Genomic DNA, 143,600 nt, shown 5'->3' with positions numbered 1-143,600 from the left:
CACCTCTGTTCTTTTGTTGGAATTAGTGCCAGAACAGATAAAGCCCAGTGTAAGCCAGCCTCAGCCTGCCAACTCTGATAACGGCACTTCCACAGCAACCAGCACTAATAATAATGCCAAGCGAGCTACAGCCAGCAATCAGCAGCCGCCGCCGCAGCAGCAACAGCAGCAGCAGCAAGAGCAGCAACAGCAGCCACAGGCCTTGCCTCGGTATCCTCGTGAAGTACCTCCACGATTTCGCCACCAGGAACACAAACAGCTTCTAAAGAGGGGTCAGCATTTTCCTGTCATAGCAGCAAACCTGGGATCTGCTGTTAAGGTGTTAAACAACCAATCAGAAAGCAGTGCTGTAACAAATCAACAGCCACCAAATAACGGAGAGTTGCAGAACAGCAAAACCCAGTCAGGTGAGAAAGACCTTTCCTATAGGACTCATTTTTGGTAGTGTAGTAACGTTTATAATCTCTGATTTTTTGGTGAGATGTTTTGTATGGCAAGAACTCAAGAGCTGGGCTTTAAGAATCCTGAATAGGCCACTTGAGTGGAGAATTCTTTACTGCCAGTTACATACTTACCTTACTTAGAAGGTGAATATTGTGATTGTTTTCATCTTCTCTCAGGTCCCATATTTATTAAGTTTGTAGTTAAAAGTGAGCCCTCCCCACTCCTTGTGTTATGCGGTTATGTACATTTCCTCTTCTGCAGCCCTCCACAGGGTAGCTCTCATCATTATCACTGACCATCCCTGGTGACTATCACTTGCTGCCTGGATGTTCTTTTATGTATGCCAAGCACTGCTCTGTGTTAAAATATATTGCCCTACTTCACAGCTAGTAAGTAGTACATTTTGAACTCAAAGTTCTGTCTGATTCCAGAGCTATACTCATAACCACCATGGTGCTCTTTGGCAATACATTACTTGTGATAGGAAAGGAAAAGGAAGACGTTTCTAATCCATGTCTCTAGAGCTGCACATTATGAGAAGGACACATATTGTTATCATGATTAAAACTACTTCCTGTTCCCCAAAACCACTTACTACTTATATCAGATGGATCAAAAAGCTAATTCATGGGATCTTATGGAAGCATTTTCTCCATTGAGGTTCCTTCATTTCAAATAACTCCAAAACAAGATTAGTTAGCATACTCTTACATTTATAGAAAGACCTTCACTTTCCAAAACAGTTTAACATTGTATATAATCCAGGTTGTAGATAATTAAGAAGTTGAGGGAGCTGGAGAGATAGCTTAGATGTTAACAGCACTGACTTATCTTCCAGAGGTCCTGAGTTCAATTCCCAGAAACCACATGGTGTCTCACAATCATCTGCAATGAAATCTCATGCCCTTTTCTGGCATGGAGGTGTATAGGCAAGAGGAATATTGTAGACATAATAAATAAACCTTTATAAAAAGAAGTTGAATTTTATTTGGGAAGCCAGGTTAAAAGAAAATGTATTCTTCATTGGCGTAAGCAATCTGTTACTAAAATCTTAGGAGAGTGTTCCTTATCTATCAAATGCCTGAGTTCCTGCTGTGAGCCAGGTAGGGTGGTATATGATAAACAGGCAGTGAAGGGACGTATATTTAGAAAAGTTTAGGTATGCCTCTTCCTTTTGAGACAGGGAAGAATAAAGCTATTTTAAAAATGGAAACAACGGTAGTATAAGAGTTGTGTATCTCAATAAGTGTGGGGCTGGAAGGATGTTCATTCAGTAAAGTGCTTATTGTGCAAGCATAAGGACCAAGTTCAGATTTTTCAGCATCCCTATTTTAAAAAAGCCAAATAGAGTGATGCACATTTGTAATCCCAGCACAGGGAAGACATGGTAAGGGAGGATCCTTGGGACTTGCTGGCAAGCTAATCTAGCCAAATTGGCCATGTCCAGGTTCTGTGACAAACCTTGTGTGGAAAAATAAGATTGGAGACACCTAGCATTGGGTTCTGTGCTCCACATGCACACATGCCTACATATGGCCAACATGTACACATACACAAAATGAGTATGGGTCAAAAGAGTCAAGTTTTGTAGATGCTCATTCTGATGAGAAGTTACCATGTGTGAGCATAGGAAGAAAAAGCCTTCAAAGAAATCAATGAAGAAGTCCGTGCTGCCTCCCCAACCCTACCTGTTTTTAGGAGGTACAGGCAGGGCTGGAGAGATGGTTCAGTAGGTCTGAGTTCAGTTCCCAGAACCCACATGGCATCTCATAGTTGCCTTATGCCCTCTTCTGGTATGCATATGTACATGCAGACAAAGTACCATATACATAAAATGTATAAATAAATAAATTCTTTTAATAAAGAGCTTGGCAAGCAGCTATACATTTATTTGGAGGCATTAAATCCTGAAGCCATTAGGTAAGGAAGACTGAAACTGAAACACTCCAGAGAATAAAATTGGCACATTTGTCTTTAAAGGTTTATTTAAATTTTTTTAAATATATCTGTACATGTGCTCCTGCATGAGTACATATGTACTATGTGTGCAGGAGCCCACAGAGGCCAGAAGAGGGTATCATATCTCCTGAAACTTGAGATCAAGGCAGCTGTAAACCCCTTGTAGGTGCTAGGAACTGAGCCTGGATCCCCTGCAAGAGCATTAAGTGCTCTTAACCACTGAGCCAGCTTTCTAGCCCTGGTACTTTTTGTCTTTAAAAGATATTTCTGACTCCTCTTGCAAGTGTATTTCATGTACTTACATTAATGTATCACTGTGTATTCTGTTTGTAGTGGTAGCTGAAACTTTAGCTATAAAACAGAGAAGTCAGTGAGCCAGAAAAGGTTCCTTGTAAGAATCAGATCTTACAGAGCTAATGGCAATGAGTGTGACGATTGCAGGACTGCTCTTCACAGGGTGTGTGTCATGACTGTACAAGTGAGGTGCATATATTCTTTTTTCACACATCAGATAGTACCATATTTGTTCTACACATTAGGAAGCAGCCAACTAGTGATAACAGTGTAAGTTGCATGCTCAGACACTTAGAGACACTTTAATTGTGTAGATGATACAGAATTCAGAATTGCTTGTATTTGGCCTTTTTAGATTAGGAGTAGATTTGGCATGATGCAATACATAGAAATCAAATTCAGATTTTCATGGTCAAGAGGAAAAAGATGCCTCTCTTGTCCTAGTATATTCTGTGCAAAGAGTAAAATGAATACTTAGATGAGATGCAAAACCACCCTCCTGCTAGCAGGTAAGGGATATAAATAGTGGGTTCTCTTCTCAAGCAGCTCTGTACTTCATTTTTGTTAGGACCTTGTGCAATGCTAAGCCCTGACCTGTCATATAGTCTCCAACAGTGTGATTGATGGGGGATATCAAGATGGTTCATTAGGTAAAAACACTGGCTCTGCAAAGCCTAATGACCCGAGTTCAATCTCGAGAACCCTGTGAAGTTAATAGGAGAGAACTGACACCACAGAGTTGTCTTCTGACCTATAGCACACAGGTACTCACACTTACATAATGCACACAGTAGGAACAGTAAACACGGTCTCAGATTACCTCTTTGCACTTGACTCATAGCCTGCTCTTGCTCAATTAGCCTGAGTTAGAAGACTCTAGTGGTGGTAATATCACTCAGCAGCCCGGACAGAATAGTGTTCTTATGGCCAGAATGCTATAATCTCTCCTTCTCTTCTATATGGCATAATCCATGTGGTACAGTTAGAAAGACTAGAACAGTTTATGTCCATCCTCTCTAGCCCAAGGGGTGGCACCACTCTTAGTTGACTCACTGTGTTTTGTTTTTTTTCTGTCACACACAGCACACATTCATTATGGTTAAACCTTTTGAAGGTGAAGTGGTGAACCTCATGGCACTTCCTCTTTAGTGCCCTGACCCTAGGGGTAGTCTCTTCTCCAGCTTTGACACTGTTGTTTATCTTCCCTGTCCACAGGACTAACAATTCGTCAGTGTCTTCTAATAGTTCACATTTCTACTCGGCATTTCAAGGTAGCTTTGTTTGTTCATGGTATGAAATATAAAAATGTATGTAAGATAGTACCATATTGTTATGGATAAATTCAAATATAAAATGTAAAGGTTTTATTTGTCTATTGGCAAAATAGACATGTAGAGAAGAATGTAAGGAGTCTTCCCCTAGCACTCTGTACTTATTAAAGTGGTGTTACAGAAATTATTTTTTATCAATTTTCTGTATTTGAAATATTCCCTCCCTCCATTTTTTTTTTATTTTTCTTTTTTAAAGGAAGCTCAAAGACATTTAAGCTATAATGTGAAATGAGTAAAAATTTGGAGGGCATTAAGATTTCTGAAAGTGTTTGAAGATTGAAATGGTCTTGCCCCTCCCGTTGGTCTCTTCTAAGGTAGCCTGTATAACTTGCACTTCTAGTACCCACTGTCCTTCCTTTCACCTGGGAACACTGTAATGTCTGCTTGCTTTGAGTTTCTCTAAGTCACTATATCCTTGAGACTCTTAGAGAACTTTTGTCCTCCTATTTTTAGAAGTCTTACAGTAATGGCATACACTGCTATAGTTCTCTGCGATCTTCCTCTTGCTCACTAAACAGAGAGCTGTTGATACCAGAATGTCAGATGCAGACTGTTGAAAGTATTGAAATGTGAATTCTGTTTTGTTTTCAAAAGTCTCTTGTAAGTAGATGTTGTTGGTCTTTGGTTTTGATTTTTTTTCTTTCTAATCACTTCTTTCTTAAAAGCTTCTTCCATTTTTAAGAAAGTGATTTCATTAAAATCAGGAGGAACAAGACAAAGCTGTCCACTCTCTGCATGTCTCTTCAACATAGTTCTTGAAGTTCTGGCTATAACAATAAGACAACAAAAGGAGATCAAGGGGATACAAATTTAAAACAAAGAAAGTCAAACTTTTGTTATTTGTAGATGATATGATAGTATATAAGTGACCCACAAACTCTACCAGGGAACTCCTACAGATGATAAATACCTTCAATTATGTGGTAGAATACAAGATCAACTCAAAAAAATCAGTAGCCCTCCTACATACAAATGATAAGCTGAGAAAGAAATCAGAGAAACATCACCTTTCACAATAGCCACAAACAACATAAAATATCTCGGGGTAACATTAACCAAAGAAGTGAAAGAACTGTACAAGAACTTTAAGTCTTTGGAAAAAGAAATTGAAGAAGATACCAGAAAATGGAAAGATCTTCCATGCATTTGGATAGGTAGGTTCAACATAATAAAAATGGCAATCCTACCAAAAGCAATCTATAGATTCAATGCAATCCCCATCAAAAATCCCAACACAGTTCTTCACAGACTTTGAAAGAACAATAATCAACTTCATATGGAAAAACCAAAAAACCCAGGATAGCCAAAACAATCCCGTACAATAAAGGAGCTTACGGAGTCATCACCATCCCTGACACCTATGAACACCTGATTTTTGTCAGAGAAGCTAAAATTATACAATGGAAAAAAAGCATCTTCAACAAATGGTGCTGGCATAACTGGCAACATGTAGAAAAATGCAAATAGACCCATATCTATCCCCATGCGTAAAACTCAAATCGAAATGGATTAAAGACCTCAATATATAAATCTGACCACACTGAACCTCACAGAAGAAAAAGTGGGAAGTAGACTTGAATGCTTGGGCACAGGAGACACTGAGAGTAACAATAAATAATAAACAATAAATAAATAAATAAATAAATGAGACCTCCTGAAACTGAGAAACTGAGAAGCTTCTGTAAAGCAAAGGACACAGTAACACAAAAAGACAGCCTACTGAATGGGAAAAGATTTTCACCACATCAGACAAAGGACTGATCTACAAAATATATAAAGAAATCAGGAAATTAGACATCAAAATTCTAAATAATCCAATAAAAAATGGGGTGCAGAACTAAACAGAATTCTCAACAGAAAAATCTCAAATGACCGAAAGACACTTAAGGAAATGTTAGACATCCTTAGCCGTCAGGGAAATGCAAATCAAAATAATTCTGAGATACCATCTTATACCTGTCAGAATGGCTAAGATCAAAAACATCAACGATAGCTTATACTGGACAGGATGTGGAGTAAGGGAAACACTCATCCATTGCTGTAGGAATGCATACTTGTACAATCATTTTGGAAATCAGTATGGCGGTTTCTCAGAAAATTGGGAATCAACCTACATCAGGATCTAGCATTGCCACTCTTGGGCATATACCCAAAAGATGCTCAATCATACTATAAAGGCATTTGTTCAGCTATGTTCATAGCAGCATTATTTGTAATAGCCAGAACCTGGAAACAACCTAGATGCCCCTCAAACTGAAGAATGGATAAAGAAAATAAAGCACATTTACACATTAGAGTACTACTTGGGGGGAAAAAAAACAATGACATCTTGAATTTTGCATGCAAATGAATACTATCTTGAGTGAAGTAACCCAGACCCAAAAAGATAAATATAGTATGTACTCACTTGTAAGTGGATACTAGTTATAAACAAAGGATATTGAGTCTATAGTAATAAGGTAAACTCTTAAGGAAAACATATATAGATCTACCTGGAAAGTCCAAATAGACAAGATTGCCTGACAAAATTGTGAGCATGGGGGTAGGGAGGGAAAGGAAGGTGGAAGGGAAAGAAAAGGGGAGAGGTGAGGAGAACTTGAGGGAACGGGATAGTCGAGATGGAGGAAGGACAGAGATGAGAACAAGGAAAGAAATATCTTGATTGAGGGAGCTGTTGGGGGCTAGCAAGAAACCTGGCTCTAGAGAAATTCCCAAGAATCCACAAGGATGACCCCAGCTAAGACTATAAGCAATAGAGGAGAGGGTGCCTGACTGGCCTTGCCCTGTAGTCAGAATGACACATATCTTAAATATCACTGTAGAACTTTCATCCAGCCACAGATGGAAACAGAGGCAGAGACCTGTACTGAGCTTCCAAAGTCCAGTTGAAGAGTGGGAGAAATGAGAATATAAGCAAAGAGGTCAAGCAAGGCCTTGATGGGTTCACCCACTGAAACAGTTTACCTAAGCTAATGGGATCTCCAACTCCAGCTGGATTGGGAGGGAAGCATAGGACCAAAGTAGTCCCTCTGAATGTGGTTGACAGCTGCATAGCTGGGGCAGACTGAGGGCCACTGGCAGTTGCACCGGGATTTATCTCTACTGCTTGTACTGGCTTTTTGAGGTCCTATTCTCTTTGGATGGATACCTTGCTCAGCCTAGATATAGTAACGAGGGCCTTGGACTTTCCCCAAAGTAATGTGCCTGAGGAATAGATGGGGGCTGGAGGAGTTGTGGAGGGGAGGGAGTGGGAACTTGGATTGGTATGTATAATGATAAAAGATAGTTTGTGTTCTTTTTTAAAAAAAAATATTAAAAATCTCTGCATAATGTCTATCTCTTCTCTTCTTGTACCCTCTGCTCCTCTTGTGTATTTAGCAGTTTCCTTGACCAGCTCTCAAGTTTTATTCCTTTCCATGTCTTTGTTTCATGTTTCTCCATGTTTCAGGGCCATGTCATCTGGAATCTTCAGCTAATATTAGGTTCCTTTAAACTCAGTATGTCCAAACTTGAACTCATACTTCTTCCTTCTTGATGCCTCTGTCCTCCACAGATTGGCACACCATTCATTCACAAACCCATCTATAGTCGTCAAAATCATTCTTGAATCTTACCTTTGTTAGTCATGACTCACGGTTTATCATGCTCTGCTCATTTTGAACTCCAGATTTCTGTTTCTTTTCTCCCCTTTTTACTGTCAGTTGCCTGCTTAGTGGAAGGACATAGTCAACATCTGGTCAAAAGCAGCATGCTTTTCCTGACTAATGTGTTCAGCAGCTTTCTTGTGCCTTCTCATTGACATGTTGTCTCATTGACTGATTCCAAGACACAGCAGCAGAATTCAGTAGTTATCATAGACCATCTTGCCCATGAAAATATTTGTTAATTGGAGCAAAAGTTTGCTTCTCCTAGACCAACAGCTCAGAAATAGGTACTCTGAACGTTATTTACTGAATCATCATCAGCCCTGAGTATTATTTACTTTTGAAGCTTTCTTCTGGTGAGACTTAAAGTGTTTAAGTTAAAAAGGAACATTTAAGTATTTGAAAGGGAAAAAAAACTATTGAATTTCCTTCAGCTTCAATTCTTGTTGAGAGTGTTGTTTCTTCCATCAGTCATTTAGCTGACATCAGCTGTTTTGGCTCTGCTCTCTAGACCCTGTTTGCACAGGTATCCCCAGTACACTGTTTCATCCTTCTAGGTCTGGGTCAGCTAGCGCCTCTCCTAGAATTGTTCTGAATGGGATGCTGATGGCATTTTTTGTTTGTTTGTTTTGTGTTTTCAAGACAAGGTTTCTCTGTGTGGCCTTGGCTGTCTTAGAACTCACTCTGTAAAACCAGGCTGGCCTCTTAAGTCAGAGATCCCTCTGCCTCCCCAGTACTAGTTTTAAAGGTGTACACCACCATGCTCAGCACTGATGGTAATATGGATTTCACTTAGTAATGTGTAGCACCACACTGTATGAAAACTTTGATTTTACATTTACTCAGTAATGCTCCCTTCCTTCCTATAATACAGGGGTTTACGATCGCAGTGTTCCTCACTTTTCTTGGGGCAAAGTCATGGTCATATTGTACTTACTAGCCTGAATGTTTTATTCCTCATTGCTTAGAGTAATGAGCATTGGTTTCCTTCTTCTACTGGACTTTTGTGTCTGATCAGCTTCTGACTGATTCCTGAGTTGCCATTTCCTTTTCCCATCATTTCCCTCTATACAGTAGCATTTTCAAAATCAAAAATGTCTTGAGAAGTCATCTGTAATAATTTGCTTTAGAAATAATTTATCAATTAGGATTTATTGAAAAATATCAAGTATGCTACAGTTTCAAAATGGAATTTTAAGTCATAATTACTGAACATAATATCTCCATATTTTCCTAAAGTAATTAAGAATAACAGCAATATTAATTTTATTCCTAAAATAATTAAAATAGCAACAATAGCAAACCATTAGATCACCACAAACATATCCAGGCAAGGTCAATGTCAGAATCAGAGAACACTTGTAGTAGCATTAGAGGTGATGGAACCCCTTTGCAGGGTCAGCAGCTGCTGCTGTTTTTCATTCTCTGTAAGAAAAAATTGGTTATGGTTTCTTTTTTTGGTGTGGGCTGGAGGTAGATGGTTTAGACAAAGACTCACTTTGACCCAGACTTGCTGGAAACTCCTCATGCCCTTGCACCAGCCTCCTTAGTACTGGGCTGACAGCTGTAGCAGGACTCCTGCTGTTAGCCCCAAACTCACAGAGGCTTGCATGGCCTGCCTGGTTTCTTTTCTTTGAAGAATAAAACATTCTCTTTACCAGTAACTTGTTTTCCTCCCTTTTTAAAAAACTTTAATTATTTGTTGGCTTTGATTTATTGTCTCATTTTAAAAAAAACATTTTCCTTTTTTCCTACAAATTTAAAATGTTGACCTTTGCTCTAACTTTGGCATCTACTTGGTTCTGTTAGTAAGTTGGCTTCAGGTTTAGTAGTGCTTATACAGTCTCTTGGTGCACTGTGTTGTCTGTTATGTGATCCTGCAGGCTCCCACTGTTTGAGACTGGGGGCAGTTCTTGTACTTGTTAAACACACATGTCTAAGTCACTTTTAAGTCTCTTATACATCTCTGGTTGAGCACAGAGTCTTGCTACTTCATTCCTTCCAGGATTGAGTTTCTGTAGCAAGCTTATTTCTATGGGCTGCAATGAAGCCTAATTATATAGGACTTTCAAGTATTTTTGTTACTTATTTTCTAAGTGATTTTATGACTTTTGAAAATCGAGATCTCTCTCTCTCTCACACACACACAGTATATAGTAAAGTCACTTTTTCTTGGTAATTTTTATTTTTTGACAGAATCTGTTGTGTAGCTCAGGTTGACCTCTATCTAGCTCATTATGCAGCTGATGATGACTTTGAACTTACGATATTCCTCTTTCCACTACCACATCCCTCCACTGCTGGGATCATAGACTTGTATTACCATGCCCAGTTTCTGCAGTGTTGGGAACTGAACATGAAATACTATGACCAAAAAGCAAGTTGGGGAGGAAAAGGTTTATTTGACTTACATTTCCATATCACTGTTCATCATCAAAGGAAGTCAGGACAGGAACTCAGACAAGGCAGGGGCTGATGCCGAGTCCATGGAGGTGTGCTGCTTATTGACTTTGTCTCCATGGCTTGCTCAGCCTGCTTTCTTCTAGAACCCAAGACCACCAGCCCAGGGATGACACCACCCACAGTGAGCTAGACCCTCCTGCATCAATCACTAATTAAGAAAATGCCATACAGGCTTGCCTACAGCCTGATTTTATGGAGGCATTTTTTTGTTGTCATTCGTTTTTGTTTCTTAAGAGTTTTTATGTAGACCAGGCTAGCCTGAGTGCTGGGATTAAAGACCTGCACAACCAGACTTGACTTGGAGGTATTTTCTTAATTGAGGATGTCTTCCTCTCATGACTTAGTTTATGTCAAGTTGACGTGAAACTATCCAGCACATCTCTTGCCTCTGTCATTCAGTTTCTATAAGTATTTTAACTTTTGCCCCTTGGTTTCTCTCCTGCAAAGTAAGGACAATACTTGTGCTCTAGAATTGTGCCAAGGACTTGGTGCAGATGTTTGCAGAGCTGCTGCTGTGTAGCAATGAATGCTAGCCATGGGTTGGTATTGCTGTTGCTGTATGTTGCAGGATAGAATTATTTCTTCTCAGGGAGACTAGAAGACAAATGAAATTGACTGCTTTTGGCGGTGGGAGGAGGACAAGGGTCTGCATAGTCTAGATTTATTCTGAGTCACAGAGCTCTGCCTCCTGAGGGTTTGGACTAAAGATGTGACAACACCCAACTTCTGATCGCTTTTTTGATAAAGTATTTCTAAAAGGGAGCAGTAGTCTGTGCTCTTTGCAGTACTTACTTGAATTATGCTCACTGGTTACTTTACAGGTTGATCTCTAGTTGCTTTTCTTGCCATTCTTAACCGCTCTTATTATCTACTTAGCATTTGTGCTTTGAGAGAAAGTAGTAGAAGCAGAATAATTTTTCCATGGTAGCAAATCATACTATTAATGTGACTCCTTACTGCCTAGTCCATTTTCTCCCAACTCAAGTCTCTGTGAGCGTGGACTGCCTCAATTCATCACTGCCACCTAGTCTTCCTTACTCCAAAATTCTTGGTTTATTGGGATTTTGCCCATTATACATTTAGTGGGTATTCCTGTGGGGCTCTCTGTTCCACACAATACTATAGGGTGTCGAATAAAGCAACACACTTCTGCCAGTGCAATTACTGAACATGGAGAATTGGTGGCTGGAAGATGACTAGTACCTCAGCTGTACTGCGGAGCATCTTGCTAATGTTGAGGAGCTACATGTATTTGTAATGGATCATCATTTTTCTCAGCCTACTTAATATCATTTTGGAAATGGTTTCCACTTTATAAATAGTTGTACTTCTCCTTTATTCTAGATATAAATCATAATACTTCAGGATCCCATTATGAAAATTGCCAGCGGGGACCTGTGTCTTCTACAAGTGACTGTAGCACAAGCTGTAAGAATGCTGTAAAGGACTTGTTGGAAAAAGAAGCATGGCCCTCAGCCCCTGGCAGTGATCCTGAGTTGGCCTCAGAATGTATGGATGCTGATTCTGCCTCCAGTTCTGAGTCAGAGAGAAACATCACTGTCATGGCTTCAGGGAATACAGGAGGTGAAAAAGATGGCCTTCGGAACAGCACTGGACTCGGTTCTCAAAGCAAGTTTGTGGTTGGTAGCAGCAGCAATAATGTGGGCCATGGAAGTAGTTCTGGGCCATGGGGCTTCCCCCATGGAGCCATAATAAGCACATGTCAGGTCTCTGTGGATGCTCCTGAAAGCAAATCAGAAAGTAGTAACAATAGAATGAATGCTTGGGGCACTGTAAGTTCTTCATCAAATGGAGGGTTAAATCCAAGCACTTTGAATTCAGCTAGCAACCATGGTGCCTGGCCAGTATTAGAAAACAATGGACTTGCCCTAAAAGGGCCTGTCGGGAGTGGGAGTTCTGGCATCAATATTCAGTGTAGTACCATAGGCCAGATGCCTAACAATCAGAGTATCAACTCTAAAGTCAGTGGCTCTTCTACCCATGGTACCTGGGGCAACCTTCAGGAAACTTGTGAGCCTGAAGTAAGTGGTACACAGAAGGTTTCATTCAGTGGTCAACCTCAGAATATCACCACTGAAACAACTGGACCAAATAACACTACTAACTTTATGACCTCTAGTTTACCAAACTCCGGTTCAGTACAGAATAATGAACTGCCTACCAGTAATCCAGGGGCCTGGCGTGTGAGCACAATGAATCATCCTCAGATACAGGCTCCGTCAGTTATGAATGGCACTTCCCTTTCTCACCTTAGCAATGGAGAGTCAAAAACTGGAGGCTCCTACGGTACTACATGGGGTGCCTATGGTTCTAATTACTCTGGTGACAAATGTGCAGGCCCTAACGGCCAAGCCAATGGTGACACTGTGAATGCAACTCTAATGCAGCCTGGCGTAAATGGGCCTATGGGCACTAACTTTCAAGTTACCACAAATAAAGGGGGAGGTGTGTGGGAGCCTGGGACAACAAATTCCCAGAGTTCACCATGGGGAAGTGGAAATGGTGCGAATTCTGGAGGAAGTCGAAGAGGATGGGGAAGTCCTGCACAGAACACTGGCACTAGTCTACCCAGTGTTGAGTGGAACAAACTGCCTAGCAATCAGCATTCCAATGACAGTGCAAATGGCAATGGTAAGAAGTTTACAAATGGATGGAAATCTACTGAGGAAGAGGATCAGGGTTCTGCCACATCTCAGACAAATGAGCAAAACAGTGTGTGGGCCAAAACAGGAGGCACAGTGGAGAGCGATGGTAGTACAGAGAGCACTGGACGCCTTGAAGAAAAAGTAACGGGGGAAAGTCAGAGTAGAGATAGAAGAAAAATTGATCAGCACACATTACTCCAAAGCATTGTAAACAGAACTGACTTAGATCCACGTGTCCTATCCAACTCTGGTTGGGGACAGACTCCTATTAAGCAGAATACTGCCTGGGATACAGAGACATCACCAAGAGGGGAAAGAAAAACTGACAATGGGACAGAGGCCTGGGGAAGCTCTGCAACACAGACTTTTAACTCAGGGGCATGTATAGATAAGACTAGCCCTAATAGTAATGATACCTCATCTGTATCAGGGTGGGGCGATCCCAAACCTACTCTGAGGTGGGGAGATTCCAAAGGCTCAAACTGCCAGGGGGGGTGGGAAGATGATTCTGCTGCTACAGGAATGGTTAAGAGCAATCAGTGGGGGAATTGCAAAGAAGAGAAGTCTGCATGGAATGATTCGCAAAAGAACAAACAGGGGTGGGGTGATGGACAAAAGTCAAACCAAGGTTGGTCCATTTCTGCCAGTGATAACTGGGGAGAAACTTCCAGGAGTAACCATTGGGGTGAGGCTAATAAGAAATCCAGCTCAGGAGGTAGTGACAGTGACAGGTCCATTTCTGGTTGGAACGAACTTGGTAAAACTAGTTCTTTTACATGGGGAAATAATATAAATCCAAATAATTCATCAGGATGGGATGAATCTTCTAAACCTAATTCTTCCCAGGGATGGGGAGACCCTCCAAAGTGTAATCAGTCTCTAGGTTGGGGAGATTCATCAAAACCAGTTAGTTCTCCAGATTGGAACAAGCAACAAGACATTGTTGGATCATGGGGAATTCCACCAGCCACCGGCAAGCCTCCTGGTACAGGCTGGCTGGGAGGACCTATTCCAGCTCCAACAAAGGAGGAAGAACCCACAGGCTGGGAGGAGCCATCCCCAGAATCTATACGACGTAAAATGGAGATTGACGATGGAACTTCAGCTTGGGGAGATCCGAGCAAATACAACTACAAAAATGTGAACATGTGGAATAAAAACATCCCAGACGGCAACAGCCGCTCAGACCAGCAAGCACAGATGCATCGTTTGCTGCCATCTGCAAGTGCTGTCTCAAGCAAGGAGGCAAGCAGTGGCTCTGGTAAGCGTTCCTCTTTGGAATACAGTGGTATTTTGGAAGCAAACTTTGTGTTGACATACCGTCTTAAGATTTGTTTAACAGAGCACTTGGATATGCACATCGAGGCCTTTCAGCTGTACTCTAGGAGTAATGTTCACCAGGCAACAACTTGGGCAATGTTGCTGTGAACCTTACATGTTCTGTTCTCTGTTAGGAATGTAGAAGGGGTTGAGTGGCAATGTTATATACTTCTCTCAGTCTGAGTTAAGGCTTAACCAAGTGACTGAGTACAGTACTATAGGTATTTGGTATTAGACTTTAGAGGAATTTTCTAAACTAGGCATCTAAATTTTAAATTAAAAAGTCCACATCTACTCTGATAACAGTGGATATAGTGTTTGCATCTAAAACATTGCACTGTATCTTTCTAGATATTCCCACTTTTCCTCTCCTATACTGAGCAAATTCTTTTTTGTATAAATTGATATAGCAACATTTTCTTTAAATGTGACAGGGCCTGTATTTCCTTTTTTAATGGGGATTTTGTTGCGTAATGTTTCGTTGGATAGAGAGATGGCAATATTTTCATGAATTCTTTTGATACTTAATTGTGGTTTGTTTGCTTGTTTTTAAATATGAGTCTAGTCTGATAATTTATGTTTAACTCTTAGGGTAGGCATCTTTGTTTTCATTCTTTAAACGAAAATTTTGTGGCCTTTTTTTTTTTTTTTTGGTCTTAGACAACTTCCAACGTGATAGTGTAAACTTTTTTTTCCTGTGTACTTTTAAATCAACGTTAACCAGTATGTATAAAGTGCATTGCTCACCTAGTGTAGTTGTGTGGTCAGTTGTTGTCTATTGCAGTGTTGGGGGAAGGGCATCCCTCCCATAGGTGTGACTGGTATAGCCCTTCCCACCACACCTGCCGCCTCAGATCACAAGCTTCTGTTCAGTTAGGAACTAACTTCATCCTCAAAGGAACAGGATTTCCTATAATTATTCAAAAGAATCTGCCCTAGCACCAGAAGGCAGTTTTGAAAGAAAAGGTTAAAACATTATACAGTTAAATTATATTAGTGCAGAATAATTTATGTTCTTTATATAAAGTGTGCCTCATCTTGTCGCAGTGTCATTGTTTGGTGTGTGACTGTGAAGTTCTTCGTCGTGTTTTCCGAGTATTTCCTTGTCCTTTATTTGTTATGCTTCCTTATATGCATGTTGATGGCTTCTTTTCCCATACTTTCTAAAGGCTGGGGTGAGCCCTGGGGGGAGCCTTCTACTCCAGCCACGACTGTGGATAATGGAACTTCAGCCTGGGGTAAGCCCATAGACAGTGGTCCCAGCTGGGGAGAACCCATTACTGCGGCATCCAGCACATCCACGTGGGGCTCCACCTCTGTTGGTCCACAATCATTAAGCAAATCTGGTAAGTTATTTTTGATCTTTAGTAGCCATTTTGTAGTGGTATTGATGAACTCATTAACTATATTTAAATAATAGGCTAGTGCTTCTAAATTGTCACTGATGTAGCTTTATGATGTGGTGTATTCTATATGATGTTCAATACATTTTTCTCAAAACTGTAACTACTAATGACTTATATATCCTCCACCTAATCTAATTTCTTTCTTATCTCATTCAATTATTTAAAACTGACTTAGCTTTCATGCCATTCAACCTGAAAGACTAAATATATATATATTTATAATACATAGTTATTTATATATTATAAATAGATTATAAAATATATTTTATAATTTGTATAAATATTGATAGTTTATTTATATAGTATAACAAATGTCCAAGCCATTAAATCTTAACTGAGAGGACCCTGAGATACAGCTGAGTGAATGTTGTTTTTTACCATGTTAGGGTTAGGATACCTTGTAGGAACCTCAAGGGCTGTGTGTGTGGAGATTAAGTGCTTACTACCTGCGACTTCAATACTCTTTGACCAGTCCTGTAGAAACATATAAAACTAATTCTTTTGAGCCTCATTCATCCTGTGTCCTTTGTGTCATTTTAAAGATCAAGAAGCAGCCATTGCCTGTGTCTAGTTACTCTCTGATTTGCCAGGTGGTGATGGTAACACACCTTTAGGCCTAGCACTCAGGAGGCAGAGGCAGGAGGATGTCTGTGAGTTTGAGGCCAGCCTGGTCTACAGAGCAAGTTCCAGGACAGGTTCCAAAGCTACACAGAGAACCCTGTCTCAAAAACCGAAAAGGGGGAAAAAAAGAAAGAAAGAAAGAAAGAAAGAAAGAAAGAAAGAAAGAAAGAAAGAAAGAAACCCTCTGATTTATGAAAACATGGGAAATTTCATTTGATGTTTTTTTCTAGTGAACTTTCAATGCAAAATAAACATATGTTTTCTATTGCATATATTTGAGAAGGTGTGTTGTGTTTAGCTTCAATGTCTCTGCACTGTGATATATGTTTGCCCTCTTGGAAGAATTGTTTCATTAAAGTCTGTCTTTGTACCACAATAAATCTACAATTCAGGGCCCAAATCTATGCAAGATGGCTGGTGTGGTGATGATATGCCATTACCTGGAAGTCGCCCCACTGGCTGGGAAGAGGAGGAAGATGTAGAGATTGGGATGTGGAACAGTAACTCATCTCAAGAGCTTAACTCATCTTTAAATTGGCCACCATATACCAAGAAAATGTCATCAAAGGTAAACATTTCAAGACCTTTGCTCTTGAAACTTTAAATCTGAAAGGTAGTTTACTCACAGAAAATTAATCTATTCTGCCCATTTATGGCAGTCAGTACAGTCCAGGCAACCCCCAACTTAGGTATAGCCTCTTGAATGGGCAGCTACCTAGAAAAACATAAGACCACAGGAACTTCCTTTCTCCCCACTGCTACAGCTTGGGATTTCTCTCCTCCTCAACTCCACCAGTACTGCTTGGGGCAACCCCAGCCCCAGCCCCAGCCCCAGGTGGTCCAGCAGTGGTGAGGATGAAGAGAAGGGCAAATCTCCATGTTGACTCTCCATCTCACTGCCAGTTCATCTCCATCTTCATTTTACCTCCTCACTCAGAGTCCCAATTTTCCCGTTACCCAAAATCACCATTCTCTTTATTCACTGATCATCATTGTCCCTTCCTCATCCCTAAGGTCCTGTGATGAAAATCCCTAGGAAGAGCCCCTGTTCCAGATTGTGTTCCCATACCTGACTTTACATGAGAAATGGATTGTATTTGTTCAACACATAGTCTTCTATATTCCAAGGTCTTCTGAAGTTTTGGAAATTGCACCAGTTTGCCAAATATGTCTAATGTAGAACCAGGTTTAGGAACTATTGTGTCCTGGGGAGTAGTATTGGGGGTTGGGGGCTGGAGGCAGAGTCTCCTGGGACATCTTTCAAAATAGGTACCCAGTCTCACAAGTGACTCTGAAATGTCCTCATCACCCTTTTTGAGAATGATTGTCTTTGAGGACCTTGATAAGTCATATATTTAGTGTATACCTGGCCTAGCTCAAGGCCAAGGTTATTCCCTTTTAATCCTGGGATTCAAAGTCTAGGACCTGCCATTTTCATTTTATAATTTTTTTCATTTGGCTGGATTTGCCTATTGATGCCTGGCCATGTAGCTTATGATGTGCTTTTACATGTTTTACATAAATCATTGATTCTCATAACCTTCTGAGATAGGACACTGAGGAGGAAGTTGAGACTGGAAAAGGTGGTGACTTGCCCAAAGTTGCATAACTAGTAAGTGACAAAGCAAGGACTTAAGTTTAGGTCTTGAGATTCAAAACCTTGTTCTTCCCACTGGACCATGCTGTTTTGTGACTTTGTCTTTCCTTACAGGGTCTGAGTGGCAAAAAAAGGAGAAGGGAAAGGGTGTGTAGCCTTTTTACTCTTTCTCCTTTGTCTCTACTAGTAAAATCTTTAGACAGCAACTGCAAACTCTTATTTAGCTTCTGCTGTGTGCCAGGTACTGTGCTTGGTGCTGGGGTTCCCATACACTGAAGAGCGGCCCCTTCAGGGGATCCTAGTCTCTGGCGGGGCATCAGGCGAGCTTCATGGGCTATCGAGCTCCACACAAATGTGTGCTGGGATGTGAAAGGTGCCTGGGGGGGCCTGATAGAACTGAAAAGTCAGTGTCTAAAAAGAAGTGACAAAGCTGGCTCTGTAGTTAGATGAAGGAAAGAGAAAGTGTTATCATTCCAAATACTTGAGCTTCATTATTTACTAAGAATGGAGCCAGTGAAATTTAGTAGAAAGCAACTTCTGTGGCTTTTTAAAAACTTAGAGAGAGCTGTCTAACATTAGTGTGTAAGACCAGCTGGAGTAGAGGAAGGACCATAGGTAGGGATCTCAGGAGGCTACTACAGCATCCCAGGTGGCAAGGAGAAACAGGTAGAAATGCATTTAATAATGGAAGGGGCAGAGATTGACAATTGTTCAGACCATGGGAGGCAGTGGAAGGGGGAACAGGAACCAGAGATACCTTCAGAATCTTTGGAGAGGGTTAGGTGCTTGCTTTAGAGCTCTGCCTTTGTGGGGAGTTAAGAAGCTGTGCTCTGTTTCACAGTCAGAAGGAACAGGTAGTAGCATTGGGAAAGAGACATTCATACCCAGAAGGTCCTTTGGTCATCACATCAATGTGAGGCCTAGGTCTCTGGCTTCCTGACTGCTGCCATAATATGGCCCTTTGGTTCTCTATGTAATTATCTATACTGTGTAGCCCACCAAAGCAGCTCAGATGCTGCTCAGGATATTGTGTTCTTAGCAACACAAATTGAAAATTTTAAAGACATTATGATATATAAATACTTAGCAAGTACTTGGCGGGGGTCTTTGGTTTTTCAGCAGAGTGCTCATATTATGATTAAGTTGCGGATTAAATTGTTAGGACTAATTTGAGAATTCTAAAAGTCCAAATAATGATATATGTCAGAGAGCACGGTCCATTTTAAAGTCTTCCATTACACAGAGGCCCGTTTTTCTCTTCACGGGTCAGTAAGGCCCTTTGCTTTTGTCTTTTCCTTCTGACTGCTGCCTTTAGAGATTTCTCTATACATTACAGCTATACCAGAGGACTGGAGCAAAGGAAGTTGAAAATCAAATGAGTTTATTTATTTAATTGCTAACAACTCTGGTAAGAGTTGATTGAAGGAGAAAATATTGGCTAAAAATGAGAGTTGGGAATTGTCTTGAAGTTTGATTAGTCCATCAGTATGTCCAGATAATTAGAGATGGCCATGGCATCTTCTCTACTCTTTTATTTTACAAAGGGAATGATGAAAGGTGGAAACAAACAAGAAGACGCATGGATAAATCCATTTGTTAAACAGTTTTCAAATATCAGTTTTTCGGTAAGTATGTTTTCTTAGCCTCAACCTCTTTAGTGGTGGTTCATAATTTATCCCAGTTTTTTTTTTATTTTATTCACAATTATTCCTCATTGTTAAGTCTTTAAAATATGAGCAGAGTTAAGAGTAAAATTAGCCAGTCCTTAATTCTTAAATTTTATAATTTTCTGCACATTAAAAATACACTAAACCATAATAAGTAAATAAAAACATAGGACTGGAGGGGCAGTTCCACGTTGAAGAGCGCTTGCTGCTCTCCAGAGGACCAGAGGTCTGTTCCTACCTTTTACTTGGGGGCGGTTAACAGCTACTTCCACTCTAGCTCCAGGGCATCTGAAACTATTTTGGCTTCTGCAGGCGATTCCAGACGTGTGCCAAGCATACATAGATGCAGACAAATTTAAAAAGAAAAAAAATATATGATCTGCTTGTAGTTCAGATGATGAAACACAGGGAAGTTCTTCACTCCTTGTTTTCTTTGGTAAAGTCTGCTAACACATTGCTTTTTCCAACTTCAGAGAGACTCACCAGAAGAAAATGTACAGAGCAATAAGATGGATCTTTCTGGAGGTGAGAGAAAATTAAATTATTCTGAGTTGGTGTTTATCACTGACAAGCCTAGCTGAGTTATGATCTTGCAGAAAGTACCCTCACCCAGTGCAGGAGAGTAGCCCTGGCTGCTCACCACAGACTTGTTGTTGCTGTACTGTGTGAGCACCCGTGAGTAAAGTAGGTTTCGCTGTTCCTTTAAGGGACACATCACTGCACTCAGGTAGTGCTAGTGTCTGTCAGGCTCTGCTGTCCCAGAGTCCCATCAAGAGTAGGGTTATTTAGGTGAAAGGTTTAGTCATCTGGATCAGAGGACGGTGCATAAAAAGACTTAGATAAATGACAGATACATCCTAAACCATAGTCAGAAATGCCAGCCAGGCCATGACTGAGACAATCAATCTAAACGTGGTGGTTTTAGGAAGGGAGGGTGGGTAGTTGGTGCAACCTGACTGGGGGAAGGTACTACATAACTAGATCAGGCTAAATCAAGAGTTAGGGTGTTTTTACTTCATTCTGAAAGTAGGGGGTTAAAAAGGTTTGTTGTTGGGCTGGAGAGATGGCTCAGTGGTTAAGAGCATTGCCTGCTTTTCCAAAGGTCCTGAGTTCAATTCCCGGCAACCACATGGTGGCTCACAACCACCTGTAATGAGATCTGGTGCCCTCTTCTGGTGTGCCGGCATACACACAGACAGAATATTGTATACATAATAAATATTTATAAAAAAAAGTTAAGATTAAAAAAGATGTTTGTTGTTGTTTTGGGGTTTTTTTTTTGCAAATGTGTATTATTATAGTATTTTCATAAATATCTATGATGTCCTGTTGCTTCTGCTCCCCCCCCCACTGGTCCTTTCCCCAAAAAGTCCCTCTCTGCTTCCCCCCCACACACACACACACTAAGAAAGACAATGGAATGCCTAGATTAATTCAGTGGAGACTAGGATTAGGCTTAAGAGAAGTTGATAATTATTATAAACAGTTGGCTCTGGGAGGCGTAGGAGCTTTTGTGATTTCCACTTTGCCCTTACAGCTTACTAAATGGTAGTATAATCAGAGTGGAAGAAAGACAGGGGCGTGGGGGGTGGCAATAAATGGAGAAGGAAAGATGAGCATAAATTACAAATTATCAACTGACAAGGAGTTAGAGTAGCAATGGATTTGCCTGTTAAAAAAAAAAAAAAAGGCAAAGAGACTGAGATGGTGCCCAGAAGAGCACCCATACCTTATATAGAGCTCTTGGCTTTGTGCTAGCCAGTTGTGTTGTTGTGGTTACCACCCCAGTGTGATTTCATGACCCTCCCTCAAAGGAAGGGAAGGACCACTCTCAAGAAAATGTTAAGCTAGAAGCACTGCACTGCACTGCTGTGCAGAGCCAAGTGGCAGCTGGCAGCTTCTGCTGAGGTGAGCCCTGGGGGCCTGGGCTGCAGAAAGTGAAAGCATACTAGAACTGGGGGCCAGCCCTTTCTTGTAGTGTCTTTCCTGCACTCTTCACTTGCTTTGCTGCCAGCCAGCAAAGAGAATAATCATATAAAGGGCATAGTACATTTCCCCCTTGCAGTGAGAACGAACCCAAAATACTGATTATAGGAGGTGGGTACTGAGAGGACACCTCCCCTTCCATAGACATTCTGCTGTGCGTGCTTGAACTTGAGCACAGTGGTGAGACGACTCCATTGTCATCCCATACTCATCGTCCAACAGCTTGCTTTCTTGTGAGAAAGGCAGGCTGCGCAATCCCCCAGAGCCATGTGCCACTGAGGAAATGACCCTCAAACCAGTTTCTTCCTAAATACTACATTAGAGTTAACTTTCAGTAACTTTTGAATAAAGCATAATGGGAAAGAGAAAGGAAATGATTAGCCCATACAAATGTTCACACATTTCACAACTAATTGAAAACATGAGACACACTGCAGGTGGTTTCAAGTGGGACGAGAAGCATTTCAAATGTTGAGATTTTGGACTTGAGAATATTTCTACAGCTGAACATCTGTAATCCAAAACCTATACTTTGGGCAACATTCAAGGTGGGGCTGCTAAGCCTGTGCCTCATTTTTATGTGGTTGCTCATAGCTCATCCTTTACTTTGGTGGTTCCTTCTTACATTTCTTACCCCTTCCTTACCCGTTCTTAGCTGGGTTAACTAGTGGGCTCATTCAAACCTATCTCCCAGTGGTTTCCATCCTCAAAAGTGCTGCCTGCTTTTACTGTTGTAAGTATTCATGACCCTTTAGTAAGCAGAGCAATTCTTAGTAAGTAAGAAGCAATTCATAGACTCCCTTGGTTCCAGAATATCTCGACTGCCTTCACTCAGTGTCAGAACACTGTTGTCCACTCCATAATTCAAAGCTGTTTGCTCCAGCCCATAGACTGTTATACCTGCCTGCTTGCTTATATCATTTGGGGGACAGACTCTCCAGGTGCCTGGCTTTCTTGTACATTTCATTGGAACCAGATTTGTCTTGTTGGAAGCTTTGTCCAGGACCAAGATCTAAAGAGCAGAAGCAGGAGTTCTGGAAGTGGCGTGGGTATCACTGAAAGACCCACTACCTCAGACCTGTGGTTTCTGGCATATTGAGGCCCACTGACCATGTCCTGGGGAACAGAATTTATACTCAGAGGATGTTGCCTCCCAACTGGCATTATCACTGAAATCTTCAATAAGCTTTTCTACCCAGTTGGCTAACAACTTTCAGGTGATGCCCTGTGTGGTAATAACAGGTAACTCCACATCCTGAGCCTGCACCACACTTCTTTTGCTGTGAAGGAACTGATGGCCTGACACAGTACTGTGAGGTTCCAAGACAGTGAAGAAGGCATTCTCTGAGACTGGATAGCAGAAGCTTTGAAGACAAGAACAGCTCATATGCAGAAACTGTGTCTATCCCCATGAAGGCAAATCTGCCACCACCATGGCTTGCCGAAAGGCAGAAAAATGATGATGTAGTTGTGGAACTTGCTGAGTAATACTACAGATAACATAGGTAGCACACCAAATACTGTTTCAGTGCTGTTTAGAGGTATGTGAAGAGCTGACCACAGTGTTTGTCAACCAATGAGGCATGAAGAAGCTAGCAGTGCTCTGGACCCCTGGGTCATGCTTTTCTCTCCTCACTGACCTAGAAGCATCGTCTGGCAAAGCCCCAGTGCTGACTGGCAAAGAAACGGATAAATAGAACTAGATGTGTTTTTATAGAGTAGTCAAACAAAGTGAATTTGGAATGAAAGGACATATCAGCAGCTGGCCATTACTAACAGTTCTCTAACAAACAGGTTTGATAGGTGTCTTCCTTGAGTGAGAGTAGGTACTGGTGTCTCTCGTTTGCGGGGGAGAATTGAAGAGAGGGGTATTACTTGGGATTATTGATGATCGGGATGGTTTTTCAGGTACCAAAAGGTAGACTATTAAGATACTTGGTGTATCTTAAGAAATTAATGGGGCTGGAGAGATGGCTCAGAGGTTAAGAACACTGACTGCTTTTCCAGAAGTCCTGAGTCCAATTCCCAGCAACCACATGGTGGCTCACAGCCATCTATAATGAGATCTGGTGCCCTCTTCTGGCATGCAAGCATACATGAAAGGAATGTTGTATACATAATAAATAAATCGTTAAAAAAAAAAGAAAGAAATTAATGGCATTTTAAAAGGTGTTCTGTTTAAAGAAATTATTCCTTTTAAAGACTTTTTTACTTGCTTGGAATAAGGGTGTTTTGATGCTGATAGACATCTCAACATTTGCAAAGAATCACTGGGTGAGATTCTAGGTTTGAGGAACCTGTGTAGAACTAAGAGATGAAATCTTTGTGAAGAGATGAGGTAGATCTGCTAAGTTAGCATTCAGAATACAGGCTTTTGTATTTGGAGGGTCACTTGAATGGGGACAGTGACATTGAAACCCCAGTAGTGAGTGAATGTTAGAGACACGTTCAAGTGCTCTCCACAGTGAGTACTGAGTAAACCCAGGTGTATATCCAAGGAAAAAGGTGATGCGTACTTGTGGAGAGGAAAAGAAAAGCCAGCCTTGCAAGTGGAATGATTAGAATAAACCACTGTTGAGTTCTCTGGGGTTTGTTGACTTAGGTAGGTAAATTAGAGGTTGGCAGTGTCCAGCAAAGATAAGGTCAGTCGGTCTTATGGCAGAGCAATCAGAACAAGGGTAATAGGCAGAGAATATCTTGGGTTTCTTTTTTGTTTTGAAAGAGTCTTAACTATTATAGCTCTGGCTGTACTGGAACTCACTCTGTAGGCCAGACTGGCCTTGAACTCAGAGATCCGTCCACCTGCCTCTGTCTCCAGAATGCTGGAATTAAAGGTGTGCACCACCATGCCTAATCAGACAATATCTGATATCTTATAGAAGTGAAGACATTGCCCTTTCTGGTCTCTCGCTTCCCCGGCTGCTTACTAGGGGCAATATATCAAGTTACAAACATATAATTAGTAAGACTGAAACATTTAAGTCCCATTTGACACATAATAAGTATTCACTAGATGGTGGTTTATCAAAGTGGGAGGGATATTTGTTATTGTTATCTTGTTACTTGCTAATGGAAATTATTTTTTTTTATAAAAGCAAGCAGATTCAGGGTGGGAAAATGCTCAGTTGGTTAAGTTTTTGCTTCACAAACATGAGGACTTGTTGTTCGTTCCTCAGAACCCACAAAAGATACCAGGCATGCTGGCATGCACTTGTATTCCCACAACTGGAGAGGCAGGCACAGGAGGATTCCTGGAGCTGCCTAGCTAGCCACTTTATCCTAACTGGTGAGGCCAAAGAAAGACCACATACTTATACATAAAATACTAAATGGATAAGAGATGATGTAAGATTTCTTAGGTTGCTTAAGAAGTCTGTAAAATGAGATTGTTAACTGCTTTCTGCTTACCAGTCCCTTGTCAAGTTAGTTGGTTCATAAGATAGTACTCTGTGTTTGAAATAAGTTATGTGTAACATACAGAATTTATGCAATAGAAATGTAGTTTGTTTTGTTTTTTGAGACAGGGTTTCGCTGTAGTTCTAGAGCCTGTCCTGGAACTAGCTCTTGTAGACCAGGCTGGCCTCGAACTCACAGAGATCCGCCTACTACCTCTGCCTCCCGAGTGCTGGGATTAAAGGCGTGTGCCACCACCACCTGGCCTAGAAATGTAGTTTTTAACGTGTTTATTGAAGCAGAAATTGTTTCATTTTGGAAATTGAGCATTTTGCTTTCTACGTAAATTTTTGTAAATGAAACAAATTGATTCTCTTCCTGCTGATAATAGTTTATTGCATTTGTTAGGAATGTTACAAGACAAGCGAATGGAGATAGATAAACATAGCCTAAATATTGGTGATTACAATCGAACGGTCGGGAAAGGTCCTGGCTCTCGGCCTCAGATTTCCAAAGAGTCTTCCATGGAGCGCAATCCTTATTTTGATAAGGTACAATTTTTCTTCCTTCCTTCCTTCCTCCCTTCCTTTCTTCCTTTTTCTTTATTTCTTTCCTTCTTTCCCTCTTTCCTTTTTAAAATTTCCGAGACTAATCAGCCATACCTTTAATAGCATAATATTTTAGGAAAAAAATGTATGTAATATAAAATAAATATAAGCAAGTGCCTTTCCTATTAATGGGTTTTTGGTTTGTTGTTTCATTTATATATATCGGTTTAGCATAGAGGTTATGTGTATATTTTCTTCTTAATCCCATGAAATATGTGTTTGGCTCTTTTTATGTGCTCTAGAATTAACACTAATTTGATCTCTTCTGTTTTCTGCCTGTTTCCTGTTGGTGCTGGAATGTCATGTGACTTCTCCTCTGTTCCTGCAATGATTTCTCCCTTCTACTTGTTTGCTTGGCTGGTGTTACACATCTTTCTGTCTGTCCAATCAGGATGGCATTGTAGCAGATGAATCCCAAAACATGCAGTTTATGTCCAGTCAAAGCATGAAGCTTCCCCCTTCAAATAGTGCACTACCTAACCAGGCCCTTGGCTCCATAGCAGGGCTGGGTACGCAAAACTTGAATTCTGTTAGACAGGTAAGTCCAGATGTGCATTGTAGGCTTTCTCTTGAATGATCTGTCTTAGTAGTAATGTCTCTCTTGTATATGTAGTTGCTGTGTTTAAACAGTAGTATCATATAGTAATGAGTGTCTTTCCCTGAAGAATCACTTTGCTATTCTGTTGGTTGTTTTCTAGAATGGCAATCCCAGTATGTTTGGTGTTGGAAACACAGCAGCACAACCCCGGGGCATGCAGCAGCCTCCAGCACAACCTCTCAGTTCATCTCAGCCTAATCTCCGTGCTCAAGTGCCTCCTCCATTACTCTCCCCTCAGGTAAACAAGCTCCTGTTCTCTTCTCCTCTTTTCTGGGGAAGAACCTTGAATAAGTTTGTGTTTGGAGGCTGAAGTGATGGCTGCTCTTCTAGAGGACCCATTTTGATTCCTACCCACATGGCAGCTCCCAGCTGTCTGTAACACTATTCCTGGGGAGTCTGATGTCGTCTTATGGCCTCTTTGAGCATCATGCATGCATATGATTCACTGAATACATGCACGCAAAACATTTATACAAATGAATTAAAATTTATGTTTGAGATGACCAGTGGACATCATAATAATTGCTGACATCTTGGGATACTGCAAGAAACAACATTTGGCTGTTGTTACAAAAGTGTGAGAAAAGGATTAAAGAATGGTTATTTAAATCTAAAATGTACCCTATTTTCTTTTTCTCTTTTTTTTTCCTGTAAAACCTCTTTAGGAGGGCAACAGCAAAGTCAAATAGGATGGTTAGGATTTATCTTCGTCATTTTGACCTACTCTAAAAGAGTGCGTGTGGAATTGTTTCTTAGCTAAGAAAAATACACTGAGTGACTGTCACATCTCATAAAGGAGCTCACTACTTTTAACTGCCTAATTGATAATTAAATTGCACAGAATGCTTAGCTAGTCTGAGATATTGCAGCCACATTACTAACTTAACCATTGTGATCTCAAGGTTCCAGTTTCATTGCTGAAGTATGCACCAAACAACGGTGGCCTGAACCCGCTCTTTGGCCCTCAACAGGTAGCCATGCTGAACCAGCTATCCCAACTAAACCAGCTTTCTCAGATCTCCCAGTTACAGGTAAGTATTTATTATCTGCTTGGTATGCAGCGGGGGTTCTGCAGCAGGCAGTGCATTAAACAGAGGCGTTGCGTCCATAGCCTGCATAGAGCTGACAGCCTGTCAGAAAAGATGAAGAGTGAGCCTGCGTGGAAGGAAGTTCAAGATGTTATTCAGGGGAGATCCAGCAAGGGAATATAGAAAGGGAAGCATGATTAGGAAAAAAAAAAAAAAAAGCCTGTTAAAGTAAAGCTGGGGGGTGTTTCATTGGTCGAGGTTAACATGCAAAGCCCTTGGTTCTATCCATAGCATTGCAAAAGATAGATTGAACCAAAGACAGGGTTTTTGCAGAATTTCTGGAAACTAGATTGATATTCCAAGGAAGAGGTTTTTACTATGTGAGGCAGGACTTAGGTATGTAGTATAGTCCTATAGGTTCACTGACCATAGTCATCCTTAAACATTCTAATCTGCAACAGCTCAACAGTGAGAACCCTTTTCCATCTTCTTTCAGCGATTGTTAGCGCAGCAGCAGAGGGTGCAGAATCAGAGAAGCGTGCCTTCTGCTAACCGACAGCAGCAAGACCAGCAGGTAGAAAAGCCCTCTCCACTGGTTAATGAAAGAATTTTATTAAAATTTAATGAAGTGTGCATTTTTAGTCTGCGGTTTGTCCAGAAGTTATAGTAACTATCGAACTTTGATTGGTGTCCTTCCTCCTGGAAGGAGGTGAGTTCAGAAATAAAGAGTGTGTACTTGTGAAGATTCACGCTCACAATTTTCCTGCCTATTTTGCTGTTTGAAGGGTCGACCTCTTAGTGTACAGCAGCAGATGATGCAACAGTCTCGTCAACTTGATCCAAGCCTGCTGGTGAAGCAGCAGACTCCGCCTTCTCAGCAGCCGCTCCATCAGCCAGCCATGAAGTCCTTCCTTGACAATGTCATGCCCCACACTACACCCGAGCTGCAGAAAGGGCCATCGCCAGTAAATGCTTTCAGCAACTTTCCTATAGGTGAGCTCCTGTTTGGCCACTACCCAGGTTACCTCCACTGCCTTTGCAGCGCTATTCTTCAGCACAGCGCTGGCCTTAGAGATGCTACTTATTGGGGAGTAACTTATACGATCTCCTAGATTAAGCTCATCTTCATGCTTCGGGGATGGAGTCTATGTGTTCACAAAAACCACAGTATTTTAGAAAGTTGTTCTAATGAGAAAAGGATAGATTAGAGGACACATTTGTTTCAGATTCAGACTGGGATGTGCAGGGACAGAAAGTCTGACGACAGCGTTACTAGGAAGAGAAATGATAAGCAGGTGCTGCTTATGGGAGGTACTGGGAATAAGCCCATTAGGTTTGTACTGAATTAAGAAAATAGGTATGAGGAAGACTTGCCTCTTGTTTTCTCCTAGATCACCAGTCTTTTATTCACTGAGGAAATTCAAGGCTTGCATGTTTTCTCTTCCCCGGGTTCCTATGTTTGGATTCTTGGTTAAGCATAGCTCATTAATTTTTTTTTTCTAATCCCTCTCCTGCCTGAACAGTAGTTTCATGTAAATGAGCCATGTTGTTGTTACCCCAGCTCTTCTGAAGACCTTAATTCTCATCACATATTCTGGGCTGTACACAGCAGCTGGAGTCTGTGTTGTTCCTGCTGGTATTTCTCTCTGAATGGGAGGTTTCTAATTTGGTTCTTCTGATGTTACGTAATAGACTCTGTGCTAGGGCAAGAGTCCTTGGGATTGTTAGCAAAAACAGTCCCCATGTCAGTTACCACTGCTAAATACTTTAGAAGGTGCTGAAGGTGAAGGGAAGTGGTTCCACTTGACAGATACAGAACTGTGGAGAGCAAGTTGCAATGTTTCATCTCCAGGTGGCCTTTCCATTCTGCTTCACCTACATAGATACTACACTATAGCCTATGAGCAAAATTTGGCCACTGTCCAGTTTCACAAGGTTTTATTGGAATAGAACTATGTTACTTCTTTAACATAATGTCTGTGGCTGCTTTTGCATAGTAACATAGGGAAGGCTATGTAGCCCATATATTCTCCAAGGTACCTTTTGAAACTTTATGCAGAGTATTTGAAAATTCTTGGTCTAATTGATGAGTCTAAGAGCAAAAGTTTGTTTTCCACAAAAAATGGAATGTAGTGTTGAGCGGCGGGCTGCGTTCCCGCCCAGCTACTGCATGGCTAGCTTTATACCCGAAATAACAACACACAAATTGTATTATTTTAAACACTGCTTGGCCCATTATTTCTAACCTCTTACTGGCTAACTCTCATATCTTGATTAACCCATTTCTAATAATCTGTGTAGCACCACGAGGTGGTGGCTTACTGGGAGAGATTCAGCATGTCTGACCTGGCGGCTGGATCCATGGCATCTAACTTACTTCCCTTGTTCTCAGCATTCTGTTCTGTCTACTCCACCCACCTGTGTTCTGATTTATCAGGCCAAGCAGTTTCTTTATTAATTAACCAATGAAAGCAACAGATAGACAGATGACCCTCCTCCATCAGTGGAACTGGGAATAATTTAAAAGAATTTATACTACAGTCCTAATACCGTTTTTTAAAACCATTGAATTTCAAACTTGAAAATAAGAACTACTTGGGACAGTGTTTAGACTTTTGTTTCATGACAAACATTTGAAGTGATTCTAGTGCTTGTAGTACCTATATCACACTTTCAAAAATGCTGGCTTTCTATCAGTTTTCTGACTATAGTTTATAAAGCAGAATTATCTGTCCTTAGACCAAGAGATTATCTGAGGAGATCATGCTCTATCAGCAAAGACTCAAATAAATTGTGCCTAACAGATATGGGAGTCTTTCTCTCAGGTGCCATTGTTGGAGTTAGGATAAATAGCATCTTTTGGCTAGTCAGCCATCTGTAAAGTAATGAACTTGAAATCAAGAACTGACAGTTGAGAGTGATCATACATTATACATGACAGTCTGGGAAAATAGAGTACAATTACAAACTGTATATAGTCCTCTTAAAACTTTTTTCTCCTATTCTGTGAAGTTTTTAAATGATAAAGCTTGTATGGATGAATAGTTTTACACATGTACAGCCCTTGTGATTTGAAAGCACAGTACTATGTAATATTAGAGGACCTACTGAGCCACACGCCTGTAATTGGACTGCATATGTGTGTTTGCTGAAGGACATTAGGCAGCATTGAAAACAGTTCCTGTATATAATTTTTAGAAAGTAGAAATTTGTGGAAGTAAAATGTCCTGTTTTATAATTTTTAAATTTTATTTTAAAGGCTTGAACTCAAACTTGAATGTAAATATGGATATGAACAGTATTAAAGAACCACAGTCAAGACTAAGGAAGTGGACTACAGTGGACAGCATTTCTGTGAACACATCTTTGGATCAAAACTCCAGCAAACATGGTATCAATTATAGTCTTCGACTTCTCTTGGGGGAAAAAAAAATGTGGGGTGGGTATGGAGGTAAGATTGCTTAGTGGTTGAGTGTGTTTGTCACCAGGTCGTACAACCCGAGTTCAGATCTAGAACCACATGATAGGAAGAGAGCCAACTCTGACCCATTTGTCCTCTGAACTTCACATATACGCTATACACAGAAACACATACGTATAAAATAAACTAAATAAATAATAAACCCGGGTAATACAAAATTTTGACCTTTATCTCTTTTGTGTTTATGTATTCCAGCACAAAGTTAGTAGAGATAGAGACCTAGCACTTGGGAGAAAGATTTTGTCTTCATCAGTATGAAGTATAAGCAGAGAGACACAGAGAAAGGAAAGAACAGGAAATATCCTGGAGCCACTATGGTTTTCCACCCCCTCTTCATGTGGTGTGGTGTGCTGTCTGTCACGGAGCACTGAGTGCTTCTTTTTTCTTGCATCTTTATATAATAAACTGGGACGTTTGGTGCTTACATCCCTAATGAGAAGCTTTACTCCATTTGCAAAACTAAGAAGTGACTATGCCAGTGTAGCTTGCTTACATTTCATCATTATGATTTTCTTTGTAGGTGCTATTTCAAGTGGTTTTAGGCTGGAAGAATCTCCATTTGTTCCCTATGACTTTATGAATAGCAGTACTTCACCAGCCAGTCCTCCAGGTTCAATAGGAGATGGCTGGCCACGTGCCAAATCGCCTAATGGCTCTAGCAGTGTTAACTGGCCACCAGGTAAGATGCTCGTAGTGCCTCTGTGATGTCTGCTTTCACCAGTGGTTTGATCTGGTTTTATGATCAGAAGTGCAGCCCTGACACAGTGAAAGGACAAACATTGTCTGCATGCTCCGGTTCCTCTGCTTCAAGTAGTGATCATGGCATGGTTCACTGACCTGTGTGGAAGTCTCAGAGAGTCCCCTAGTCGGTGGTTGCTCTCTGGCTCTGTCAGAGGATTCACTTGACACTGAGGCTCACTGGAAGTGCATCTCTGGCCTGCCTGAGTTTCTGCAAAGCTATAAAGATAGAAATTTAGAGAAATTATTTCATTTGTATAAATAAGCAAGTTTATATAGGGGTATATATAATCCTGTTACCAGCCTGGCCTTTTAGGAGGCATTGTTACATAGGTTTTAGGAATGATTGGATATTTAGTTTGTATTTTAAAGCCATGCACTAAATTTGAATTTCCGTTTGCAGAATTTCGCCCTGGTGAACCATGGAAAGGTTATCCAAACATTGACCCTGAAACTGACCCTTACGTCACTCCTGGCAGTGTCATAAACAGTCTTTCGATTAATACTGTGCGGGAAGTTGATCACCTCAGGGACAGGAACAGTGGTACGTAGGGCCTGTGCAACAGCATGGGATAAGAACGTCTCGAGGTGGCTGGTGGGAGCAGGATTCCTCATTCCTCACATCCATGGGAACTGGGACATAGAAAAGCAATTAACTTCGGCCACTTTTAAGATGCTGAGGATTTGTGGCTTGAGTAAGTGAACACCAAGGACATGCAAACATTTACTTTCTGATAACGTTGTCAGCGACTCCCAGATGGACAGTTCACTTATAGTCAACAGTGTTGACATGCTTTCCTCGGGAGAAACAGCCTGGGCTCTCAAGGCTTCAAACACTGAAACTCATGTATTTTCTAAAGGGCTGTCAGGTGAAATTACCCTGTAACTATCGTGGGGCTGTTTTCTACCTTAGGCATATGTGAATATTTTGTCTGTTATTTTGCACTAGAAGAAAAATTAATGAAATGAGTTAGTGAAACACTAAAATAACTGAAAATTTATTATGTATAATTTACAAAGGAAATTCAAAAGTGTCAACTGTTTATACTAATATGAACTTATTAAAATAGCAAGTGTTTGTCACATCATAGTGCTAATTGAAGAGTCCTATCATCCTGAAATGGCAGAATCTACCCAATAGTTGTGTTAGAGTTAGTGAGAGCCAAGACAGCAGAAGATAGTGATGCACAAGGCCAGGCTAACGGGAGTTAGAAAAGAGTTGTTTGCTTATAGAAACTGCTTCTTTGAGGGTAGAATGTTCTGAAAGTTGAAAGGAAAGATGAAATTTGATATTAAAGGAAGAACCACCACTAAAAGTTTAGAGCTGAAGGGCCCATGTATCTAAATGATGTGTAGAATAGACTCTATGGGAGGCTAGTCGGGACTGTCTTAGTGACCAGGTGACAGTCAAATCTAGAGCTAAACTAGAGGAAAAGACTACAGAGCCCAGATATGGAGAAGGCAGAAGCCCTGATCTTGGGTAGTGTGTGACAGGGTACTTGGGTGGCCTGACTTGCCAGTAGAAAGTTGTCATTCAGAGTCTCAGTCTAGGAGCAGCAAGAACACCCTCTTCAGTGCCCAGTGCTTGAAGGAGAGCCTGCGTCTCCTAGTCGTTGCTCTATTCTTGGGGAGCAAGAAGGAAATGCCTATTTTGAGCCAGGGCAGAAACAATCAGCAGGAAGGAAGCTGCTGTCTTGGTTCCCATCTTTAATCTTTAGTCTTGTTGGCGTCTTGTCTTGAGGCATGCTGTGACCCTGCAACTTCTCAAACACTATGCCCTGCTCTGGGAGCTAATTGGACTCTCTTCTGCAGGGTCATCCTCATCCTTGAACACCACGCTGCCTTCAACTAGTGCCTGGTCATCCATTCGTGCCTCCAACTACAATGTTCCCCTCAGCAGTACAGCACAAAGCACTTCAGGTGGGCCCTCTCAGGAACAGCCTGGTGGTTACTTTTCCTCTTGTCTTCTTGGGTAGCTGGGGAATATTTGTGATCCTAGGGAAGTGTTGCAAGCATTGTTTCTCCCCTTTTAAACTTGAAGTTCAGCGGTCGTGTAAAACAGTTCACCTCTACCACACAGCTCTGTCATCTAAGCCTCCTCAGTACAGTTTAATCCCGAGCGTACTGAAAGCCATCTGCATTCGTTTATTTAATTCTCAATCCTTCGCAGACTAATGGTTGTACAAAATGCAGGAAACAGGAATTTGTAGGCACTGCCAGAATGAGTGTGCCCTGGAGAACTAGGCCCCTGCAGGGAGGTAGGTGGCTGTAGTCCTGGGTTTTCACTATGAATCTGCTGTTGCTCGGGTAAACTGTGATATGGCCAGACTTCCTTCAACCACACTTGGGGGAGCCATGACCTAATGGCCATGCACTTTGTAATAACTCAGGTCTGAATCTCAACAGCTGTTGAAGGGTTTCCCCTCCCTCCTCTCCCCAGCCTTTCAGTGTTGTTTATGGCACTGTTATCTCTCAGCTCCGTCACTGCGCACCCACAGCTCTAGCTCTGCTCTGAGCCAGCAAGAATAGGTCGCATCCTGGTTGTTTTTAAGCTAGAAAGGGCCTACATTTGCACCCTAGCTGGACAGATCATTTGCCTTTCTGAGGACACTGAGAAAGAGCCTTGCAGCCAGTGAGCATTTCCCACACCACTTTCCTGGATCGGGTGACTGCTGTAGCTCTTCTCCCAGGAGTAGATGATGAGCTAAAAATGTTATCTGCTGACCTTGCATCTCCTGAGTAGCCCGGTTGGCCTGGGAGGCTGCAGATGTGAACTCTCAGTCGTCTCTTGTGATCTCAGAGAGCAGCTCTATGCTTGCATAGTCTCTAGACAGTAGCAGATGAAGATCCTGAGGAAGGAATTGCTGTTTGGGGGCTGTTTTTCTCCTTTAGGCCTTTAGTTGCGTTTAGGATTTTTTGATAGTTTCCGTTTGTTTGACACACTTTCCTTGGGATAGTGGATATTATTGTATAAATTCTCTCTTTTTCTAACATTATCCCACCTTCTTCAGTTTTTTTTTTTTTTTTTTTAATTTTCTTTTTTCCTCCTTTCTCCTTTGAATAGCCAGAAATAGTGATTCCAAATTGACGTGGTCTCCTGGTTCAGTTACAAACACCTCTCTGGCTCATGAGCTGTGGAAAGTCCCTTTGCCACCTAAAAACATCACTGCTCCGTCCCGCCCACCTCCGGGGCTGACTGGTCAGAAGCCACCCTTGTCTACGTGGGATAATTCCCCCCTTCGTGTAGGTGGAGGATGGGGAAATTCTGATGCCAGATATACCCCAGGTAGGACATAGCTGCTATGGTGGTTGATGACGAGCTGATTGCCGACTGATGGCAGTGCCAACCCTGTCAGCTGGGAGGCCGCACCCTGGGAAAGTGGGATGAGCTTGAATAGGCTTTGTAGTTCATTGCCACGTTTTACAATTTTCTTGAGGAGTCTTGACTAGTTTCCTTCAGAATGTTTACCCAAACTTGTATGGTGATACATGCCTGCAATCTTAGCACAAGGGGAGTAAGGGCAGGAACATTAAGTATAAGGAAGTTGGTATCATTTGTTCATGAGACCCTGTCTAAATAAATAAGAACGCTTACCCGATGTCAGTGGTAATGTGATGGTCGGTGGTAATGAGGTGGGGAAGTGCCTTTTTTCAGCGTCTGTTGGTTTCCTGCTCATGGCAGGCTTGCAGAGGCTGTATGGAGGACAGCCCAACTGAGCCTTGGAGAGTGGGCTTGTTTGTGTAGTAGTTTGGCCTATCCCAAGAATGACCATGCAGTTTGCTGTTTAAGCAGATATTTGAGAGTGGAAGGGGGTGTTCTTGATCTTTAAACTCAAGCACACATAGGTCAGATTCTCCCAGGAGAACTACAGTGATGTGATTGTGAAATACCTGTAGGTAGTCACGGGTGGTTCTTGATTGTGTTGAAAAGTTCTTCTGCTAGAGTGAAGGTGATTGCCATGGGGCTACGTAGGAAGACTAGATGGGGTACCCACATGGTAACCCAGACAAAATCAAAGACCGAACAGTTCAGTCCCCCTAAAGCTTCCCATCTTAGGGTACATGCAGGGATACTTCCCTGAGGCCTGCCTCTAGGAGCAAATTTGGTAGAAACGATGCCAGAGAGGTAGAAAAGCATTGTGGCTTATCTGCCTCACAGAGAGAGCCACCTGCAGTAGTGATCAATGCCCGATCCAGACTAGAGTGAGCTGACATCCCACGCCTGTTTGTTACACTAAGGGGTAGGCAAAGGAGATGGGAGCCCTGATGACTGGAACTAACTGTCATTTGCTTGGGCTGTGTCTGTCCTAAATAGTCACAGTGGTAGAGTGCTGACTTCCTTTCTCTTTGTTAGGTTCCAGCTGGGGTGAGAGCAGCTCAGGGAGAATAACGAATTGGCTTGTTTTGAAAAACCTCACACCTCAGGTAAGGAGGCACCGATCTAATATATGCAGTGGACGCGGGAGCATGGGAACACTCTGCTGTTCCAGGACAGGGCCTGTCAGTGGTCATCAAGGCTGGGCCGAGCATGATACTCAGTTGCCTTGGGTCTGATCCACTGGTTTTCATGCTGTTATGTTTAGACGAGCCACAAAAATGCAGGTGCCTCCATCTCACCCAATGCTGACTGAGTAGTGCTGGCCTGGTGGCCTGGGCTTTGCAGGTGTGTTTGTGGGATTGTGCTGCACCTCCAAAAACCTTGGCTTGCCCTTCTGTATCTGAGTATTTTCTTAGCCCCTGGGCTACCCGCCCACCCACTCCCCTATAGGGCCTTCAGGTCCTGTTCTGGAGCAGGAGCATGGTGGCTTGTCACATAGCTCTAGGCCCAGTGGACATAAGAAAGGGTTGCTGAACCTGGCATTAGAAGGACTGGGGCACCTCCTGAAGGCTCTTTCAAAGAAGCTCCTAACCTCAGCCTGCTCTGTCTAGATTGATGGCTCAACTCTGCGCACCCTGTGCATGCAGCATGGTCCACTGATTACATTCCATCTGAACCTTCAACATGGAAATGCTCTGGTCCGTTACAGTTCAAAAGAAGAGGTAGTGAAGGCACAAAAGTCTCTGCACATGTAAGTTGCCCTAGTCTCCTATTAGGGAAGGTCTGGGGGAACTGTGAGTAGAAACCCAGCCCTGGATCCCTGTATAGACCTGGTCAGCATGAGCCTGGAGAGACTGAGGTGGAGGGATCACTTGAACCCAGGAGTTGGAGGCCAATGCAGGAAATACAACAAGACCCTAGATAAAAAATGGAAATAAAATCTCAAGGAAGTGGAGAACTGCTTGTGTTGCCTGCAGTAGACAAATCATGGGGTCTAGACACCCCATGATTCTTTCTGGGATACACACTGTGGGTGTGGGGCAGGCCAGGCTCCTTCTGCTCCTTCTTGATTTTTTCCCTCAGAGCAAGTCCCACTGCTAGTTAAGCTTGTGAAGCCATGCAGTCAGAAGGTCTTCTCATCTTGTGCCCTCTCCTCTAGGTGTGTGCTGGGGAACACTACTATTCTCGCTGAGTTTGCCAGTGAAGAGGAGATCAGTCGCTTCTTTGCACAAAGTCAGTCTCTGACCCCTTCTCCTGGCTGGCAGTCTCTCGGGTCCAGCCAGAGCCGGCTGGGCTCCCTCGACTGTTCCCACTCATTCTCCAGCCGGACCGATCTCAATCACTGGAATGGTGCTGGGCTGTCGGGAACTAACTGTGGAGACCTTCACGGCACTTCCCTCTGGGGGACCCCACATTATTCCACAAGCCTGTGGGGTCCCCCAAGCAGCAGCGACCCCCGGGGAATTAGCAGCCCATCCCCCATTAATGCTTTTCTTTCTGTTGACCACCTGGGTGGGGGTGGAGAGTCCATGTAACCGCATAGGTGTAGACGCAAACTGTGACCTCAAGAAGAGAAGGAGCACTAAGTTGGGCTCGCCGCCTGCAGCCAGGGCCACCTGTGGGAACAGCTATTTTCTGCACATTTTCCACTTTGTTTTCCCCAGAACATATCAGTTTGAATACTTGAATCATGCAGGCCAATATTATAATGTGAAAGGGTATCTATCTATTTACACTCCCAAATAGCGCCATACAGCTAACCGTGTGGAATTGAGCTCACTTGTGGATTCATCATGTTTAGCCTTCAGATTCCTTCTTTCATTTCCACCCCCACCCCCACCTTTTATTTTTATTTGTTTTGTTTTGGGGTTTGTTTTTTTTGTTTTGTTTTGTTTTTTTGTTTTTGGGTTTTTTTTGCAAACATTTTTGGGCTGATGTATGAGCTTTTACCTTTGCACTGAGTGATGTTCTCTCCGTCTAATCGGCAATGTGGGGGGGGCAGCTGTTCCAGTGTAAATGTTTACTCAAGGATGTTCTTAAAGGCGAGCGCTCTCTACTCTGCCTCATGTTGCCTACCTTATTGTGGTATCGTGGAGTTTAGAAGATCAAGTTAAGATACTGACGTAGGATTCTTAAAGTATTGCACCAGTTTTTTCATGTCGTAAAACTAAAGAATTTTCGCTCTACAGTTTGAGAAACTGTGGCCACCGCTGTGACCTGCAGCCCGCCTGCTGCCCAGGACGGGCCCTGCACTTTGAACAGGCTTTCCATGTTGTTTTGAAGGTTCCCACGGTGAACCTTCTTGTTTACAGATTTTTTGTTTGTTTTTTGAGAAAAAAAAATGTTTACTCTTCCATCATTTAAAAAAAATTTAAAAGACAAAAAAAAAAAGAGGAGGGTGGTTTAAAAGACGCTTTCTATCTCTGGGAAAAAGAGCAGCATTTGGCCATGTTCTTCTGTTTTCTATCCCTATCCTAAATCAAAGAGCATGGTTCTCAGGAAACCAGTTCCCCGTCAAAAAATCTTGTAGTTTCTTATAGGAAAAAAGAAAACCCTGACTTTTAGCACTGATATTACGTATTGCTCTGTTCAAGAATTTTCTCTGCCAAAAAAAAGAAAAAAAGAAAAAAAAAGAAAAAGAAAAAAAACCGCTTTGAGCTGGAGTTGCCGTCTGCTTTCAGATGCTGTCCTTTATTAGTGAGTGATGATGGTTTGCTGATAATCGCTAGGTGACTTTTTGTAACCCCATCAGTGGCTCTCCTGTCCCTGCTCTCTTGTGACCGTGTTCATGTTTAATTGTTGTACCTTAAAGCCGAGATCAGTAACTATGCATACTGTAACCAAGACATTGGGCTTACAGAGTTGTTTGTTGTATAAAAAAAAATTTTAAATGTTGTTGCAAACTAACGAGTTACAGACCATTTTAAAATTTCTTTCCTCCCCAGCTCCTGTTTTTTTGCCCACAAATGGTATTATAATGCTTGCTTAGTCAAAGAAGAGAGACTAAACAAGGGTAAACTTTTAACAGTACAGAATATGCCATCATTTCATTGCCTTGATTCTAACTGTTTGTGTCCTAAGATGCAAAAGAGGTCAGTGGCTTTTAACTGTTTACAAATAGGATGTGATTGTAGATGTACAGTTTGGTTGTGTTGAATTATGAGATCTTCAGATAATAAACCATGACTTTTTTGGCTGCTCAACATTAATTGTCTCTTTTTTGTGAATTTATTTGTAGGCTTTTTATAATGAAAGTTACAAAGTCGCTGCACATGAGGCTCTTCTCATAGAGCAGCAGATTAAAAATCTAAGCAAATATTTGAACATTTTACCTGAACTTCTCCACAATCACCCTGAGATAATGTGAGAACAGTGGAAGCTGTAGCTTGCTCCCTCCTCCCCCGAGCATCTTTGGGATCTTGTTGCTCTTCTGTGGCTTCACCTTCCCCACCATCTGTGCCCATCTCAAGCCTCAGCGGGACCATTCGGAACATGAAGCTTAGTGACTTGACAGCATCCTAGTGTTAACCTCTCATACCTCTCACACAGTGGGGATGCCTCTGCCGTGCCCCTTGCTCCCTGCTGCAGGAGCCCAGGGCAGAACTGTGTCTGTATTCCAGTGTATGACTTCAAATCCCGCTCCAGCTTGCCAGCTGTACGCTATTGTCGGACACCGTAGCCTAAGCAGATGTTCAGTGATTCATTCGGTGTGTATTGACTTCCATGCTGGTTTTTCCAAAACCAAAGGTAGCTTTGAAAAACCATGTGTGGAGATGTTCAGAACATTAAGCCGAGTGACCTTTTGGGGCTTTGAGTAGTATATAACTGACTTCATAACTTCGTTAATTGTATTGTTAAAAGTGTTTGGGAGTTTTTTGCGCTTGTTATGTGGAAATAAAGTGTTTGGTTTTAAAAAAAAATTCAGTGGTTTTGATATTTACCTCATTTTTTTTTTTTACATCATTCTTAATAACTTCTCTATTCTCTTGTCATTCTTGAGTCATTCTGAATCCCTCCCCGTTACCAGTACCTCATTCTTGGCCATCGCTTCCCACTGACCCGGCTGACAGACTTCAAGTTCCTTGTGGCCTTTGGGAGTCAGCTTGGTGGAATGTGCTCCCATCCATCCAGCTGTGCTCTTAGCTCTGCCTGCCCTGAGCCGCCCTGCAGGCTGTATCCCAACGTGGCAGCCCTTCCTAAGACAAGGCTGTTTTCCCTCTGATTGTTGGCCCCCAGCAAAGCAGTCCCCTTCCACCGCTGCTTGCTACAGAACCAAAATTCATTGCTGATCATTGTGCAGATACAAGATCAGACCCCCAAGCATTCACTGAGCTCGCCTGTAACCTTCCCTGTCATATGTCATAGTGCTTGTTGACATTGGGAGGCAGCAATCGGGATGAGACCTTGGCAGGTCAGAGCACCTGTAAGCCTGGGGTCTGAAGATGGGGCTGTGCCTCTGATGACCGAGCAAGACTGGTGGCATTCAGCTGCCCACCCTCTACAAAGTTCCCCTTTGTCCTTGCTGATTGCTAGGTTTGTGACGCTACAAGGGTGTTTCTTAGAGCTAGAATCCTCCAAACAAACCTGAGAAACCCTGACCCCAACATGACTAGGGTTTGGGCCCCAGTGGGACCCTGGGTAGCATTTAGAAGGTTCAGCGGGAGGGAGAGTCGCTGTGTGTGTAAGACACTGTATACACATGCTCTTCCTCAGCCTTGAAGCAGCTCTGGAGAGCCATGCTTCTCAGAATGTACCACTTGCCAGCTCCACCGACTTCTTAAGCTTTTATTTACTTACTGTGTGCGTGTGGCACACACACCCAGGTTTTCACACAGATGCCAGAGGAAGTCGTTGGATGTGTTCCTCCATCACTCTGCACCTCATCCTCTCAGGCACGTCTCTCCTTCATGGGCACTAGGCAGCCAGCCTCAAGTCCTTGTGGGAGCACAGCATGCACTTTCCCCACCCCAGCCTCAGTTAAGCTTTAATTTTAGGTCCAGCTGCATACAGATGTTGTATTCTGCTGCTGTTTTCATCTGAAAAATGCTACTGTAAGTAGGTACTTGCCTTGCTGTCTTTCAAAAAGCCCCCTAGGACACGGGACAAGGGTGCTGCCTCACTTTAAGAAGTTGACTGTTGGCTCACACCTTTAACCCCATTTGGGAGGCAGAGACGGGTAGATTTCTGTGAGTGAGAATAGCCAGGACTACACAGAGAAACCCTCTCAAAGGAAAAAAAAAAATGAAAAAAAAACCTGACAGGCAAGGTTGCTAAGTGACTGTTCAGGAGCTGACAGCCTTGAGCTTGCAGCCCTGCCCAAGCCGGAAGCATTGTTCTGGCTAGTGGAGCTGATCCGCGCACAGGAAAGCCGTGTGAAGGGGCACTGAAGGAGTACTTGACTTACAGCCCTACCCAGATGGCCCTGGATGGAGCAGTCTGTAGCCAGGCATGCAGTGTGGGGACCTCTGGGTTGTTTCCCCAAGTCATTCAGGTTTTTGATTTGCTTTGGATTTTTTTAAACATACTATATGTATGGGTGTTTTGCCTGTTTGTGTATTTTATTTGTGCACCATGTGCACACATGTCTGGTGCTTGTGGACGCTCCCTGGAACTGGAGTTAAACATGGTGTGAGATACTGTGTGGGTGCTGGGGATTGAACCCAAGTCCTCTGCAGGAACAGCCAGTGCTCTTAACTGTTGAGCCATGGCTCCAATCCCAGTTGCCTAGATTTTAATGAGTTTGATTGTAAAAAACGATGTCTTTGCAAAGGAAAGCTGGTGATACCTGACATAGAAGATCCAGAAAAAAAAAAAAAAAAAAAAAAAAAAAAAAAAAAAAAAAAAAAAAAAAAAAAAAAAAAANAAAAACAAAAAAAAAAAAAAAAAAAAAAAAAAAAAAAAAAAAAAAAAAAAAAAAAAAAAAAAAAAAAAAAAAAAAAAAAAACTACACTACCACCTTTTAAGGGTTGGCCTCCAAGTAGGTACCTAGATGGCATGCCACAGCACAGCAGCCACACCTGGCCAAAGAGCACCTGAGAGCAAGACCGGCCAGGAGGGCCACCAGGGAACAGTTAAAGGAAGCTGGCTGGGGAGGGACTGGGCCAGGACTCTTGGACAGGAGCCATGCTTCTCAGTCCTGCCTGCCTGTGAGGAGCGCCCGTGTGCTGGTCCCATGCCTCATTTCATAGGGCACAAGGTTTCAAAGCTTTCTTAGTTCTACAAGCCATCACGTAGGTTCTAGCGTTTTGTCTGCTGATTCCTGCAAGGTATATCCGCAGGCCCAGCCTTATTTCCCACATTACTGGCATGCCACCAGCAGCCCAGTTGTTGGTTCTGTGACAGATCCCGGAGGTAATAGAATGCTTGGTGTCCTGAGTTGATACTGCAGCGTAAACAACATAAACAACGTCACCTCAACCATGGGGACAACACACGTGCCTGTGAACATCTGGATGAGGTCAGCAGACCAGCTGGGTGGGTGGCAACGTCTAGTTGTGACGTTAGACAGTGACAGATGTAACCTAGAATCATTGAGATTCTTTATTCCAGTTGTATGTGGATCAACAAATATAAATAAAAATTTCAATTAAAAAATGTGAACTAGGGGCTAAGGAGATGGCTGAGTGGGTCAGCTGCTTGCTGTGTGAGTTCAGGTCCCAGTACACACCTAAAAGGTGGAGTGGGGCAGTGTGCTCCGATAATCCCAGCACTGAACGGCAGAGGCAGACAGTCCTAGGGACTTGCCCAGTAAGCCAGTCCAGCAGACTTAGTGAGATCAAGGCTTAGTGAGAGACTCCGTCTCAAGAAATAAAGAGAAGGAGGCTGACAAATGGCTCATTAGGTTTAAAAAGAAAAAAAAGTCCTTGATGCAAAAACTGATGACCTCATTGTTCATTGTTCAGTTTCTGGAGATCACATAAAGGTGGAAGGGGGCAACCGAGGCCAGAAAGTAGTCTTCTGACCTCCACACGAGTGCCACCACCTCATCTACACACACAATAATAGAGAAAAGAAAGAAGCTAGGGAGTGACAAAGGGAGACGCCAAAAATTGACCTCTGAACTTCACAGCCACATACACACCTATACACACATATTCATACACCACACACCCATACTCACTCCACAACATGCATACACCACCCACGCTCATACACCACACATGCATAATATGCCACACACTCATACGCCATACACTCATACGCCACACACTCATACACCACACACTCATAATATGCCACACACTCATAATATGCCACACACTCATACACCACACACTCATAATATGCCACACACTCATACACCACACACTCATAATATGCTACACACTCATAATACGCCACACACTCATAATATGCCACACACTCATACACCACACACTCATACGCCACACACTCATAATACGCCACACACTCATATGCCATACACTCATATACCACACACTCATACGCCACACACTCATAAGCCACACACTCATAATACACCACACATTCATACACCACACACTCATAAGCCACACACTCATGTAGAAGGAGCTGCGGGCTATGTTCCTGCCACCTGGCTCCCGGTTGCCTGGCTAGCTTATGCCCCGAAATAATTATACGGATACTGTATTCTTTTAAACACTGCCTGGCCCATTATATCTAGCCTCTTCTTGGCTAACTCTCATATCTTGACTAACCCATTTCTAATAATCTGTTTAGCACCACAAGGTGGTGTCTTACTGGGAAAGATTCTAGTGTATGTCCTTCTTGAGCTGAAGCTTCATCATGTCTGACCCAGAGAGGAGCGGCATGGCATCTCCTCCCTTCCACCCAGCATTCTGTTCTGTCTACTTCACCCACCTAAGGGCTGGCCTATCAAATGGGCCAAGGCAGTTTCTTTATTAACCAATGAAATCAACAGATTGACATATGACCTTCCCACATCACACTCATATGCCACACAGCCATAACCACCCACACTCAGACACCACACATACCCATACACCACACATTCACATACATCACACACTCAGATACCACACACCCATATGCACACACTCATACACCACACACACACACTCCAGCTGGGATGCAGTTGAGAAGCAGATTACTTGCCTAGCATATTCAAGGCACTGAGAAAAAATAAAAATAAATTTTTCTCTCTTAATTTTATAGGTATTGGGCTGGAGAAACGGCTCAGAGGTTAAGAGCATTGCCTGCTTTTCCAAAGGTCCTGAGTTCAATTCCCAACAACCACATGGTGGCTCACAACCATCTGTAATAGGGTCTGGTGCCCTCTTCTGGCCTGCAGGTATGCACACAGACAGAATATTATATACATAATAAATAAATAAATAAATAAATATTTTTAAAAAATTATAGGTATAGGTGTCTTGCCTGAATGTGTGTCTGTGCACTACATGCAAGCAGACCCAAGGAGGCCAGAAGAGAGAGTCAGGTCCCAGGGGACTAGAGTTACAGGTGGTTGTGAGCTGCCATGTGGGTGTTGGGAATTGAACCTGGGTCCTCTGGAAGAGCAGCCAGTGTTCTTAACCTCTGAGCCATCTCTCCAGGCCCCCAAATAAATATTGTTAAATTGAGTCTTGCTTTTGAAGTGAACCAAGCTTTAGAAACCGCTTAAGTGGGGCTGGAGCAGTTAAGAGAATTGGCTGCTCTTGCAGAGGACCCCAGGTTCAGTTCCCCACACCCCATGGCAGCTCACAACCGTCTGTAACTATGATCCCTGGGGAATGTACAAGGGATCCCTTTAAAGTCATCAGACAAGCACATGGTGCACATATACACAAGCAGGAACTCATGCACACCCATAAATAAGTGTAAATTTTTGAAAAAATAAATAAAAGCTCTCAGGTACAACCGTGAGTGTCCAGAGTAAGAGAGCAGACCAGGGAAGAGCTCTTGCCACATGCCAGGCCCTGGGAGCTGGTGCGGGACAATCGTCTATATTCTGTCAATTATATTTTAAATAAAGACTGATTGGCTGGTAACCAGGCAGGAAGTATAAACAGGAAAACCAGACAGGAAGTAGAGGCGGGGCAATGAGAACAGGAGTATTCTGGGAAGAAGGAAGCTCTTCCTGCAGTCCTGTCCAGACACCTAAGAAGCAGGATGTGAGCTACCCTGATGAAAAAGGTACTGAGCTCTTCACCTTTCCTTCGCCATCGTGTGCCACCTGCCCGCCCAGCCTTCTCGCCATGTCTTCTCACAAGACTTTCAGAATCAAGCGATTCCTGGCTAAGAAACAAAAGCAAAATCGTCCTATTCCTCAGTGGATTCGGATGAAAACTGGCAACAAAATCAGGTACAACTCCAAGAGAAGACACTGGAGGAGAACGAAGCTGGGTCTGTAAGGAGTCAACAATGAATGGCAAAACAATTAATGATGAATCGTGATCCTTGATGAGTGTTACAAGATGAAGTTCAACATTTTCAATCTGGAGACTTGATCATGTTTAAGTTGGGAGTGGTTTCTCCAGTAATAAAATGTAGAACCTTTTGGAAAAAAAAAAAAAAAGAAAAGAAAAAGGTACTGAGCTATGTGGCTAACACAGATAAGAATAATGGGTTAATGTAAGTTATAAGAGCTAATACAAAGCCTGAGCTGATGGGCCAATCAGTTTATAACTTATGTAGACCTCTGTGTGATTTTCTTTGGGACCTAATGATTGTGGGAACCTGGCAGGACAGAAACCCCAACAAAGCAGGCTCTCATGTTACAAGAGCTAAGAACACAGATTCAGACACAGAGGCTTGCTCACCTGCCCCCAGAGCCACCACCACAGTCAAGACGGCATCTGGCCTTCTTCCTTGAGCTTAGTCCTGTCCCTCCCATGATTACAGCCCTCCAATGGCTGTCTTCAGCAACTGGGGAGAACCAGTCCCTCAGCCCAGCTCAGAGGCCGGGACCCCCAAGCTTGTCTCCTGCTATCTGTGGCAACCTCTTCCCTCCTGCCTCAGAACATTTGCTCTACTGCCTGAACCACTCTAATCTCAAATGCACAGCCAGCTGCCTCCTGACTCCATCATAGGCTCTGGTACTAGCTGAGGGAACTCTTCCTGGGACTTCAGTGCAATGTTCCTCTCAACTAGAGGAATTTCGTCTCCATCCTTTCTGGGACGTTTGGCTTAAATGTAGTTTGTAGTCTGTAGACTGTTAATGGAGAAGAGTGAGCCGCCTTCCCCACCAACGATGAGAAGCTAAATGTTGCTAAACTTAGCACGCAACAGGCAGCCTCAGAGAAAGCCCACAGTGTTGAGGACAGCAGCAGCGGTTCATCACTCCCCGGCTGTCCACATCCTCAGTGCCATGCTGTTTCAGACAAAGCCAGTGCATCCCCACCACCCATGGGCTCCCAAGGCGATGAGAACGACTCACGGAGGAACTCCCAGCTGCCAAGTCTTTGATATGTGTCCCGATCTCACCATAGCATGGAGGTCCCTTGTGATCTGCTCCTATAGTGGACTCTTGCCGGCTTTGCCACTTGTTCGTGCCCTCAGGGCTTCCAGTCCTTTCTTCTCTATTTGGCTTCAGGTTTCCTGGCAACTTTCCTGGCCCCAACACAGCTCCCTGTTTAAGAGACTGGGGGAGCTACAGCCGGCAAGATCTAAGAGGCACCCACTTACTCACAAGGTAACCTGCACCTTCGGGAAAGGACCCCCCCACCCTGGAGACAGGAAATTAAAGGGATAAGGGCAGGGACTTGTGTTTGTTTTCCTTTTTGTCCTTTCAAGAGAGGCTCTTACTGTGCAGCCCCAGGCTAACCTCCTACACACCATCCTTGGCCACAGCTTCTAGAGTGCTGGGCGTACAGGGATGCACCCTGCTCTTGTTAGAGACCGCTCTTAACGCCCTGGGTAGAAAAGGTGGGCGGCCGCTGCCCTGGCCCTCTGTCCTCTGACCTCCCAGTCCTTGCAATTCACGTCGCATAATTTTCAAAGGCTGCGGATTGTGCTCAGCGGTGCTGGTTTCCAGGTTACATTGCGAGCACCGTACAAACAGTGTTAAATGTGCTCAGAATCCAGCTGGCATCACCGACGAGCTTACAGCCCGTTCAACACTGCGTTTACCAGGTCTCCCCCCACATCCTCCACAAACTGCCCCTCCCTGTCTAGGCATCCCAGTTGGATGGGTGGAGAGCGGGAGCAGAACCATGAGTCAGACCTGAGCTGCCCCAACACCCTGCCTCTGCATTGTGTCACTGTGTATGCTGGGCTGGTTTGTATTTCTTGAGTTCTATCAGGGGGTGGTCACTTTGCCTGCCTAGTCTGGATGTTTCTATAACTGGAATCTCCCAATACGTAGGCTGCTAGGTCTGGCTTCCTTCAAGCAGTTCATGCGAGTCGCAGCATTGGCACCCAGTTCTTCTTCATGCCCTGCTCACCGTCGTCAGCACACCGCTGCCACCTCTTCACCTGTGTGGGCTTTTCGGTTCCTTCCCCTCTGACTCTGTTAAGGACAGAGCTTCTGTAAATATTCCTGGGTAGTTTTGTGCAGAACATCAGCTTTCCAAGAGAAGGGTGGGGGACCTGTTCTCCCCACCCCTCAGTACCCGAGATTGCAAACAGAGGCACAGCACGTATGTGACATTGTGATGGGCGCCTCATGGTTCCAAGTCTCTGCTTCCTCTGCTGGAGACACGTGTTATGAAGCCACATGTGTGCCGTTCTAAAGCTCTGAACACCAAAAACCTCTCAGTAAATTTGTGTTAAACCCTTGTGGGACAAAACTGACTGCCTGAGTTTGTGTGAAGGATTTGTGGTTATTTTCTTAGATGCTAAAGACAGAGCTCAGGGCCTTACACACGCTGGGCTCTGTCACCAAACTACACCCCAACCTTATTCACAGGCTTTATTTTTCCTGTAAAAGGTTTGTCTGGGGAGGGGGAGATGGCACAGTGAGGACGGGAGCTTGCTGTGCAAGCATGAGGACCGGAGTTCAAATCCCCAGCAGCTGTGTCAATAAAGTCAGGATTTGCCGCATGCAGCTGTAACCCCAGTGGTACAGGGCATGGAGACTGGATTCAGTGGCCACCAGCTTGGCCGAAAAGATCAAACTCCAGCTTCAGTGAAAAACCCTGTGGAGGAGGACACTTACATGGGTGTAAGCATGCATACCTGCACATGGTAAACACACACACAAACATTCTTTAGTGGATAAATGAAATGGAAACAAGAAGTCCTGTTCTCAGGTGGAAACACGGCTGTGCTTGCTCCTGGAGGATTCCTGACGATGTCACCAGGGCTAGTTAAAAAGCAGAAAGAACAATGTGTGTCCCTCCTCCCCCAATAATGCCACTTGAGCCAGGCTAATTTTGCTTGCTATGCAGGATTCTAGGAACTGAAACAGATTTTGCAAGCGTTTGTTGGCCAGGTAGCCAAGCATGGAAGCAGAAACCCAGCTCTCCAATGCTTCTTCTCCCCCTTGTGTGAGCATAGAATAGAGAAGCTGGTAACTGGAGGTGTGGGCAAAGGTGACTGGAGATACCCTGGGTCTGCACATGCATCACCAACCACAGCTCTTCATGGGACCCCTGGTTAGGAAATACAGCATCAGCATATCCCACGGGTAGAGTTTGGGACCTGTGAAGTTAAAATGTCACCCACCAATCACCTGTGAAGGCCCAAGTCAAGGGTTAGTGAACTTGACAAGAGTGATCGTCAGGTCCCTGAGAAGTAATCTGGGTTAAGTGCTATCATCATAGCCCATATGGGAGATGCTGTCTATATCAGAGCTGGCAGAAGACTATGTCACACAGTGCACATAGGCACATGAACACATACACAAACATACACGTAGATGGGTTTTTATTTGGGCTGCCAGCTCACAAGAAAATGACACAGAGACTTATTAATTATGAAATCTCAGGGGGCTGGAGAGATGGCTCAGAGGTTAAGAGCATTGCCTGCTCTTCCAAAGGTCCTGAGTTCAATTCCCAGCAACCACATGGTGGCTCACAACCATCTGTAATGGGGTCTGGCGCCATCTTCTGGCCTGCAGGCATACGCACAGACAGAATATTGTATACATAATAAATAAATATTTGTTTTTAAAAAAAATATGAAATCTCAGCCTATAACTTAGGCTTGTCCCACCAGCTCTTATAACTTAAATTAACCCATTTATATTACTCTATGTTTTCCTCATGGCTTTTTACCTTTCTTCCATCTTGCACCTCATGTTTCTTTTGCCACAAAGAAAGCAAACTCTGTATAGAGGTACATTGATGCCCATCATCTCTTTTTGTAGTAAAGTGGTGCTGCCAGGAGCAAATGTGTCTCACTGTTATGAGAAGCTTTATGTTATTAAAACATTTTAGATGACATATTCTGTAGGTCTTCGAAGTGTTTGAAGATCACCTGTCTATCTAAAATATATCTTTGTATGACCTTGAAAACATACCTAATGTGACTATAAGTTTGATTGTTATAGAAATATAAAAATAGCCTATGTTTCTTTATTATCCTAAATAGCTTTCAAGTACTAAAACTTTACATTACATTTTTAAAAGAGATGCATAGGTACAATACCTTAAACAAGAATAGAATATATATATAACAAAAATAACCTTAAATTTGTTTCAATATTAAAATTGATGCCAATGTAAAATACTTGTGACTAATGGTTTTTCAAAAGTATAATCAACAATCCACCCTTTTATCCCATCATTTCTATACTATATCCCCCTTTTTTCCCCTTCAGAAAGAGATTTCCGAATCTAATCTCCTTTAGCTTTCTCCCTGATCATGACCAGTAACAATTTGTAACCAACCCCCACCAAATGATGACAAACATCCATAATCTACCAAATGACCAAAAACTACACAACCCACCTCTTGGGAATGTGGGCATCATGTTCTCTAGACTGCTTCCTGTTGTCTGGGGGGTGGGAATAGCATCTTTGGGGGACCCTGACAAAATTAGGATAATGGTCAAGTACTGGGAGAAGTAGCCATAACATCTGTTGTCCCGTCTCTGTGCAATGGGAAGGCACAGCAATGCAGTCCTGGGTAGAATAGTCTAAGGCTGGGCTATTTCAGCCAGCAGCCTTGAAACTGTTCTAGATGCAGAACTCTGAGGAAACTGCAACAACAGAGGTACTCTGCGAGGCTGGATCACCTGGGTCACCTGTTTCCATTGGTGTCTTGTCCCTTGCTCTGGAAACACGTAAACTTTCAAAGGTAACATGAATGTCTGCATTAATACAAGTAGAGAATGTGCAGTGTGCACAAATCAATTAAAGATGACTTTTTGTTCTGTGTTTGAACAGGTAAAAGGCATCTGTCAACTTTATAAGTTTGTTTGGACTGCATAACCACAGTGTAATATAAATCTCTACCCACACCGTATGAAAGGAAGTCATGAGGCCTCTGTAGCCAACAGGATTTATCATGTCTCGTCTCCTCCTCCTGCTTCCCATGCAGAGGGATCAGCTTACATGTCACCTGTCCTGTAGTCTTTCTCGGGTTCCTCTCATGTCTGTAGCCAAGATCCTCAGGAGGACTCCCCTGGTCAAATCTGATCTCTATTAATTTTGAAGGAATCCACAGCTTTTCACTTCCTGTGGGAACAAAAGCACAACCACTCCCCCCAACACTTCTTCCATTCTGAAGCTAAGACACCCATAAAGCATATAGGCTGGTTTAATTCAGCTGTCCCTTCCACAATCCAGTGTCTCTCAACAGCTGTCGTTTCCTGTTAATTAGCATTTAAAAAATTCAAAATTAACAAAGCTCCATATAAGGTCTAAACTCCCTGTGCTATAATTTATTTTTTCCATCCTTATGTGACTTTTTTATATGACTTCACTCTTTCTTTGAAGACTTTATTACTTTTAAACTATTTTTTTCTATGATTGTCTACAGTTTTTTCCTGTCTGGACCTGGTTTTACTGGGTCCTGCAGCATTCTCTGTGCACGAGTCAGACCTTAAGCCCACTGTGTAGCTCAGCTCATAGGGTTGCTGACTCAAGCCCACAGGCAGTGGCCAGCAAACCCATCTCTGCACAATGCAGCCTGTCTGAGAGACTGCAGAAAGAGAAAACCGCATCTGGCTCTGTGTTTGTGTTTTTGGAACTTTTGTTTTTAATCCCGTTCAGGTCCTATGTGGAAGTACATGCCCCCATGGGGGACACCACATGTAGATGGAATTTTACTTGGGCCTCAGCTCAGAAAACATGATAACAGAGACTTATTATTAATTATGAAAGCTCAGCCTATAACTTAGGCTTGTCTCACTAGCTCTTATAATTTAAATTAACCCATTCAAAGAATCTATGTTTTTGCCTAGTGGCTTTTTGCCTTTCCTTCATCTTGTACCTCACGTTTCCTCAACATGTCCTCTGATGACTTCAACTTTCTTCTTCCCAGAACTCTCTGTCCCCAGAAGTCCCACCTAACCTCTTCCTGCCCAGCTAATGGCCATTCAGCTCCTTATTAAACCAACCACAGTGACACATCTTCACACAGTGTAAAAGAATAATCCAGAACACATATACACATACACAAAAATACCCCCCCCACACACACACACTTTTCCCTCTTTTGATTTAGGGGCCTTAGGCTTACAAGGTAAACACTATAGACTGACTGTATCCCCAGCCCCAAATTAGTGATTTTTAATGTCAACCTAGAGCAATTGAAGCCAGGAAGTTTGTTCAAATTTCTCCTCTATTTATAGAGTAAGAAACACATGAAATCCTGAGTTTTCCACATCTGGTCAAAGATTTTGTGATCAAAGTCAAGACAAGATGGGATGTGAAGGCATGTTGGTGAGGAGCAGCCATTGCCTGAAGCCCACAGTTTGCAAGGTTTGAAGACGCATATGGTCCTGACAGAATTCATGGTAGGTATGGTGTGGTGGTCTGGATGAGAATGGCCCCACAGGCTCATGGGTTTGAATACTTGGTCCCCAGTTGGTGAAGCTGTTTGGAAGGATGAGGAGGTGTGGCCTAGTTGGAAGAAGTGTGTCACTGGGGCAGGCTTGGAAGTTTCCAAAACTCACACTATCTCCAGTTAGCTCTCCCTACTTCGTGCTTGTGGATCAGATGTGAGCTCTCAGCTACCATGGGCCCATTTCATACCCAAAGCCATGTCTTCCTGCCCGCTGTCATGATCCCCATCGTGATGGCCATAAACCATGTGATAGACAGAATGTAATTGGCCCCCATAAACTCAACGGCAGTGGCACTATTGGGAGGTGTGGCTTTGTTGAAGGAAGTGAGTCTTTTTCTATTCCTGACAACCAACTCTCAAATAATGACTCAGAGACTTATTAATTATGAGAGCTCGGCCTATAGCTTAGGCTTGTTCCAAACTCACTCTTATAACTTAATCCATTTATATTAAATATAATCTATATTATATTTACATTCTGTCTGCATTCTTTCATGTGGTATTCTCTCTCTTCCATCTTGCACCTCCTGTTTCCTCTCAGTGTCTCCTGGCTCCTCCTGTGCACCTAGATTCCTCTTCCTCTTTCTTTCTCTCTCCAGAAACCCCATCTATACCTCCTGCCTAGCTATTGGCCGTACAGCTTTTTATTATACCAGTCACAGAAATACACTTACAGTGTACAAATATCCCACAACAGAAGTGTGTCACTGTGGGGGCAGGCTTTGAGGTCTCTTTTGGTTAAGTTTTGCCCAGTGTCATTTCCTGTTGCCTTCTGATCAAAATGTAGCTGGCACCATTTCTGCCTGCATGCTGCCATGATGATAATGGACTTAACCTCTGAAACTGTAAACTTCCATCTCAATTAAATGTTTTCCTTTTTTTTATAAATGTCTGTGGTCACCGGGTGGTGTTGGCGCACGCCTTTAATCCCAGCACTCGGGAGGCAGAGGCAGGCAGAGCTCTGTGAGTTCGAGGCCAGCCTGGTCTACAAGAGCTAGTGCCAGGACAGGCTCCAAAGCCACAGAGAAACTCTGTCTTGAAAAGCCAAAAAGAAAGAAAGAAAGAAAGAAAGAAAGAAAGAAAGAAAGAAAGAAAGAAAGAAAGAAAGAAAGAAAAGAAAGAAAAGAAAAGAAAGGAAAAAAGTGTCTGTGGTCATGGTATTTCTTCATAGCAATAGAAACCCTAACTGAGATAGACTATAACCCTCTGGAACTGTGAGCACAAACAACTCTTTTATACATTGCCTTGGTCATGGTGTCTTATGGCAGCAATAGGACGGCAGCTGAGGCACACAGCAAGTGCATGGCAGGATCTCAGTCAGAATACCAAGCCACCCCAAAGCTGCACAAACCAGGGCCTTTGGAAGTTTAAAATGCTGGTTCCAAAGCCAGCTGGTGGTGAGGTGGGACGCAACAGAGCCAGGACTTCTGTGTGACTTCAGAACTGCCCAAAGAGCCCCTGTGTGCAACTCATGTCCCACTGGGCAGACAGACAGTAGCACAACGACTTGGGGACAGCTTGGCTGTTTCTGAATAAACACATACCGACCACAAGTTCCGTGCTTTCATTTCCTGGCCACCCAGACCCAAATAATCACACACAAGCTATATTGATTACAACACTGGTTGGCTGATGGCTCAGGCATATTTCTAGCTAGCTCTTACATCTTAAATGAACTCATTTCTATTAGTGTATGTATTGCCACATGGCTTTGGCGTTACCTAATTTTCTACATGTCTTGTTTCCTCAGCAAACGGCTGGCTGGCATCTGCTTGACTCTGCCTACTCTCTCTATGTATCTCTGTTCAGATTTCCTGCCTGGCTTTACTCTGCTAAGCCATTGGCCAAAACAGCTTTATTCAGTAACCAATAAAAGCAGAACATATACAGAAGGACATCCCACATCAGCTCCCCTCCCTAGTCGTTACCGAGAGAAAAGATGCGTCTACATCGGCACGTCTACTATTATTGCTCATAGCACTTTGACCACAGAGGGGCCAATCCAAATGTCCGTTAGTAGAAGAGCTGAGGAGCAAACTGTAGCATAGCCCTGTTGATCCAAGCAACAGGAACAAGTGCCAAAATCATTACGCCAAGGGAAGCAAGCAACACCCAACATCTAGAGAGTGTGTGATAGATACACGTACGCATCTGTAAAGACGTCAATCAAAATCAGGGGTTGTGGTGGGGGTGAGGCCTCGGGAGAGCGACAGCATTCAGACACTGGAAGGGACAATGGCTGTTACCTTGTGATGATGGTTTTGTCAGTACGTGAATTCTCCAGACTTGTGTTTTTAGCGTGTGTGGTTATTAATACCACTTATTAATAATTTCATTTTTTAATTAACTAGTTAATTAATAAATTATTTATTTTTCTATTTGTTGTGTCTGTGTGACTTGGAACAGCTTGAAGAAATCAGTCTTCTTTTTCCACATGGGGTGGAGGATTGTACTCGGGTCATCCGGCTTGGTGTCAGGAGCCTTTACTGAGACATCTTTCTGGTCTTGTTTTCTGTTTTTATTGCTTTCCCTTGAAAAGGGGGTATTAACTGATTGATATGTGTGTGAGCGCGGGCAAATGTGGGTGACTTGTGCTGTCTGACGTGTGCTGTGGTGCTTATCTGTGTCTAAGGAACCAGTTGCAAGATTTTTCCCTCCGGGACCCACTCTATCTGTAAATGGAGGAAGCAGCCACAGGGGGGCGCACCGAGATGCTGTCTTCGGATAAAAAGACCAGCAACCTCCAGAAGAACGCTCAGCGGGCTTTCCCACGTGATCCTACTTGACCAACACTTGTAGATTTCCACCCTGAAGAGCGCAACAATTTCTCACATCTCTGACCTGGCTGACACACTCTCAGGAAAGCAGATCGCCTCACTCCTTTTCTGTCCACGGACCCACTCGGAGATTTTGCTTAAACGAAGGGCTTGGCTTGCAAAGTCAGGGATAGAGCCAGAGGGTGAACTACAACAGGCTTAGGCTGTAGGTCCCCAGCGGAACCTTCTAGAGGAGTAGATTCATCCACAGAGAACTGGACCGCAGCAATCACTGTCTCTGGTTGCCCGCTGAGAATGGTCCAGAGATGCCTTGCTCCTCTCCATCCTGGAGGTTAGCTTCACGCACCGAGATCAAGGGAACAGTCTGTCACTCCCCTGTCACTCCCCTGTCACTGGGGTGCTGGACAGCCTGGGCTCCGAGTTCCACATCAAGGGTCAGTGCATTCCACTGGGCAAAGCGTCACACAGTGAGGCTATGGCTTACTGTCCTTGTCCCTGCCACGTCCCCAGCTCTGTTTCTGGAGAAGATGGCACTGCCCAAAGAGGCATGCCAGCAGTACTTGCTGCCAGAGGGGACCAGTTAAATAAACCACAGTGCACCCAGAAACTGGAATGCTCAGACACCAGACAGTGAAGTACATCTATGGAGATGACAATAGGATGTCGTTTTTTATTTGGGGGGAAAATACTATCAATGAGTCACACTTGCCCTCCAATGACTGTGCCGAATCTTAGAAAGCGTATTCGGAGCAGGGGTGGGGGTGGGGGTGTGAGGCCAGGTGCAGTTTGGTCGTGGGCATGGTTGTATAATTGGAAAGGGGTCATAGTAATATGATAAAAGTCGAACAGCAGCCCCTGCCTCAGATCGACTCAGGATATCTGATATCAGGGGTCGGGAGGATGGAACCACACAGGGAGCAGGTTAAAGCTACACCCGATCACACTTTCCAGTTAATACTTATCCAAGCCACCAAGCTGAGGCGGTGGGTCTGTGGACTCGTCTGTACAGCCAGCACACCTTCCCAGTTCTAGAAACTCCAAACTGGTTTCCTTCTAGGAATAAGGGGCGGGTGGTCAGACAAAGCACATTCGGTCTCTCCGCTGTGATTGGTGCATAGTTGAGCATATGACCCAATAGGAACCAATGAAAGTCTAGTCCAGCGAGTTAGGCCTGTTGTTAAATCTGTTAAGGAATCTTGGCTACCTACTGGCCTTGAACTTTTGAGGAAGTTGTCGGTGCTTTTCAAGATCAAGGTGGAGAAAACGTTTGCTTTTGAGAGGAGGCAAGAGGAAGCGTAGCCTGAGAAGCAATCCGGAGGCCGCCAGCCATCTGAGTGCCTGGAATCTGCGGCCCCCGAAGCTTTGGATTCAGAGCCGAGTGAGCCAACGTTTTTGCTCAAACTAGTTTGAACTGAGTAGCTCACTCGCCTGTGCCAACTAATAAAGATACTTCGGACAACGATGCAATATCACCATTGCCTGTGGGCAAAACAATGCTATTGTTGGTTTTTCTAAAACTTTTTTTTTTAAAGAGCAGACAGCTAGACCCAGAGATTCATCTCTAAGAAATATATTACCATTCCACTGCTCAAAAGTAGAAATTGTACCCGTGGGATAGCAACCTCATAGCGTGGCTATGAGCAGCTCCTCCTCAAGGAGACCACTTGAGACAAATTTCACCGAGAGAGCGGTGTCACACGCCAAACAACTCCAACATTTTTTTTTGCGTGGGTGGAGGAATGGGCAGGTGGGGCCTCCCCACTGAGGTCCAGGCAGGGTTAGCCAAGTGCTAGTGACCCTCCTGCAGCTTGGCATTTTCAGAAAGCAGTAGTTTGTTGGAGTTTGGGGAAGCTGCCGCCTCAGCAGACCATGGGGAGAACTATGGAGACCAGGATGGCCCCGCCTTCTGCTGTCAGCAAGGGGAGAACCATTGAGAACCCACTTCTTACTGCTCGTTATGGGATGGAGGCTGTTGTAATGGTGAGGACTGTAGCATTCAGAGGGCGCTACACCGGTCATCAGGAGGCTAAGTCAGGAGGATGACATGGTCAAGGCCAGCTTGGGCAACATTGCAAGTTCCAGGCTGAACTGGACAACTTAGTGAGACTCTGTCTCAAAACTAACACAAAAATAACATTAGAAGGCTATGTTATAACTTATGACCTAGGAACATTTGCAACAACCTGCTTCTTCCGGCCAAGGGCAGAGAAGGCACACACTGTAGGACTGTAGGGTCAACAGGCGCCTTGCAGGCAAGGTTGTGGCTGAGGGCCCCGTATCTGCCGCCTCAGCCTGAACCCAGCTTCCTATAGGGTGTGGTAAGAGGCCTGGAGCCAGGTGTTTTGAACTGTCAAGATTGTACCTGAGAGGTTGAGGGGAGGAACCTGGTTATGAGCCAACAATCCCAACAGTACTAAAAATGATCGCAAAGGTAATTTAATACGCAGGAAAAAAGGCTTGTTTGTTTCTCACAGAGCAAAGCTCAGCAATTGGCTTGCCTTCTCTCCAGGCCTCAGCCACACGTGGGTTGTTGATGCCTCTTTTTACAGATGTGCAAGTTTGAGTGGGTAAAGCAACTCATTCCGGCCATACACCAGCTGAGCTACAGGGTCTCTCAACAGAAAATGCTTGCGCAGGGGCCTTCCTGGTCTATTGAGATACCAGCACCTTCATAATGCAGCCCCTAAGGTCCTAACATGTGTTCCAGCATCTGCCCTTGTCACTGTTGCTTGTGTGTATGCGAGTGTGTGCACACATGTGAAGCCCCACGGTCCATGTCAGGACCTTCATCCCTTTCCACCTTACCCTTTGAGACAGGGTCTCCTAATAGACCCAGAGCTTGCCAGTTTGGCTAGACTGTCTAGCCAGCATGGCCTTGCATCCTTCAGTCTCTGTCCCGCCCTCCAGTACAGGGATAATAGGCACACACTACTGTCTCTGGCTTTTATGTGGGCTATGGGGGTTGAACTCGGGTTCTTCCTAGTACTCACACAACACGCATGTCACAGACTGAGCTGTGCCACATTTTCCACACATACCACGTGCCTCTGGGTTTAGGCAGGCTGCCTGCCAGTGTGCGCAGGACAGGTGCGGGCTTGGGCCAGTTAACAAAAGGTACAGTGGTTCTCAGAGCTTTTGGCCTGGGGAACCCCTCACTCTGAAAGACTTCAAAGAGCTTTTGCAGTCAAACATCTGGTTCTGACTTACCCTTACACACAGGAGTTTTTGTTAGGTAAACTAGTTCCAGAGTTTATTAGACACTTACAAAGCTATTTTAAATATTTACTGATCCTAAGAGCAACCTCCCTGCATGTTTGTTCAAATCAGTCCTGGTCCCCCCAAAGTCTCAACAAAGAAAGCATCACTGTCCCTAGTGTTTGCAAATGTCTCTTTCTTTTTTTCTTTTCTGTTATTATGTAACCCAAGTTGGCTCTGAACATCTGATCCCCCTGCCTCAGCATCCCTCATAGCACAATCACAACAACATTGGATTCTGCAAATTTCCTTAAGACTTGGCTTTATAGAAGATGCCTGGATTCTCACAGCCGCTGGAAAACTCAGCTGTGGAATGATCCTTTTGTACACTGTGAAGATTTGTTACTCGGATTGGTTTTTTTAAAAAAAGCTGATTGGCTGGTAGCCAGGCAGGAATTATAGGTGGGACAACCAAACTAGGAGAATGATGGGAAAGGGCGGAGTCAGGGAGACTCCAGCCAGCTGCTGAGGAAGAAGGACATATAGAAAATGAGGTAACAGGCTTTGAGTCACATGGCAGAGCATAGATAAGAAATATGGGCTAGTTTAAATGTAAGAATCAGCTAGTAACAAGCCTGAGCTATTGGCTGAGTATTTGTAATTAATACTAAGCCTTTGAGGGTGGCTGCAGGACAGGAAAACCCTGCCTACTATGGTGCCCAAAGTGGGGCCACATACATCCACATAAAACCTGAGAGAGTTTAGAAAACTATTCTAAGCACATGAAAGAACAGAGTCAAGCACTGCTTCTTGATAGCAGTATTTTCTCAGGTGAGCTCTGTTTGCTGGGTAGGAGCAGAGGCATGGCTCCTTTAAGAGCCTGAGCTATTGGCCAAGCATTTGTAATTAATATTAAGCTTCTGAGTGATTATTTGAGAGCAGCTGGGGAACAGGAAAACTCTGCCTACAGAACTCCATAGAATGCTTCTGAGCTAATGATGAAATCAGATGAGAAAGAAAGGACCCCTTGGGGCTGGGAAGAACGTTATAGGCAGCATCTCATGGCATCTACATGGTGGTATATCTAGGTACCATTATCATACAGCTATTCAGATGGGAAAACACTGGATACTAGCAAGGAACTCAGGACCGCGAGGGGTGCACCCACACACTGAGACAATGGGGATGTTCTATTGGGAACTCACCAAGGCCAGCTGGCCTGGGTCTGAAAAAGCCTGGGATAAAACTGGACTCGCTGAACATAGTTGACAATGAGGATTACTGAGATCTCAAGAACAATGGCAATGGGTTTTTGATCCTACTGCATGTACTGGCTTTGTGGGAGCCTAGGCAGTTTGGATGCTCACCTTACTAGACCCGGATGGAGGTGGGTGGTCCTTGGACTTCCCACAGGGCAGGGAACCCTGATTGCTCTTTGGGCTGAGGAGGGAGGGGGACTTGATTGGGGGAGGGGAAGGGAAATGGGAAGCGGTGGTGGGGAAGAGACAGAAATCTTTAATAGAAAAAAAAAAACAAAAACAAAAAACACTGGATACTTCAGGCATTTGCTCTTAGGCTCTGACCTCATTCACCTGCAGCTGCTGTAGATCAAGGCACCAGGTCTGTGAGACCTTGAAACCGAACCCCCAGAACCGTGAGCACAGTAAGTCTTTATGCTTCGTAAGTTATCCAGGCTCTGAAAGCGAGTTATAGCAACAACAACAACAAGCAAATGAAGATAGTGAACCAACAGCTTCCACCAGCACCAGTCTGGGTTAAAAGCCAAAAAGAGTGTACTTTCCTTCTCTGAAGAGAAAGAATATGCCTTGGAGTTCTTGGCCCATCAGGGAGAGTTCTAGAGCAAAGGCTAGCCCCTTGCAGGCTAGCTCTTCACACAGAGCATCTTTCTCACCATCATCACACCTTTGGGCACTTGCTACACTGTGGACATCCGTTTGCAAGGGAGTGGTTGGAAGCCTGCACCTGCAAAGTGGGTTCCTTAAGCATCTGTCTCATGACATCCATCAGAGGAGCTCACGGTTACTAAGCTGGAAATGTCCCCTGTTTTACTCCCAGCTGGGACTCTTTTCTCTCATGCTTGCCTGATGTGTAGGGAAGCTGGTCTGTTTCAACTTGGCTGGCTCTTCCAACGGCAAGAGACAGCAATGTCTGGAGAAAGCAATATGGGATGGTTGAAAGTGGATTTTTCTCTTTCTTTCTTTGTGTGTGGGTGTGTGTTGCCTGCACATGAGTGTGCACATGTTACGGTCCAGAGGAAGATGTGAATGCCTTCCTCCAGATGTGGATATCTTCCTCTATTGCTCTCCACCTTGAAACAGAGTCTTTCATTACACTGGAAACACACTGTTTCAGCTAGCCTGGATGGTCAGTGAGCTCTTGGGATCCATCTGTCTCTTCCTCCTTTCAATCCTGGAGTTACAGGCACATGCAGCTATGCCTAGCTTTGGTATGGGTGCTGGGGATTTGAACTCTGGCCCTCAGATTTGCACCATAAGCAACTGTACACATTGAGCCATCTCCCAGCCCAGTGAAGATATTTTTAAAGATTGTAGATGTGTTGTATCCATAGCCCAGGATACATGGATAGAATGCTTTCTCAGCATGCACAAGGCCCTGGGCTCTATCCCCAGCATCAGAAGAAGGAACAGAGAAAGAAGAAGATGTGGAAGCTTCAGATATTTCGAAAAGGAATCACAAGCTCATGCAGAACTTAGCTTAGGACTTGTAGATTGAGAGACCAGGGGGCTCAGAGGTACAGCATATTCATGACAAACACTCTGTTTTAACTTTGATTAAGACAAAAAACTATATCAATGAAGAGAGTCCATTAAAAAAAAGAAAGAAGAAAAAATCCAGACCAATGGTTCTCAACCTGTGGGTCACGACTCCACCAAGGATCACATATTATTATATGTAAACATTATATTTACATTATAATTTATATTTACATTATAATTCATAGCTGTAGCAAAATTACATCGAAATAATTTTGTGGTTGGGGGTTCACTACAATGTGAGGAACTGTATTAAAGGGTCACAGCAGTAGGAAGGTTGAGAACCACTCATCTAGGCTTTGCAATTTCTCTTGAAAAATCAGGAACTCTGGTTCCTCAAGACTCGTGTTCTTAAGTAGCAGCGAATACCTGGGAGGAAAGAGCTTGAAAAGGACCTGAGCTGCCACCAACCTGGTACCAGAAATCACACCGGCCAGGCCTATTCACACAGTTGCTTCCACCTAAAAACCTTGTATTGTTTTTAGTGGTGTGTCTTTGCCTGTGTATGTGTATAGGTATGAGCAGGTTGCCATAGAGACCAGAGGTATCAGATTCCCATGGAGCAGCCTGATGTGGGTGCTGGGAACGGAACTCTAGTCCTCTGAAAAAGCAGTACCTGCTCTAGCACTGAGTCATCTCTCCAGCCTTGCTCCCATTTGTGAAGGAGAATTTTAAATATGGTGAAATGCAATATCTCAACCTATTCAGTGCTCAGTGCTGAAGGAAGGGGGCAGGGGGCAGGAATAGGTGGATCCCTGGAGCACACCGGCCAGCTGAACTGATAAGTTCCTGGCTCCTTGAGAGAGACTCTGTCTGTGAAGGCTGTTCATGGTTATCAACTTGACTCTATCGGGAATGAACTATAATCCATAAATGGAGGGCACACCTGTGACCCAGATCTTGAGGCAAGGGGACAACCTGCCATTGATTTGAAGAATCTTTGATGTGGAAGACACAGGCCTTTAATCCAAACCTTGAGCCGGGGATGGTTAGGGGTGTGTGTGGCAGGGGAAGACACCTTTTATCCAGACCTTGAGGCTGTAAAGCACACCTTTAATCTAGGCACACCTTCTGCTGGAATCCTCTAGAAGGACAATGGAAGAAGGAAGGATTTGTGCTTTGCCTGCTTGTCCTTGTCAGCACGGCCAATCCAGCTGAGACACAGCCTCGTGGGACCAGACAGCTTCTAGATTCTTGGGCTTTCCATTCGCGACCAGTCATTGTTGGACTGCAGTCTGTAAGTCATTCTAATAAATTCTATTAAATTTCATATTTATCTATCTATCTATCTCTATAGCTATAGATGATATAGATATATATAGAGATTCATTCCATAAGATTCATTCCAAGTGTTCTGCCATGGGCCCCACGCAGCCCGGTGGGATCCCCCTACGCAGCTGTTTCGAACAGTATCCCAAGGTGCCTGCGCTGCTTCCTGCTCTCCTGTCCCAGGACGTCTGTCACTTTCCTGCTTTGCCACAACTCTGCTATGCGTGGGTGTTTGCAGGAGGTGAGTTATCACTGCTCTTGAGGGGTATCTAGGGGCGGGACCGCTGTGTCACAGGAGACACGCCCACCTGGGAGGGACATCTGGACAGTTTTGTAGGTAACATACCTAGGCATTATGTTAAGTATAATAAGCCAGACTCAGGAAGGTAAACAAACGTGTTTTCTTTCATAAGTGCAATTCAGATTGGAAAAAAGTGTGCCTATGTGTATGACAAGGAAGCAGAAGGAGCCATCCGGGGTATGGACACATTCATTCAAGTGGGAAGGAGGAGCGAGAGGGGGTGACGGATGCAAAGAAAGACAGGTACCACACGCACAGGTTTCTTCTCGTATGTAGAACATAGATTTAAACTTGTATATGGGGGGGGTCTAGAAACTGGGGAGGGGGGTCTTGAGAACAGCTCTTTAACGGAAGCAGAGGGAAAAAAGAGGGCACATGTTACCGATCTGGGAGGAGGAAAAGAGCCAGCTGGAGGGGGGCAGAGGATGGCTTGGATGAGCACAATGCTGCAGGTGTGAGAACGCTGTTGTGCAGCCCATCGCTTTGTAGGCGATCTTAATTAAGTTTTCAAGTGGAAGGGAATATATGGGGCATGCAGGGAAGGGGAAGGGTGGACAATGGGGGAGGGGAGACCGAGAAAGATGATGGGGGCTGGTGAATGAAAGTACAGCATACACATGTATGTGAGTAGCCTCGGTGAGAGCCGTTACCGGAAAAACATAAAGCGAACCAAAAATTAATAAAAAGAAAGGCCCCAGAAACAGGGAGGAGGTGCGGATCGCAAACCCAAATAGTTCTCTTAAATAGCTACAACATCATTCTAACCTATTCTTAATCACTGGGTAAAGGCAGGGAAACCTGGCAGTCAGAGCAGCTGTCGGAGGTGACAGCCATAGCCGAATGGGTCAGCCCTGGCCCTCACATATGACAATCATGAGCTCTGTAGAACATTACAAAAAGGTTCCTAAATTGTGACGCCACTGGGGAGTGTGGCTCCCTCCCATGGGGGTGCATTCTCTGAGTTGGTGGCAGGACCCCGTGTCCTGCTTTTCTGGATATACGGGCTTCCCCTGAAAGTTCCTGGAACCGGTCCCCCCTCCCCAAATGTGCTCAAAGAAGTTAGGACTGGATTGGGGCTGTAATGTGTCATCCGCAACAACCCACTTCTGTCCCCAGTGCTGTGTCCTCCAGCCACAGAACACAGGTCCCTGACTTCCAGTCTCAGTGGCTCCTTTTGAAAATATCTCTCTCTGGCAGGCTCTGCCCTCAGGACCAACGAACGCATAACACCAGGTCCCCTCTGCCCAGCTGCACACACCTCCAAGCCACTGCCTCTGCCCTCTGAAGACTCTAGAATTCCTTGGTCTGCATTTACACCTTAGCTCTGCCATTTGTATTAGCTGGATAGTCACCTTTCCCTACCTGGCTCCTGGCCAGGAAAATGGGCATACTAACAGGACCTTCCTCGGAGTCTGTTGGAAACACACACACACACACCCCAAGCACTTAGAACAGAACCTGGTGTGGACAGACAGAAGCTTGTGCTTCTCTTGCCTGCAGGCTACTCTATGCCAGGGTAGGCACAGAGAGAGAATGTAGCCACAACTACACTCCAGCCATGACTGTCTTGTGGTGTATTGCCACGAACTGACTCTCTTGGAGATCGAAGACTGAGGGAGAACAGGGGTGAAGGCTTAGGAGAACCCAGGATTCGGCGAATGACAGACAGACACAACTCTAATGAGATTTGAATCTGCTGCAACTTTACTAAAATTCAAGCATCACTTTTAAGAGATTACAGAAGGAAGTTGGCAAACATAAAAGTTTCTATAGAAAAATGATTACAGACAATTGATTATTCTCAGCAAGTCTTGTGGTCAGGGCCAGGTGGGCAGAGCTTTTCTTTGAAATTCGTCTCACACCACTAACTAACTGCACTTTCTCATGGCCCTAAATCATATTTGCCCTCAAGGTAACCAAGGTAACCCAAACACCATTCTTCAGGGTTCCACCCCCAGGGTTTGCTCCAATATTGAATGTCTGACTTCATGTTATCAAGAATAGCCTGCCTTTCTTTCCTATCTAAAATGCACCAGGGGTTTCTCATTCTGGCTAGCCTCTCCATAAATGGTAACTCATGCCAGTCCATACATTTTCCTTCATAATTTTCCCATCTTCTACCAAATCTCCTATCATGAGCCCTTTCTGTTCTAGGGTATCTGTAAATTCCCCCAGAGAGCAAGCTGGAGTCTTAATCATAACATTAATGGCCTGAATCAAGGGAGGGAACTGAAGCATCAGTTCCTCCGTGTTCAAGGAGCCGTTGGAAATGTTTCCTGGTTCCTTGAATAGATTAAGTTTTTGTCAAGAGAGAGAAAAATAGAACAGAAGAAAAAGATAGCAGAGTCAATGCAAGAAACCATCGCCAGGAACAAAGTGAACGAGGTCGTTGAGGCTAATCAGGCACCTCAACTCGAGCAGACTGCTAGGGAACCGCCGGGGGCCAAGCTCCAAGAAACACGAGCCCCTCATTTTGAGACAGCCACCACCTGAGAGGCATTTCGTCACACAGGCGAGACAGCCATGGATGTGGCAGTGTATGTCTGCTGTGGCCAGCTCTTTGTATTACTCTGGAAAGGAGGGACACTCAGGATAGAGTCTCGAGCTGTGCTTTGGGTCGCTATGACAAACGTAGCTGACGAAAGCAAATCGAACTGCAGTGATGAAGTCATCTGGCTTCAAAGCAGCGGGTGAAGCGGCAGCAGCGGGAGGCACAAGTCATGTTGTACCCACAGTCAAGAGGAAGAGAAGGATGAATGTGCTAGGCTCACTTGTGTGTGTGTGTGTGTGTGTGTGCAATGTGTGTGGGTGCACTCACCCTCACACGTGTATTGAAGCCAGAGGTTGAAGTCAGGTGCCTTCCTCTGTCATTGGCTACATGATGATGAAATAGGGTCTCACTATATAGCCATGACTATCCTAGAACTCACTGTGTAGACCAGACTGCCTGCCTCTGTCTCCCCAGTGCTGGGGTTAAAGGTGTGCACCACTACACCTTTCTCCTACCTTATTTTTTAGGCAGAGTCACTAAACCTGAAGCTCATTGACTGATAGACGGGCTGGTCCGTGAGCCCTGGCATCTGCCTGTCTCCTCCTTCTAGTGCTGGGATTACAGACATGCCCTTGATGCCCAGTTCTTTTCATGGAAGCTGGGGGTTCAAAGCTCAGGTCAAAGCTTGCACAACCCTCCTCTCCTGCTTTCTTTTTAACTCATCCCATAGGACGATGCTGCCCACATTCAGGGTAGGTTTCCCGGGTTATATACCTCTCTGGAAACATCCAGGCAGACATACGGACAGGTCTCACCTAGGCGGTTTTTAATCCAGGTACACTGATGGTAAAGGTTAAGCATAGCAATCTGCAAATGCTAGAAATGAAAGTCTTTGCAGCCCCGAGCAGCTGGAAGCCTTGCAGCTCTTCTCCTGACTACCCTGGAGTACTGCCTGCTATGTGTGCTTTGCCCGTGGCTCAGTGCTCAGCACTGTCTAGATGCCGGGTGCCTGCCCTGCTTCGGTCTGAAGAGATGAAAAAGCAGTTACGGCCGCACTGACTGCTGCTGTCAGCGGTTGGGGCTGGAAAAGTCCTTCTGGGCATGTCCCTTTTGTCTCCTGCACCCCCTCCTCCCCCTCCTCCTCCAGCTGTCCTAAGGCTGCCTACTCCCAGAGTGGAGGGGAGGCGGGAGAGTGGGGGAGACAGGCAGCCCAGTGCCCAGGCTCCAGTCTCCCCTGCCTCTCCAAGCCATGGGCCCCCTGCCAGGTGAGGGCACTGGCCAAGGCCCAGTGAGAGCAGAGCAGGCCCCTTCCCTTGCAGGGGCCTGCTCAGAGTTCAAGGGTTCTGAGGAGATCATCCAGGCTTCCTTTAAAACTGCTGCCGCTGCCGAGGCTGGAGTTTGGAGTTTGACCTGTGTGGAACCTTTCTCAGCAACAGGCAAGGAGGCAGGACCTCTGCTGTCCCTGCCACTCTCTGCTGCAAAGGACAGGAGATCCCAGGGGTCTCCCTTCTCCTAGTCACTGCCTTCTGCCTCTGAAGTCCCTAAGAGCCTAGGGCGGCAGAGTCTGCGTGCAGAAGAAGGTAAGATCCCTCCTCCCCAAGACGCTCACTCTCCAAACTGGGAAGCCCTTCGGGTCCAAGGACTGGGCAGCCACTCTGACAGGGGTCCCACCTGTGAACTTCATGGGAGTCAGAGAAGGTTCGTTTGCTTTTGGCCTGCAGAAGGTGGTTTGGGGGTATCAGTAGCAAAGGCCAGGGGCCCTCAGTTCTTCCACGTCACCAAGTTCAGGGACAGTGAGGAATGGGAGCCTTGGGTGCCTTATCTGTCAGCTGAGGATTTGGAAGTCAGCCTGGCCCAGCCCCCAGGTGTGGCAGAGTAGGTTCCAGAGAGCTAAGGAAGGGTAGAGCTGCGGGGGGTCACAGGAAGCTGGGCTGGAAGGATGTGTTACTGCTGATAATGAGCAAAGATGAAGTCATGGCCCACCTGCATGCCCACCTGCACTTCTGGGATCTCTTCCAACTGCACAGCTGCCAGGGAGGGTGGGTACACAGACAAACCCGAAGGCCATTAAATACACTCCAGGAACAGAGCTTAGGGTGGCAAAGCTGAGAACCAGCCCCCGTGACTATGAGCTGGTCAACTCTGGGAAATGGCTGATAGGTGGTTCTGGACCTCTGACTTGGAGAAATGCTGCCCTTGTTGGGATATTTGTTTGCAAGACCGGAGTATATGGAGTGTCTGCTTTGGGGGCACAAGATGAGACAGACGAATCATCCCTGCCTTCCTGGTGTTTACGGTGCCGTGAGACAAGGAGGTACAGGAGAGTTCTACAGATCATGGGCCACGCTTCATTAAACCACATTTGGTGTGAAAGGAAATAACTTGGGGACCTGACAGAGGCCAGGAGAAGGCAGTTGGCATCTAAATAGCGAGGGGGTAGGGGGAAAGTGTATCAGAGTGAATGGGTAGCCAAGGACCCTGAGGTCATAGATAACTTTCACAGACTAGACAGAAGCCAGCAAGTGATCTGATTTATGTTCAAATACCTCCTTGGCTTCCATAGAAGGGAGAGGTGAAAAGGAATCTAAGTGGGTGAAAAGCAGTGGGTAGGAAGAGCGGAACTCCTTGCTCCGGGCTGGACCAGAGTGAAGGTGGCTGGGATGATGGTGATTTAAGTGAAAGGAGCAGATTCGAGGTTTGTTTTGGAAGTAAACGAGAATAGAGCTAGAGTTGACTAGATTCAGGAAGTTGAGAAGGACATGATAAATTATTTGATGGATGTCGGTATGCTATGATATTTATGGTTCTTGGACACAGTGCTTGGCACACCAAGTGCTCATATGTCACTTGTTGAATGAATGGTGGGGCGTACTGATGGATGCATGGATGTGTGGATAGGTGGACAGATGGATGAATGGGCGGGTGGGTGGATGGATGGATGGATGGATGGATGGACAGATGGATTCTCGAGTGGGTAAACACATGAAAGAGGGATTAATAAACTGGTGGATGATTGGATCCACGGATGGATGTGACTTAAGGATGCTTTAGGCTCTTCAGGTGTGAGTGGCTAGTGGCATGGCCAGAGCGGCAGAGGCACCTGCGTTCCTGATGAAGAGTTTGGTCTCTGGCCAGTGCACGCTAACTTTGAATATCTGTAGGCATCTCTGTGAGATGCCACGTTGGCATTTGAATGACCATGTCCTGTGACTTCTACTCTGCTATTTCAGGGCAGAGCCGTGACTGAATGGGATAGGTGAATGGAGAAGATTCAGCTAGTTCCCCTGCACGCCCATCTGTCGCCCTCTGTGGTCCACTGGGGCACAATGCCTTGCTCTGCCATGCTTAGAAATTCTCCCTTCACCAGCAGAGCTGTGGATTTTCCTAATGGGCTGGGATGAGCCAACCCAAAGTCTCAGAGTCTACCTTCAGCCCTTTCTAAAGTCTACAGTCCTATGCCAAGAATCAAGAGGCCAGAAGCCACAGAGGCCAGTGAGCCCCTTCTTGTGGTAGCCCTAGGCCACCTCATTCTTCTTGGCGCCTCCCCTGTAGCTAGGCTGGTCTACCACCAGCTCCCTAGACCAGGCCAGTCAAAAGGCCAGCTTGGGGTTTTGAAGTTATAGGTTCCTCCACAGCCGTGACTGCTGAGGAGCAGGAAGGAGGATATGAGTGGCTCCAGATCAAGGCTTGGTGTCACATCCGGGATTCTCCTGTCAGGGGTTCCTATCTGATGGTGGGTAGAAGTCGAGGAGTTAAACCCAGGCTGGGGCCTCGTTCAGTCATTTACCAGGGGCATGACCTCAGGTCAGGCCTTGGCTTTACCTGTGCAGTGGGAGCAAGGACGTGGGGTGGTGTTAATCAGAGGCCTGACCTCGTAAAGCTGGGTTACAAGTGAGATTCACTCGTAAGCGGCCAGGTCTCCCTGACGGCTAAGTCCGCGTTCTTCCTTCTTCCTCACTGCCGGCATTTGAAGGCTGTGAACACATCACACATCCTCTTCTAAGCCATGTGGCACAGCTTGTTTGTTTACTGTGGTTTTCCCATTTTATAGTTGGGGAAACAGCCTTGGGGGGAGCTTATTGCTCGATGTCACAGCTAGAGGAAGCAGAGGTGAGATCAGAGCCAGGGCGCTGAGGTCCTGAAGTCTGCGCAGCTGGTTGACAATGACACATCTATTTCCCAGGGAGTCTTGGCCAGGAGTTAAGATCTGTAACTAGATGGTCGCTGTCATTTTTTTCCGTGGTGCAAGGGAACCACTTCCTGCCTCCCCTTTTGTCTTTTTTTTTTTTTCCCCCTTCTTTCTGGGAAACTTGCCAGTGCCTTGGCAGAAGTATCAAGCTTGACACTTCACGTCAGGAGTGTCTCTAACATACAAGGGGGGCTGCGAACACTAGGTCATGGGTAACACTTCTTGTCCACCCGTTGTGAAAAGTTTGAAACACACATAAGTTATAAATTTAAAAGAAAAATGTGACCCTCCTCAGCAGGCACACAGAGGGGCCAGGCTGAGACAGAACAAAAAGGAGCAAACACAGATGGCTACCTGTGGCCCTGACCCGTTAGCCTGCTGGCCTGCTCTGGTTCTATTGGCCCTTGCACTGTGGTGTGGAAAATTTTCACAGCTCCCATAGCACAATCACTGTGGAAAAGGCCAGAAGGGAAGGGTGGGAGCCGTCCCTGTTTAACTGAGCTTCCTTTTGTGCTCTGGCCACTAGGCAACCTCAAGGGCAGCCTGTTCTGTTTGCAAAGAACGCCTTTGTCAGGACTCTGCCCTCACCCCACCCCTCAGGAAGGGAGCTGGCAGGGGCTCTGAGAAGAGAACCTCGGGCCCACCGTCACTTGGCCCTCTAAGGCAGGCTGGGATCAGCAACCATGGTGCTCTGCGCAGAAGGTGCTGAGCGGAGGCCATTGTACTGAGCAGTTCTGGGTAGCCACAGCATAGCCATGACATCATGGGGATGGGAGGAAGGTTGCCTCCCTAGGTGTCGAGAACTTGGCACACAGCTAGTGCCTGATAAATACTTGCTCTGCTGAGCCCCCGAAGTCTGATAGAGCTCACCATGTAGAGCCTAGTACAGAGATAGAATCTAATGATGTTCCATTGAACTTCCAGGGCCTAACACAGGGCCTGGCACACAGCTGGTACCCACCAAATAAATGTCTTACTGAAAGGCTAGAGAGATGGCTCAGTGATTAAGAGCCCTTGCTGCTCTTCCAGATGACTTGGGTTCTGTTCCTAGTTACCACACAGTGGCTCATAACATCCTATAATCCTGGTGCCAGAGGATCTAGCGCTCCCTCCTGACCTCATGCACTTACACGGTACACATAGGCACATACATGCACACAGACAGGCACACACACGTAAAGTAAGTAAATAAAACACTTTCACTATCTTACTGCATGTCCAGCGTATAACATGGCATAACATAGCTGGGGCTTGACAAATACTTTACTGAGTACCAGTTCTTAGCACAAAGAAGATGTAGTGGTACCTAATGAGTGTTTGTGGAAAAAGAGCAGAGATAAAGGAAGAAAAGGAGGGACAGGAGAGAAAGGTGTGGGGCGGGGAGCAAGACAGACAGTTGCCTGGAAACACAATGACCTTCTACCTGACGTGATATTCCGTGATATTCCGGTAGCACTATGGCCTTGACTGTGGCACGTGCAGGGTTTGACCCGGCTCACTTTGGCCTCTTGATGTCTTGTTTCTGTGAGCTGAAAGGTGTGACGAGGAGGGTGAAATGAGGGAGTGTGTGTCACACTCTGCACCTACACTAGTCACAGTGAGGTCACACAGCTGTGTGCTGAATGTCAAGGAAGCTGCAGGCAGGCCTGCGGCAGCACTGCAGGGTTCCTAGCATCTGGTCCATCTCCTGTCCGCACCATGAAGATGCAGTCTCCTAGCTCCACTTCTGAATCACTTAGAAGCTGTGCCAGCCTCCCCTGCAGTGATGAAAGACTTGTTTATCTGCAGGGCCCCTCAGTGCCTGGCAAGCAAAGCCGCAGGAAGGGGCCTGGGGGTGGGGCTGGGGGACAGGGATGGCCCTGAGGGCTCAGAGCAGAAGGCTGCTGTCTCTCCTCCTTCTAGCTTCCCTCCTTTTCCAGACCTATTTTCTAGATCCATCTACCCCTATCCCAACCTGTAGCTACATCCTATGCTTACCCAGGATCCTCTGTTTTTGGAGCAGTCGATCAGCTGAGCTGGGCTCCAGGTCCACTCACGAGCTGTGTGACTTCAGACAGGATGCTTTGTCCCTTAGGACCCACAGCTTCCTCACCTTTAGAGTCAGAGAGAACATTTTCTACCCAGTGGGGTTTTGACCCTTGAGATTGCACCCAAAGTCCGTGGAGCTCCTCTCCAAGCCTCCAGAGTCTCTCCACGCTGGAACCTATAAAACCCCACCCCCACTCTAAATCCTGTCTCTGGTTCACACAATACCATGGCTCGGATATCATCATCCCATTCCTCAGGGGCCAAGGATCATACCTGGCTGGGTCTCAGGTGAGGGCAGAGCTGGATGGGCATTCGCCTTCTCCTTCCTTATGTGTTAGGACATTAGGCACAATGCCCATCTTTCCAGGGGCCTTCCTTCCTCCCCTTCTTTCGCCATAAGAGCTTATATCAGCACTCGCTCTTGTCTTCTCTTCCTTTGAGAGGGCCTCTGGGCCCAGGTCTGGAAAGCTGGGACCATCACTGCATCAGAACTAAAAGCACGGAGCACGGTTCTACCTAGGGAGAGATTGTCAAGGCTGGTCGAACCATCTCCTGTATGGATTCTTGCCAGAGACCTACTTTGGAGGGAGTGATTAGGGGTTCCAGTCTCAAAAAGGATGTGGGCAGGCAGAGCGGGTGGGTGGGGGAGGACACGGACACAATCTGAGGGTGAATCTGGATGATATAAAGAAAATGGAATTTGGGAACTAGAGAGATGACTCAGCAAGTATAAGTATGTACTACTCTTCCAGAAGATCCGTGTTCAGTTCCCAGCACCCTCATGACAAACCAGACATTCCTACAAAGGCCTGGAACTCCACACATGAGTAGACACACGTACACACGGATGTAATACAGGTACACACAACACATAAATAAACCAGCAGTCTAACATGTCAATAGCAGGCTGGGCCATGCTGATGCAGACTCACAGCAGGTTCAGAGCCAGCCTGGGCTACATAGTGATTCAGGCTGCACTATATAGCAGGATCCATTCTAGAAGCAAAAGCAAAAGAAATAAACCACTCAAAAAGTCAATAGCGCTAAAAAAGAGAAAGCCAGCTCTAAGGACTAAGAACACCCTGCTAAGGTGCTTAGACCCATTCTAAAAGTCAAAGCAAAACAAGCAAACCACCCAAAAAGTCAATAGCACTGAGAAAGAGAAAGTCAGCTCTAAAGACCAGGTGTATCCTGTTCAGGTGACCTGGGCTCTCTGCAGCTCCTAGCAGAAGCAGGACCCAGTTTCCCTGTCCCTCTTTTACCCCATCACCAAGTCTTATCAGCAAATTCCCAATAATTTCTCTACTCCTCTCCCTGCACTGTGGTTAGAGTGTGTGTGTCTCCTTAAGAGTTCATAGGTCACAACCCAAGCCCCATTGCTATCTATAGTGATAAGGGATGGGCCGTTGAGAGGTGCTTAGGTCATATAGCAAAACCCTCCCAAATGGGATTGGTTTCCTTATAAGAGAATCTTGCTGTGGAGGCTGCTTGCTCTTTCCACCCTGGGAGGAGGTAGAAAAGGCACCATTTAAAGATCAGCCTTCGCCAGACAGCAAATCAGTCATCAGCTTGATCATGGGCTCCGAGGCCTCTAGAGCTGCGGTCAATGGAGTCACGCCATTGAGAACTTTTTCTGGGGGCTGGAGAGATGACCCAGTCGTTCAGAGCCCTTGCTGCTCCAGCAAAGCACCTGGGTTCGGTTCCCCCCACTCTTATCAGGCAGCTCCCCACCACCTGTAATTCCAGTTCCAGCAGCCCCAGCACCTTCTTCTGGCCCTGCAGACAGCAGCATGCAAATGGCTCACATACATACGCTCAGGCACAAATATGTACACATAAAATCAACCTTTAAAAATATATTCAGGCTAAGGTGTTTTGTTATAGCAGCAGCTGAGGGTGAAGAGATAGGCTCAAGTAGCAGCCAGAGTAGACAGGAAAGTGAGCGTGAAGAGCCCATGGCTCTGCCTGGACGATGTATCTCTTCGCCCTCAGCTGCTCACATTATCGCCTTGTTATTACCGTCAGCATTATACTGCAGGGCTGGGAATGGAACCTACGGCCTCGTGCACACTGGGCAAGTGCTCCGCCGCCGAGCCACTTTTCCAGGCCCCCCACTTCTTTATTAAAATTCTTTGATGACATTCTTTAGCCTGGAGCAAAGGTGTGCACTGGAGATATTGGTCTTTCAGGATGTGAGAGCATTTTGATTGTGACAGTTTATACCACTAGGCACGGAGTATGTGGAAACCAGTTGCAACACATGTTGCAATGGCTAGAACTACTTCATAGCTAAGGTTTCCAGACATCCCAGACAGTCATGTGGGCAAAAGACATGCTTACAATATCTAGAACCTTCTCCAATTTATGAGAGATACGTGTGTACGTGTGTACTTGTTTTGGTTTGTTTGTTTGTTTGTTTGAGACAAGGTTTCTCTATAGTTTTGGAGCCTGTCCTGGAACTAATTCTTGTAGACCAGGCTGGCCTTGAACTCACAAAGATCTGCCTGCTTCTACCTCCCTAGTGCTGGGATTAAAGCCCTGCACCACCACCACCCAGCCTAATTTTGGGTTTTTTGTTTATTTCTTTGTTTTTTCAGCGATAAAGTCACTCTTCATAGTCCTGGATGTACTGGAATTCACTACATAGACCAGGCTAGCCTCGAACTCACAGATATCCTTCTGCTTCTGTCTCCCAACTGTTGGGATTAAAGGTGTGGGCCATCATACTCAGCCACATATTTGTTTTTATTATTCATAATATCCTCTAAAATATTTTTCCTAAGATTTTTTCTTAAATTAGAAGCCTGGTTACCAAAGTGATAGTGATAGCTCAGTTGTAAATTTGTTTTCTTTCTTTCTTTCTTTCTTTCTTTCTTTCTTTCTTTCTTTCTTTCTTTCTTTCTTTCTTTCTCTTTCTTCCTTCCTTCCTTCCTTTCTTTCTTTCTTTCTTTCTTTCTTTCTTTCTTTCTTTCTTTCTCTTTCTTCCTTCCTTCCTTCCTTTCTTTCTTTCTTTCTTTCTTTCTTTCTTTCTTTCTTTCTTTCTTTCTTTCTCTCTTTCCCTCCCTCCCTCTTTCCCTTCCCTCCTTCTTCCCTCCTCCCTCCCTCCTCCCTTTGGCGCATATACAAGGTCATGTATGCAAGTATGTGTGCACTTGTGTGACATGCAAGTGGATGCTAGAAGTCACGTTGAATCAACTCCAGAAGTCTCTCTTCGAGGATCACACACCTTGCTTTTTTGAGATGGCGTCTCACTGGGACCTGTGTCTCACAATTAGGCTAGCCTGACTGGCCTGCGAGCCCCGGAGAATTTCCTGTCTCTGCCTCCCAAGAGCTTAGATGACAAGATCGGATCACTAAGCCCAGTTTTTTTTTTGCTGTGTGTTTCACTGCAATACTGAGGATCAAACTCAGGCCCTCACACTCATATGGAAAGCGCTTTACCAGTGACCAACCCCACTCCAGAGATTAAATTCTTAACATTTTACTTGTTTGTTTGTTTCTTTGAGACAGGGTTTCTCTGTATGTAGCTCTGGCTATCCTGGAACTCACTCTGTAGACCAGGTTAGCCTTGAATTCACAGAGATCTGCCTGCCTCTGCTTCCTGAGTGCTGGGATTAAAGGTGAGTGCCACCACTGCTTGGGCAAGAACTTGGATTCTTTAAAGGTCTGGTTTGTCTGAGTCTCTCCATTTGTCACAGACTGTCACTGTCTCTGGGGATTAGTTCCAGTACAGGACTGCACACCAGGGACTGTCGGGGCTGGCCACTCCTTACCCCACAGCTTATAGGGAATGGCATAATTATGCCCATGCCCCAGGCAGAACCACCTAAGGGATTTTGCTGGTTTCTCATGGTTGCTGCAGCCTGTTATTCCAGACTCGGTGGCTAAAAACAATCCACTCTTATTATCTTGAGTTCAAAGTACTAGATGGGCCTTACTGGGCTCAAATCTAGTTGTCAGCAAATGACTGGGGAGACAGCTCAATGGGCAAAGTACTTGATGTACAAGCATGAGGACCTGAGTTCAGATCCCCAGTACCCCTGTATAAAGCTGTGTGCTGCACACCTGTAATGCATATAATCTGTGTAATATCTGTAAGCTCTGAGAAGGTCAGAGACAGGCAGATCCCTGGGGCTTTCTGGGTAGCCAGTCTAGGCACTGGGTCAGCTCCAGGTTCAATAAGAGACCTTATCTCAAAAAATAAGGTGGAAAGCCCCAAAATGAAGACACCTAATGCTGACCTCTGCTTCCCCCCCACCCCCAGGTCTGTGCAGCGACACACACACAGGCCCATCCACAGCCTGCACACCTTCTACCACACACAGGCACACACATATGACTTGCACACTCTCTACCACACACACACACAGGCCTCAGCAGAGCTGAGTTCTTTCTGGAGGCCTTGGGCCAGTCTGCTCATTTGCTTTGTCAGCTTCTAGAAGCCACCTGCATTCTTTGGTTCAGGGCCCCTTCATCCTGTGTCCAAAGCCAGCAATGCCAAACTGCACACTTCTAAGGCTGTCACCTCTCTGGCCCCTCTGATTCGGTGTCATTTGTGATTGTATTAGATGCTCCAAGGTACTTGCCTATTTTAAGGTCAGCTGGGTAGCGGTCTTATTTCTCTCTGTGAACACCACACAGTCACAGGTTCTGGAGATTAAGTGTACATACCTTTATTCTGGCTATCAAAGGACTCTCTTAAAATGTCCACAGAAGAGGAATCTCCAGTGAAATGGTTTCTAATCGTAGTTGAAAGCATGGATTCTGGAGCAAGGTTATTCAGGTTCAAATCTGAATCCTTTCACTTGAGCTGTGTGTTACCTGGGCAAGCTAGTTAACACTTCTAACTCCTTCTACAAAATGAGGATGATAACAAAAGTGATCGCTTTGCAGGGTAGAAAACACTTAGAGGGAGTCCAAGCAGGCCGCAGGTGATGTAATGGGTGTATATCAAATGTATGCAATTAGGCCGAGCGGTGGTGGCACACACCTTTAATTCCAGCACTTGGGAGGCAGAGACAAGGTGGATCTTTGTGAGTTCGAGGCCAGCTTGATCTACAACCCCCACCCCCAAATGCTTGCAATTAATGGGCAGATGCAGTTAGAACAAGACTGCTGTGTCTGGCCAACTATTCCCATTTTACTCACTGTAAACTACATGCTTACCAAGTAGAAGAGTGTGCAGACTGTTTTTTTCTTCTTTTTTGTTTTTTTTTCAACACAAATTTAGACATATGTAGGAAGAGGGACTTTCAGCTGAGGCATTGTCTTCATCAGATTGGCCCTGGGGCAAGTCAGTAGGACATTTTCCTGACTAATGGTTGATGTGGAAGGGTCCAGACCACTATGGACAATGCCACCCCTAGGTAACCAGTCCTGGGTGATCTAAGAAAGAAGTCTGAGCAAGCCAGGAAGCAGCACCGCTTATGGCCTCTACAACAACTCCTGCCTCCAGGTCCTTGCATGAGCTCCTGTCCTGACCTCCCTTGGTGATGGGCTGTGACATGGAAGCGTAAGCCAAATAAACCCTTTACTTACCAAGTTGCATTTGGTCGAGGTGTTTATTACAGCTGAGAAAGCAAACTAAGATACCTGGGAAAAGAGAAGCTCAACTGAGGAATTATCTCTATTGGATTAGCCCATGGTCATACAAGACATTTTCTTGTTTGCTAACTGACATGGGAAAGCCCAGTCGCTGTGGGCAGTGCCATCCCTGGGAGGTAGGCCTGGACTGTATAACAAAGGTAGCGCAGCATGAGCCTGGGAAGGAGCAAGCCAGTGAGCAGTGTTCCTCCATGGTCTCTACTTCTGTTCCTGCACTGAGCATCTGACTTTTCTTTCCTCAGTCATGGACTGTAGCATGAAAGACAAGATAAACTCTTTTCCAAGTTGCTTTTGGTCATGGTGTTTGCCACAGCAACAGAAACCAGACTGGGACAAAAAGCATGCTGGGATTTTATGTATCTTATTCTCTTTTTAACAGCATCGTGCTATTTAGCCCAGGTTAGCCTCACACCCAGTAATCCTTTTGGCTCAGTCTCTAGAGTTCTGGGATTACTAACCTGCCCAGTGTTGTCTGTACTCTTTGAATTGTTTGTTCTTTATATTTTGCTGAGCAAGAAGTTGAATTGTTAGCAAAACCAAACAAAGAAATCAACTGTAGCAATGTGAGCACCTTCTTTGTGTTTTCTAGGTGGGTGGAAGGGTGGGTGGATGGTCGTGGCAGGAGGAGGGGGGGGGGATGGACCTGACTTTCTTTTTTTTCTTTTTTCTTTTTTTTTTTTTTTTTGGTTTTTCGAGACAGGGTTTCTCTGTGGCTTTGGAGCCTGTCCTGGAACTAGCTCTTGTAGACCAGGCTGGTCTCGAACTCACAGAGATCCGCCTGCCTCTGCCTCCCGAGTGCTGGGATTAAAGGCGTGCGCCACCATCGCCTGGCTTGGACCTGACTTTCTGAAGCTGGCTCCACCACAACCTCCATCCAGGCAGGTCTTTGTAGTTGCTGCTGCTGCTCCATGGGGAAGCCACAGATGGAGTGAGGGAAGGGGCTCTGGGATCAGGAATCTAACTGCTTTGCTCTCCCCAGGACTGGGACGTTCGTTCAGCACCATGGAGAGTGGCACCCTCAGCCCTCAGCCTCCACAGTCTGATGCCCTGGAGGCTTTCCCCCAGAAGAGTCTGGAGCCCGGGGACATTGCTGTCCTGGTTCTGTACTTCCTCTTTGTCCTGGCTGTTGGATTATGGGTAAGCCAGGAGATGAGGTGAGAGATGGGGCGAGGAGGGAATATCTGGTCCAACTCCAAAATAAATCCTATCCTTTGGGAAAACAAGATACAGGGAGAGGAAGAAATGAACTACAGCAATTAGAACTTGATGTATGTGGAGGCAAGTGATCTCTGTGAGTTCAAGGCCAGCCTGACCTCTATAACAAGTTTCAGACCAGTCAGGGATACACAGAAAAAAAATCCCCCCAAATATGCGGAGTGCTTGGGGTACATGTCAGGGGTGGAGCACTTGGTTAGAATATGCGAGGTTCTGGAATTCTTTTTTCTTAAATGCACTGTGTATTGACTGTGATGGTCAATAAGTCAATGCATGTTCACTTGTTATTTCATGTGACTTGCAAGGAAGGTCTCTTTTTAGAAAACCAACATTTTTCTTACTCTATGTATATGTGCATGTATGATTGTACCCAGAGAAGTCAGAAGAGGCCAGAAGAGAATGTGGGGTCCCCTGAGGGTTGTGGGTCAGCTGATGTGTGTTCTGGGAACCAAACCCTGGTCCTCTGAGAAAACCATATGCACTCTTAACCACTTAGTTGTCTCTCCAGACCCTCAAGGAAGAGTTTTATTTAAAAAAAAATTAATTATTTATTATATATACAGTGTTCTGCCTGTATGTATGCCTGCAGGCCAGAAGAGGGCACCAGATCTCATTACAGATGGTGGTGAGCCACCATGTGGGTGGTGGGAATTGAACTCAGGACCTCTGGAAGAGCAGTCAGTGCTCTTAACCTCTGAGCCATCTCTCCAGCCCCACCTCTAGGAAGATCTTATATCATTTTACAAACAAAAGAAACCTAGGTCCAAAGAATTTAGGTTTTTTTGTTGTTTGTTTGTTTGTTTTGAGACAGGGTTTCTCTGTAACTTTGGAGCCTGTCCTGGAACTAGCTCTTGTAGACCAGGCTGGCCTCAAACTCACAAAGAGCTGCCTGTCTCTGCCTCCTGAGCTACCACCACCAGGCCAGAATTTAGATTCTTTAATCTAATACTAAATTATGAGACTTTAAGCTAGAATCTGCATTCCCTTTACTTTGAAGCCTATGCTCTCATATTCATATATATACATATACATATATATGTATATTTGTATATACATGTATATATGTTCATTTTTATTGTAATATAACTATAGTCACATGATTCAAAATTAATAGTAGTTTAATAAATAGCACATAAAGTACCACTGTGACCATTCCCGTCATAGGTGACCACTATTATTAACTTGTGAGCATTTGACATACTGTTCACTAATGTAGTCTTCCAGGTTTAAAAGCAAATCAGAACAAATTATATGTACTTTGTAGCCAATGTCTTGCTACATAACCCAGTCTAGCTTCAAATTTGTGATCCTCCTGCCACCGGCATGCCTTCCTTGGGCTGGCATTAGTCTGCACACTCAGCAGTGATGTATGCCAGCCTGCTCACTCTTAGTAACAATGCATTGATTTCATTTTTGCCAGCCTGACACGGGGAAAGGATATCTCAGGACATTGCTAACATTCACTTACAGTGAATGAGGCTGGACACACTTCCAGGGAGTATGCTTAAGAAATTCTTATGGGGTGGCTGGGTGTGGGTGGCACATACCTTCAATCCTAGAGGCAGGCCAATCTCTGTGAGTTCGAGGCCAGCTTGGTCTATAAAGTAAGTTCCAGGACAGCCAGGCTGTTACACAGGGAAACCCTGTCCTGACAAACCAAAGGAAAAAAAAAGAGAAGAAAAGAAATCACTTGTAGGATCAGGCAAGATGGATCAATGGGTAAAGGCATTGCTGCCAAATCTGGCAACCTGAGTTTGATCCCCAGAACTCAAAACTGTCTTCCGATTTCCACACATCTGCCATGGCAAGTACATGTTTACACATAATAATGTGTGCATACATACACACATGCAAACACAAATGAATACATTAATAGCTGTAATTAAAAATTTTAGATAGAGCCGGGTGGTGGTGGTACATGCCTTTAATCCTAGCACTCGGGAGGCAGAGGCAGGCAGATCTCTGAGTTCGAGGACAGCCTGGTCTACAAGAGTTAGTTCCAGGACAGGCTCCAAAGCAACACAGAGAAACTTTGCCTCGACCCCCCCCCCCAAATTTTTAGATAGAAAAGAATTAATTACTAATGGGCTAGCTCAGTTGGTAGACTGTGTACCTAGCATGTGTGAGGCCCTAGGTTCGGTCCCCAGTGCAGCATAAACTGGGCAGATGCACAACTATAGTGCTGACCCTTGGAGATGCAAAACGCGAGGATCAGAAGTTCAAGGTCACCTTCAGCTACACAGGAGTTTGAGGCCAAGTCTAAGCTACAAAAGGCCCTCGTGTTAGATTTAACATTGTGTATTGGCTGTGAGAGGCAGACTTCAGCGAGTGGTTGTCAGGAGGGTGGCGGCCTTAGACAAGAGATGGGTACAGCCAGTCCTTTCTGTGCCCTCTTCTCCCACGCATGAGGGAGGACACAGAGAAGGCTGCATTTAGAGGGACAGTCCCTCTCCAGAGGATGAAGCTGCTGGTACCTTGACCCTTGACTCCAAGCTCTCCAGTCCTGTGAGAGAGGCATTTTGGTGTTTACAGATCCCTACCTCTGAATACTGGCAGCCCAGATAGACTGGAACTTGAGCCACAGTCTCTTCAACTGTGATACCAGCCCCCAAACAGCAACCTCATAGGAGTGGGTGAGGATTAAAAGAAGCTGCTGTTGGCTGTGCATATCACACACCTTTAATCGCAGCACTCATGTTGTAGTGGGAGCGGCAGGGCTGCGTCCCCAGCACCCCAGCTGCCTGCTAGCTTATGCACCGAAATAATTACACGGAAACTGTATTCTTTTAAACACTGCTTGGCCCATTAGCTCTAGCCCTTACTGGCTAATTCTGATATCCCGATCAACCCATCTCTAATAAACTGTGTAGCACCGATCTTACCGGGAAAGATTCAGCATGTCTGACCTGGTGGCTTGCTTCTTGGCATCTGCCCGGGAGAGGGGGACATGGCCTCTGAGCTCACTTCCTCTTCCTCCCAGCATTCTGTTCTGTTTACTCCACCCACCTATGTTCTAAGCTATGAGGCCAAGCAGTTTGTTTATTACTTAACCAATGAAATCAACAGGTTGATATATGACACTCCCACATCACACTCAGGAGGCAGAGGCAGGCAGATCTCCTAGTTATGCCAGCCTGCTCTACATAGTGAATTCCAGGTCAGCCAGTGCTACATTGCAAACTCATCTCAAAATTTAAAATAAAAAATGTAATTCACAGCTGTAACTTTTCATTACAGTTCCTAATTAATTTATTTAAAATGTAATTGTTTTAAATGTATCTGAGCTGGTGCTTGTGAAAGACCTTACAGAAACATTTTCTAGAACACTAAAACAATGAAATCCATTATGAGCTGCCACTGATCTGCAGCTCAGACGTCTAGAGGATCCTGTAGGTTATCACAAACATGTGAGCCTGGTGTTGTTGGCACACACCTTTAATCCCAGCACTTGGGAGGCAGAGGCAGGTGGAACTCTGAGTTTGAGGCCAGCTTGGTCCTCAAAGCGACTTCCATGACAGAATCTAAAGCCAGAGAAACCCTGTCTCAACAAACCAAACCCAAAACCAAACCAAAACAAACAAACAAAAAAAACCAACCAAACAAAACACCATGAGCAGCAACAACAAAAACAAGTGACGTGGGACTGGCAGGGCTGCACTGGCCAGAGATGAGGTCTGAGGTCTGCCTTAAGACGTTCACATTGAAGTTTCAGTCAGATAAAATGAATCTCGCTCCATGGCCTCCTCATTCACAGTCCCCAGCCTCTTTGGATGCCTGAGCACTGGCGTTCTCCTCACCAGCCCTCTTCTTCCTTGCAGTCCACAGTGAAGACCAAGAGGGACACAGTGAAGGGTTACTTCCTGGCTGGAGGCAACATGGTGTGGTGGCCTGTAAGTGGTCTCTGGTTGTGTTCCTCACTTGGCAGACTGGGAGGAGTTCTGTGGTGGGTGTTTGCACAAGGCTCTGGTGAAGACCAACAGGGACATAGTGAAGGGTTACTTCCTGGCTGGAGGCAACATGGTGTTCCCAATCCAGTCATCCCTCAAAGACTCTCCAAGCCCTGCCATTGTTTTGCTCCATGTTGTCTTCAGGTTGGAGTGAAAGCTAAAGAAAGTCTTGCTCCAATTCAAATGTATTTACACAAGCTTTATCTGTTAGATCATAAACAGAATATCACTATACTTAAGCCTTGCTGTCATGCTCAATCTCTGCCCTGGGGAGTGTGAATTGAGTTGCTAAACTCTGAATGAAAATATGAGGCCACTTCTGGGACCAAGTGGAGTGAATGCTGAAGGCACAGATAACAGATACAACAGTTCAATTAGCTATTCCTTTTCAAGTGGTTCTACAGACACTGTATGTCAAATACATATACATATACACACACACATGCGTGCACATGTTGCTGAGTTGGAAAGCAGAGCTGGTTTGCATCATGAAGCATTTAGCTGTAATCCTGTCCACCATGGATGCTACAGACAGTTGTTCAAGCTGTGCCCTACACAAATACGGCATGTAGGATAGAATGGTCCAACATTCTCTATTTCCCCACCTGTCTTGGTCTCTTTGAAGAATGGTTCAAACTAGGAATAGGGACAATTTCCCAGGTCCAGCTCCGGACCTTTCCCATTTGTCTCCCCACAGGTGGGTGCATCCTTGTTCGCCAGCAATGTTGGAAGCGGACACTTCATTGGCCTAGCAGGGTCCGGTGCTGCTGTGGGCATTTCTGTTGCTGCCTATGAGCTTAACGTGAGTTTTGCCGGGATACAGACACCTCCCCTTTGTTCTGCGGTCGAACCCTGAGGAGGTGTGGGAATGCTTGCCACTTTAAACGTGAAATGGCATTTTTAGTTCAGCAAACAGGAGGTTTTAAATGTACTCTTAGCCAACACAATTTATTTGGATTTCTCTGTATCTGCTTGGTGGGGACCCATAGGGCCACAACCCCCAAAAATCAAGAGGTGAGGGCTCAGGATGCTTCCCCGGAGAAGCAGAAAATGGCAGGTGGCAGGTGACAGGAGGCATAGCTGTATATTTTAAGGGTCAGTTGACCATTACGGGAACAAAGTGCTCAGTGGGATATGCCCCTCATGGCCCTAGAGACACGGAGATGTCCTATCAGGCCTCTCAGAGTGGCTTCTCCTGCAGGTGGTTCTCATTCACAATCATGAGCACTTCTACAGTTTTTACAGACACCTTTGTCACATATACTCACTTGGTAAGGAGTCGCCTCCAGGCTAGGACTAGGTGGCCTCAGCCGTCATGCTTGTAAGCACTGCGACCTTGGTCAAGCTACTTGACTTTTCTGGACTTCCTGGATACATTAGGGAGTAACCATGGGTCCCTGCCATGTAGCATCCATGTGTGAGGATTGATTGAACTCCTAACTGTGAAGGGTGCAGAGGAGATGCTGGCATAGGTCAATTGCTCCTTCAGTACCACTGGGCCGATTCTCCTGAAGCAATCTAGTGAGACCCTCTGATGTCTAATTCATAAGAGGGGAAGATGGCTCTTGAGACCTGTGGTAACTCTCCCAGAATCCTCAGCTCCCCTTTGGTATAGCCCATCACTGCAGGGGAAGAGAAGGAGGTGCAAAACTGATCACTGCAGGGGAAGGGTGATACAGAACTGACCAAAGAGGACAGTGTTGTGTTTAGGAGACAGAATTAAATGTCCCCAAGTCTTTTATTTCCATTTTCTTCTCTCCTATTTAATCATCTTTTCCCTCCCTCCTACCCTCCCTCCCTCCCTCCCTCCCTCCTTCTCTGTCTCTCCCTCCCTCCCTGTTTTGGGTTTTTTGTTTTGTTTTGTTTTGAGGGCCTCACTATGTTGCTCAGACTGGTCTCAAATTCCTTGGCTCAAATGACCCCATCTCATCCTCCAAGAAGTTGAAGCCTCGGGCGCTCTGCCCTATGCTGTTAACCTCTTGCCATTTTAAACATTCATAGATATAAAGGCCAGGAAAAGTGAACCACTCAGCAAGGAAGTGACTAATTCAGGGGCGGAGTGTAGGCTAGACCAACTCAAGACACAGGGGAAGGGCTCCATCATGTGGGCAGAGCTGACTATGTTCCGACTGTGTTCTTTTGAGCAGGGCTTGTTTTCTGTGCTGATGCTAGCCTGGATCTTCCTTCCTATCTACATTGCTGGTCAGGTGAGTGTGAAGGGAGCGGGGGACACAATATGGCATGGGAACACCCTTGGGAAGGCCAGCTTGCATCCCCTCCCACCTGTGGATAGCCATCTGACAGCCATTAAGTCTCCTGGCCCTGGGGACAGACGTTGAACAGGTGAGAAAGAACAAAGGAACCCCATCCTACACAGATCTGACTGGTACCCAGTATCCTCAGCACACACAGGGTACTCAGAGGCTGGCCTCAAAAACATCTTTTCAATGTCAGAACACAAAGATAAGCCTTACAATCCTTTACATGTATAAGCCATAACATGTTGCTTTTAGCTAAAATTCAAGCACACATATATATCCATATGCATGTATGTGTTGCAGTGGTTCCTTCCCTTTATGCTCAAATCTATAAAAGCTATTTATGACTGAGATGGAATGTCAACGTTGTGTTGCACAAACAAGAAATCCACGTATGTTTGTGTGTGTGTGTGTGTGTGTTTGGCTGCTGGGGATGGAGTCAGGACTGCTAACACCGAGCCACACCCCTAGCCTAGACTTGGTGGAAAGCAGTTTGCAAAGGCTTTCTAATGCCACTGTCAGCTGCTTGTCACTCATGTTCCTGAGGCCTTCGTCTCTGTCAGGTCACATGACATCATAACCACCCACTGAGCAAGCAATAGCTGACTTTAACTTTGTAATATGTAAATTCATAAATAGGCAAAATGGGAGGAGTTTGGACATTAGACATTATGTAAAGTTAAAAAGTGGTAGTGTAGGGACAGAGGGATTCCCCTGGGGAGGTTGTCAAGAGTCTAAAGGAGGCTTGGATGAGCAAGGGGTCCTGGGTCTGCTCATGAACTCTTGCAAAATAGGTAAAATAGGGTGCATACACAAAATATCTCAGGTATTCCAACACAGGACTGGGAGTGATGAGCGTGAATGCGTGTGTGTGTGTGTGTGTGTGTGTGTGTGTGTGTGTGTGTGTGTGAGTATAAATGCATTTGTACCATAGAATTTGTGGAGGTCAGACAGAGGACAACTTTCAGGAACTGGTTCTGTCTTTCCATGGGTTCTGGGGATCAAACTCAGGTTGTCAGACTTGGGCTGCCAAGCACCTTTACCTACTGCTAAGCGATGGATTTTAATTGACAGACTGGGGGCAGGAAAGGGGGTGGTGAGATGCAGGTTGTTCATCAGGGTTGAAGGGGGATTGACGGGTGTTCTCAGCTGACGGATCCCATTTTTTTACTGGCCAGTAGAAAACAATGTCACCTGCTGAGGGGTTGGCTAGGGGGCGTGGGGTGAGATTGGGAAAAGCCACAAAGATCTGAGAAAACTCGGGATACTGTAGCTGTTTGTAGTGGAGAACCCGTCAACAGCCACAGCACCTTCCAATGAAGACAGGACATCCTTTCCATGGTACACGAGGCCAGGAAAAGGCACAATGGAAACAGAGCTAAGCAACGCTCATACTGTTCACTAACAAGATGAAATTGGGACTATGGTGCCAGCCAATGGTACCTTAGTAGCCCAGACAGATGAGGGCCTTGGTTCCATGCTCAGCACCACAAAATAAGGAAAAATAAAATAAAATTCCTGGGATTTTTTAAAAGACATCCTTTGGGCGGTATCTTTCAAGTATGCAAAGAAGAGAGTGAGCCCATGCTGGGTAAGTGCCACGGTACTGAGAGTGTAAACCACCATCCAGTTGGCTTTTACTGGAAGTCAAGGCAGGCGTGGCAGCACATAGCAAACCTGCAGCAAAGCCATAAAGCACAAGCGTGTCGCCTAGCAAACTGTTGTAAAATGTACACCCATATCCAGATGTGAACCTCTCTTCCAGATGCTTTCTTCCCCTTGAGTCCTAGCCACTCACAGCTTTGGTTATACACCCTGCAGAATGTCGCTTTGTGCAGCCGATGTAGCGCCTTAAAGCTGTGTATGGGTAGAACTGGGATGTGGGTAGCTAGCCGTCCTCAGCTACAGAGTGAGGTGAGATGAGAATCCGCTGCCCTCGCCACTGTGGGGTAGGTTGGCTCCAGCTCCTGTAACTAACCATTCAGCCACATGTGGGCTTTTAGTTTGTTCTACTGGGCTGTGAGGGACAATGCTCCTTAATGATACCTTCTTCCAAGTTATTTTGAGATGAGGTCTTGCTTAGGCTGGCCCCCCACTCACAATCCTCCTGCCTCGGCCTCCTGAGTCCTGGGATTGCAGGTAGCTTCTATGCCTGACTTACACAAGTCTTAATGCGCGAAAACACATGCCAAGGGCGAGACTCTTCAGTGAGGGGAGCCCCCAGACTTATCTTAGGTTCACATGAGGCGGCAACCCCTCACCCAGAGCAGTTTCACTCTGCACCCCTCGAAGCGTTTCAGAGCCCATGTTGTCCAGTACTTAACATCCTTGCCAAAGCTTTGGTATTACCTGATGTTAAAACTGTGAGCTGTGCATGTGTGTGCATATGTGTGTGCGTGCGTGCGTGTGTGTGTGTGTGTGTGTGTGTGTGTGTGTGTACAGCGTCCATGGAGGCCAGGAGTCAGATCCCTGGAGTTGGAGCGACTGGTGGTCGTGAGTCATTCGTTGTGACTTGTTGCAAGAGCAGTAAGAGTTCCTAACTACACAGCCGTCACTCCAGCGCCACCTCTGAACTTTTAATTGTCAATTCAAATGACTTTCTGGTCTTTTGAAAATCATCTCTGAAGCTTGTAGACACAGTCTGGCCTGGACTGTCCCCTGAAGGTCATAGTGTTACCCTGGATCTCCAGTGAGGTGCCCTTAGAGGAGGGATTTAAGGGGTGGAGCCCTTGGAAAGGACTGTGGGACCACGGTCTCTTCCTTTGCTTCTCTTTACTTCTGGCAGTGAGGAAGGCACCTTTCTAGGCCACAGGCTCCCAGCGTGGTGCCGCCTCAGGTCTAAAGGGACAGGGACAACATCAAGGATAACACCACGAGCACCTGAGCCCAGATTAAACCATGAGCCTTCACGAATTGATCACCTCGAGTGAAGGAAAGCCACCAGAGAGTCATCTAGAATTTTATGTTTTTAAGCTGTATCACTTGTTTGATTGAATTATAAATTCTGGAGTTTACAAAGTCAGTTCTAGAAATAAGCTGTTGGGGTACTTAGGAGTTACAAATATCTTTTCTATCCCGAGGCTTGTCTTTTTTGCTGCCCCCTTTGTGTGTGCGTGTATGAGTGTGTGTGTGTGTGTGTGTGTGTGTGTGTGTGTGTGTGTGTGTGTGTGTCTGGGGATGGACCCTGGCCTTTTACAGGTCAGGGAGGCATTCTATCTTGTTACACCTAGTCATTTACTTAATTACTGGAGTTTCTCCATAAACAGATTTCAGTCTTACCATAGTCTCATTTATCACCTTTCATTTCAATGTCTTGCTTAAAATGCCTCTTTCTAGTTAGGTGTGATGGTTCATGCCTGTTATAGTCAGATTCAGAAGGCTGAGGCAGGAGGATTGCCATGAGTTTGAGACAAGCCTAGGCTACATGAGTTCCAGGCTAGTTTGGCCTATAAAGTATATAAACCTTTTCTCGTGTAATAAGAAAAACAAAAATCTTTACCTACTCCCAAGGCCAAAGATATTTTTCTGAATACTATCTTCTAGAACTTCCCCATTTGCTGTTATCCACTGAGAATTTATTTTCTCTTCATTATTTGTGTGTGCATATATATGTGTGCACACATATGTGGTATACATGCATGCTTATGCACATGTATATCGGGGCTAGAGTTTAGCCTTAGGCATTGTTTCTCAGGGGCTGACACAACCTTAGTTGTTTTTTTGTTTTTGTTTTTGTTTTTGTTTTTTTTTTTTTTTTTTTTTTTTTTTTTTTTTTTTTTTTTTTTTTTTTTTTTTTTTTTGGTTTTTCGAGACAGGGTTTCTCTGTGGCTTTGGAGCCTGTCCTGGAACTAGCTCTGTAGACCAGGCTGGTCTCTAACTCACAGAGATCCGCCTGCCTCTGCCTCCCGAGTGCTGGGACAACCTTAGTTTTTTAAGAGAGGAATTCTTACTGGGATCTGGGGCTCACCAATTTGACTAGGCTGACGGGGAGGGATCCTGTCTCTGCCTCCCCAGTACTGGGATTGCTAAGTGTGCGCCACACCCAGTTTTTACACCAGTTCTGAGGATTGGACCCTGGTCCTCATAGACTGAGACCTCCCCAGTCCTTCAATACCACTATGCTTTACAGACTGAAACCTCCCCATGCTAGAGGCAGCGTCAAATACTTGCTTCCTTAGAGACTAGCTTTGCTTATGAACATGGAGATTGAGCCATAGCCCTCAGGTGCCACCAAGCAGCCGTGGTGCGCTCTGTGATTTCCTCTGTGTGACCATCCAGTGAAAAGCCACGCATTAAGCTTCATGCAGGTGACACTGACGTCACACAGTAGTGAGGGAGTTCCCATGGGCATGAGTGACTGGATCTGATCTGGAGAGAGGACACAGTTTCTGGGATCCCCCTCCACACCCTCCACCATCAAGGGAGAGTGTGTGTGTCAGCCAGAGCCCTGGGAGCTGGAGTGGTAATCTCTAAGGGCGGTGTCTTTTGTTCAATTTATCTTGTTTGAGTTAGCTTTTGGGACAGTCTCGGTGCTGGCCCAAACTGACCTTGAATCTGTGATCTTCCTGCCAGGATTATGGGTGTGTGCTACCTTATCTGGCTGCTACATCTATTTCTTCTGCTTAGTCAGTCAGCACCAGCAAGAGGGATGGTCCCTCTATGATCCCTTGGGCTGTGGTTTGTGTCTGTAGTCGGAGGAGTATGTGGCCTAGACTTTCTGACTCACTGGCCTATTTCCTGAATGGCTTGGACTTTAGAATAAAGGCTACCTTCAAGATCGGAAAGCTTTTTGTGTAGTGTGTGAATGAAGCAAGCTCTCCTTTGTTTTGTCCTCCTCCTTCTCTTCCTCCTCTTCTCCTGTCTCTAGAAACTTCCTGTAGCAGCTATCCTCAATTGACCCCAGAGTCAACTGATAGTGAGAGCCAATGAGAGGAGTCTAGCTCAGGAGCCAAGCCCAGATGGCAGTTGTCTTGTCATTGGCAGATTAGATAGTGGTTGTCCAGAGTGTCTTTTTTTGGTACATTTATCTGAATGGACCAGAGCACCCATTGTACTCCCTGATCAAGTCTCAAGTCCCAGAGTGTACAAGGCTTGCACTATTTCTACAGTGTCAGAGCTCTGTATAAAATACTTCTGGGAACTTCCTGCTGAGATTACCTTGGAGAAAATCAGAGGACTTATGCAGGACATCCATGGGAGTCAGAATCCCAACTTGCCTTTTGAGGAGAAGAGATGAATAGAGAAGCTTTATTAAACCTGCCAAAACTATCTATTGTTATCTTTATTTTTTGCCAATATTTTAATATGAAAAATTCAAAGATGCATAAACATTTAACTTATCTCACTCAAAACACTAGAACATTCATTCAGATTTTACTATTAAATTACTAGTTTAACTTTTTTGAGTCAGGTTTTTACCAGGTATCCCAGACTGGCTTCAAACTGATAATCCTCCTGCCTCAGTCTCCAGAATGGCCACTCAGCCCATATTAATCATTTTTCATCACTGCAACATAATACCTGAGAAAAACAGGGGTGGGGTTTATTTTCCCATTTCCAGAGGTTCCAATCTCGTGTTAGCAGGCTTCCTTCCTTTTAGACCCATGGCAAGGCAGAAACATCATGGAGGGGAAAGATGGTGGGGAAGGTGGCTCACTCCATGGCCCCCAGGAAGCAGAAAGACAGGGAGGAGCTGGTACAAGGTCTATCCCCCAAGGCAGGCCTTCAGTGTCCCACCCTTCCAAACAGGTCTTCTTCCTAGCTCCTACCACCTCTCGATAATATCATTAAGTTAGGAACCCATCAGGAGATGAATTCATTGCTAGGTCAGAGCCCTCCGGATCCAAACACTTCTCTGACTGGGTCCATCAACTGGGACCACGCCTTCCACATGTGAGCTTCTGGAAGAGGCTATGAGACCAAAGGCAGCCTTTCCAAATGAAGAAATATGCCCCATGAGTGTCATTGTCCCATCCTTCCCCATCTGACTCCTGGGACCCGTGGAAGAACACCCGCTGGTTGAAGGTCCCAGAGTGGCACCCCAATCATGGTTCTCAGCAGCATGGCCATCCCAGAAGCATCCCACATGGAGTGACAGTCTCTGCTTCAGACTCCCATCCCCACATCCGGGCACTGCCAGAACTCAGTGCCTCTGGGATGAAGACGCTCTGTACACCATTACTTCCTTCTGCATATTCTAGTCCCAGAATTCCAAAGGGAGGATGAGCAGCTGGAGATTCCTGCAGTGATTTCCGTGCTGTTTGTGGGGCCAACTACGCCGCACCATGGAGTGAAACTCCTCTTTCCAAGGTCTTTTAGGGATGTTTTTTGTTTTGTTTTTATCTTTTTGGTAACAGGGTCTTACTGTACAACCTTAAACTCTCAATCCTCCAGCCTCAGTCTCCTGAATGCTGGGATTACAAGCATATACCGCCTTGCTTGGTGGGTTTTGCCCCTTAGGTTTTGAAGTGAGTTATATTTTGCTCTTAACTGACTTGCAATCACTGTGGGCGTTTCATCTTATCAGGGGACAGAGAGGGCAAAGTCTCGTGTGCAGCCTGGGTATCCTTAGCACTTCAGCAACGTTCTCTCTCGCTCCTCTCTTTTAAAATAAGAACATTATTCTTTGACAATTTCATGTATGTACGGGACATGTTATGATCATATACAGATTTCCTCCTCCAATTCCCCACCCTAGGTGTCCCAATGGTGTCCCCTTACGATTGAATGCTATTGTTGTCCCCTCCTCCTCCTGATACCCTGCTGTGTCCAGTTAAAGCTGCGCATCCGCTCATGGATGGCTTATCTCTGGCCCCATGAGCGGCTCTCAGCATCAGGAAGTTGCTAAAAGAGAACAGACGGCATACCTCATTGCTTTATTCTTCCCTGTATTCATTTTTCTGGGTTCCCTTAAATTTGTAATTTTCCACTTACAATAGTAATTTAAAGTTTCAAGGGTTGAAGTTAGCTCAGGGGAAGAACACTTACCTAACATGCAAGAGGTCCAGAATTCAATTCCCAGAACTGATTAAAAAAAATCATTTTGGGGGGCGGGGATAAAGTTATTTCGGTAAAAAGATACGTTCACTTAAATAGAGAAAACTAAGTTAAATCCAGCATACAGCAAAACTAGGCTGGAGAACAGAATGCCTCATGTTTATAAACACAGTAGTTGGGGTGTGCAGGGGGTGGGTGTTGAAGTGTCTCAGCCAGGAAAGGTGCTTGCTGCCAAACCTAACAACCTGAGAGTCAACTACTGCAAGCTGTCCTCCGACTTCCACACTTCTCCTGCAAGCTGTCCTCCGACTTCCACACTTCTCCTGCAAGCTGTCTTCCGACTTCCACACTTGTGCACCCATCACACACACACACACACACACACACACACACACATAAATAAACCTGAAACAATAGTTAGGTTAGGTGCACAGCCCTGTATAGAACCCAGCCTGCCCCCTTTCCAAGTCTTCCTCCTTAAGTCTCCTGTGGAGAAGCCCAAGATGATGCTCCATCCTTCTAAATTTGCGGGGATGGAGGAGGTGGGCAGGGCTGGTGGCCAGGCTGAGGAGGCAAATGCCCAAAGTCAGCTGAGTTCGATAAAGCTGTTTTAACTCCTAGGTAACCACGATGCCGGAATACCTCCGGAGACGATTCGGGGGCAGGAGGATCTCCATCACCCTGGCTGTGCTCTATCTGTTCATCTACATCTTCACCAAGATCTCGGTAAGGTGGACACATGGCCTGGCCACCCTCCTGCAGCACAGGGAGAAGCTGGCCTTAGTGCACTGTGAGGGTTTCCTCCATATCTGCTTCTCCTCCCCTGGGGCTGGTTTGATGTTGGAAGTAGAGGGAAGGGGGTAAGATGGGCGGAAGAAGCATGTAGGAAGGAGAGGCAGAGGCAAGGAATTCTTCCCGATGCCTGGCGAAGCTGGCTTGGTGACGTCTCAGCACTATGGAGGGGTCACTGAATAGAGACACAAGAACCACTCCCACTCCCCTGCTCTTGGGCAGGACTGCGACCTTCCTCCATAATCAGGAGTGGTAAGACATTCACCGGATGTTTTGAGATAGCCTGGGCCTGCCTCACCCTGACCTTTGGGTGATCTCCAGGAAGGTGACAAAGAGCAGGTGCCCTGGAACTTCCAGACGTCAGCTGCTCACTAGGTTTGGCTCTGGGGGTGGCAATGATCTTATCCCACATGGAGCAGGGGCAGAAGAGATTCCACTAAAGACAAACGGCAGCAACTGACTGTCCTAGCTGCAGACACAAGGTCCTCCTAGGATGGTGACTTATAGTATCCTAAGTGGTGAGTGTCATCTCAGGAGGAATCCACCAGTTGGAAATAGGGGTGCTGCCATGCCAGATGGCTGGACCACCACCGGTCAAAGCTGGAAGATGCATCAAAACATATTATGTTGGGAGGGAAATGGGAGGCTGGAAGGAGGCGGAAACTTTTTTTTTCCTATTCTCAATAAAAAAAAAAAAAGACAAAAAAAAAAAAAAAAAAAAAAAAAAAAAAAAAAAAAAAAAAACATATTATGTTGGGAGACAGACTGTTTCTGAAAGCCCAGAGCCTTAGAAAATCAGAGTGAATAAAGGTTAAACCTGCCAACTTTGTTTTTTGTTTTCTGGTTTTTTCTTTTGGTTTTTTTTTTTTTTTTTGGTTTTTCAAGACAGGGTTTCTCTGTGGTTTTGGAGCCTGTCCTGGAACTAGCTCTGTAGACCAGGCTGGTCTCGAACTCACAGAGATCCGCCTGCCTCTGCCTCCCGAGTGCTGGGATTAAAGGCATACGCCACCACCGCCCGGCTAAGCCTGCCAACTTTGAAGGGCTGGTGTAAGCTCTCACCCAGCTCTGTTGTGGATGAGGGGAAAGTCACACAAGAGCTTTAATGAGAGAAGGATGATGTCATCCTGGGTGGAGCATGAAGGTTGCAGTGTGGAGGAGAGCGGGCAGAAAGACCCACAGAAGAAGCAGGAAAGTCATGAGACTGTTGCCAGAGTACAGGGCAGGCATCTCAAACTCAGTTGCCCACAGAGCTTCATTTTGAGCCCCCCAGTTTAGGATGAGATGGATGAGGAAATAAATGTGTGTGGGTCTTCTGTATTTGTCAGAGTCTGGGAGAGAGCCTGTTCCTGGGAGTTGTTGCTGTTGCTGCCCATCTTCCACCCACTCCTGCCTCAATCCACCCATCCATCCCGTGGTCCATGCATCCACCCACTCCTGCCTCAATCCACCCATCCATCCCGTGGTCCATGCATCCACCCACTCCTGCCTCAATCCACCCATCCATTCCGTGGTCCATACATCCACCCACTCCTGCCTCAATCCACCCATCCATTCCGTGGTCCATGCATCCACCCACTGCCTCCTCTATATCCATCCATTCTCTAGTTTATCACCCATTCATTCACCCATTGACTTCTCATCCTACAGGGAGACATGTATGAGGGTGCCACCTTCATCCACCCACTGGTTTCTAATCCTACAGGTAGACATGTATGCAGGTGCCATCTTCATTCAGCAGTCCCTGCACCTGGATCTGTACCTGGCCATCGTGGGGCTCCTGGCAATCACAGCTCTGTACACTGTTGCAGGTATCATGGGACATGCATGATGCTCAGAGTTGATGGGCAGGGCTGTGGGCCACCCATTTTGTTCTGGCACACCTTCTGGTGTTCTAGTGTGCTAAAGCCATCTACTCACTAAATCTCATCCCACTACCCTGAACGATGACATTTTGTTAGCCATTATCCAAAGGAAAGAGGGCTACTTAATAAGAAAAGGAATTATCCAAGTGCACCACAAATGAGCCAGACAAGGTGGTTCACACCCATCATCCCAATACTCAGGAGGCTGAGGCAGGAGGATTCTGTGTTTGAGGCCAGCTTGGGCTATGGACTGAGACCCTGTTTCAACAAACAAGCAAAACATCTCACAGCTACACAATGTTTTCCTATTCTATGTTCCAAAAGGACTAGTTGAAAACCTACTAAGTGCTAAGCATGTGAGTCCACATGTATGATCCGAAGCTGGGCAATAAACAGCCGATTTTGAAGCCTGAGTTTAGGCAGCTTTATTTTTTTTTTCCTCTTAGATTTGTGACCAAGAAAGTGATTGGTGCATAGAGGGCTTTCAAGTAGCTGGGGTTTTTTGTTTTGTTTTGTTTTTAAATAGTCACCTGTTTATGCTGGCTTTGCCCTTCTCTGCCTCCTCTTGGTATAATTCATCCCACAAATGTACATGCATATACACATATTCACGTTGTGGATCACCTACTATGTGCCAGGCACCATAGACAACGGGATGGGAAGGAACCAGAAAGACAAAGTCTGTCTCAGAACTTGGGGACCTGAGGTAGAAGAATGTTGAGCTCAAGGCCAGCCTAAGCTATACAGAGAGACCCTGTTTCTTAAGAACACCATATAACAAAAGAAAACCACCAAAACCAAATTAATAATAAACCCAAAACTCTTGTGTTCACACATGCATGTTCTCTGTCTCTGTCTCTCTCTCGCTCTCGCTCTCGCTATGAGGAAACAAATGAACAAGTAAATCAATTGGTAATGTCAGAGTATATTATTATACTTGATAAAAGCTATCAAGGGTGACCATGGGGCTGAGGACCAACCAATAAAAGGAAAGCTTTTTAAAAAACATAAAGCACTCAGTCTAGAGCTCTCAAAGGCAATCTTTCAACCAAATTTAAATGGCATGAGAAGTGAGGAGAACCCCAAGCAGAGGGAAAGACAACTGTAAAGCCCGTGGAATGAAAGCACCCTTTCCCCAACCATGGAACAGCAAGGGGGGTCAGTGGCAATGGCAATGTACCTGTGTTCACTGAACTCCAGGCGGTGCTGCGAGAAGGGTGTCCTCAGAACCTAACTGCAATGGCTCTGATGAGGAACCAGCTACAAGGCAGGGAAGGGACCGAGCTCTGGGGCAATATCAGGGAAGGGACACCATCCAACACCCGCAGAGGCCCTAATACAGAAAGCCTACTGGAAGCCATGTACTCAGAACAGGAGGAGAGAGTGAGCTAATTGCCATGGCCAGTCCATCTTCGAGTTCCTTGTTTGGAGGAGTCGGTCTCCTCTGTGAGGCTGGATGTTGTATGAGGGCAGGAGCATGCCACTTGGTGGGCACACAGAACCTCATAGCATGCTCGCCAGTTATCCAGTGGCCAATTAAACAAAATGTTTAACTGCGCCGTGGTACTTGGTAAGTAGGCGGGATTCAGTGCGTATTGGTATAGAAATAAGATGGGCTCAGTGGTACCAAACTGTGGACTTTAATGACTTGGGCTCACTTGAGGGAATATCAGAGAACTAGGGTGGGATTGTAAACCAAGTACCCCATTACTTGAGAGAGGGCTCCATTACTACTGACCAGGAAAGGGACTTTAAGGGTACCAAACCCTTCTACATGCTTGTCTTTCTCTTTCCCTCTCCCTCCCTCCCTCTCTTTCTCCCTCTCTCCCTTTCTTCCTTCCTTTCTCTCTTTCTTCCTTCCTCCCTTTCTTTTTCTTCCTTCCTTTTCCTTCTCTCTCTCTCTCTCTCTCTCTCTCTCTCTCTCTCTCTCTCTCTTTCTTTCTACTTTGAGACATGGCTTCTCTGTGTAACAGCCCTGGCTGGTCATTTTGTAGAGCAGACTGTCCTGGAACTCACAGAGATCCACCTGCCTCTGCTTCCTGAGTGCTGGGATTAAAGGCATGCGCCACCACCGCCCGGCCTACAAGTTTTTCTTAACTGCATAGCAGTTGCCCTCACATAAACACGTTTATATCAGGTAACAGGTCAACGCCCCTTTCCCTTACAGAGGGGGACACTGGAGAGAGGCTGGGCCTAGTACTCTGTCCATGTTGATGGCCCTGAAAACACCACAAAGGTTTTTAGGGAGGGCAAGTTCAAGAGAATCCTCTTAGGTAGCCATGATGGTGTCAAAGAAGCCTAGGTGGATTCCGGATACCTAGGACTCACATTCTTCTTCCAGCCTTAAAAATAAGGGTGTTGGGCCAGAGAGATGGCTCGGGGGGTAAAGGTGCTGACCACAAAGCCTGTCAGAGTGAGTTCAACTCCGGACCCCGCATGGTGGGAGAAGAGGCCGAGCCCCTCAAGCTGTCTTCTGACCTCCGTGCACGCGCTGTGTCACATGGGTACATGCACACGCAAATAGGGAAAAGGAAACACTGAAGCCAGGGAGAGGGGGACAGGGCACAGGTGACGAGAAAGCAGAAATGAAGCTGTGGCGAAAGGGGGTCAGGGTGATGTGGGACAAGAGGGAGAGGAGAATTCAGAACTAATTCTGTTTAAATATTCCATAATGAAACCTCGCATTTGGCATGCTAAATGCTAATCTAACTTATTTTTAAAGATTTATTTATATATTTATTATGTATACAACATCCTGCCTCCATGTATTCCTGCACGCCAGAAGAGGGCACCAGATCGCATTACGGATGGTTGTGAGCCACCATGTGGTTGCTGGGAATTGAACTCAGGACCTCTGGAAGAGCAGCCAGTGCTCTTAACCACTGAGCCATCTCTCCAGCCCCTAATCTAATTTTTTTTAATAAATAAAGGAAAACATTCAGAGTTAGGCCTGTGGTCCAGATCCACTTCCTCTATCAGTGAGGAACTGCTGTGTAACAAGCAAGCCACATGCCCTGTAACAAGACACCTATACAGTGAGGGGCTTAAACAATGGCTTGCTAATCCCCGGTAGTCTGTCGGTTGCCTGGATGGCTAATTTGATGGTCTTACCTGGCTTTGTGGAACTGTAGTTCAGTGGCAGCTGGAACAGCTGGCTGAAACAGATGGCCTCCCTCATGTGGTGGATGGTTAGCTTGGGCTGTGGGGAGCAAATTCCCCTCCTTTGAGTTAAGTGGGGCTGGGGACTGAACCTAAGGCTTGGTAAGTGCTCTACTTCTGAGTTCCTTTCAGCTGCCTTAGACTTGTTTTTGTTATGCCCAAATCTGCGAAGTCCCCCAAAAGCCAACAAGGAGAATGAGTCCCCTATATAAAAGCAAAGAGCCTTTATTTTATGCAAGTTTGAAAACTCGGTCTCTCCACATGTCCAACGTATTGGAATAAACAGAGAGCCCCGAGCTCAGTTAGAGTTGAGTTTTTATAGTAGTAAAGGTAGGGCTGAGGGCTTTCTGAGGTTCAGGACCCCTGATTGGCTGACATTTGTCTAGGGTTGTCCTGGTGAGTGTGTGCTGGCAGGTGATCCTATTTACAGTGGTTGGAACGTTAGGCATTTCCTTTGGATGGTCTGTTTTTGGGTGGTGCTCAGGTAATCTCAGTTTGTGGTTCTTCCTGCAACCAGGTATTGCTTCGGGGTAAACTACTGAGACTCAGGCCTCTCTATTAAATTTATCAATGGCTGAGTCCTACTCTGGCAGGTGATAATGGTTGGAAATTAAGAACTTCCTTTGGGTGATCTGTTCATATTTAGCTTATCGTGACTGACTTATCTGTTAGCTTATATGTTCATATTTAGCTTATCATGGTCTTACATTTCCTCATCTGGCCATGTGCAGCACAGAACTCCTGCCTCTGCTTTCCAAATGCTAGGATTCCAGGCATGCGGGACACAGTTCCTGAGGCTTCTTAAAGCCTGCTGTTCTCAGGGCAGCAAAATCCCAGCGCTCCTAAAGGGAGCCAGATGCAAGCGTGTCCACCCTATCTATTCCTTTGATCACAGCAAGTCACAGGGCCAGGCCCACACCACAGAAGTAGAGACATCAACCTCAGCTCCCCATGAAGGCACAGCAAAGCAGTGCTGTGAAATGTTCACAGGGCACAGGGACCAGCTGAGGCAGCCCTCTGGGCGGGCCTCTGTCCTGAGAACTATGGCATCCCCAGAGTAATCCTCCCACGTGACCTGGCCCTAACCTGTGCTCCTCCCTCCAGGTGGTCTGGCTGCTGTCATCTACACAGATGCTCTGCAGACTGGGATCATGCTCACAGGGGCATTCATCCTGATGGGCTACAGTAAGTGGGGACCTCGGCTTTCTTTCATCACTGGGATGCGAAAAAGCAAGGACCAGGAAGCATGCTTAGTTACTACCTGGTCCCTCCCAGTCCAGTGGGGGAGGTGGAGAGCGAAAGGGAGAGAGAGAGAGAGAGAGAGAGAGAGAGAGAGAGAGAGAGAGAGAGAGCATTTGCATGTACAACATCAGATTTCTTTTTTAGTTGCTCTCCACCTTAATGTTTTGAAACAGTCTCACTGAGCTTGGAGCTCACTGATTCACCTATACTGGCTGGAGTTGCTTGTTTTCCCCTCCCCCAGGCTCTGGGGTCACAGCCATACCCCCACCCCTGAAATTTATTCATTTTCTTTTTCCTTTTTTTAAAGTTTAAATTAAAATATAATTACATCACCTCCCCCTTCCCTTTCTTTCCTCCAGGCCCTCTTGTATGCCCCTCCACTTCCTTTCAAATTTATGGTCCCTTTTTCTTTACGTGTTATTGGTACACACATATAAGTATATAAATACAACCTGCTAAGTCTTGTATTTTTGTTGCCTGTGTGTATATGATTTCAGGGGTGACCATTTTGTATTGGATAACCAATGGATCTACTAATTTTCAAAGTGAAAACTTTGATAGTTTTTCTGATAATGGTATGGATAAATGATGACATAAATCATTTAGGAATGAAAGGGAGAGAGGGGTAACTTTAACAGTCAGGGATGGTTTTGACCTTGGGAGATGATTTAGACACAGAAGACTATGGCAGCAGGACAGTGTTTTCACACACTCCGCACCCAGTGTCACCACTGTCTTACATGACACGTTAAAGCATGACATTTAGATGCATGTCCGTGTGAAGTTCGGGACAGTGACATCAGGGACCTTCATTATGCTCTCTCTCTCTCTTTCTTTGTTTTGTGTGTGTGTGTGTGTGTGTGTGTGTGTGTGTGTGTGGTGCATGCATGTATAGATGCATATTTGCTTCTGTGTGAGCACATATGCAGGGGTTTTGTACTTGCATGTAGAGGTCAAGGTTGACATGGGTGTCTTGTGTCTTCATCTCTCCACATGAACTCATCAGTTCTAGCACAACTAGTCAGCTTGCCATGGAGGGTCGGTCTCCACTTATTACAGGCTGATGTTACAGATGAGTTATCACACCCAACTGGTGCATCCGTGGGCTCTGGGCATCTGATCTCTGGTCCTCTTACTTGCATGACAAGTGCCTTAGCTCCTGAGCCTTCTCCCTAACCTGCTCCTCTCTTAGATTGCAAAACTCAAAGCGTAGCTGCTAAACAACGCAGCTGGTAGAGTAAGACGGTAGTCAGGTGTGGTGACGCACACGTGCAGTCCAGGTACTTGAGAAACTGAAGATGGCTTGAGCCTAGGCGTTCAAGGTTAACTTGGACAACATAAAGAGACATACTATTTTAAAAACAAACAAAAAGTTTGGTAATTGGCTCCAGACCTCAAACCTCAATCATCTTGCCGCTGCCAGTGACACTGGTACTATATCTGTGGAGATGCCGAGGAGTGGGTGCCAAAGGCACCGGAAGTTATTTGGCTTTTAGCATTGCGCAGGGTACGCCTGCATTTTGGATATACATCACTTTCGACTTTCAATCGAGATCTCAAAGAAATAATCACAGAGTAATACATTTGTTTCATGATTCAAACGACAAAAACCACTTGCTAGCTTTTAGATAGATTCTTCTGCACTCTTGTGAAGAAGGAGAAAAAATATTCATTTCTATTTTCTCTCCCTCTAGTAGTAAATCTTTGTCTGTCTGAAAACGTCCCTGTTTATTGATTGCTTTTGAAAAATGCCTTCACTGTATATAAAAACCTTGGCTGTGGTTTGTCTTCCCGGTATGTTAGAGGAGCCTCTGCTGCCCCTGTACCGCAGTAGGGAGGTCTGCAATTCTCATTTTTAGTCCTGTTATCCCGAATCCCACCTCCTACTTCGGTTGCCTTAAAGGAAACAATTCTGCTTCATCTTTTTTATTTTTAACTTTTAACACCTTTTGCCTTTTTCCTCACAACGTCGCTGAGGCTGGCCCTGAATTTCTGACCCTCCTCCTTCTTCCCCTAATCCCCCCACCCCACCAGTACAGGAACTATAGGCATGAGCCGCTGTGCCCGGTCCCTTTACCTTTCATTTTCAGCCTTTCTAGTACGATAGATGGAAATGGGGGTTGTGTTTATCCTGATTGATTGGTTACTCCTGAGATTTGGAGAATTGTAATTTAAATCCTGGCTGTCCTGGGCTTGCTATGTGGACCACACTGGCTTCCATCTCACAAAGACTCCCCTGCCTCTGTCTCAGGCATGCATCACCACACCTGGCTAGTGTCTTTTACTCTTGGGACTCCAGTGTCACCAAATCCGCCGTATCACAGCACCTCATGGCCTCTTTTCTTTTGTATTACACTTTGGATTATTTCTATTCTCATGTTTTCCAGCTTGCTGATGGCTTCTTTGGCTGTGTTGTCTGTTAATGCGTTGACTGACGAGAGATTTGTCGTCTCTGTTACCATCCCCATTATACCCTTTCATCTTTTTCTCCCTCTTTCTTCCCCCTTCTCTTCCTTCTCCTTCATTTTTCAGCTCGCAGGGAGCAAACCCACCTCCGTATGTTGGCTAAGCATACACTCTACCACTGAACTAAGCCCCCCAGTCCCATTCAGTCCTTCCTCGTGTATCTCTTTGCTGAGATTGTCCATCTAGTCATGAATATCACCCACATTCCCACAACAGCCTATAACCTATTAATCAGTTATTTTTCATTTCCTATCTGACAGTTGCAACATCTGGGGCACCTATCAGTTTGCCTTTATGACTTTGTTTCGTGACGGTAGGTCATTTTTCTTTCTTTCTTGGGTACCTCATAATTTTCTTGGACGTTGGATGTAATCTATAAGACAGTAGAGATTGGGGTAATTTGAAGTTATGTTTGAATACGAGCATAGCTCTTTGGCCAAGTTGCTAATGGAGGGGCCAGTCTGGTTAGGGGCTGAGCTGGAGTTTAGATTTTTGCCTCTCATGCACCGTCAGCTTCAGATGCCTTGGGCATTATCTCTGCTGTGGGGTCTGCGTCTTCAGAATTTGTTTCTTTTTAAACGTCTGTGTTAGCTTCCCCATGGCTGTAATAGAATGCCTGACATGAACAACTTGGAAACAGGAAAGATTTGTTTCGCAAATCTGGCTCACAGTTTCAGAGATTTCAGTCTGTTATTGTGGGGAGGGCCCTGTGGGACACAAGTTTACATCATTGCAGCCAGGAAGCAGGCAGATGACAGGACTCAGCAGGGCGAGGGACAGACACCATCCTTTGCTCATATACAGAGTGTGGCATTAAATTTGATTCAAGAGAAAGTAAAAAACCTTAATAGTCCAGTGTCTAAAGAAGTAGCCAGAACACTTGACACCAGAAGCCATCCTAGGAAAAGGAACATTCTTATTACTTCATAACATATAAAATATAAGATATATCTATTGAAATCAATGAGACAAAGTTATTATTTACAGATACTGATATGATTGGCTGTTTAAAGATCTGGAAAAATGACCTGGAAAGAAGTTTAGTAGATACAGACTAAAATCAAAAGCATGATCCTTTATCAAAGTGAAGCTTCACATGGTACCCTGACAGTGCCTGCTCTGTTGCTACTCAGAGTGCACTTCATGGACAGCAATGTCACCCTGGAGCTCATGATAGAAATCTCAGCCCACAGCCTATCTGCTGATCTTCAGAAATCAGACAGAATCCAAGCCCCTAGCCATCTCTCTGGCCCATGGTCTGAACTTCAACAATCAGACAGAATCCCAGCCCCTAGCCATCTCTCTGGCCCATGGTCTGAACTTCAACAATCAGACAGAATCCAAGCCCCTAGCCATCCCTCTGGCCCATGGTCTGAACTTCAACCATCAGACAGAATCCCAGCCCCTAGCCTCCCTCTGGCCCATGGTCTGAACTTCAACAATCAGACAGAATCCCAGGCCCCAACTTTCACTCTGACCTATGATCTGTACTTCAACAATCAGACAGAATCCCAGCCCCAACCTTCCCTCTGGCCTATGGTCTGCGCTTCAGGGATCACCAAGTGATTCATGCTAGCTTTAGGAAGCTGGATCCCACTCCTATCCTAACTCTATCCCAACTGCTCTATTTGTTGTGGATTATCTGTTCAAGTTCACTTGCTTCTCAAAAATTTTTAATTTCTTTTATATGTTTGGGTGTTTTGCCTGCATGTTTGCCTGTTCATGTGTGTGTGCAGTACCAGCTGAGGCCAAAAGAGGGCGCTGGATTCCCTGGGACTGGAGCTAGAGATGATTGTGAGTGCTGGGTATCCAACCCAGGTCCTCTTGAAGACCAGCAAGTGCTCTTAACTGCTGAACCATCTCTCCAGTCCTCACTTGCTTTTTATATGGCTGGCTTACGTTACTGACAAAAACCACAGCCCCAACTGCTACCACAAAATAACTTTTCAGCTGATAATGGTTAGCAATAATTTATTACATATTTCAAAATAATTGGGAGAAAGGCTATTGAATAATCCCCAATACAAAGAGATGACAACTGTTTGACATGACAGGCATGTTTAATTACCTTGGCATAATCCAATAGCTAGGTTTTGTTTTCCTCCATGTTCTTTGTGCACCTGTCTGCAGGAATCCTGAGGGGGTGTGTCATTCCTCCCCACGTGCTTACAGCGAGGCCTTTCCTCCTATAGAAAAGCAAACAAAAACAAGTCTCCCTCCCCAAATTCCACCTTCCAAAACCAACCATACTGAATCTTTTCAACAAACGAAGAGGAACAAATGGATCTGCAGCCATTACCATAGTCTGCTTTTCAGAACTGTTGTGGCAGAGTCAACGCCAAGCATTTTGTGGGAATTACATCATTCTTCCATGCCCTGGCCCCAGGGGGCTGCTGCACAGTCCCTACCCACAGTAGGGGAGGCTGACAGCAGAGGCAGGAAGTGGCTTGCTTAAGGCCACCTCTTGTGATACTATGGCAGATAAATAGCTGAGAAGTTCTGAGGCAGAAGGATACTTTCCCTAGCCTCAGGCCCATGGACCAGATCAGGGTACCTGTGAACTTGGATGGGAAAAAAGATAAAATAAAAAAGAACCACCCTATTTCTATTTCTATTTCTATTTCTATCCATTTCCCAATTATAAAGGTAGGTCACACACAACAGCAGTATTTGCAGGACCTATGGCTTTGATAGCAAAAGATATCCCAAGTTTCTTTTAACTGCATTAGAGTTATTGCTGATTGTGTGTATGTGTGTGCATGCATGTGTGCGTGCGCATGTGTATGTTATATGTGCACATGTCTATAGGTGTGCTTGCTTATGGGTATATATGTGGAGGCCAGACGTTGATATTAGGTTTCTTCCTCAATCTTTCTACCTTTCTTTCCTTTCCTTTCCTTTCCTTTCCTTTCCTTTCCTTTCCTTTCCTTTCCTTTCCTTTCCTTTCCTTTCCTTTCCTTCCCTTCCCTTCCCTTCCCTTCCCTTCCCTTCCCTTCCCTTCCCTTCCCTTCCCTTTCTTTCTTTCTTTCCTTCCTTCCTTCCTTTCCCTTTCTTTCTTTCTTTCTTTCTTTCTTTCTTTCTTTCTTTCTTTCTTTCTTTCTTTCTTTCTTTCTTTTTGTGATAGGATCTCCCACTGAATGTGGAGATCAACTATTGGCTAGACTAGATGACCAGCAAACCCTTCTTTTGCCAACCCAGTGGTGTGGTTACAGATGTTCACCACCATGCCAAGCTTTTATGTGGATGCTGGGGATCCAAACTCAGGTCTTCATGAACCATGTCCCCAGCCCACTGCTATTAGAATGCCTTTGTGCGCGCGTGTGTGTGTGTGTGTGTGTGTGTGTGTGTGTGTTCGCAGCTTCATAACTAAGCCATTCTAAGACCTACTATTTTATTGTTTATCATTAGACCAATTATTTAATGGAGCAGGTAAATTATTGTCACATTTTTGTAGTTTGATGATTGCTTTCTACACACACACACGCACACACACACACACACACACACACACTCCTCTGTGTTATGTCCAAATCGATGGAGTCCCCCAAAAGCTAACAAAGAGACCAAATCCCATATGTAAAAATAAAGAGCCTTTATTTTATGCAAGTTTGCAAACTTGGTCTCTCCGCATGTCCAATATATTGGAATAAACGGAGAGCCCCAAGCTCAGTTAGAGTTGGGTTTTTATAGTAGTAAAGGTAGGGGTGAGGGAATTCTGAGGTTCAGGACCCCTGATGGGCTGACATTTGTCTAGGGTTGTCCTGGTGAGTGTGTGCTGGCAGGTGATCCTATCTACAGCAGTTGGAACGTTAGGCATTTCCTTTGGATGGTCCATTCTTGGGTGGTGCCTGGGTAATCTCAGTTTGTGGTTCTTCCTGCAACCAGGTATTGCTTCAGGGTAAACTACTGAGACTCAGGCCTCCATTAAACTTATCGATGGCTGAGTCCTACACTGGCAGGTGATAATGGTTGGAAGTTAAGAACTTCCTTTGGGTGATCTGTTCATATCATGGCTGGCTCCTACACTCTGTACTTTATATTATGCATTTGGAGTTGATAGTCAGGGCCAGTGAAATGAGTAAAGACATTTGCCGCCAAGCCCTATGACCTGAGCTCAATCCCTGGAATTCACACAGTGGAAGGAGCACTGGCTCCCACAAGTGTGTCTAACCTTGACACACTGTGGCCTGTGCACGTGGATACACCTATACACCCAAGTCTCTGCTAGTGAATATCCAAATTTCATAGAAAAATTATTCTGAGATTCCATCTACAGTAGCTATCAAAGGCACAAGAGAAAAAGGACAGAGGCTAAGAACCCTTAAGGGGACACTGTTCCTCAATAGCTCTGCTCCGACTAGGCCATCATCTGGCTCCATCCTGCGCCAGGCTTCACGAGCTCCTGGCAACCTTAGGTTTCCTCTGCATCCTAGGTTTTGCAGCTGTCGGTGGGATGGAAGGCCTGAAGGACCAGTACTTCTCAGCCCTGGCTAGTAACCGGAGTGAGAACAGCAGCTGTGGGCTGCCCCGAGAAGACGCCTTCCACATCTTCAGAGACCCAGTGACCTCTGACCTCCCCTGGCCTGGGATCCTGTTTGGAATGTCCGTCCCGTCTCTCTGGTACTGGTGCACAGATCAGGTACGGGAGCTGGCTGACTCCCTGATGCTTCTTTGCTGGGCTGACTGGCTTCAGTGGTGTGACTTGGCTGTGTATGTTCCTCTGTCCCCACATCTCCTCCATCCCCTCCACCCTCTTCTGCTCTGCCTGCTGTTTTGCTTCTTACAAATGCTAATGGAAATTCAAGAGCTGCTGATTTTTGCAAAAGGGGGAACTTAACATACCCTGCTTGTCTGGGAAGAGCCAGTCATAAGCTCAACCATACGGAAGATGATAAATTTCAAGATTTGCAATGTGCATCTTCTGTTCAACAAATACCCCAGGCATGCCTCTGGGCACTTGAGGAATCTGGAGCCAATTGAGCTACCCTGCTACTGCCTGAGGGAGGCAGAGAGATGACAAATAAGCATTTTCTGTGGGACATTAAAGGGTGAGGCAAAAGAAGTCTGAGTGAGGGGAATGTAATTTAGAACAGGTTGCAAGAAAGAGTGTGGCTGAGGAGGGACCTGAACAAAGTTGGTCTCTAACCTACACACACACACACACACACACACACACACACACACACACACACGAAGTTAAAAACAGAAAGAACCACCTAAATGCTACGATTTCTATCATTTTTATAATCTGAAAGTCACAGACTGATGATGTCTCAGTCACGATCAGGCTTTTTTGAGTTCTGAATGGACAAATCCCTTGGATTTATGTTTCCTGTTTATTGTTTGTCTGGGAGCTGCATGGATCAACACCAGAGCCTTGCATATACGCTGAGCAAGTGGTCTGTTTACTGAGTTTCAGCTCCAGGCCTGGGTCTCCTTAAGTATCAGACTTTGTGGGGGATGTGGGGAAAATGGGGGAAACTCAGATGCTGTTGATGACCAGACATCAAAATATGGGGTTAAACCCTTACATTTGTTCACTTCTCTCCTCTTTTTTATTGTTTTTATTAAGCTATATATTTTTATCCACTCCCCGCCCTTCCTCCCCACTCTCCTTCTGCCCTCTCCCATGGTCCCCATGCTCCCAATTTACTCAGGAGACCTTGTCTTTTTCTACTTCCCATGTAGATTAGATCTATGTATGTCTCTCTTAGGGTCCTCATTGTTGCCTAGGTTCTCTGGGACTGTGAATTGTAGGCTGGTTTTCTTTGCTTTATGTCTTAAAGCCACTTATGAGTGAGTACATATGATATTTATCTTTCTGTGTCTGGGTTACCTCACTCACTCAATATGATGTTTTCTAGATTCATCCATTTGCGTGCAAATTTCAAGATGTCATTTTTTTCTGCTGTGTAGTACTCCATTGTGTAAATGTACCACATTTTCCTTATCCATTCTTTGGTCAATGGACATTTAGGTTGTTTCCAGGTTCTGGCTATGACAAACAATGTTGTTATGAACATAGTTGAGCACACGTCCTTGTGGTACGATTGAGCATCCTTTGGATATATACCCAAAAGTGCTATTGCTGAGTCTTGAGGAAGGTTGTTTCCTAATTTTCTGAGAAATCGCCACACTGACATCCAAAGGGGCTGTACCAGCTTGCATTCCCACCAGCAATGTAGAAGTGTTCCCTTTTCCCCACAACCTCTGCAGCATAAGTTTTCATCAGTGTTTTTGATCTTGGTCATTCTTACAGGTGTAAGACGGAATCTCAGAGTTGTTTTGATTTGCATTTCTCCGATGGCTAAGGATGTTGAATATTTCCTTAAGTGTCTTTCAGCCATTTTAGATTGCTCTGTTGAGAGTTCTCTGTTTAGGTCTGTACTCCATTTTTTTTATTGGATTATTTATTCTTTTGATGACCAATTTCTTGAGTTCTTTGTATATTTTGGAGATCAGCCCTCTGTGCAATGTGGGGTTGGTGAAGATCTTTTCCCATTCTGTAGGCTGTCGTTTTGTCTTGTTGACCGTGCCCTTTGCTTCACAGCAGCGAGAAATGCTTTTCTATAAATAAGATAGGCAGACCCAGATCTCAGTTCCACCAGTGAACTACACAGGGCCAGTGAACACAGCGTCCTCGACTTCCAACCACTTCCATCCACTCTGCTCCAGGTGATCGTTCAGCGGAGTCTGGCTGCCAAGAACCTGTCTCATGCCAAAGGCGGCTCCCTGGTGGCTGCGTACCTGAAAGTGCTTCCCCTTTTCCTGATGGTGTTCCCCGGTATGGTCAGCAGGGTCCTCTTTCCAGGTGAGGAGGCTTTTGGGGGCAGCGGTCATCGTCTGTATGCAAGTCTCAGGCTCTAGGCAATGTTCTAAACGAGGCACTCACTGTCCCACAAGAACAGGACAAAAGGCCTGGCCTGGTGACTGGATGGAGGTCTCCCCATCTGTCTACTGACTTCACACTGCTGTCCAGCACTGACACAGCACACAAGACCCACTGGTATTCCACGACGAGGGAGCAGATGCTTACAGGGAGCCTGACATTGTATTCTTCCAACCACAAAGTAGTCTAAGGTTATGTGGCTTCACATGCATGCTTATTCCCACAGAACAAGTCACGTGCCCATGCTTTAGGGTTGAAACTCAGTGTTCTGATAACTTTGGTCTGATGGAACCCCTCCTGTGATAGTAAATATCAGGGGACATAAATAATCCTGCAAGAACACACACACACACACACACACACACACGCTTTTCTTTTTGAGACAGGATCTTACGTGGCCTAGGCTGGTCTTGGGACTTCAGATGCTCCCACATCTGCCTCTCAAATGCTGGGATTACAGGTGTGCACCACCATATTTGGCTAGCTATTTTTCTTCAAATGCAAACAAGAGGTTTCTACATATGCACAAACAATACTTAGTAGGGTAATGTGACCCGGAGTCTCTGGTGTCAGGAGCTGGTGATCTACACAGAACAAATCTGTTTCTCTTTTAAACAGTGAGCATTCTTCCATAAGCACCAAGGCTGTTACTAACTCAAAGGAGACCATAATTCAGAAAGCATCATCCCATCCCTTATCCCTGCAGGTTATACCAGTGGTTCTCAACCTGTGTCACATAACAGATTATGTGACATTATGACTTAAAGCATTAGCAAAGTTACAGTTACGAAGTAGACATGAAATAATTTTATGGTTGGGGTCACCACAACATGAGGAACTGTATTAAAGGGTCACAGCATTAGGAAGGTTGAGAGCCACTGAGTTATAGATGCAAAGAAAGAATAGAATGACTGGGTAGTGGTGCACACCCTTAATCCCAGTAGAGGTAGAAGCAGGCAGGTCTCTGTGAGTTAGTGGCCAGCCTGGTCTACAGAGTTAGTTCCAGGACAACCAGAACTATACAGAGAAACCCTGTCTCGAAAAGCCAAAATAAAAGAGTAGGATGCATGACCATTCATTAACCAGTCCAGTTAGGTCTAAATCATTTAGAATCTTGAAGAATGAAGGGGGAGTTGGGGGTAGGACACCAACCACGGTGTTGAATTCCGAAAGCTTGCCTCTCCAGCCTGGATGGGGATCACAGGTCATGCCTCCATGCAGAGGGCACACAGCATGGGAAAAACATGAGGGGGCAAAGCCTGAGATCTTGACTTCTTGGTGACTTGATGGAAAGCACATGGCTGCTGAGTGAAGCCTGACAGATAACACCAGACGTGGTTTAAAGCAACCGCATTGGCTGCAGACCGGCTAAGGGTCCTGCGGATAGACAAGCGCTGATGGTGGGCTTCACTCTGGACTGCCTATGCTTGAACCTTACTCAGCTCTGCCGCTCAGGAGCGATGTGGCCTTGGATACATCATTTAACTTCTGTTTCCTTTGTTTCTTCATCTCTAAGATGGGTGGGAGTGAAATCTATGTCAAGTGAACTTGTTGGGTTTTTTTTTAAGATTTATTTATTTATTATGTATACAACATTCTGCCTCGATGTATGCCTGCACGCCAGAAGAGGGCGCCAGATCTCATTACAGATGGTTGTGAGCCACCATGTGGTTGCTGGGAATTGAACTCAGGACCTCTGGAAGAGCAGCCAGTGCTCTTAACCTCTGAGCCATCTGTTATGTATACGTAGTTGGTTAACTAACAGGTAGCAATGCTATTGAAGAGTGTGTTAATTATCACAGGGCCTCTGGAGTCAATTAAAACTTAGTTGAACCAATCAATTTCACCAAGGTGAACAATCTGTGTATGTGTGCGTGCAGATGCGTGTGCACAGCAACGGTTGACCTTACTTTGTGAAATGGCCTTACTGACCTTGGTGCTCACTGATTCAGCTGGACTAGGGGGCCCTGAGCCCCAGGGATCAGCCTGTCTCCACCTCCTCGGCACTTGGATTACAGCTTTACGGCACTGTGCTCAGCTTTACTGGGTGCTAGGCACCCAGCTCCGTCCTCATGCTGTGGAGTAAGCACTTTACCAACAGGCCACTTCCCCGATCCAGGACAGACTACAGGAAGAACACCGAGTTCTTCACTGGGCGCGATTTGTAGACTTTGCTCCAGTCACGTGCCCCATAATTGAAGGGTAGGAAAACCCTTAGTAGGAAAAACCCTTCGGAGTTAATGATTAACTAACTGTCTGAGAGGACCCTGCTCCTTCCCAGTCTGTGGAGAAGGGGAGTCTCCCCAGAACAGAACGAAGCTACACAGGTTTGAACCTCAGCAGTGGGAGGCTTCTGTGCCCCCAGCAGTGAGAATGTTGAGTGTTTTCTTATCTGCTGGTTTCCTCAAAAGCTCTTGATTTTTCTGAGGGGTGGGTGGGGTGTATATATATGTGGCATATGGTGCATATGGTTTTACATGTGTGCAGGCACACATACATATGTGTGCATGTACATGTGGTGGCCAAAAGTTGATATGGTGTGTCTTCCTCAACTACTGCCTTATTTTTAGTAAAGACAGGGTCTCCCAGAGAACCTGGAGCTCACTGGTTTGGCTAGGACAACTGGCCAGAAAGTTCTAGTCATCACCCCATCTGCTTCCCTAGCCCTCACTCCTATTCTAGCATTACCAGTGTGTGCCACTGCCCCAAGCTTTTCATATGGGTGGTGGGAGCTCAGCTCAGGTTCCCATGCTTGTTCAGCAAACATTTTACTCACTGAGCTATCTCCCCAGCCCAATCTTAACCCCTTCTGAGGGACACATCCCAATGACCTAAGGGCCTCCTACTAAGCTCCACCTCTTAAAGGGCCCACCATCTCCCAATACTGCCACACTAAGTACCAAAACTCCCAACACATGAATCCAAACCACGCCCTAGCCACAGAGGTGCACTGTGGAGACCAACTAGAGAACCAGGGTGGGTAGAAATCAGAGCAGCGCTAAGGAGGGAAAAGAGAGGGGACTGGAGAGGTGGCTACTAATGTGCTTCCAGAGGACCTGAGTTCAGTTCCCAGCACCCAGGCTGGGACCCTTGCTGGCCTCTGTGGACACTGATATTCATGAGCACAAGCCTATATATGGACATATGCATGAACATATAATTTAAAACTACAATTTTTTTTTAAAGAGAGAGGAGATACTCAGAGTTTGAAGCTCACAGTGAGCTTGAATCACCTGAACCCTCTGAGCAGCTGAGGAAGGCAGGGAAGGAGGGTGGGGAAGCACCGACAGGGCTGGGGTGCAGCTCAGTAGCAGCAAGGTGGACGCCGGCTGTGCACAAAGCCCTGAAGTCTAGATCCAATGCCGAGAAGAAAAAAGTTAAGTGTTTATTAAGAAGTATCATGGAGGAACTTCACCACAGGTGTGAGTCACTATCCCCCTGTGGCAGCTGAGAAGATGAAGTCTGAGGGAGGACTCCAGCTATGACTCCATTTGGGGTCCAATGGCAGTGGCAATGCGTTCTTACTATGTCCTGTGTGATCATACTTGGAGGCTGAAGTTTTAATGTGCATGAGCTCAGCCAATTGTTATGCTCTTTTTTTTCCATTGACTTATTTTTAATTTTAGTATGTGTGTGTGTGTGTGTGTGTGTGTCTGTGCACACATATGTAAGCCAGTGTGCCCTGTCACCTGTGTGAAGTCAGAGGACAACTTGCAGGAGTCACTTCTCTCCTATAAAGTGGCACATTAGGATCGAACTAAGGTTGCTGGGCTTGCTAGCCCTTCCTTTACTTCTGAACTGTGTGTAGGTGGGGGGTAGAATGGAGGTACATATGTATGCATGTGTGTGCATGCTTCATGGAATCCATGCAGAGGTCAGAGAGAACATGTGGGCTTTGATTCTCTCCTTTGGCCACATGGGCCCTGGGGATCGAATGGGTTGTCAGCCTTGCCAGCCCTCTCGTTCTGACTGTGTGAAACTGTGTCTTAGCAGTATAGTTTTAGAGAACAGCCACACTAATGTTACGAGATGGTTACGTCATCACTCCCCCCCCCCCCCGCTGCTCTACAGATGGGCAGCGGGAGCCCAGAGAGCTGAAGGGGCTTGGAGTTGGGCTCTTTTCTGTTTCCCTCAGCTCTAAGCTCACAGACCCTTCTTCTGGTGCCGGTCTGGTTCTGGCACACGGTAGCCAGGCCTGGGCTCAGGGCCTGTCTGCCTCACTCTGGCCTTACATTTCCTCCATAGATCAAGTGGCCTGTGCTCACCCTGACATCTGCCAGCAGGTCTGTAGCAATCCCTCTGGCTGCTCAGACATCGCATATCCCAAACTTGTGCTGGAACTTTTGCCCACAGGTAATGTCCCCTCACCCCTGTACTTAGTCCCCTGAACCACCTAGAAAGGAGGATATTGTTTGGGTGCTGATCTGAGGTAGGGACAAGATGTAAGAGCTATGGGCACCCCAAAGACTAGATTTTTGGGAGGCCCACAAAGTCTTGTCTGACTACCCCACCAGAGGGTCTACTTCAGAGCTGGCCATCAGGATCAGCTAGCTTTAGGCCTGGGATGGCAGGGTCACAGGAGAAGGCAGAAGCGGTCAGCAGAAAGCCCAAGGCCTATAGACCTCCCTTCTGCCTCCCAGGACTCCGTGGGCTCATGATGGCTGTGATGGTGGCGGCTCTCATGTCCTCCCTCACCTCCATATTTAACAGTTCCAGCACCATCTTCACCATGGACCTGTGGACCCACATCCGGCCACGGGCATCTGAAAGGGAGCTCATGATTGTGGGCAGGTAAGGCCATATAGAGTAGGGACTCGGAAGCGAAAAGCCCAGATACCTAGCAAGGAGGGAACTGAGCTCACAGACAGGCAAAGCCAATGTGCCTGAGCTTGCGCAGCCTTTGCTGTTGACTCTGCACGAGTTAGTCGCTCATTCAGGAGATGCTCCGTGAACACCTGCTGTGTTCCAGTACTTAAAACACTACCTAAAAATGTTCCAGCATTTAAAAACAGTCCTCCAGTACCGGAGCACAGCACCAAAAGATGTGCACCTGTAGGCACGAAGCTAGAGGTGGGGAAGAAGTCAAACAGATGATTAAAGCCCTGATGAGTGTTCCGACTGGGAATCAGGAGACCTAGACTTTCAGACGGGAAGCACCAATCTGGGTTGGGATCTGGGGGATGGTAGGGAGTAGCTGAGTAAGACTGGGGGGCGGTGATTTCTATTCCAAGACTCCCACAAAGTCTTGACGTCTAGTAGGAGAGCAGAAGTGAGCGTCATGAAAATGTAATGGAAAATAGACACAAATAAGCTGCTCCTGCCACACAAAAAGATCCGTGTAGAGAGATGTCTCAGCCATGTGTCAGGGAGAGAGGACTTAGACATGACCCTCAATGTTAATCCACTAAAGAAAAGCCAGATGCGCTGTACCTGATAACTTGAAAAGCACCATTAAAAAGATATAAAGATAAGTCATAGACTGGACAGAATATTCGCAAGTCACATTACAGGCTTAAGAATGTGTAATCTAGAAAATATGAAGAATTCTTGGAACATAATATGACCAACTATGAAAACAGCTGAATAAACATTTCACCAATGAAGATGTAGAAATGACTATGAGCCTGGGACAAGATTCTCAGCATCATTTATTACACGAGATATCACTACATCCCACTAGAATGCCAGTAACAGCCAGGCATAGTGGTGCATGCCTATCACCCCAGCTCTTAGAAAGCTGATGCAGGAAGACCTTGAGTGTGAGACCAGCCTGGACCACATAGCAAGTTCTAGCTGTCCTCACATGTTTTTTTGAGACAGGGTTTCTCTGTAGCTTTGGGGCCTGTCCTGAAACTAGCTCTTGTAGACCAGGCTGGCATTGAACTCAGAGATCCAGAAATCTGCCTGCCTCTGCCTCCCGAGTGTTGGGATTAAAGGTGTGCGCCACCACAGAACTCCTACACACTGCAGATGGGATTATGAATGGTTCTATTTAAAAATAATCCTACAGCTTCTTAAAACATAAAGCATAAACTTACTCCATGATTCAACAGTTCCCATTCCTAGAAATGAGAATATATGTTCCAAAGACTTATACCCAGATGTTTATAGACGTAGATAACTGTATCCAGATGTTTATAGAAGTAGTTTACTGTATCCAGATGTTTATAGAAGTAGATAACTGTATCCAGATGTTTATAGTAGTTTACTGCATCCAAATGTTTATAGAAGTAGTTTACTGTATCCAGATGTTTATAGAAATAGTCTACTATATCCAGATGTTTATAGAAGTAGTTTACTGTATCCAGATGTTTATAGAAATAGTTTACTATATCCAGATGTTTATAGAAGTAGTTTACTGTTGCAAAGAAGGGTGCAGGAATTCTGTCCACTGGTGAAAGACAATCCATGGGAAGAAGTGGTGTGTTCATGATACACTTTTCAGAAGCAATGAAAGGGTCAGGTGAGATGGCTCAACTGGTAAGGATGCTTACAATCAAGCTTGATGACTTGCATTTGATACTCAGGTACCACATGGAGAAAGAAGAGAACCAATTCCCATAAGTTCTCTGACCTCGATGTGAGGGTCATCCACCCTGAATGCCCCCTATAAAGTAAGAATTTTTTTTCCAGGCAGGGTTTCTCTGTGTAACAGCTCTGGCTATCCTAGAACTCACTTTGTAGACTAGGCTGGCTTCAAACTCAAAGAGATCTCCCTGCCTCTGCCTCCTGAGTGCTGGGATTAAAGGTGTGTGCCACCACTGCCTGGCCCAAAATAAGAATTTTAAAGATTTATTTACTGTGTATGACTGTTTTGCCTGCATATATGTCTGTGCACCATGTGTGTGCCTGGTGCCCTTGAAGGCCAGAAGAGGGCACCAGATCCCCTAAAACTGGAGTTACAGACAGTTGTGAGCTGCCATGTGGGTATTGGAACTTGAGCCCCGGTCCTCTGGAAGAGCAGCCAGTGCTTTTAACCGCCAAGCCATCTCCCCAGCTCCAATAATTTTTTAAAAACTCAATGAAGTATCCCAGTGAGTTAGAACACACACGGATTCCCAGCCCTTGAGAGGATGAGACAACAGGATCATATATTTAAGGTCAGCCTGAGCTACACAGGAAGTCCCTGTCTCAGAAAGGAAGGGAGTATGAAATATGGGTGTGTGTTACCCCTGATATGGACCTCAAAGACCAATATGCAGCCGAGTGAGCAGCTGAAGGCCACATTCCGTATAGCAGAGAGCATTTGTAGGGAGCTTCAGGAGAGGCGAGCGTGGAGGGAACAAGCACATTCATGACTACTCAGGGGCAGCAGAAACAAAGAATCACTGGAGAACATTTGGCATGAGGAGCGTGCTCAATGTTGACAGTCATTTGGGCTGCATAACTGCAAATTCAGTGAAGGGCACACACAGTATCATACGCTTAGGAGGGACGGAGCTCGTGTAACTATGGCTCAGCGAGGCTGCGTGATCAAGGGGGGAAAGCGGGTGTTCAGAGGGGACAGACGCGTTGCTCTCTCTCCTCACAGGGTGTTTGTGTTTGTGCTGGTGCTGGTCTCCATCCTCTGGATTCCTGTGGTGCAGGCCAGCCAGGGAGGCCAACTTTTCATCTATATCCAAGCCATCAGCTCTTACCTGCAGCCGCCGGTGGCTGTGGTCTTCATTATGGGATGTTTCTGGAAGCGTACCAATGAAAAGGTAAATCTGGGATCTGGAGAGATGGCTCAGCAGTTGGGAGCAGTGGCTGTTCTTCCAGGGAACCTGGGTTCTAGTCTCAGCACCCATATGGCAGCTCACAACTGTCTGTAACTCTAGTTCCGGGGGATCTGATACCTTCACACTGATGCACATAAAATAAAGTCAAATAATTTTGTTTAAAAAAGATAAATCTGGATTGGCAACATAATACCCAGGTACTGCCCATGAGCACTGGGAGAAATGGTAGGGAATGGTCTGGCGAGGGGCCTGCCTGTGTGGGCTAGACTTGGGTGTCACCAGGGAGAGTGAGTTCTGTGTTGGAGACATAGGAAGGGGCTGTCAGGCCTTCAAAAGATATGATGGGAGTTTTCAGACGTGTCTTCATGTGTTTGCTTTTTTGAGTCAGGGCCTTCCTATGTATCACATGTCTATTTCTGTGTTAAAACATCCTGACAAGAAGCGACATAGAGGAGAAAGAGTCTCCATGAGCCTGCATTTCCAGGTCACAGTCCGTGGTATGGTCAAGGTAGCAGGAATTGAAGCAGGCAGTCACGTTATATCCTCATATCACATCCAGTCCAGAGTTGGGAATGTCTGAGTTTTCTACTGGTGTGAAGAGACACCATGCCACAGCAACTCTTTTTTGTTTGTTTGTTTTTTGAGACAGGGTTTCTCTGTAGCTTTGAAGCCTGTCTGGAACTAGCTCTTGTAGACCAGGCTGGCTTCGAACTCACAGAGATCTGCCTGCCTCTGCCTCCCAAATGCTGGGATTAAAGCCATGCACTACCACCACCCAGCTCAACACAGCAACTCTTATCAAGGAAAACATTCCATTGGGGCTGGCTTACAGTTCAGAGGTTTAGTTCATTGTCATCATGGTGGGAAGTATGGCCGCACACCTGCAGACATGGCACTGGAGAGGTAGTTGGGAGTTCTACATCTGGATCTGCAGGCAGCAGGAAGACACTAGGCCTGGCTTGAGCACCTGAGACCTCAAACCCCGCCCCCAGTGACACACTTCCTCTAACAAGGCCACACCTCCCAATAGTGCCAGTCCCTATGAGCCTTTGGGGACCATTTTCTTTCAAACCACCACAGGGAGGGTGATGCAAACACGCTGAGTGTTCAGCTAGTCCAGGACTAGCCAGGCTAACTAACATAGCCCAGGACCCCAGAACAGAGAATAGCGCTGTACTTTCAGGCTGAATCTTCCTATATCAAGACAATTCTTCCCCCACGCAGGCCCACCGTCAAGACAGTCCCTCACTGAGCCTCCTTCTCAGATGATTCTAAGTTCTGTCAAGCTAACAAAACTAACCATTACACTCAGGTTGGCCTCAAACTCACATCCTTCATGCCTGAGTATGGGTATCAGAGGTTTTAACCACCATACTTGGCTTCATGACATAACTCTTGGCATTAGTAGAGAAGCCAGAGTAGAAGGGAATGAGTGTGTCAGTGTAATCAGTTCACTATAGTTGGGCATCTACATCTGCTGTGAGCTCAACCAGACTCAACCAACAGCAGAGTGAAAATATTTAGAGAGAGAAAAAAAAGCCCTGTCCTTCCTGAGCAAGTACAGACTTTTTTTTTTCTCATGTTAACCTATAAATCAATGGTTCTCAACCTATGGGTCATGACCCCTTTGGGAGTTGAATGATCCTTCACAGGGGCTGCCCAAGACTCCAGTAAACAGATATTTACATTAAGATTTGTAACAATAGCAAAATTACAATTATGAAGTAGCAAAGAAAATAATTTTATGGTTGGGGTCACCACAACATGAGGAACTGTATTAAAGGGTCGCAGCATTAGGAAGGTTGAGAACCACTGCTCTAAATAATATAATGTACCAACTATTTACATAATACTCACATTGCACTGGGTAATCTAATAAAGCATATAGGTGGGTATGCATAGGCCATGTGCAAACACTATGCCGTTCCATACAAGGGACATGAGCAGCTATGGACTCTTATCTATAGGCCCAGGAACTGATCCTTCATGATACCAAAGGCTGACTATATTTGTAGGAGATGAACAGGTACATAGCTCTGAACCTTTGCAATGGAGTGAGCATCGTGGGGAAGACAGACTCTTGAAATGGTTTCTTCAAGCTTTGCTGCCCTTGGTGTCCCTAAGATGGCTTTGCTCTGGTTTGCAGGGTGCCTTCTCAGGTCTGGTCTTGGGTCTGCTGTTAGGACTGGTCAGGCTGGCCCTGGACTTTGTCTACGCGGAGCCTCGGTGTGACCAGCCCGATGAGCGGCCATCGGTGGTAAAGGACGTCCACTACCTCTACTTCTCCATGATTCTGTCTTCTGCCACCCTCATTACTGTGTTCACCGTGAGCTGCTTCACAGAGACGCCCTCCAGAGAGATGGTACGTTTGGGCTGATGGGCAGAGCCTCTGAGACTCATCCAAAGTGACAGAACAGGGACTCCAGGTTTAAGCAAGACGATTGAATGTTCAGAAAGTCCAGAGTGGGACTTTGGGGACATGTCGATGCAGAACTCAGAACTGGTCACCAGACTCCATTTCTCACTTCTGCTTTCAATTCCCAGGCCCATGGGGAGTCAAGGAGTCCCTAGGGCTGTGTCCCTGCCCTACCCCACCCCCTTTTCTTAACGCCATTAAGTAAAGTCATAAGCATTCCTAGACCTGCTTCTTAGCAGCTCCAATCAGCTCCGGTGCAACCTTGTCCTTGAACCAGAAGAAAGATTGAGCTGAAGGGCCGATCTGGTGACCCACATAGTACCCTAGGGCTAGAACAGTTAGATACCAGTGAGAGGAAGCTCTCAGAAGATGGGGGAACCGCAAGAGGTACAGCCTTGGGCTCTGAGGAGTGGAGGGAATTGACAATGCTTGGAGGAGAAGGCACTGCGAGCAGTGTCCAACATGAAGGCTGAGGTGGATGCTGGGTTAAGGGAAAGGAGGGAAAAAAAAACCCGGCAGCTTCCATCTGTGTCTCACAGTTACCTCTCTTCTCAGGTCAGCCGCCTGACTTGGTTTACTCGTCATGAGCCTGTGGTCCAGAAGGACCCGGTGCCACCTGCAACCCCTCTGTCTCTGACCCTTCCTCAGAATGGGACTACAGAGGCCACCAGCACCAGCATCCAGTTGGAGACAGTTGAAGAGACTAAGAGCAAAGTCCATAGCGGTGAGTTGTCTCTGGTCTCGGGTATAGGCGAGCTTATGAAACATTATGCATGCAGATCTGTTAGATCACCACCCAAAAAAGGGGGAAGGTTTTGAAATCCAGCATCCCCTGGCTCTGATACCTTCCCCGCCTAACCAGAGGGGTCTCTCCATAGACACACAAACAGCACACCTAGAGCCTAGCAGGACTTCATGCAAGCCTAAACCATAAGCTGCAGCACTTCTGCAATCTTCAAATTACTTATTTCAGGCTAGCTCACTTTATAAAATGTGAGTTAACATTTTATTGGATATTTCACACGAGATTTCCAAATTTCCATCTCTTGAATGATGGGAAAATCTTGGGACACCAGGCTTCCATGTTGACATGGCAAAGCTATAGAACTCCATGGTATGAAGAATCAGATTACCATTAAAAATATAATTGGATACTAACCTATGTCAACTCAAGTTAAGAAACTCCGCAGGTATTTTTTTCTTGAGCCTCCCCCCCCCCCCCAGTGCTAGGGTTTGAACCAAGGGCCTCACGCATGCTCAGTCATTCAGTCGGGAAAGCAGGAAACTCCAGATCACATTTTTTATATATATTAAATATTTAATTTTTAAAACACAGGTTAGTCATGTCACATAAATAGTTCCAATTTTAGGTTAGCTGCTGTGGCCAGCAGAAGTGTCATGTGTGATGAATAAGAATAATTTAGATGCTGTCCCCTATAGCAAAGTCTGAAGTGCTAAGACTCAGCAAGTCACATAATTTAAAACCTGGGGAGAACATATTTCTTTATAGAGGTGAAGACACTGTCACCACATTCCACGTCTCCGTTCAAGAACGCATGTTGTCAGTCCTCTTCCTCCTCTTGACCTTCCTTTGCTGGGTCCTTCCTAGACGATGTGACCCCCAAGCAGTCCAAGGTGCTAAAGGCTATCCTGTGGCTCTGTGGAATGGCAAAGGACAAAGAGGAACCCCCAAGCAAAGCAGAACCTGTCATAGCTTCCTTGGAGGAAAACCCCTTGGTGAAAACCCTGCTGGACGTCAACTGCCTGCTGTGCATCTGCTGTGCCATCTTCCTGTGGGGCTACTTTGCCTAACGCAGGGTGAGCCCTGGACTCGAAGCTCTCTGTGTGTTTTCAGTGCCTTGTTATTTTTTTTTTTAACAATAGAAAACAGAATGATAATAAAGCTTGTGTTTGTTTACCATGAAGCTTCAGAGGTGCTGCTGATGGCCCAGTTGGCATTCTCTTCTCGAAAGGAACGGCTGGCCCTGGAGCTCCTCTCACTGTGGCACCTGCTCCTGCTTAGACTTTATGGGAAACACACCTGTGTGCCGTGCCCAGACACTTCACGCACTGAAAACCACATGCCTGGAATCCCAGCCCCTTCTGAATTAGAACTCCAAGTTTGAGGCCAGTTCGGGCTACGTGGCAAGACTCTGTCTCAAACAAAACAAAACAAAAACAAAAACAACCCTCCCCAAATGAACAACAAAACCCCTAAGTAGTGGTGTTCTATAATTCCGAGCACCTGGGAGGTAGAGGCAGCAGGAACAGGAGTTTAGGGTTAATGTCAACCAGCCTGGGCAACATGAATATAAAACATAAAAGGAAAAAAAATGAAAAAATGAGATAACTGTGTGCACTTCTCAAATTCCAGCTTAGTGGCTGGAGAGATGGCTCAGAAGTTAGGAGCCCTCACTGCTCCTGCAGAGGACCACAGCTTGTTCCCAGGGTCTCCTAGCAACTCAAGCTCCAGGGATCCAATACTCTCTTGTGATCACTTCCATGCAGTTGCATGCATGCACACATACACATGGACACACACATAAATAAATAAATAAATAAATAAATAAATAAATAAATAAATAAATAAAAATAAATCTTTCTACAACATTCTGACACCAGACAGCTAGAAGGATCCATCTGCACAAAGCCTCTGACTGGTTGGGGACAGTCATGTCAGGACTTTGTTCTGTGTGGAGCCCTTCTCTGGCAGCTTCTCTCTTCTGGGCCCTGATGGGATGGCTCAACTGACACTTGCTGTGTGGACAGCTAAGAGCAATGCCACCCCTGAGGTATCCCAGGACACAAGCTTCCCAGACCTAATATAAAGGGATGATGGGTGTATCTACTTATGGGCCCCACCCCACTCTCCTGAGACTCCAATTTCCAGGAATTTCAAAGGTAAATAGAAGTCACTTGGCCACCTACTCATTCAGTGACCTGAGTTCCTAGGTGACAGTCACAGTGACAGGGGCCAGCTGATCCAAGGGGAGAGGTTAGCCTGTGCATACCTTTCCAACACTAATCCAAACAAAAGACACCCTAAGCCCTCCCAGACAAGCACATGGGAGGTTTGTTGCTAACATAATTCCTAGCCAGACCCATGCAAGTGGGTTCTGGCAAGAGCCCAAGATGACTTGGGAGGCAAAAGCGCTCAAGGGTCAACTCCACAGAGAAAAGTAAGTTTTCCTCTCCAGGAGCTAAAGGAGGACATGGGAAGGCGAAAGGACTTCTACTAGAGTCCCGCACTTGCTGCAATCCTAACCCCAGAGACCTCCACTGCCTCTGGTTGGAGTCAAAAGTAAGTTTCCTGGGGGTAGGGGTTAGATCTCACAGCTGTCATTCAGGACACAGACATCTCTCTCTTGAATTGCTGTCACCAGCCTTCTGACAGGCCATCCCACCTCTCTTTTGACCACTCGGCTGCCCCAGGCAGAGGGCAATCCTGGTTGACCAGGACTCCTTCCGGTTTCAGTTCTTACCACTCTCCCTTGGGAAGTCTAAGTCAAGCCACCCTCACATTCTCTCCTCTGTACCTACTGTAGATGGTGTGAGGGGGCCTCGGGAGTGTGGTCAAATATTGAACAAACAGGTCTTTACCCACACTCTTATACCAGCAGCCTCAACTAACTAAGTTCTACTCTATGATTTAGCCACGTACACAGAGACATCACTTCTGGAAAGTCTTCCTTAATCAGCACCCTCCCATGGCATATGCATTCAAAATGTACCAAGGGCCTGGGAAGATAGCTCAGTCAGCAAAGCACTTCTGTGTAAACATGAGGGTCTGGGAACACATCCCCAGCACCCCCCTTGAAAGCCAGATGTGCTAGAGAGACAGACAGGAGGATCCTTGGGGCTTGATGACCACCCAGCCTACTTGAATCAGTGAGTCTCAGGTTCAGTGAGACTTTGCCTCAGAACATAAGAAGACACCTGGAACATCAGCCTCAGGCCTCCACATGCACATAGGTGGGCTTACACACCTGCAAAAACACAAGTATACATAGATGTGAAATTGGAAAGGAAAAAGAAAATGTCAAGAGCAGGCCTGAGGCAGTGAACTCCACAGAAGCAGGACCGAGCCAGCGACCTGGGTTGGATCGGGCCTGGATGCTCCACGGGAGCAGGAGCGGACCCAGACCAGGGACATTTGCAGAGGCAGGACTGAGTCTGCAACCTAGGCCGGAGCAGACCTAAGACAGTGAACTCCACAGGAGCAGGTACAGGAGAGCAACTGCTTAGCAAGTGGGACAGAGCCAGAGACTGCTGTGGGTCCAGGTGCAAATCTGGAACCTTCAAGGGAGTACGCCTGAGCCAGGACCTCCGCAGTTAGGAATGAGTCTGGGACCTCTGAAGGAGTAGGTCTGAGCCAGGTCCTCTGTAGGTCTGGGAACACCCAAGTCTGGGACCTCCGAGGGAATAGATCAGAGCCAGAGATCTTTGCAAGACCAATCCCAAGCCAAGGACCTCCACAGGAGCAGATCCAGACCAGGGACATTTATAGAAACAGGTCTGACACGGCAACCTAGGCTAGAGTAGGCCTGAGACAGCAAACTCCAAGGGAGTGGAGCAAACCCCAGGAGCGCTGAGTGATGTCCTGGAACATGGAGTGACCAATGGGGTAACTAGAATCATGGCACTGACTGTACCATGAGGAACAACCATCTGAGTCTTGGACCCACTGGCACCTAGAAGATTAATCACCAGAGTCACAGACAGCCCCAAGTACACCAATTAGAGGAAAAGATGAGTAGACAAAGTAAGAACACATGCAACACCACAAAGAGCAACACAACACCAGTAAAATCTAGAGACCCCACAACAACAAGACTTGAACAACCAAACATAGATGAAGCAGAAGAAAATGACCTAAAAAATAACTTCAGGAGAATGTCTGAGACTTTTAAAGAGGAAATGAGAAATTTCCTCAAAGAAATGGAGGGAAAGACAAACAAAAAATTGGAAGATATCAGAAAATCCCTTAGAGAAAGCCATCACAGAGATCCCACTTGCCTCTGCCTCTCAAGCCTAGCATATTTTGTTTTGTTTCGTTTTGATTTTCGAGACAGAGTTTCTCTGTGAAACAGTCCTGGATGTCCTGAACTCACTCTGTAGACCAGGCTGGCCTTGAACTCACAGAGCTCCGACTGCCTCTGCCTCCCAAGTGCTGGGATTAAAGGCGTGTGCCACCACAGTCAGACCTAAGCCTAGCACTTTTAAAGATTTATTTTTATATGTATGAGGGTTTACCTCATGTATGTATGTGTACCACTGTGGAAGCCAAGAGGGCCTCAGAACCACCTCCTCAACTGCACACTGGAATTACAGATGGTTGTCATCAGCCATATGAGCACCGGGCACCCAACTCTGGTCCTCTGCAAGATCAGAAAATGCTCTTAATCTAGCCCCTCCTTCTGCTCTGGTTTTATCTCATGACTCCATCTTCCTCTGACTTGAACCCTCACTGACTGAACTTATCAACACCACCCCCATTGATGCCGTCTCTGTCACCCATTCTCTTCACCCCTTCTCACTGATTCCTCCTCTGGTTGATTCCGTCTCCCACCTCTTGCTCTACCTGACACTCCAGCCTCATCTCCCCAGCCCTCCTCACAGCCACCCCTTCTTCACGGGTCATCCACTTGAGTGAGCTCGCTCTCTCTCTCTTTTCTCAAGTGCACTCTGTGCACAAAGAATGAGCTTAGATGTGGGTAGAAAGAACGGAAACAAGCTTGACGAAGCACTCCCCTTATCAAATACAGCCTTGTGTGTCATTTGTGGTGACCTTTAATGTGTTGGCAGGTGGAGCTGACGTTCAGAGGTCCTTTCCTGCCTTGTTCCCTTCCTTTGCCTGCGGGAAGAACCCATGACTTGCATGTAAACTACAGAATATGATCACAGAATATGGGACGCCACCGTCCTGTCTTATGTGTAATGGTTATGTTACACATGACTGTCTTGGGCTGAAGAGACAGCTTAGCTTGTCTAGTGCTTGACCTGAGTTTGAGCCCCAGAACCTGAATTAAAGGTGAGGCATGGGGGTAAACACTTACAATCCTAGCTCTAGTGAGGTGAAACAAGCTCACGACCAGCCAGCCTAGCCTTTTCAGAGAGTTTTGGACCAATGAGAGACCTTGTCTTAATAAACAAGATGGACTGATCCTGAGGAATGTTAGCTGTCCTCTGGTCTTCATGTCCACACTCACCTGCACATACACACACACCTGCACACACACACCACACACACACTCACCTGCACACACACACACACACACACACACACACACACAGCTGGAGAGATGGCCCAGCAGTTAAGAGAACCTGTGCATGTGGAAGGTCCAGTTTTGGTTCCCCAGAACCCACATGGTGGCTCACATCTGTAACTCCAGTTCCAGGGGATTCAAAACCCTCTTCTGACCCCTGTGGGCACCAGGCACACATATAGCAAAACAAGTAGGCAAAACACTCATACTCATAAAATAAATAACTCCAAATTAAAAAAAAAAAAAAAAAGACGACAGTCTTGTTAGCTGACTCACTAGGGCGACTTCCTGGCTCTGTTGATGAAGCAGCCGCTGAGCTAATGTAAAACAAGCCGAGGAACTGCTGCAGCCTCCAGAAACTGCCACCTGCAAATGATGGCCAGAAAGAAGTCAGGACCTCAGACTTGTGGCCAGAAACGCAAAGAAATAAAGTTTGACATACTGCCTGGGGGTGGCGAAATCTTCCTTCTCAGGTACGGCCTCCAGACGAAATCACAGCTCCTACCTGGCCCTTCCCCCGCAGTCTTGTGAGACCTGGCGCAGGGGTCCCAGCTGCGCTTTCCCTAGCCCCTGACCCTCAGGAGCAAGGATGTGTGTGGTCCTCTGTCAGAGACCCATCACTGACAGGCATGAGGTGTGAAGGCGTAGGGTGGAGAGATGGGGAGTGGGGAGCAGAGAGCAGAAGGAAGAGCACTTGCCCCATGGCTGTGTGGGGTGGGCTGGCCATGGCCTGCTGATGAGAAGCTACCAGCTTCTTTAGACTAGTGAGTAGGAGTCATTTGGCTGGCTGTCATAGAAACAAACTCAGCCAACTTTATGGAAAACAGAAACAAACAAAGCAATTTACTGTGAGGACATAGTACAAAAAATATAAAAGAGTCCCAAGGACATGTGGAGACTCTTGGAAAACCCCTTCAGCCTTTGTACCTGCCTCCCAGTACAGTGAAAGATTGCTTCCTTCCAGGCGGGTTTTCTCTGGCATGCGTGGTTAGCTACTGATTGTCACCTAGAGATCCTAAGGGGTGCGCCAGGAGAGATGGCTCTGCCTTCTGGATAAAGAGGCTCATGAATGCGTACAGCTGTGCAAATCCACAGTGGCCCGGGAGGTACAGCCACTGGAGTGTGGACAGTTCTCACTGTTTGGCTGCCCAGGGCCAGTGGCTTCACCCTGAGGCACACTTCTCCTTCCTAGCTCCTATGTTATACGATAGAGGTGGAAGCGGCTGATCTAGAAGCATCTAGTGGAGACTGAGTCTGAGAGCCCGCGTGGACTCTAACATACAGGGTGGAACAGCAGAATCTGGAAGAGGCTGGAGGAGCTACAGCATGGCAGGAAGCCTGAAGGCAGACCGAAGACGAGCAACCGGAAGCAGCTTTGTCTTAGTATCTTCAGATGAGCTCACACTGGGAGGTGGAGCCCCAAGGGATCCGTTCCCACCAGGGAACCAAGTCAGTATAACCACCTCTGCTCTTAAGTGACCACAATGTACACCTCTGACATTCGGTGGCCTTCATGAGCGGGATCAAGAGCAGGCTCCTTCCAGAAGGCCGAGTGGGGAGAGGAAAGGGTCTGCGACCCTGGTGTTATGTGAGGCACAGAGCACTCTGAGCACACGGCCCGAGCTCTTGAGAAAACTGCAGAAGAGGGAAACCATCTGAAAGGCGGATTCCAGAAGCATCTTTCTGGAGGCCATCATTTTTTCTGGATTGCCAGAGATGCCACCATGTTATTAAGATGAGGCTTCTTCTGGACAGATGGGGTAAAGCACTCTGCCACATGCAACGTCACAAAGGGGCACAAGCAGCTCCCCTAAAAGAGGCAGTGCAAGTCCTGACAGTGAAGGACAGAGGAGCCAGGTGCCATGCTTGGGTCTGCATCTGGAGAGCCTTGGATGTGACCCAGAAGCCTGAGCTGAGCCACTAGGTGCCTGGACCTCAGTGAGGATGGCGGTAGCTTCGGTTTGGTATTTTTTTTCTGACATATGTAGAATCACATTTTCATTTTTATCCTGAGGACTGGGCAGCCAAGACTTAAGACAGGGCACCACAAACAAACAATGAGGGTTTGAGAAGTCATAGAACCACTGACTCCAGGCATGAGTCACAGATAGGAACCGTCCTTGTTCCCAGCCCCGCCCTCTCTCCAGAGTGAGGGCTGCAGCATCACAGTGAGGTTATCATCAGGATGCTGTTGGCACTGCTCACACAGGGTTCTCCCTGGAAGAAGGGGCAGTGCTAAGTACAACCTACAGAGACACTCCCCACAGGCTTGGCTGGTCCTGTAAGAAAACGAAAGACAAGGGGAGACGCGGGAGCCTTCAGCAGACATAGACTTCAACTTATTTTTTACAAGATTTATTTTCTCTTATGTGTGCTTTGTCTGTATTTATATATGTGCACCACATGAGTGTCTGATATTCATGGAGGTCAGAAGAGGGCACTGGATCCTCTGGAGCTGGAGTTACAGTTGTGAATCCTCACGTGGGTGCCAGAAATTGAACCTGCGTTCTCTGCTAGAGGAACAAATGCTCTTAACTGCTGAGTCCTCTCCAGTCCCCAGACAGGAACTGAAAAGGTGGGGAAATGTTTCTAGGTGCATATACTCAGTGTAATCAACACATACAGCAATTTAAAGTGTGTTGGGGGTGGAGGGAACTTTGAGGGAAGAGAAGTATTTGACTGTTCTTGCTTAGATGTGTGTGTGTGTGTGTGTTGAGATAATGACACTGTATGCACAGATGGGTGTATTTTTTGGTTTATTTTGTGGGATGCTTGCAGCTCAGATTGGCCTGAACCCATGATGTTCTTGCTTCAATCTCTTGAGTGCCTGGATTCCAAGCAGGCAGATACTATGCCCAGTCACAGTGTCTTCTAAGCCAGAGGTGGTCACAGATATCTCAATATGCAGTTTCAGGCATCTAACTCTGTCAGTGTCTGCCCCTCTGTTACCATGTGTTACCAAGAAAGCCACCCTTTGTGGGCCCCCAATAAGAACAAATGTCTGCACTGACAGCCTCACATTCTTCTTTTCCCAGGGGTCTTACTCTTAGACGGGCAGGAGGACATTCAGGTTACTGGGAAAGAGAATCCCCATGAAGTCACAGTTCCTGATGCACATTTAAGCCCTGGAAGTCAGCTTCTCTGAGTCTAAGACAGTCTGGACAGACCAGAAAGAGACATTAAGACTGTGCGACCCCAAAGCAGTCTAACCATGGGAGGTTGCTAAGGAACAACCAGGCAGCTGGGTCTCACACTTGTCAGTCATTCCCACCAATGTGATTTTTGTCTCTAATCTTTCTTTCACCTTTCAGAGACAGGGTCTCATGTAGCCCTTTCTGGCCTACAAATCATTCTGTAGTTGAGGACAAATGACCTTGAACATCTGATCCTTCTGCCTGTATCTCCCAAATACTGGGAAACGGGTATGTACTACCATACCCAGTTCCCCACCCCACCCCACCCCAGTCTTGCTATATAACCCAGGCTGGCCTCAAACCTATAGCCCTCTCCTCTCCAATGCTGAAAATAGCAGGCTAGCATCTTTCTATTCTTTCAAATCACACACACACACACACACACACACACACATACACACACACACACACACGCCAGAATTTGCCTCCAAGAATTAGCAAGTTTTTATATAAACCACAGAATATATTTAATTCAAATTAAACATGAAACTAGAATAACATTCGGTCTTTATCAAGTAGCAATTATATTGTTTTGTTTTTTAAAAAAGAACAGTATATTTCTCTCCATATTCTGGCAATCCACAAGGCACGACTCACATCCAGTTTGATGAGGCAACAGAGCCAGCAGTCGCCATCAATGCTCAAGGTTCTGGGGATGGGAGGAGACACAGACTGTATTTAATACAAAATGATTCTGCAGCAAGTCTGAAGGAACGGAAGCTCCCTCTGGTATGTGACAACCAAAGTCCGAGTAGCAGGAAGTAGGCAACTTGCATAATTAATGTGTTTTATTAAATAGATAGGTAAGTCTCTTCTTAGTCACTCCAAGTTGCTGTCTGTGTTAACAGCGTGGGCAAAGGCTTCCCATACATTTCTCAGCAGTAATTAATACTCGTTCCACTGCAGGTATTTCTTTGTTCTATCATTTTTGGCATGATTTTCGTCCTATATAAAACAATCCAACTTCTTCCCGACACAGGTCATTCAGCTTTGAGTATTGGCCCTTTACCTTCTCCTCGGGCCGTGGGAGTCGAGTCCTGCGTGGTCAGACTTTCCTTCCCCCACTGAAAGCTTTCACTGTTTGTCTGTAGGGACAGAGGCTTGCCTGACCCAGTTCCGCTCACAGGATGTAGGGCCAAAGGCTGGCAAGTGGCTTTCTTCACAATGCGGTACTTTCTGTGTCATTGTCAATGTCCAGCAGAATGTGGCCAGGCACTTCTTTGCTTGCCAAGTCTGAATGTATTTCAGGAAAGACGCTGCGAAGTGATTCTGAAACCCTAGAATTGGTGTCTGGACAAAAACATGAAGATGCATGGTATCAGTGAGGGTAAGGTCCAAGATGTCCCCAAAGGCACTGAGAAGAGAGGCTGGAAGGTTTGAGTCAGCCCACACACAAACACAGTCTCTTTCTAGAGGCTGCAGGAGCCATGAGAAGTGAAGCCCTTGAAAGCCTAGACACAATTGCCTACTGCAGTCCACTGGAACTCCTGAGAGCCTGGGCAGCCTCAGAGATGCAACCCTTGAAATATGCTTGCTTTGAGCAAAGGACATTCCACTCTCACCTAGATCTCCAATGACTAACTGTGGGTTCCTAACAACCTCTAAGTTGCAGGGGAAGAGCACCCTGGTGAGAACTAACTTCTGATGCTAAGAGGGTTTCCTTCTGGAGATAAAACTGCGACCTCAACCTCTACTGAGTCAGAGCTGGACTGAGCCGTTCTGAGTTGCAGGACTATCCTGGGCACTGTAGAAAGCTGAGAAGTCCTGGCTTTTACCCACCAGATGCTGGTGGCACACGGACTACTGACCCCCAGAGTGACAACCTGAAATGTCTCCAGGCACTGTTAAGTGTCCCCCATGGGGCACACATACCACGCTGACAACTAAAGCAGACCATCAAATCTCTAATTACTTTCTTCTAATGCTAATACACTGAAATCTTTCCATGTCTTCTTAAGTTGACGGAAAATTCTTTCAGTAATATGGCAAATATACATTCCTTAAGCCACTGCTCCTCCCCTTCCACGCTCACAAGACCCCTTTGCTCACCACAGCTCTCTTCCAGACTACCAGCTACCTGATCTGCTTGCTGAGGACAGTGATAGTGAATGAGACAGACATGGCCTTGATGAAACCCACAGATAAGCCAGGAGACTGGTTTCTGTCCCTTCCCTGAAAGCCCCTCCTTGCCTCTGTCCCTGCAGTTTTGAGCTATTGTCTTCTTTTTCCTAGGGGTATACCCCTTTTCTCTCAGACTCCAGGATCAAGAGACTTGTCCTTGCACCACAACTGAGGGAAATGCCTAGATTATGGAGGTGCTGAGGAGTTGAAGGTCCTGGGCATTCAGTGCCATTTCAGACAGTTCAGATTTTACAGGAACTAGAAAACCAACGGAACAGGTTGAATCTCCTGGTTCAGAGATAGAGCAGCAGCAGTGCGCGTGCACAGAATCAAGGGTGTCAGAGACTTGTGGCTCACCCTGGGCAAGGGCAGATCTGTCTCGTTCAGTGCCTTACAGCCATGACAGGGGCACAAAGCAGACACTATGAATCCTACAGCTGGGTAGCTGACGGGCAGATAGATAGTGGGCTGGTGCAAACATCCTTCCAACCCTCCCTTTTCACAGCCTCAGGCAGAGAGGTAGCCATGACTCAAAGGCAGCAGCAAACAAGAAAACCATTGCAAATTCAGTGTCTTCCCTGCTATCCTACCATGGATGGCACTGCCAGTCCAGAGAGTTCACAAAGACTAAGGAACAGGCATGAGCTGGTGGAGCATGCACAATGCAAAGACACACTAACCAGATTTCTGCTTGTCAGTATCTCTACTTGTGTGCCAGCTATGAACACTTTCTAGAGAACAAACTGGCTCTTTTTTCCCTCAACCATCAGACAGAGGGAGGTGCCCAGAGGCACCACTTTATCAAGGTGACAAGCCAGCATGAATGAGACATGGAGCAAAGCCAGCAGGTCTGGGCTCTCTGGAATTACAAGGACTGTGCTACTCCTCCGTGAGGGTCCTGAAGGGGAAGACATCATGTGAGGAGAGAATGGCTGAAGTCTTGAAAACCAGTTCATTGCAGCAAAGGAAAGGGTTACTCCAGAAGATACCCACAGCCTTCTTTTCTTCTCTCAATGCTTCTACACATCTCTAGGTATGAATTTATATGCTTTCGGTATATAGCTTGGTCTATAAGTTTGCTGGTTGGAGTTAAGTTTATATTACAGATAATTTAATAAATAACAAGAAATCCAGAGAAGAGCATCAGGTAACAGGCCTTGGCCCCAAGGCACAGCGAAGACAGTATAATGAACTTGGGGCCCCTACAAATGGAACCCATTCTTTGCTGAATGAATATTTTTATTTGGGAGACAGGCCCTCCAGTGGGCAGGACTGGCATGCTACAGTTTTGGGTATGGTCTAGAAGAATTTTCACTCAAATAATTTGGATTATGTGCTTTAGGTTGTAACTCTTTTCTTAAAAAATGCTATTTTGATAATGACTCATACAAGTATCAGATCCAAACACACCTGGAAAGCAGCACAAAATGCAAAGTGAACATCAAACACCACCGCCACTGCCCAGGCTCTCTGTCCCCGGTTCTGACATCTGGATTCTCCTATCCCTTACCAAGCTCTGTCTGTGAACAAGAGTCAGTTTCTCGCTACTCCAGTCCAGTGGTTCTCAGCCTTCCTGATGCTGAGATCCTTTAATACCGTTCCCATGTTGTGGTGATCCCCAACCATAAAATTGTTTCGTTGATGCTTCCTAACTGTAATTTTGCTACTGTTATGAGTTGTAATGCAATCTCTGTTTTCCGATGGTTGTCTGAGGGTTGTGACTCACAGGTTGAGAACCACTGTTCTAGTCAAAGGGGAGATTATACTCTCGCTCAATATTTGACTTCCCATGAATATGCCGTCTACATATTAAGCTGCAATTAGAAGTAGAAGCCTAGCAAATCTTTAGCTACAGTCATAACAGCACACGTAGCTGGTGAAATAGTGAATACTATGTTACTATGTGGGCAATGACATGGGATATAAAGAAAAATCAAAATGTTGGGGTAAAACCCACACAGGGCAAAAGAGATCATGGACCACGATGTTTTCAGAAAACAGAATAAGGCACCCTTTAAAGGCAGGCGATATGCAGACTTCCGCAACTACAATAAATGAAGATCTGAACAAGTGGCACCCTAACCTCTGCCTCTCTGGGTCCTAGCAGGCCTAGGCTGGCACGTGACATGACAATAGATAACTATCATTCTCTCATCCGCTGCCTATCATGGACTGTCGGAACCTTTCTTAATCCATCTAATTTAATTCCTTTACCACTTGTGCCTACCCAAGAATGTCTCCGACGGAACAGCACATGCTCTGTCTACTACATCTCAAGCCTGCTGGGATGCAAATGAAGGAGTCATGAGGCCAGCCCAGGACCACCTGTTACAAGTCTGTGAACACATTTAGTACTTAGAACAATGGACAGCAAGCACGGATGAGGCCAGCCCTCCTTAGTGCATGCACTATTAGTAGGGATGCAGGCAGGCAGGGTTAGGGTGACTGGTTAGTGACAGCCATTAGTGCACAAATATGATCATAAAGTAGCAAAAATGCTTTGGCCAATCAGTTGCCTTTTCCTTACCATTAAACATTCCAATTTCAGTTCTTACTGAATATGGCAGGTCATACATCTAAATTAATTATTAAAACGTTTGAATTAGAATACTCTTTGCTAAAATCCTCCTGCTTTGCAGAGTTACAGTGAGAGTTTGACATTCAGAATGACTGAGAGTCCTTCCCTTCTCCAGAGCTTTCCAGAGCCCTGAACTTTGGAGAGGGGAGTGGACTAGTAAGTCAGCCTGGCATTCACCTTAGTCCCTTAAGCCTTACCCACCTCTTTATAATTAAATAATTTGATGGGTGAGATGTTCTCAGGAATCTTTCCAAAGTTCTCCAAGTTAAAGCATGTCATAACAGACTGTGCTACAAAATCACAGGCTATCTCCAGGAAGCGTCGCTAACAAAATGACCGATGCTAGGGGATTCCTAAATTCCAAATGCTGGCCTTCTGTACATTTCTAAGGGTAGGCCAGTGAATGTTAAGATTAATTTTATGTTAATGCTATAATAATACAAAGGGAATTGCAGAGGCCATGTATTTCCTGTGCTAAGAAAGTTTACAGTAAAGATTAAAACAAATCGGTAGCATCTTAGATCATTTTTGAATGTAAAATTTCACCTAACTATAAAGTATAGTGAATGATAAATCAATTAAAACAATCTGTTGGCATAAAACACCACAAGTGACTATGGAATTACAGAGTAGGCATAATTCTGGTTTGCAGTCTTTGTTCTAGTCTAGATAAAAGGATAGGTTTGAGTAAAATTTTGGTGTCAAAAGTATTAAAGTGTTAAAAGGCTCAGCCTAAGCCAGGCAGTGGTGGCTGCGTGCGCCTTTAATCCCAGCACTCGGGAGGCAGAGGCAGGCGGATCTCTGAGTTTGAGGCCAGCCTGGGCTACAAGAGCTAGTTCCAGGACAGGCTCCAAAGTAACCCTGTCTCAGAAGAAAAGAAAAAAAAAAACCCAAAAAACAAACAAAACAAAATAAAACAAAAGGCTCAGCCTTTTAGTTTAATCACTCAAATACTGGACTAATCCAGGCCCTGAGAAGAGCGGAGGGATGCCTGTATCCTCCTCCATTGTTTCAACTTGAACTAAGCTGCGAACACTCAGTATACGTCCTACAAAAGGCTAAGGGGTCTGATTAAAGCAACTGTACCGTACAGGAGTCTTCTGCTGGCCCACTATGTGCCCAAAGGGATGATCAGATGAGCCTCATTGTTTTAAATGCCCATACAGCTTAGGAAAGCAAAATGTAAGCACGCTGGAATGCAAAGGGACTTAAGGGAGTTCAGGGGAGGATTATTTGGGGAAGTTTGGAGGGGGCTGAGAATTTTAGACACCAATTAAGAAGCTCCATGCAGTTACCTTGCATTTAAGATACAAAATTAAAAATTAAAGCACAAAACACAGGGACGCACAATTTTCCGTGTGATGGTTCCCTGTTGTTGGGCGCTGATAGGCCAGTGACAGGTGGAATGGTACTGAGAAGAGCAGAACACTGGGAGAGGCTAACCCAGATGAACAATGGAACAACGCAGCATCTTCCTGACGGTTTCAAACTGAGGTCTCAGCCTAGGGACAGCCACCTCTTAGATTTGGGGCAACCAAAGCCAAAAGTGCTTCTGATGGGACAAAAGGTGTAACTCTATGTCACAGAATGGATGGCTGACTGATGGCTACGGCATGGCCACCCTGAGCACAAAGTCAAAAGCACACACACAGAACATGGCTAAGCAGGAGCGTTTGCAGCTGCAGTTCAAGCTGCTGAGGGGTTACAGACCTTAGTTCTGGAAACCTTCCCCACCTGTGAGGGCACTGGGAAGGGCATCTAGTGGGAAAAAACAGCAAACAAACCAATGTGGCTTTGTGCTAATCCAATAAACATCCTGCTGTCATAGGAACAGTTATTAACTATTGATAACATATGTTAAACTAAGCATTATATTCCTGGAAAGGATCTCTCTGTAGTTAGCTGACTCGTTATCTGGTGTAGTGCTGGGTCATCCTCTGTTGGGAAGTCCACTGTGAGGGCGGAAGCACCGGAGTGCAGTCCAGTGGCTTCCATGTAGGACAGCCCACAGCTAGGCTGCTGAGACTAAAAGCAAGCTGCTGTTAAGAAATGCTGCACAGTTCAAATGACCATTAAAAACACTAAAGAACACTATCTTTTCAAACTAAAAAGCAAAATCCAGTAGCTGGAGTAGCAATATTCTTGATATAATAAAATAAAACAATCATGTTTTGTAGGGTATCTATAAAAACACCCCTCAAAGTAGCACTACAATCTGTACAATCAACTCCATGCCCAGGGCAGATCCAAGAGGATGATGCAAAAATCTCCACTCATCCCTGTCAAGCCATTGGAGGCTAATGTGGGTCTGCTTGGGAGATCTGCCTTCCTGAGCATCTGAATTAGCATATATAGTGCTTCTACTACACCCACTTCTGAAATTCTGCACTTAGTATGTGCATTTTTTACTTTAAAAACAGTAGTTAAGTCCAGGATGACCTGGAACTTGCTTTGTAAATGAGGCTCCAGATCCTCCCATCTTCAAGGATGGATCACCAAGAAGGAATTCACTAAGAACTCCACGCGTATGTCGTACAATACCTTCTATCTGGACTTAAACGCATTTACATTTTCCAGAATGTGAATGAAGATAATCTTACACCCAGAAGAAAACGACAGGCTTTATGATCTGTGTCACTGGTATTCAGCTCTGCTGTCTTGGCACGAAAACAGCCATAAACGGCTTGACAGAGCAGGTGTGACTGCGCTCCCATCATATGTGACTTGCACCTGGCTTGGGAATGACTGCCATCAAGGGAAGGCTGAGGGAACACTGCATCCCTTGCTACTCACCAGTGACGATTCTGGAGGCGGTGGGTGCTGTGGGCACGAGGTTGCCATCCCCTGTGTGGGCACCGGGAGGGTGTGGGGGTGGCGGCACGCTAGGCCGGTTGCGGGGCTTGGGTACCGGCCGGGGCCTTGGGAGGGTTCCATGCGGTTGTGTGGTCTCGCCGTGCGAGGGATTCTGCTTGGCCAAGGGTGGGGTGCTGGGTGGTGTGGGGGTTTGCGGTGGCGTGGGGCCCGGCTCTGGTCCCTGCTCGCCCAGCCGGGGCTGTGTGGGGGGCTGCGGTGGCGGGTGGTTGGGCGCCTGGATGGGAGGCAGACTGCTGGAGCAGCGGCGCATGCCCTGTGCCTGCTGCGAGGGTGGCGACGGGCTGCGAGTGCTCGGCTTTGGTGAAGTGCCTGTGCCTGGGGAGCTCTGCCCACCAGGGTGGCCAGGAGGTGGGTTTCCTGGTTTGGGGGGTGCCGGGGCAGGTTTCTTCACAGCTGCACAGAAGAGTGAAAACAGGGTCAGTAAGGGGAGGATGCGGCTCAGCAGGACCTCATGCCTTCCCCCATGCATCAAGAGGGGTCTGCTGTGCCAGCCCCAAACCCTAGACCAGTCCACCCCCAAGAACATCTGACAAACAGCTATGGAAACCCAAGTAAAAACCGAACTGGACTCTTGTGCCAGGGAAGTCTCTTGGGCCGGAACTGGTATGGAAGATGGCCACTAGGAAGAAATAGAAAATTTGAACCCAGTGTGGAAGTAATGACTGCTATCATTGGTGTCTCAGTTGTGACAAATGCAGTCTGATGTTGGATGGTAACTGTGGGGGTAACAGGGCCAAGTGCAAGAGGGAACACAACTTCTCTGTAAACCTAAAGTAGTCCAACATAAGGAATTTATGTAAAAAGCTAAGTACATGATATATAGAGGCCTTTAGTGACCTGTCATTTTACAAGTTCAAAAGGAAGAAAACTGAAAACTGAGTATAACAGAGGCCACACACCCATATAAAAGAGCAAATTGTGGGCCCCTCAATGGCTCTTTTTCCAGAGTCCCCTCATGACTTCAGTGTGGAAACAAACCCAGGAGGGAAGAACAGAGAGGCAACCCACCCCACTCAGAACTCCGCCCAAGGGAGGCGTGAGGAGGGTGGCTGCTGGGGATTGACTCCAGGGTCTTCATGATGGGCAATCATTCTACTGCTGTAGGACTGGTTTTTACTCATGGAAATTCTACCAATCCCAGACACATTCTAGGTAGAATTAATTAGAAATAAGCCTGCAGCTGTTTCTCTAACATGAGCTGAAACAAATTCCTACTCTGAGACCAGCTGAGATCTGAACCGACTGTGGAAGGAGAAGATGGAAGGGCAGAGAGGAGAACCCTGGACATGTTTCTGTTTCTCCTGAGGTCACACAGACAACCCTGAGACAGGCAGAAGGACTCAGAGGACAGAAGAAAGCGGTGCCCACTCAGCTGCACACCAGGCTTGCACACACTGCGTGCCCATCCCTGGAGCTCACTGTGGGACTGGCCCAGAGTGGAGAAAGGAAGCCCAGGGCAGGCTGGTTATTTTCTAAGCAATCACATACCTAATAAATGATGGAATAGATTCACACATATATCCTGTGGCCTCCCTGGATTCTTTTTCTTCTTTCTCACACAGCTTCTCTTCCTATTTACAGGGTCCAGAATCCAATGGTGCCTGCTCTGCTAAACTAGCCTATAACTCCGAGCCCGGCAATTCAGAAGACCTTTCCCCACAGAAACAACCAGTCAGTTTATAAAGGAAAAGATCTCTGGAATCAGTTACACTCTGGTTGATGAAAGTAATGAGAAGAAGAAAAAAGTTTGGTTTCTTGCTCTAAGCAGTACTAACTGTAAACTCACACTGAAGAGAAATTCACGCCTAACATTTACAGCGCAGGAGACTCAGAACAGGAAGCCCGAGAAGAGGGCAGCAGGGCCCAAGGAAGGGCTAGAGAAAAAAAGATCCTATCTGGGACCATGGTGGAGGCACTAGCATGCTGAGGTGTAGCTGTCCTGTGGGAGGCCTGGGTGTTGTGGAGACAACTCTCTGAAAGAAGAGCTACAGCTGAGCTCAGGTAGGGAAGTGTAAGCAGGACATATGAAAAGGACAGCAGTCTAGGACAGGTAGCAAAAGGATGAAGTGGGGGCCTGTAGCCCTACCAGTATGGAGCTTGCCTTCTTGCCTGAAAGATGCGTTAATGTACATTAACACTTGTGGAGTGCTTTTAAAAAGCATAGATACACAGTGCCACAGGTGAGTGAGAGTGGCAAAAATCTGCAATTCCAGCACCCAGAAAGCTGAGGCTGGAGTATTTAGGCTGTGTGAGGCTAGCCTGGGCTACCCAGTGAGACCAACAATGAATCTAATACTTGTAACGCTCCTCCACTTTTGATGCTCCTATATCTTACCACTCCTCATATTTTTATTTCTCCTGCATACATTAGGAAAGGTCAAGCTAGCATCCTATAGCCAGTGTGTACCTTTAGGCTAAAGCAGAACACATACTTTGGAGTCCAGGGCCTTGTTCCTCCTCTACAACAGCCTTGCATTAAGGGTGGCATCAAAGACACCTCCTGCATTCCTCTCCTGCAGCCGTTGAGCTTCCATGGGTCACTGCAATGGTCTAGTCAAACTTTCTGATGACACTGCCTGTGAACTGCCCATCATCTCCCCACCTCACCTGCCTCATCCCAAGCAGCTCCACTGCTTAGCTGCCCTGCTTCATTAACTGGCTTTGTGGGGAAAACATTCCAACCCTTCCTAACCTACTCACCTTGGGAGAGTCTGGACGCCTCTCCCAAGCAGTCAGTCCTGCGCCTCCCATGTTCCCCATTACAGTATGGTGCAGGAGACACGTGCTTACCCTTGCTTGTGAAGATCAAATGACAAGAGCATGGCCAGAAAGAAAGGGTACAGAGCAGCCAAGCAGAGTGGCCTGGCTGCTGCTCCTGGAGCCCTTGCAGCCCACATGCCTGAGTGTGAGCATCTCCCATGCTGAACACATACAGTTAAGGCATCAGCTGAAGAACTAAGATCTAGTAAGAGAAGAGGCTCTCACTGTTGCCGTGCGTTTTTCTAATGGCCTGACCTGGACAAAGTGCCGCAGCCTCTCTGGAAGTACAGTGGCTCCTCTTTTCTCCTAATCTGTCTCTCCCGAGGGCCGGGCCGATATGCACACTCCCATGAGCACGTGCACAAGAGTCTATGCATATTATCACAGGCCTAGTGCTATGACTTCAGTGCCCTGCCCCCAGGCTGTGTGTTGGTGTTGGGAGGCAAGGCCTAGTGGGAGGCCTGGGGAGGAGCCTCGTGAATGGCTCCTTGCCTTTCTGGAGGGAATAGGTGCTCTAGGGTAGGAGTCTGGCTCCCCAGCTCTCTTCTGAAGCCCTCTCCCTTCTGCTTTGCACAGTGCCCTCACCATTGCTGAGCAGAGACTGGCATCATGTTATCCTTGGATTTCCCAGCCTCCAGGACTAGAATCCCAAAGAAACCTCTTCCCTTTACAAGTCAGATAGTCTCAGTCCTAACACCCAGTTATCCTGGCGGTCCCGAGGTGTGACTTCCCTGCTGTATCATGTCTACACCCTCCTCATCCCTCCTACCTGAAGGGTTTCCAATGGTAAAGGACTGTCTTTCCCTAGTCTTAATTTCAGGGAGATGTAAACATGCACACACACACACACACACACACACAAAACTCAGAAGCATATGCTTCACACATGTGCCCCTTGCTATGACAAATTCCCTGTCTCTTGGTAGCCACATTACAAGACCCTGTAAGGTGCAGATCTTTTACACTCTAGTAAGCACTGCTAGGGAACTCAGGACAACCCGGGCAACATGGAATTTAACTGGCTTGACCTGGAGTAAGAGGTGTGGCTTCTCTGGTACATCTCTTTTAGAACTTGTTCCTCTCTAGACTATGGTTCCTCCACTTCAGCACCACTAATAGATGGGCTGCACATTACTTCAGAAGACTGCACACTATGGTTGCTTAGTAGCATCCATGGTTTTTGTCCCCTAAATATATGTAACCTCTTTCCTTTTGAAACAACCAAAACCAGCTCCAGATATCAACAAAGGTTCAGCATCAGGAATTGTGGTGTTTTGAATAAAAAAGGTTCCCACAGGCTCATATGTTTGAATGCTTAGTCACCAGTTAGTGGAACTGTTTGAAAGATTAGGAGGTGTGGCCTTGGTAGAGGAGGTGTGTCATTGGGGGTGGGCTCTTTAAACCTCAAAGCCCACCCCAGGCCCAGTGTATGTATCTCTATGTATCTATTGCTTGTAGATCAACATGTAAAGCTCTCGCTACTGCTCCAGCACCAGGCCCGCCTGCTTCCTGCCATGAATTCATGGACTAACCCTTTGAAACTGTAAGCAAGCCCTCAATGAAATGCTTTCATCTATAAGGGTTGCCTTGATCATGGTGTCTCCTAACAGCACTAGACCAGTGACTTGGGAAGGGAGAAAGTCAGTTCCAGGTCTTCTAGTCTGTGAGGTACCGAGAGTCCAGACCGTACGAGCTTGCTGAGTGCCATCTCTGTGGCAGACACACATAAGGACAGGATGCTGAGGTGCACAGACAGGGAAGACCTGAGCTCGTTAAGATCTTGGAGAGAATAATAAACAAGACTTAAAAATTCATGTCAAGACAAATGCTGGGTAGCCAGGACAACGCCTCAGCCAGGTAAAGCAGTGGCTATGCAAATGTGAGGACCAGGCACAGGAGCACACCTGGGATGCCATGGCTCCAGTGGAGGGTGGGAGGTGGAGACAAGAGACTCCCCACAAGCTCCCATGCAGCCGGCACAGCATACACAGTGGAAAAACAAAAGACCCTGTTTCAAACAAGGAGGAAGGTGAGGCCCAACACTCAAGGCTGTCTTTCGACCTCCACATGTGCACTGTGGCCAGGGGCTTGGGAAGATTAAAGAAGAAAGAAAAACGCTCTGACAAATATCCCCAGCAAAGCCAAAGAGCAGCAGGACAGAATGACTTGTGCCTGTAGCAGAGATGGGATTTGGTGACACAGCTCCTTTGTGTTTGAAGGCAATGGCCCTGGCTGCTGGGTTGAGGAGGGCAAAGGAGAGAGACGGAAACTGTTTAGATTGTGTTACTCCAAAACCAGAAAACCCTGTGCCCTGAAGCTCCAGTTCACAAAGCTTGGAAGCAGAGAGGATGCAGTGGCTCCCAATCACAGCAGGACTTGGGACCCCAAACCCCTAGAGACCCAGGAGCGACTGCAGAGCCCTCTTCCTGCTGTTAAGCTTTAGTGTTCCTGTATTTCCTTTCTCTATTTTCTTCAGTTTCTTCCATGTTTTCCCTCTCTAACGACTGATTTTCCTGCTTGTTTTTTGGTAACAGTCATGAAAAAGATTTCTTAGGGCTTTCATAACTGACTCTTTGGAGTAATTACAGGAAGTTCTTCCACCCTCCTAAGCACAAGGAGTGCAGGTCACTTACCTCGCCGCACAGTGTGAGGACTGGGACCAGCTGCACTGTGAGGTGTGCCCGCCGAGAGCTGATGGGAGCCGCCACCTGCCTGGGCCTGGCTTGGGCCCGTGGTTGCCTGGTTGTTGTTTCTTCCTGGTGCAGGGACAGCTGCAGATGCAGCGTCTTTGGGTTTTGGAGGGCTGAGAGGGTAAAGGTGAAGTTAGATCTCAGGCATTCCCTGATAGACCAGCTAAGCACTTCACAGAAGAGTTGTTCCTTGGTACAGGGTTTGTGGTGGGAAGTCCCAGGACTTCCTACAGATACCAAAATTCAAGGATGCTCAAGCCCTGTATGTAAAAAGGCATCAGAACCTGTCAGCACCTTTCTGTGTACCTTAAGTCAACTCTCATAATTAGCAAGAAAGTGGAAGAGCTACGGGAATGTCTGGAGAATGGCAAACAAAATGTTTGATCCAGTGGTTTCTTTGTTTTTAAGATTGTGTGAGCTGGGCGGTGGTGGTTCACACCCTTAATCCCAGCACTCAGGAGGCAGAGGCAGGTGGATCTCTGAGAGTTTGAGGCCAACCCGAGTTCCAGGACAGGCTCCAAAGCAACACAGAGAAACCCTGTCTCAAAAAACAAAAACTAAAAAAAAAAAAAAAAAAAAAACTAAAAAAAAAAGTATGTGTGTGCACATACAGGTGCTTGGAGAAGCTAGAAGACTAGAGTTAGAGGTGGTTGCAAGCCTGTGGATGCTGAGACCTCAATTCTGGTCATTTGAAAGAGCACTATGTAATTTAAACGGAGAAGTTAGAAGACTAGAGTTATAGGTGGTTGCAAGCCTGTGGGTGCTGAGACCTCAATTCTGGTCATTTGAAAGAGCACCATGTAATTTAAACCACTGACCCATCTCTCCAGCCCTATAGAAACAGTTTTGTTTTGTTTTTGTTTTTTGTTTCTTAATTATCTGAACCACAGTCAGCTGGATCTGTGGATACCAGAACCCAGGAAGAGGGTTATTTGAAATTTCAATAGCTTGTATTGGGCCAGCAAGCTGATAATTACTCAGAGACTAGACATTTTGAGATTCTTTGCAACAGACTAAGTTTCAGCTACTCTGCCACAGAAACTAAGGCCAGTCACTTCAGACCACCCACAGGAAACCTCAAGTTCTGTTCTGCACATACTTAAACTGGGCGCTATTTTAAGAAAATAAGGCTTGGGGATTTTTGTTAGCTATTGTACAAAATGAACACTGCAAAGTGACACTCTGATTAAGAAGGGCTTAAGTCACATCGTCTGGATTGAGAGAAGAGAAATTCTGAGAAGCTGCTCGATGACTCAGCCTAAAGCTGACAGCAACAGGGAAGGGTCAATTCAGGCTTCCTACTTCCTGGGTCACGACTTCCTATAACAAATATTACAGTCATTTTGTCAAGGTCACCAAAGGGCAGACGTGAAGAATGCAGAGAAATATCTCAGCATAAGAAACAAAGAGGAGACTGATGGCTGGCATTCCACTCCCCCTGCAGTAAAGACTAGCTACTTTCTTCTTTAGCTTCGGCTAAACAAACAGTGTCACAGGAAATAAAGATGCGTGTATTTGCTTATACTCTCTTTCTGACATAAAAAAATAGCCCCTAAAGCCAAGCCATGTATGGAGGAGGGGTCAGGAACAAGCCAGCATGGCATCTACGGCACATACACAGAGCTGGCCAAGGGCAAAGCTTCAGATTTCTTGACTGAGAGATGAACTTCCCTAGATTATGGGAATGGAGGAGGACTCAGGAATGCACAGAAGCACTGAGTCCTGCTATGGTAAGAGAATAAGAGTCCTATTCTGTGCTTCTGTTTCTTTCTGACGCTCGCTGTCTGCCATGTTTGAGACAAGGTCTCACCATTACCTAGACTGGCCTTGAACTTGTGATCCTTCTGCTACCCAAGGAACTGGGATTATGGGCACCACCAGGACCAGGTATATTCCTATCTTATCAACAACTTCACTTCCCTCAACCAAAAGATGCAACGAGAGGTTCTCCAAGGAAAATGCACCCGAGTGTGGTAAACTATGCATGGGTAAGTGGTTTTGTTTTGTGCATACTCATTTCACCTTATATATGATCATTTGGCACTGTGTGGCTGGCCAAAGATGAGGACAAAAACAGTGACAATTAAAAAATGCACTCTCTGGCATGGCTCATCTTCTACACAGCCAGCCATCAGTTCTGAATCAGAAAACTGTGGCCTCTGCCTGATTGGCATGGTGAACTGAGTAACAGCAGCAGAATGAAGGTCTCCTCTTAAAAGTGATTTACCGTGAAGCCTAACTCCAAGTGACTTGTCAAAAGTTCAAGTGACTGAACAGGCGTTTAAGGAGACATGGCACCTGTTTTCTTCCTTGAACCCATGTGTCAGCTCCCTGTACGACTGAAAGCCCTGAGTGGTGGAGGAACCCTTAGTCACCCAGTGTGCTGGCAGCCTGGTGCAACAGCAGCTACTTGGTGTATCTGTGCAACTGAATGTAATTACTGAATGCGAGGATGGATGACAAATGCCGAGAACACTGTGACTCGGCTAGCTCACTGCTTCCAAATGCTTCTCAGTTAGCACCCTGAGTGACAACAGGCAGAGTGCATGTGAACACCCACAGCTGCACACTGAAGAGGCTGAGCACACCGTTAGACACCTGTTAGTCTCTACTCTGCAGCACCAGAGCACACAAGCAAGTATTGCTTTTCTCTGAAAACAGAAAAGCAAACAAGCAATTTGCAGTCTTTTCTCCCCTCTAACCAAAGGCATGAAAGCAAATCTGATTTATTCTCTGGGCATGGCTACCACGCCAAAGACTGCCACCTGGAAGAAGGCAGGGGCATCTAGCCTTGACTGCCAGGAGAAGTGGGCTCCTTACCTGCTGTCAACTGGGCTCAGCCCCTGCTCCAATATGCCTGCAGAAGAGGGGATAGGCCCACCCCCTGAGCTGCTGTCAGCCCTAGAGCTCTGAGAAGAGGGCTCTGGACCTGCTGGAGCCAAGGTGTTGCCATCTGTGGGCGGGAGTGGTGGCTGGAAAGCAGGGGATATATGCTTTCTATTTAGAGTGCCACCCCGCCGATGAGCCTGGAAGTCCATAAGCTTCACACCAAAGCTACACAGAGAGAAGAAATAGTCAGCACACCACGCAAGCCAACTAAAGAGACGGAAGCCCGCTGGTCCTCACAGGTTAAAACCACAAACGGGACGGCCGCCCACATTCCCCAGCATGCAGTTAGGTGGCAAGGTTGTATCAGTGGTCATCCCAGTTACCAAAGTGAGCGCTTGGATCTGGCTTTAAGCCCCAGCAAAGCCAGCGCCTCACACTGATCAGGTTGGTGTGTGCAGCTGAGAGCAAACAGGCAGTCTCATGTGGAATAACGCGATGTTCTGTGTCAGTTTCCCTCCTACCTGATTCCCACCTCAAACCTGAGTGTGGGAAAGAGGTGGAAGCCAAGCCCAGAAGCATACCAGTGCTGGCAAGAACACACCACACTGCTTCTCAGCTTGCATAGGATACAGAAACATTCACGTGTACACATGAGGAAACAGCCGAAAGCTATGTATGGCTGGAAAAAATAGTTGCTTTTGGGAGGGTGGCATCTGGAGGATGGGGCAGAAGGAAGACACTCTTCATTCAAGACCATTAATGCATAGACTTCAAAACCTTTTTTTTTTTTTTAAATTTGGAAAAGTAAAAGATACGGGACTTCATTAACTGATGTTTACTGGAGAATATACAAAGCAGACAGCTGAGAATGGTATGTCATGGCTAGTGAGTCTTGTAATGCTGAAACTTGAAATAGGGGACTATCTGTTCTACTAGGCCATCGGGGAACAATGGTAAGGCGCTGAATGGTGCTCAGGTGTCAGAACTCAATTATACAGGATGATGGTGGATTTATTTCAGAGAGAGACCAGGGAAGTCTGAATTATCTAGACTTTATAAGGCAGGATTACACAGGGGGTCAGTAAGCCAGTATGGGATACATGGGTCAAATGTCCTCCGACACGATACCTACTACTTCTGTGGAAGTGACCAACTCCATACGTACCTCTCCTTCTTCACCAAGTCCCCTTCCATCACTGCCATGCTGGCAGGTCGCTTCCTCT

At 45.7% G+C, this 143,600-nt stretch overlaps 3 protein-coding genes across 13 annotated transcripts in view; 2 read left to right on the top strand and 1 right to left on the bottom strand.

The window, feature by feature from the left end:
• The window catches only part of Tnrc6a (trinucleotide repeat containing adaptor 6A), a 166,173-nt gene extending 127,408 nt beyond the window's left edge, over positions 1–38,765 (top strand). For 4 of the 6 annotated variants that reach the window (XM_050143132.1, XM_050143133.1, XM_050143136.1 and 1 more), the window contains 20 exons: positions 27–407; positions 11,480–14,062; positions 15,291–15,467; positions 16,541–16,716; positions 17,860–17,892; positions 19,290–19,370; positions 19,886–19,937; positions 25,200–25,342; positions 26,098–26,235; positions 26,900–27,028; positions 27,522–27,599; positions 27,811–28,018; positions 30,285–30,416; positions 31,027–31,185; positions 31,648–31,788; positions 33,057–33,164; positions 34,309–34,530; positions 35,599–35,669; positions 36,174–36,313; positions 36,722–38,765. In XM_050143132.1, the coding sequence (XP_049999089.1) occupies positions 27–407; positions 11,480–14,062; positions 15,291–15,467; positions 16,541–16,716; positions 17,860–17,892; positions 19,290–19,370; positions 19,886–19,937; positions 25,200–25,342; positions 26,098–26,235; positions 26,900–27,028; positions 27,522–27,599; positions 27,811–28,018; positions 30,285–30,416; positions 31,027–31,185; positions 31,648–31,788; positions 33,057–33,164; positions 34,309–34,530; positions 35,599–35,669; positions 36,174–36,313; positions 36,722–37,097 (5,528 nt within the window). In that variant the 3' untranslated portion in view covers positions 37,098–38,765. Of the gene's footprint in view, positions 1–26; positions 408–11,479; positions 14,063–15,290; positions 15,468–16,540; positions 16,717–17,859; positions 17,893–19,289; positions 19,371–19,885; positions 19,938–25,199; positions 25,343–25,790; positions 25,938–26,097; positions 26,236–26,899; positions 27,029–27,521; positions 27,600–27,810; positions 28,019–30,284; positions 30,417–31,026; positions 31,186–31,647; positions 31,789–33,056; positions 33,165–34,308; positions 34,531–35,598; positions 35,670–36,173; positions 36,314–36,721 lie in introns of all 6 variants that reach the window. The other 2 variants (XM_050143138.1, XM_050143135.1) reach the window with 2 other exon arrangements.
• Positions 38,766–65,619: 26,854 nt separating this feature from the next.
• On the top strand, positions 65,620–119,546 carry Slc5a11 (solute carrier family 5 member 11). The gene is made up of 16 exons (XM_050143374.1): positions 65,620–65,864; positions 77,085–77,242; positions 81,139–81,210; positions 81,965–82,069; positions 83,415–83,474; positions 91,143–91,247; positions 93,016–93,121; positions 97,439–97,519; positions 104,476–104,681; positions 106,718–106,853; positions 111,177–111,284; positions 111,572–111,722; positions 114,463–114,631; positions 116,796–117,011; positions 117,621–117,789; positions 118,675–119,546. Exons 2-16 carry the CDS (start codon positions 77,108–77,110, stop codon positions 118,875–118,877), a joined length of 2,022 nt encoding a protein of 673 aa, XP_049999331.1. The 5' UTR covers positions 65,620–65,864; positions 77,085–77,107; the 3' UTR covers positions 118,878–119,546.
• A 7,421-nt stretch (positions 119,547–126,967) lies between these two features.
• Positions 126,968–143,600, bottom strand: part of Arhgap17 (Rho GTPase activating protein 17) — a 96,148-nt gene continuing 79,515 nt past the window's right edge. Inside the window, exons 16-22 of one of the 6 annotated variants that reach the window (XR_007591882.1) lie at positions 143,543–143,600; positions 142,369–142,602; positions 139,492–139,661; positions 134,018–134,491; positions 132,935–132,982; positions 131,174–131,222; positions 127,668–127,815 (exon numbers count right to left, since the gene is read on the bottom strand). The exon at positions 143,543–143,600 is cut by the window's right edge and continues 99 nt beyond it. Coding sequence is in view for 5 of the 6 variants with exons in the window: in XM_050143154.1 (XP_049999111.1) it covers positions 127,685–127,815; positions 134,018–134,491; positions 139,492–139,661; positions 142,369–142,602; positions 143,543–143,600 (1,067 nt within the window). In the remaining variant the exon portion in view is untranslated. Of the gene's footprint in view, positions 127,816–131,173; positions 131,223–132,928; positions 132,983–134,017; positions 134,492–139,491; positions 139,662–142,368; positions 142,603–143,542 lie in introns of those variants that run through there. The other 5 variants (XM_050143156.1, XM_050143155.1, XM_050143154.1 and 2 more) reach the window with 5 other exon arrangements.

The sequence above is a fragment of the Alexandromys fortis genome, unplaced genomic scaffold, assembly GCF_014885135.2.
Source record: "Alexandromys fortis isolate MF-2015 unplaced genomic scaffold, M_Fortis_MF-2015_v1.1 scaffold_45, whole genome shotgun sequence".
Lineage (NCBI taxonomy): Eukaryota > Metazoa > Chordata > Mammalia > Rodentia > Cricetidae > Alexandromys > Alexandromys fortis.
This window is presented reverse-complemented; position numbering and strand designations above follow the sequence as displayed.

What these genes read in the sequence shown, in the direction of transcription:
- Slc5a11 (XM_050143374.1), top strand. Translation starts at nt 77,108, where the DNA reads ATGGAGAGTGGCACCCTCAGCCCTCAGCCTCCACAGTCTGATGCCCTG. An exon ending in GAGCTCATGATTGTGGGCAG is followed by an intron (nt 111,723 to 114,462) that starts GTAAGGCCATAT and finishes CTCTCCTCACAG; the next exon opens with GGTGTTTGTGTTTGTGCTGG. An exon ending in GGAAGCGTACCAATGAAAAG is followed by an intron (nt 114,632 to 116,795) that starts GTAAATCTGGGA and finishes TCTGGTTTGCAG; the next exon opens with GGTGCCTTCTCAGGTCTGGT.